The sequence below is a fragment of the Pan paniscus genome, chromosome 14 (assembly GCF_029289425.2).
Source record: "Pan paniscus chromosome 14, NHGRI_mPanPan1-v2.0_pri, whole genome shotgun sequence".
NCBI classification, from domain to species: Eukaryota; Metazoa; Chordata; class Mammalia; order Primates; family Hominidae; genus Pan; species Pan paniscus.
This window is the reverse complement of record NC_073263.2, coordinates 55,817,120-55,961,298: the sequence shown is the minus strand read 5'-3', so window position 1 is coordinate 55,961,298 and position 144,179 is coordinate 55,817,120. Positions and strand designations below refer to the sequence as shown.

The window sequence follows — 144,179 nt, the reverse complement described above, 5'->3', positions numbered from 1 at the left end:
GTACTCACAATCTGAATCTAGCAGCACATTAAAGAGATCGTATACACAACCAAGCAGAATTGGGTGGTTAAACATACAAAAATCAATAAATAAAATACACCACATTAATAGAATGGAAGAAAAACCTTATCATCTCAATTGATGTACAGTAGCATATAACAAAATCTAACTTTGTATTCTAACACTCTGTTATCATAAAACACTCAACAAAAAATAGAAGGGAACATCCTCAACCTGATCAAGAGCATTTATTAAAAACCCACAGCTAACATCATAACCAGTGATGAAAGATTAAGAGCTTTTGTGCTTAGATCAGAAACAACACAAGGATGCACACTTTAACCACTTCTATTCAAAATTTTACTAGAAGTTCTAGCCAGAGCTATTCAGATAGAAAGAGAGAGGGTATACACCACCCAAATCATAAAAAATGAAATTATATTAATCTGCAGATAATATGATCTTTTATGTAGAAAATCCTAAAGAATTCATAAAAAGCTATTACTGCTAATAAACAAATTCAAACTTGCAGGATATAATATCAAGATATAAAAATCGGTTGCATTTCTATACACTAGCAATGAAAAATAGGAAAATAAAATGAGCAAAAAATTTCACTTATAATAGCATGAAAAAAGTAGGGATAAATTTCACCAAGGATGTGCAAGACTTCTAAACTAAAAATTGTAAAACATGGTTGACATAAATATATACAATAAATGGAAAGACATTTCGTGTTTATGAATTAGAAAAATTAATATTGCTAAGGTGGCAATAATACTTCCCAAAGCATTCTACCCATGCAATGCAATCTCTAGTCTTTTTTGAAAAAATGGAAAAGTTAATCCTAAAATCATATGGAATTACAAGGGACTTTGAATAGCTAAAACAATCTTGAAAATAAAAAATAAGGTTGGAAGACTAGCACCTCCCCATTTCAATATTTACTTCAAAGCTACAATAATGAATATTGTGTGTTACTGGTATAAAGATAGACATACCAAAAAAATGGAATAGGATGGAAAATCCAAAAATAAGCCTTACAATTATGTTCAGATGGTTTTTCACAAGAGTGCCAACACCATTCAACAAGGTAAAATTGGTGTCCTTAACAAATGGTGCTGGGCCTAATGAATTTTCACACGCAAAAGAATAACGTTAGACCTTACCTCATACTATATAAAGAAAAATAACTCAAATGGATCAAGGCCTAAATGTAGGAACCAAAACTAAAAAAATTCTCAGGAAAAAACAAATGGCAAACCTTCATCACCTTGCATTTGGCAATGGATTGTTAGATATGACATCGAAAGCACAAGGAACAAAAGGAAAAAAATAGATAAATTAGATTTCATCAAAATCAAAAACCATGTATCAAGGAACACTATAAACATAGTGAAAAGAAAACCATCAGAATGGAAGAAAATATTTGCATATAATATATCTTACTAGGCCCTAGTATTCAGAATATATTAACAAATCTTACAACACAACAAGAATACTAACAACCCAATTTTAAAATGGGCAAAGTTTTTGCATATACAATTCTTCAATAAAAACAATTATATGTTGCTAGTGAAAATATAAAATGGTGTAGCCACTGTGGAAAACAATTTGGATGTTTCCCAAGAAGTTAAAAAACAGCATTACCATATAACCTAGCAATTCCACTCCTAGGTATATAACTTTGCTTTTGAAGAAGATCTGGGTAAAACAATTAGAAATTGTTGGAAAAACGTTAAATAAGTGAGAATTCAAATTGCTTCTCAAATCCCTTAAAGTCTTGCTCTAATTTGAAGAATCTGAAGCTAGAAATCATAGATACTTTTGGAAATGAATTATGAAGAATATTAGATTTCAACCAGCTGACTCATATTTAAAGAAAAGGGGCTCACTCTACATTAAATGATAAATGAATAAATATATTTACATTATTTAAGTTTAAGTAAGATGCCTAAAATACATATTTATTATCAATTTTAATGTCTTTAACTGTTTTTCGTTAACTGAGTAACTATGTGTCCTAATTGTGTTGGATAAAAATTGTTTCTATTCTGCTAGTAACTGTCCAGTTTAAGGAAGAAGTGAGACAGTTGGTCAGTCTTGGCCGGAAGGGGCTTTGATGAAATGCTGAGAAACTTAGCACAGTGCCCACCACAGATGTGAGATCAATAAATATTTGCTGAATGAAAACATACAGAATTTGGAATTTAACTCTCAGGCCAAGGTAAGACATTAATGGGTTTTAGCAAGTGAGATTGCATTTAGATGTATCATTCTATCTTGTAGAGTGCATAATGCGTTTAAGGAGCGACAAGGTGGGTGGCAGAAAATGAAAACAATTATAAATACCCTTATGAGATCCAATTAGGGCCTAAAGCCCATTAAATTTAGTCGGGGTTCATTTTACCCATCATACACTTAACTAACACTTGTTGAAGAGCTACAATTTGCCAGATTTTGGACGAGGCCTCGAGAGTTTATGAATCAGGCAGCATGGACCATGTATTTATGCAGTTTCCACCTGAGTGTGGAATACAACTAAAACAGCTGCTATTGTATTACTGTTGCAGGTAATGATGCTGGAGATGTCGTTTGCTATGAATACCCGTAGGAGTAGACTCTGATAGTGTGAAGCAAAGTCAGGGAAGGCTTCCTGGAGGAAGTGAGCTCTATAGTCAAGCCTGAAGAAGGAAATCTGATTTAACCAAGGAAAGGGAATACATGGAGAAGGATCTTCCAGGCAAGGGTTGTGTGAAAACTCAGAGATAAGAGAAAGCAAAGATGAAATAAGCAGAATGGAGTGAACAGGATTGTCAATGGGAAGTAGAAGTAATGGCAAAAGCTAGAACTGAATACACGAGCAGAGGTCAGATAATGAAAGGTCAAATTAGCTTCACTAGGTAGTTAGGGCTCTATCCTGAAGAACATCACAAGCTATTGAAGTGTTTGAAGCACTTATGTGATGTGATAAATTTCAATTTATAAAGCTCACCGGTCAGAAAGGAAAATGGAACTGAGTAGCAAGAGTACAGGCAAACATTTTAGAGGCTATTCCTACGATTAGGGCAACTAGAGATTATTAACTTTTAAACCTTAAGTTTGAGATGTCTTTTAAGTATGTAAGTAGAGATGTCAAGAAAAACATATCTGAAGTTCAGTGTGAGTTCAGCTGCAGAAAAGAAATTGAGAAGACATCATCTCATAATATTTTAATATTTAATTGAATGAAGAAAAAAACTTTGATAATTTTTAGAATGTGTATTTTTAAGAATTTCATCCTCCCTTTGTTTCAGCATCAAGTTGTTCTTGCAACAGTATACTATTCTCTTTCCCAGTGCAAACAGAATGATGTAAATGATATTAAATGATACATGGGAATAGGTAAGATATGGAAGAATCCCTATGTTAGAATAAAACAAAATCTCTATAAACATAATCAGGGTTATTGCCCAGGACAGTATATACATTATGGACATTTGACACAATTCAAATTCATCAGAGGTGAAAAAAAAAGAGTTAAGTCTTCTGGTGCAGGAAAAGTAAAAGAATACAGTGGATTTTACGTTTTAAAAAGTTGCACAAAAGAACTCAGTCAGAAGGCGAAGAAAAAGCTAGGTTCTAACAACGAGTTGTGAAGATTCAAGCAAAATCACAAAGATTTTATGCACATTGTCCTGCAATATTTACTAAAGGAGTATTGACGAGTTCCTGCAACAGAATAAAAGATGCTTATAAATCCCAACATTTTATTTTTTCAACATGTAAAAATAATACAAATGAAAATAATTTTTGGTGAATAATATGATTTTTTAAAAGTTTACAGATCATCCTGTTGCATTTTTCACAGTTACTTTGATTCTGTTGCTGTCTCCCTTCCTTGCAGCATTATTTATTCAATCTGTTTAGTTTGCTTTACAGGCTGTGGCAGCATCTACAGGGTGGACCTATTGAACCAAGCCGTAATAGATGTAATACATCAATACATTTGAGCTGAACAGCTTTAATTAGGCCTTCCCGGTCATTTCATCAATTCAGTTGAGTACCATTGGGATTTGGATAACACCGAGCCTCCTGTCGAGCATGAGAATTACAGCACTCCAGCCAGGCTCCACCAGTCACATTGCAAGGTTAGGCAATCAACGATAATTCACTCAGGGAAGTGCGCCGCGCCCAACCCATAAACTTACCCTTACAGTAATATCTTTGAAATCCTAAAACCTTTAAACTCAAGTGCCAATTTGGAATGAAAACTGCCTTAAAACCCCTCAAACAGACATATAAAGCTCTTTTCCTGCTCAATAGGAGAGCAGGAGTTTACTCTGTTGCTGCTGACATACATGTATAATCAAGCTACTGTTTCTGTAGCAGTTAGGTTGATGGACATGATCTATGAAGATGGAAAAACTGTGCTAGGTGTAAAATTTTATGTATACCATTTCAAGTTTCCATAACACAATTGGTTTAGATCTTGTCTAAATTGGTTTAGATCTGTCACATACAGCCCAGAATACATATGCTTAAAGTAACCTGCTATAGAAAATCTATACAAATGAAGATTATAGCAGGACAAACCTACCTATATTTGGAAAAGGATAGACTATTTTACAGACAATTCTGGCATGCCGTGTGACTAATTTCCACATTCAAAATAACCAGTGGCTAGTATGGTTGGCCTAAATCCAGATAACAAAGACATTTATATTTATGCAGAAAGGCATCCAAATAACAGTTTGATTTCCTTCTTAAACAATATGAAGATACAAATTAGGAAAACCCAATGATGGCAGAATGGGGAACGGCCAGAATATACATCAGGTTCGGCCAGCCCAGAAAAGGGACTTTCAGTGCCTGACAGAACCCACATCAAGAAAGTGACTAGATTTTCAGAACAGAGCCAAGGGGATTAGACTGAGATTTCCAATTCCTCAATGCCAAGAAGCAAATCAACAGATTAACTGGGGATACAACATCCTAGGAAAGATCATAAGAGGTCTTTACCAGGTGGTCTAACAAGGCTTTCCTCATTCTTTTTTATCCATATGGAATCTTTCAGCCAGCATAAATACACTGGAAGCCTGACTATGCTGTAGCCACAGCTGCTAAAACTCAGAAGCAGAGACTGCTCATTTTCTAGGACAATGAGTCAAATGGCAACCAGGCCAATTTATTCTGACTGTGGAAGTTTTAAATTATCTATGTTCACTTAAAGGACAAAAGGAAGGCACTGTTTCTTTAACAAATGTAATCTTGTTTAAACTGTTTTAGCAAAAAAGGAAAAAATACATTATACAATTAGAACACAGGCAAAAATGTAAGTGTTTTTCTTACTTCAAAAAAATTAGCCACATAGCCAGGAGCTAAAAAGAATATGCCTTTTACATTGTAAAATAATACTACATGACATATTTGAAACCCTCTTCCTCTCAGCTGCAAACAAAACAATTATTCTTAATTGTGTCACATTTAACTTGACCATTTAGAGATTCTTTGGTGATCTAGATGCTTTTATAGTTATGTCTTTTTGAATGGAACTATTTTTCTTATTTGACTTCTTTAAGCCGTGGAATGTTTTCAACTGGGCATTTTTACCTTTGGAAATACTCAGAGTGATGCAATCATTACACTTAAGGGATTCTGTGAATACATGAGTGTCGACAATGTTCAGCTCCACAATATTGACAATTTTTGTCCATGTACACTAGCAGCAAACATCGATAGTTCATTTGTTTTAATATAAGATAAAATGATAAAGTTGGGTTATAGAAAGGGAATATAAATCTAATAGATATGAATTGTCAAAATTATAGAAAATCTTGTTTCGGAGGCCAATAAATAACTACAATAATGAATATATTTTATGGTATTATAATAACGACATGTTATAAATTTAGTAATGAGGCCAGGCGCAGGGGCTCACACCTGTAATCCTAGCACTTTGAGAGGCCGAGGAGGGCAGATCACCTGAGGTCAGGAGTTTGAGATCAACCTGGGCAACATGACGAAACCCCGTCTTTACTAAAAGTACAAAAAATAGCCAGGGGTGGTGGCAGGCACCTGTAATCCCAGCTACTTGGGAGGCTGAGGCAGGAGAATCGCTGAAACCCAGGAGGTAGAGGTTGCAGTGAGCCGAGATCATGCCACTGCACTCCAGCCTGGGCGTGAAGAGTGAGACTCTGTCTCAAAAAAAAAAATTAGTAATGATATATATGTTCTTTATTCTTATTTGTATGGAAATTACATATAATATATAAATATATAATACATATTCTGTTATGGCCTTTATAATTTATATAAATGCTTAGCCCTTATACTCTATCAAAACAGTATGTGACTCATAGTGTATTAGAAAAAACACTGTAGCGACAGTCAAAAACTTAAATTTAATTATTTCTCAAACTTCTAGCACATGAATTAATGTAGAAAATCTTTCTTAAAATAATTAAAATAAAAGTTTACCCTCTTAAATCCATGCCCATAGAGATAACCACTGCTAGCAGCTTAGCGTATATCCTTTTAGATATTTAAAATGCATAATGTAGGTTGGGTGCGGTGGCTTATGCCTGTAATTGCAGCACTTTGGGAGGCCAAGGTGGGTGGATCACCTGAGGTCAGGAGTTCGAGATTACCCCCACCAATGTGGCAAAATATCGTCTCTACTAAAAATACAAAAATTAGCTGGGTGTGGTGGCATGCACTTGTAGTCCCAGCTACTCAGGAGGTTGAGACAGGAGAATTGCTTGAATTTTATGTATGTATTATATATATATTTATATATTTTATTTTTATTTCTTTATATTTATTTTTCTATTACAAACAGAGATAGAGTATATATCTTTGAATACATAATTGTGCATTCATGAAAATATCTCTATGTGTGAAATTTTTATATTCCTATAGGTCTAGCTTTTATTTAATAGATTTTCTTTTATACATTAATAGCTTTCCTAATTGTTTCAAAAATATTGCTAATTAAAATTACTACAAAATTGCAGGAGAGTCTCCTTTCTTCCAACTTTGTAAACATTATATATTAATAATGTACCTGTAAAATATATTGCAAATTTTTTCAGCACATACTACTCTGGTTCATTTATTGTCTTTTCTCATACCAATTAATTACTTCCTGTTCAAGTAAGTGATCATTTTATTTATGTCTTTGGAGTTTTTTGAAATTCCTTTCATTCAACTTTATAAATTTGCTCTTTAATTCCAATCATCTAGAGGCAGAATTTGAAAGAGGGTTTCTAGTACAAGTGATTTATTAAGATCTCTCTGAAGGAAACTTCTAAGCAGATGACAGAAGCAGGGTAGGGACAGGGGAGAAACTGAGTAAGAAGTGGCTTCAGATGATGCTTACTTCGTCCCATATAGAGCTCTGAAATATAAATTACACCAAAAATCTTTCCTGTTTTGAAACACGTGAGTAGAGCCTTTGTACTCCAACATCGGTGTTTGGTTTCTAGCCCCTCAGCTGGGGAAGGGGCATAAATCCAAGGAATTCCTGGTCAACTGACACCGTTCCACAAGGAAGGGTAATTCTTTAGAGAAGGCTGCAGGCGTGAGCCATTAGCAGCAGCAGGCAGTACAAGAAGTCATCCCCTCTGGGTAGGGCACCAGCATCTTTTGCCACAAGTTCACTCACTCTTGCACTTTCTTCAACTATTTACACAGATTTTTGAAATAGTAGTTATATTTTTTAAAAGAATGTTTAAGAGCCATTTTAAGTTCCAGAAAAAAAATGAGCAGAAAGTACAGAGTTCCCAGATACTTCCTTCCTCCACATTTGCATAGTGTCTCCCATTATCAACTTCCACCCCCAGAGCAGCCCGTTTGTTATAATTGTTGAAGCTACATTGACACATCATCATCACCCAAAGTTCATAATTTACATTAGACTTCACTCTTGCTGTTGTATGGGTTCAGACAAATTTATAATGACAATTATCCACCATTATAGTATTACACATAATACTGCCTTACAAGCTTCTGTACTCTACCCACTTTCCTGCCCCTCCCCTTATCACACCTGCAATCCCTGGCAACCATTGATCTTTTTACTGTCTTCGCAGTTTTGCCCTTCCTAGAATGTCATATAATTGAAATCAAACAGTATGTAGCCTTTTTAGATTGGCTTCTTTCACTTAGTGATGTGCATTTAATGCTCCTTCTTGTTTTTTCGTGGATTAATATCTCTGAATAATATTTCATTGTCCAGGTATAACATAGAACAGTAGATTTTTAAGAAAGTTTTGCTGTTTGGAACACTTTAAGATGTAATGTGAGATATTATGAGGTATAAACATTTCCTTCTTTTCCCCCAGAGATAAGCATGTGTATCAATAGCATTAATTAAATTACCCATACTTTCCCTCAAATTCAAAATGTGACACTCACTATATATTAAATTCTCATTATACACAATTAAGTTTCTAGATTCTACATATTGTAGGGATTTACTTATCTGTGCATTACTGTGCCCATTGCATATTGCCTCAATTACATAGTTTTTAAACTTGTAGGAAAAGTGCCCCTTAATTGTTCTTTTTATCCACATCTGGACACTATATTTTTATATATTATATATATTTATTTATAGTATATATATAAAATATTATATATATTCTGGAATAATATATATCTTGCAATTGAAATATTTATTTAGATTAAACTTGATTTATTGCTTACATTTAGATTAGAAATGAATCAGCTTACTCAGGGAACAAGCAAGATTAAAATTATATCTATATACTTTTTAAATAAGGTCAGGTGTATGTGGTGCTAGGACCAAACATTTGATATCTAGCCATGCTGAAAGCCCACATTTACATTAACATGCCTATTTCCAAGTTTGTAAATATTAGACTTCAAAACAGCACATTACACTGTAGTATAAGTCCCAACCCAGGATAGAAGTACTAATTCGCAGGTAATTTGAACAATAACTGGGAAAAATTTCTATGAAATAATGCCATGGACAAGAATTATAAAATATATGAGGAAGACCAATGCCATGAAAGATACTCTACACAGAAAACAATGTACAGGATTCCCATCTTCAACAGGACCTTTAAAATGTGTTTAAATATTCCCAGAAAAAATGACAGAACAAATCTCATAAACAAGATTACTAAATTATGAACCGAAAAAGAGAGCTAAGAGAATAAGATAAAAATTAAAAAATCACAAAGATTAAAATTTTAATCATTAGGGAAAAAATCCCCAAATGATTAGTTAAGTATTTCACTAGGCACTATTATAGAGGGAACTGTAAACTAGAAGAAAAAGGAGAAATATTAAAATATATCACAGTCAGATTTTTTTTAAGAAAATCACAATAGGAAAGAACATTTACGAGCTGTCCATTTAAGATGAAATATGAAGCTCCAGTATTCTAGTAGCATTTGATCCACAAGAAGTACAGAGAAAGACTGGATGAGAGACAATATTAAAATAATTAATGCTGATAAATTTCCAGAGATAAGGTATGAGCTATCAGATTAAATAGTTCCTCCTTGTGCTAGTAATAATTATATGTGTAAATTCATACCTGGCCAAATCACAATGAAAAAAATACATAAAGGATAAGAGGAAAATCCTAAAAGTAATAGAAAAAAACCATGAATATCAACAAAGAATGAATTACTAGGAGACACAGCCTTAGCAACTACCGTTAACAGAAGAAACTTGAAAAGTACCTTAAGCTTCCTGAAAAGATCCTTAAAAAAATCATATGTAACCAAATTATAAGGATGAAATAAAGATTATATTTAGAATAATATAATTTATACATTTTATAGTTCCCAGAACCTCAATGTCAAACATGCTATGTCCTTCAGCTGGACAGAAATAAAATAAAAGAGGAATAGGAAGTGGAAGGAAAAAAAAGAGAGTATGTATGCAAAGCAGAAATCAGTAAAAGATGATGGTAAATCAAAGTAAGCTTTATCATAAATAATTGATTCAAATTAACAGTAATTATGAAGTGTGTTTAATACAATTAATAATGGGAATGATATTAACATTAATTTTGGGGTGCATTTAAAAATTAAGATGAAAATAAACTAAGATAGTAACAAGGAATGTTAAGCGGCATCTAATAAGATGCGTGATAAAGACCTTACATAGTTTGAGAGGAGGCTACAGATAATTTTCAGATTAGGTAATGTTAGAAAATATAAATTTAAATATTAATAGGTGCCACTAAAATAATAAATATGAAGTTTATAATTTCTATCCAAGAGAATAAAATAAGAGAAATGACAAAAAACTTGACCAAACCAACTAAAAGACAATTAAAGAAACAAAAAGAAGACATAGCAAATAAAAGCCACAAAATATGACAAAACTATATTAAACAAATCAGAAGTCAAAATATTATAAAAGAAAATGTCTATAACTTGCTAATTTAAAACTGCTTCTAGGGGGGTAGTAGGGTCACTTATTCCTCACTCTTGATGTTTCCTTCTATTTGAAGGGACATTCATTAATCTTACACTTCTGGACTCTCTCCATCCCTTTGTTCATTCTGTTTGAGGAGCTGTAGTCAGGTTCCTAGAGGTTTGCGTTCAGCCATGTCTTATTTTCTTTGATTTTGTAATCCAGCTTTCTCTAGGATTTATGTTTTCTGGTCTGTTGCTTCAGGGTGAAGTTATACAGTGGTGAAGTTATACAGAAATAACACAGGAAAGCCTGTGGTTGTCTACTATTACCTGTGATTGCGTAGATATGATGGTTCAACTCTGAGTTTCAGTATTATGATCTCATTGCCGGTGCCCATCTGGGTCACATTGCCAGCATCAACTTTATAGCTAGTAAGTATTTTATTATATTTATTTGCATTTTGATATTTTTGTTTCCAAACTCATTAATATTCTTTTTGTCTAAATTAATATTTTTAAATCCCATACTATAAGAAAAATCAGAATTCAAATTATTAAAGAGCTTAAATATTTTAATATTTAATAGCAAATTAGTATTATGATATATGCATATTCCTGTAAGAAAAATTCTCAAGTTTAACCAAACTTCCTTCACTTCACCTTTCCTTTAAATATAACTCCCATGCTGAGTTTCTGATTTTGGAATAGGAATATTAGGACAAACTTATATAAAGTGCTATGCAATTGAAAGTGGTCACATGATAGATATTTATGGAATGAGATGGGTATCCTGCTGTGCTTATAACTTTTTCAAAAGCTGTTTACTTTCTAATACACAAAGAAGCTATTTTGTCTTTTAAATATCACATTATCTTTTGAGAATGATGCGTAGTTCATTCTAAAAAAAAGTCATCAACTTTAAAGCATGGTAGTAGTTTACAAAAAAAAGAAAAGCAAAAGCATGTCCTCATAATTTAGCTTTTTTGCAAGTGGAACATATGGTCAAGTTTATTGGAAATTAAAAAGGAAACATCTGAATTTGGCCACATATTATGGGAAATTTTACATTATACTCACTGGTTGGCTGAATCCACTACTTGTCAACTCTAATTTATTCTAAAAAAGTCACCTTGCCAAATGCCTGGGTTTTAATTGTGCACACATTTAGTAATGGGATTCCAACAACAGGCACTGAAATTGTACCATCAAATATAAATGTTGTTTATGACATATGCATTTGTCTATTCTTTCTTCTGTTTTGCTTGTACTATATTCTCTTTATCTGTTTTTGTATTAGTAGAATAAATGTGGATTGAGCCTGGGGAAACTTTGGGTTAATAATATTTTAAGTTATCAAAAAGCTGCATACACCAGAAGAGTAGCATTGCATTTAATAGTGGAAATTCTTTAGCAAGACACTGATAGTAGATTTGGCAGCTGAATGATGTATTTCTGGAAATAGGAGGATGTCCTAGAAGTAACTTGTGGCTGTTTCTAAAGATTTATTAAAACTAAGCTGACACTTGCATCAATGATAGAGGTAATTTTAAAGCTCTTGAAATTCTACTGACCCTAAGATAATGAAACCACCACCTCATACACATTTATATTCTGTGGTGTGGAATGTGGCTAGTGGTATGGAATTTGAAATGCTATCATTATCTTCCAGAAGAATTCACGAAAGTAACTGAGGGCAAATGCATGGACTCAGACACTGCAGAGAAAGGTAGATACAGTGCTGAGTACCTGATGAGTGGTTATGTATAAAAATAAAAAATAATGATAAGGGATTATTTAGGCAGTTAATAAATCATGAGGCTCGATGGTGCATATAGCCTCATAACCAACACGGATTTCTTAAAAACTGTTTTCTTTATCATGTATCACAGCAGAGAATTTATATTATGCCCTAAAACAAATCAAATCCAATGCATATAAAAAGTACCATGAAATGTACTTAGAAAAGTCTTGCTGAGGCAAAGATATGTGCATATTTATGGCACAGACTGCCATGGGCTCCACAAATGAAAGCTCTGCTTATAATCCAAATAACATTTCTAACAGTATTTTCAGATAAGGAGAACGTGTGTTAAACTCTACTCAGAAGCTTCAAATCTTTAGGCTCATTCGAAATGCGGATTGTCCATATGAAATGGGATGATTGCTTTATATTGAAATTCTGCAGAAATATTAATGAAAATCTATAGGGATGGCTAACATTCAACTGCTTTCAGAGATTTAGCAGTAAACTATGATTTATTAATCATAGTTCCATATTCATGGAAATAGTTTATTACATTGTTCTAGTCCTTCCCTTCCAATACTGATATTCACCAGCGCTGGGTAAAAAGATGAGCTTTCAGAAAACAATGCAAGAAAGGAGTGGAGTGTGAGGGGGAGGAGGATGCATAAAGACAGACAATATTATGCACAGATGACTTTAGTAGAAGTTGCAAGTTAAACATGTGAAGCAGCCTCTACGCTCAGAATTTCACTTATTCTTCGGCAGCTTTATTACCACTGTTACACAATTCTCCTTTGTTCCCCTGGTCAGATCCCTCCCTCATTGTCTAGGATGAATATTGTATCCATTCCCCTATAATCAAATTTCCTGTTTTATTACATACATGTATGCATGCACACACACACACACACACACACACAGTGTTTTCAGTAGATGACTTTATCTACAAATTCACAAAGACAAGTACTGCCTTAGTTAACTGTAACAATGCTATACAATAGCCGAGTTCATAATTATTCTTTCCTCAAATATAAATGGTATTTCTCTAGTCTTGTAGGTTTGTTTTTTGTTTTGTTTTGATTTGTTTGTTTGTTTGTTTTTTCTTTTTTGTGACAGAGTTTCACTCTGTTGCCCATGCTGGGGTGCAGTGGCATGATCTCAGCTCACTGCAACCTCTGCTTCCCGGGCTCAAGCAATTCTCATGCTTCACCCTCCTGAGTAGCTGGGACTACAAGCAAGCACCCACCATGTCTGGCTAAACTTTGTATTTTAGTAGAGACGGGGTTTTGCCATGTTGCCCAGGCTGGTCTCGAACTCCTGAGCTGAGACAATCTACCTACCTAAGCCTCTGAAAGTGCTAGGATTTGCAGGCATGTGCCACCACACCTGGCCTTGTAGGTATGATCCCACTTCCCATCGCTCCGTTCACTATCTATAATCTATACATTTCTATCTTTTGACTGCATTTCTTGTTCTATCAAATGACCATTCTGTTTCTATTTTTTTCTGTCTCCTAACTTATTTCCATTAATATTTGGCTTTTATAAGTCTCCCAGTTATATTTTAAATTTATTTTGAGCTCTTTTCCTTCCTATAATTGTAATTTTTCTCTCCATGATCATCCCATCCCTTGCTCTTTCACAGTCAAACTTCTGAGAAAACTCTTTTTCATTTTCCAGCAATCCCTTTATGTTTCTGTCTCCTGCCATCTGTTGCTCTAACTAATCCATTAAAACTATTAGCCCCAGTGGACACAGTTCAGGAAAAATTCTGCTTATATCTCTCCTCTGCTTCTTCCAAATAGTGTCTTTCCTTTTCTTGCAGATATGATATGGTCCTCATTATTTTTTCTTTTTCTATGTCAGAGTTTCTCAGCTTTAGAACTATTGACATTTTGGACTACATACTTCTTTGTTGTTGGGTGTTGTACTGTGCACTGCAGGATGTTTAGCAGCATTCTTGACCCATTTCTGGCCTCTATCCCTTAGATTTCAGTAGTATGCTTCATCTGTGCCCCTTGCTTGAGTCATGAAAATTTAAAAAATGATTCCAGACATTGACAATGATTCCAGACATTTAAAAAGATTCCATGGAGTGCAATATTGCCCTCTTTTTACTGATTGAGAACCAATGGGCTGTGGTGACTACTTCTTTTTCTCTCTCTCTTCCTTCACTTACCTCTTAAATATTGATGTTTGTTGGGTCCTACTCTAATACTCTGATAACTTCACATATTACCTGTATGTCTGTGGCTTACAAATATAATTTTCATGTCAGAATGTTGCTTTCATTCAATTTAGTCTCACCGGTAATATATTAGGACAGCTCACGAGTGCCTGTAACTCAGAACTTATGAAAATGAACTCATTGTTTCTCATGTCTATCCACCACAACCTGAGTATTCGCCTGTATTCTCGTGGCGAAACAAGTAGCTATCGAATCTCCAAGGCAGAAATATGGGAGTAACCCTTGACTCCTCCCTCTCTCATATCCAGTCAACAATATTTCAAAACTATCTATTTCATTTTCACCATTATTTTCCCATGTCAGGAATCCATAATTTCTAATACACAATACTGCAATATTTTTGTCTGTTTCCTGATTTAGATATCTTCACACTGAAGGGATCCTGTGTGTCACATGGTGAAAGGAAGGGACGAGAAAGAGGAGTGGGCTGGACATGGTAGCTCATGCCTGTAATCCCAGTACTTGGGAAGGCCAAGGCAGACAAATAGCCTGAGCTCAGGAGTTAGAAGCCACCATGGACAACATGGCAAAATGTCATCTCTACTAAAAATACAAAAATTAACCAGGTGTGGTGGCACGTGCCTGTAGTCCCAGCTACTCGGGGGGTTGAGGCATGAGAATCACTTGAACCTGGGAGGTGGAGGTTGCAGTGAGCCAAGCTCACGCAACTGCCCTACAGCCTAGGTGACAGAGCAAGACTTCATCTCAAAAAAAAAAAAAAAAAAAAAAAAGAGAGAGAGAGGACGGGTGCCAAGCTCTTCTAAACAACTCTCGCATAACCACTCATCACTGCATACCTTCCACTACGCTAGGTCTCAGCTACGCTAGGATCAAATCACAATATGAGATTTGGAGGGAATAAATGTGCAAACTGTATCAATTTTCCAATCCTATGTCTTGTTGGTGTTATTCATACTGAATTACTTGTAATTTCCTGAAAGATATCATTTCATCCTATGGGTAATCTTTTGCATGTGCTAATTTTTTTCCTCTTGAAACACCTTTATTTTATGATTTGCTGTAGCTTTAATCACTACTTGCAGGTCAGATCTAAGGTATCAAGATGCTTATTCAAGAATCTTTCTTTAGTGTTTGAGCTTTTATGAAACATAACCTCAATATTTTCATGAAACACTATAGACCACCACATTATTACATGGTATTGAGATTGTGTCTTTTTTCTTTTCCTTTCTTTTCTTTTCTTTTTTTTAAATTATCCTTTAAGTTCTGGGATACATGTGCAGAATGTGCAGGTTTGTTACATAGGTATACACTTGCCATAGTGGTTTGCTGCACCCATCAACCCGTCATCTACATTAGGTATTTCTCCTAATGCTATTCCTCCTCTAGCCCCCCACCCCCCAACAGGCCCCAGTGTGTGATGTTCCCCTCCCTGTGTCCATGTGTTCTCATTGTTCAACTCCCACTAATGAGTGAAAACATACGGTGTTTGGTTTTCTGTTCCTGTATTAGTTTGCTGAGAATGATGGTTTCCAGCTTCATCCATGTCCCTGCAAAGCATATGAACTTATCCTTTTTATGGCTGCATAGTATTCCATGGTGTATATGTTCCACATTTTCTTTATCCTGTCTATCACTGATGGGCATTTGTGTTAGTTCCAAGTCTTTGCTATTGTAAATAGTGCTGCAATAAACACATGTGTACATGTGTCTTTATAGTAGAATGATTTATAATCCTTTGTGTTTATACCCAGTACTGGGATTGCTGGGTAAAATGGTATTTCTGGTTCTAGATCCTTGAGGAATTGCCACACTGTCCTCTACAATGATTGAACCAATTTACACTTTCACCAATAGTGTAACAGCATTCCTATTTCTCCACATCCTCTCCAGCATCTGTTGTTTCCATTCTAACTGGCATGAGATGGTATCTCATTGTGGTTTTGATTTGCATTTCTGTAGTGATGATGAGCTTTTTTTCATATGTTTGTTTGCCACATAAATGTCTTCTTTTGAGAAGTGTCTGTTCATTTCCTTTGCCCACTTTTTGATGGGGTTGTTTGTTTTTTTCTTATAAATTTGTTTCTGGATAGAAACGGGGCTAATATCCAGAATCCAGATATTAGCTCTACAACAAACCATAAAACATAAGAAAATAGACCAGAAAACATAAATCCTAGAGAAGGGTAGATTCTGGATATTAGCCGTTTGTCAGATTGATAGATTGCAAAACTTTTCTCCCATTCTGTAGGTTGCCTGTTCATTCTAAAGATAGTTTCTTTTGCTGTGCAGAAGCTCTTTAGTCTAATTAGATCCTATCTGTCAATTTTGGCTTTTGTTATCATTGCTTTTGGTGTTTTAGTCATGAAGACTTTGCCCATGCCTATGTCCTGAATGGTGTTGTCTAGGCTTTCTTCTAGGGTTTTTGTGGTTAAGTCTTGCATTTAAGTTTTTAATCCACCTTGAGTTAATTTTTGCATAAAGTGTAAGAAGGGGGTCCAGTTTTGGTTTTCTGCATATGGCCAGCCAGTTTCCCCAACACCATTTATTAAACAGGGAATCCTTTCCCCATTTCTTGTTTTTGTCAGGTTTGTCAAAGATCAGATGGTTGTAGATACGCGGCCTCTGTTCTGTTTCATTGATCTATATGTCTGTTTTGGTACCAGTGCCATGCTGTTTTGGTTACTGTAGCCTTGTAGTATATGATGCCTCCAGCTTTGTTCTTTTTACTTAGGATTGTCTTTGTTATGCAGGCTCTTTTTTGGTTCCATATGAAATTTAACATAGCTTTTTTCTAATTCTCTGAAGAAAGTCAATGGTAGCTTGATGGGTATAGCACTGAATCTATAAATTACTTTGGGCAGTATGGCCATTTTCAAGATATTGATTCTTCCTATCCATGAGCATGGAATGTTTTTCCATTTGTTTGTGTCCTCTCTTATTTCCTTGAGCAGTGGTTTGTAGTTCTCCTTGAAGAGGTCCTTCACATCCCTTGTAAGTTGTATTCCTATGTATTTTATTCCCTTAGTAGCAATTGTAAATGGAAGTTCACTCATGATTTGGCTCTCTGTTTGTCTGTTATTCTTGTATAGGAATGTTTGTGATTTTTGCACATTGATTTTGTATCCTGAGACTTTGCTGAAGTTGTTTATCAGCTTAAGGAGATTTTTGGCTGAGATGATGGGGTTTTTTAAATATGCAATCATGTCATCTGCAATCAGACAATTTAACTTCCTCTCTTTCTAAATTAATACACTTTATGTCTTTCTCTTGCCCGATTGCCCTGGCCAGAACTTCCAATACTATGTTGACTAGGAGTGGTGAGAGAGGGCATCTTTGTTTTGTGCTGGTTTTGAAGGGAATGCTTCCAGCTTTTGCCCATTCAGTATGATATTGGCTGTGGATCTTTCATAAATAGCTCTTATTATTTTGAGATACATTCCATCAATACCTAGTTTATTGAGAGTTTTTATCATGAAGGGTGTCGAATTTTATTGAAGGTCTTTTCTGCACCTATTGAGATAATCATGTGGTTTTTGTCATTGGCTCATCACAGATAGGAAAAATTTAGAAATACCTGATACTTTTAACAAATGCTTGATTAATTCTATCTAGAAATCAGCTTCTAGTGGACAAATTGGGAAAGAAGGAAGAGAAATAAAAATAAAACAGAGCATGCTATAGAAACAGGAACAAAAACTTGAATAACAACACAGGTACATGATCTAGAAAGCAGGAGTTGGATCTTTGATGGAATATTAAAAAAATGGTGTAATGTGGGAAATAGACGTATATTTCCAAAGGAATCCCAGATATGAAAAAGTCACAGCCAAACAGAAACTGCAAATAAACTCTTCACAGAAGGATAGGAACACCTGGTTAATGGTGGCTCTCAGTCTTTAGGGGATGCAGTTACATAGTTTAAAGGGAACTTGGCATCACCAGTTCGTCTCAGTCTCTCATAAAGCACAGCAAAATGTGTGACCTGGAGTAAGTTTATTAACAACTCTGTTTCAGTTTTCTTATCTGTAAAATGCGGATAAGCCTGTTCATGGAAACGATGTCAGTATTAAGCCCTAAAATTATGCTTTGGCTATTAAGCATTTACATCAAGTGTTCAACCATTATCAATACAAAATGTGATATGCAAAATAACACACAATAAGTTCTAAAAAGTTATGATTTATTTATCAAAGTTTAAAAAATATACTAAAACTCTTTTCTAGCAGTTGATTCTTATTAATTTTTAGGTAGAACTAAAATAAAAATTGCTAGGAGTTGGAAATCTAATATCTAAGGAGCTGAAATCGGGCTTGGCAATGTTAGAGCATAACAGAATGTGAAGAGTCTCTATATTTAAAGGATTTCATAGTAATCTCATAAAGAGCAATGTTAAATAAATAATAAGCTACATAAAATGTGTTTCATTCTCTTTTGGCGATATCTTGAGAAAACAAATCTTCTATTTGCCATGAAAGAATAATAACCAGTCAGGCGTGGTGGCTCAGGCCTGTAATCCCAGCGCTTTGGGAGGCTGACGCAGGCATATCACCTGAGGTCAGGAGTTCGAGACCAGCTGGACTAATATGGAGAAACCCCGTCTCTACTAAAAATACAAAATTAGCCAGGTGTGGTAGTGCATGCCTGTAATCCCAGCTACTCAGCAGGCTGAGACAGGAGAATCACTTCAACCCGGGAAGCAAAGGTTGCAGACAGCAGAGATGGTGCCATTGCACTCCAGCCTGGGCAACAAGAGTGAAACTCCATCTAAAAAAAAATGTTAGTGCATAATAGGCAAAAGTTGAACATCTTTGTTAAATGATCTCCTTTGGTTCATCCTCTATCTAATAAGTTTTTCATGGTTCATATATAGAGATAAAAGACTTACATTTGTGATGTAGTAAGTTAACTGAGGGCTTCTCACTTGGTGGATTGTTAGAAATCTCATTTTTTAATGTAATCAAGATGGTTTAAGGGTCTTCTTATCTTAACTAAACTTTACACAGGCTTCTTCTTGATTGGCTCCTGACCTCCCTTTTCTTAGAGCATTTATTTTAGAAAATTTATAATTGCAAATTCTTTCTCTGCCCTTTATAGATGTTAATCTTCCCTCAGACTCTTGACAGATTTACAACATAGTAATGTTTTTCTCAAGGACTCGGGAGCCATCTTTTTGAAATGTAATTATTCAAGAAGGCTATCACTCCTCTCTCTCAGTCTCTGTGAGGGGGTAAGAGCCTAACTTAATAAGTTACAATTGGCAAGTACAGATTGCCTAAACACAATGATGCCCCACCTCTATCCCATAGAACTTATCCCATGCTTTAAAAATTCTACCCCCAACTGTTCTTAATTAATTCAGTCTTTCTTCCTTATTGAAATAGTCTTGAAGAAAATCTTCCCTGCTTCTTTAACTCTATTTGATAAAGTTTTTCTTTAACAACTGAGAATGGTAAATTGTTGACATATTCAAAGATTATGTCACAAAAGCCAATACTGGAATATAACTGAAGAGATACACTATTTTAACATTTCATTTTCGGCATTAAGGATTTGAGTTATAACATATATTATCTAAGAATTTCTTATTTGGAAATGAATTTAAAATCTGGTTTGATGGCTATTTAATTCATAACTTGAATCCTTAATGTGGAAAATGAAACTTGAAAACATTTAGTCTATTAATGTCTTCAAATATGGTTATTTGTGACATTATTTGAAATATCGGGGGTAAATTCTAAACTGATTTATCATCCTGCTTGTAAACGATTATTTTATTGAGAAAGAATGTTTAGGAATTGTTCTATTATCTGTTTAGAAGTATATTAACTTTCACAAAACCTCAACATGTTTACCAAAATTCATTGTAAATTTATGTTGGAGTTGTCTAAGCTCAGAAATTGCTGCTCAACAAAAACAGAGGTATTAAAAATGTCACACTTCCAGGTGTCAATCCTACAGGGTTGTTATTAGAAAACTTATGTGTAGTTGAAACTTGGACTAAACTTCCATGTGCCACATAAATATAGAAAAAAATTAGTTTTGATAAAATTAAAGTACAATTTCAGTTTAAATCAGATATTAAAATAGTGTAGGAAAGTATATATTAGATCCTTTTGTAGCTTGTATATAATTATATATGTAATGATTTACAAGGCACAAAAAATATGAGCTAAACATCTATACTTTAAAAAGACAAGTTGTCCAACAAAACCATAAAAAATCTTGTGGTCACTTCTTCATAATCTTAACAATATTTTCAGTAATAATGATCTCAATTTCAATTGTATATTGTTTATATATTAAAGTATATATTTATATAATAGTTTGTAGCTAAGGCATATACTTTCCTTTTTTTTTTAACTTTTATTTTAAGTTCAGGGGTACATGTACAGGTTTGGTATATAGGCAAATTGTGTCTCACGGGGGTTTGGTGTACAGATTATTTCATCACCCGGTAAGAAGCAGAGAATCTGATAGTAGTTTATCAATCCTCACCCTCCTCTCACCTTTCACCCTCAAGTAGAACCCACTACCTGTTGTTCCCTTCTTTGTGTCCTTATGTATTTAATATTTAGCTCCCTCTATAAGAGGGAGTTATAAAGTCAAAACATGCAGTATTTGGTTTTCTGTTGCTGTGTTAGTCTGAATAATACAATGGCCTCCAGCTTCATCCATATAGCTGTAAAGAATACAATCTCACTGTTTTTTTACGGCCCCATGGTATTCCATTCTGTATATGTACCACATTTTCTTTATGCAATCTACTGTGTGTGGACATTTAGGTTGACTCCATGTCTTTTTTATTGTGAATAGTGCTGCAAAGAACATAGATATGCATGTGTTTTTAATGTAGAATGATTTATATTCCTTTGGGTGTATACCTAATAATAGAATTGTTGGGCCGAATGTTAATTCTGTTTTGAGTTCTTTTAGAAATCACCAAACTGTTTTCCACAATAGCTGAACTAATTTACACTCTCACCAGCAGTGTGTAAGTGTTCCCTTTTCTCTGTATCCTCACCAGCATCTGTTATCTATTATAATAGCCATTCTGACTGGTTTGAGATGGTATCTCATTGTGGTTTTCATTTGCATTTCTTTAATGATCAGTGATATTGAGCTTTTTTTTTCATATGCTTGTTGGCCGTGTGTATGTCTTCTTTTGAGAAGTGTCTGTTCATGTCCTTTGCCCACTTTTTAATGAGGCTGCTTGTGTTTTTCTTGTAAATTTGTTTAAGTTCCTTATGGATGCTGGATATTAGACCTTTGTGAGATGCATAGTTTTCAAATATTTTCTCCCCTTCTACAGGCTGTTTACTCTGCTGAGTTTCTTTTGCTGTGCAGAAGTTCTTCAGCTTAATTAGGTCCTATTTGTCAATTTCTGTTTTTGTTGCAGTTGATTTTGGCATCTTTGTCATGAAATCTTTGTCAAGTCCTATGTCCAGAATGGTGTTTCCTAGGCTATCTTCTACTATTTTTATAGTTTTAGGTTTTACATTTAAGTCTTCAACCCATCTTGGGTTGATTTTTGTATATTGTGTAAGGAAGAGGTCTAGTTTCAATCTTCTAGTTATGGCTAGACAGTTACTGCATCACCGTTTATTGAATAGGAAGAACTTTTCCCACTGTTTGTTTTTGTCAACTTAGTTGAAGATTAGATGGATGTAGGTGTGTGTATTATTTTTGGGCTCTCTATTCTGTTCCATTGTTCTATGTGTCTGTTTTTGCACCAATACCATGCTGTCTTGGTTACTGTAAACTTGTAATATAATTTGAAGTTGAGTAACGTGAGGCCCCCACTCTGTTCTTTTTGCTTAGGATTGCCTTACCTATTTTGGGTGTTTGTTTGGTTCCATATGATTTGAAAATAGTTTTTTTTTCTAATTATGCGAAGAATGCCTTTAGTACTTTGATAGGAATAACACTAAATCTCACAATTACTTTGGGCAATATGGCGATTTTAATAAGATTTACTCTTCCTATGAATGAGCATGGATGGTTTTCCATTTGTTGCATCATCTCTGATTTCTTTGAGCAGTGTTTTGTAACTCTCATTGTAGAGATCTTTTGCCTCTCTGGTTAGTTGTAGTCCTAGGTATTTTATTCTTACAGTCTCTATGTGTTCATGATAGGTTTTTTATGGTTTTGTAGGGTTGTTGAAAATGTTCCCTTTGTCATTTCTGATTGTGGGTTTTTAAAATTTTTTTCTTTATTATTCTAGCTAGTGGTCTATCTTACTTATTCTTTCAAAGAAGCAACTCCTGGATTCTTTGATCTTTTGTATGTTTCTTTTGGGGGGGTTCGTTTTCCTTCAACAAAGATTTTAGTTATTATTTGTCTTCTGCTAACTGTGGGGCTGGTTTGCTTTAGTTCCTCTAGGTGTAATGTTAGGTTGTTAATTTGAGATTGTTCTAACTTTTTGATGTAGGTATTTAAAATTGTAAATTTTCCTCTTAACACTGCCTTAGCTATGTCCCAGAGATTTTGGTATGTTGAATATTTATTCTCAATTAAATAATAATTTAATTATTTCTGCCTTAATTTCATTGTTTATCCAAAAGTTATTCAGGAGCAGGATGTTTAATTTCCATGTAATTGTATGGTTTTGAGTGATTTTCTTAGTATTGATTTCTATTTTTATTGTGTTGTGTTACAAGAGAGTAGTTGGTATGATTTTGATTTCATTGAATTTGCTGAGGATATTTTATGGCCAGTTGTGTGGTCGACTTTAGAATATGTGCCATGTGCAAAGTGGGTTCATTTGGTCAAGAGTCAAGTTCAGGTGCCAAACATCTTTGTTAATTTTATGTCTTGATTTTCTGTCTAATAGTGTCAGTGATGTGTTAAAGTCTCTCACTATTATTATTCAGTTATCTAAGTAAGTCTCTTACCAGGCATCTAAGAACTTGCTTTATGAATCTGGGGGTTCCTTTGTTGTCTGGATATATATTTTTGATAGTTAGGTCTTCTTGTTGAATTGAACCCTTTACCATTATATATTGTCTTTTTTTTTTTAATCTTTGTTTGTTTAAAGTCTATTTTGTCTGAAATTAGAATCGTGACCCATGCTTTTTTCCATTTTCTAATTGCTTGGTAGATTTTTCTCCATCCCTTTACTTCGATCCTCTTGGTGTCATTGCATGTGAGATGGGTCTTCGGAAGACAGCACACCATTGTCAGCTAACTTGACACTCTGTTCCTTTTAATTATGGCATTTAGCCGTTTACATTTAAGGTTACTATTCATATATGCAGATTTGAACATGTCATGTTGTTAGCTGGCTATTATGCAGACTTGTTTCTGTGGTTACTTCACAGTGTCAATGGTCTATGTACTTAAATGTGTTTTGTAGTGGCTGGTAATGGTCTTTCCTTTCCATATTTAGTGCTCTCTTAAGGAATTCTTGTCAGACAAGTCTGGTGGTAACAAATTCCCTTAGCATTTGCTGGTCTGTAAAGCATCTTCCTTCTTTGTTTATGAAGTTTAGTTTGGCTGAATATATTTTTGGTTGGACTTTCATTTCTTTAAGAATGATGAAAATAAGCCCCCAATCTCTTCTGGCTTGTAGTTTTTGCTGAAATGCCTGCTTCTAGTCTGAATGGAGGTCCCTTTGTAAGTGACCCATCCCTTCTCTCTAGCTTCATTTAGCATTTTTTTCTTTCATTTAGGTCTTTGAGAATCTGATAACTATGTGTCTTACAAATGATCGTCTTGTGTAGTATCTTGAAGGAGTTTCTCTGCATTTCCTGAATCTGAATGTTGTCCTCTCTAGCAAGGTTGGGGAAATATTCATGGACAATATCCTGAAATATGTTTTCTAAACTGTTTGTTTTTTTTCCCCTCTCTTTCAGGAACAATAATGAGTTGTAAATTTTGTCTTTTTACATAATCTCATATTTTTCAGAGGTTTAGTTCATTCTTCTTTTTTTTAAAATTTATTTATTTACTTTAAGTTCTAGGATACATGTGCTGAACATGCAGGTTTGTTACATAGGTATGCATGTGCCATGGTGGTTTGCTGCACCTATCATCCCATCATCTAGGTTTTAAGCCCGGCATGCATTAGGTATTTGTCATAATGCTCTCCCTCCCCTTCCCCAACCCACTGACAGGCCCCGGTATGTGATGTTCCCCTCTCTGTGTCCATGTGTTCTCATTGTTCAACTCCCACCTACGAGTGAGAACATATGGTGTTTGGTTTTCATTCTTCTTTAATATATTTTCTTTATTTTTGTCTGAATTATTTCAGAGACCCATTCTTCAAGCTCTGAGATTCTTTTCTCAACTTTTTCAGTTCTGCTCTTAATACTTAGAATTGTATTCTGTAATTCTTGAGGTGAGTTTTTCAGCTCTATTTAATCAGTTTGGTTCTTTCTTAAAATAGCCACCATTTTTGTCTTCCATCCCTTGTATTGTTTTATTGTATTTATTAAAATCCTTGGATGTGGCTTCAACTTTCTGCTGAATCTTGATCATCTTCATTTTTTTTTCATATTCTGAATTCCATTTCTGTAATTTCTGCCATTTCAGCCTGGTTAAGAAGCATTGCTGGAGAACTAACTAGTGCAGGCATTCATTGTTAAGACACTCTGGCTTTTTGATTTGCCAGAGTTCTGGCTTATTCTTTCTCATCTGTGTGTGCCAATATTCCTTAAGTCTTTAAAGTTGTTGTCTTTTTTGCTTTTATCTTGTTTTTATGCTCTTCGGGGTTTCATTGTGGTATAAGGTGGCTTCAGTCAGCTGGCTTCATTTCTGGAAGATTTTAGGGAGCCAAGGCTCAGCTCAGCACTCTTGGGATTTATGCCATAACTCTGGAAGGTTGGTATCAGGCCCCTGGCTTTGTCAACTGGCCACTTGAGTTTAGGAACCTGCTGTGCTAGATGGGTCAGGGTGATCCCTAACAGCTGGTCACAATACTTCAACAGATGGTGCCAGCCAAAGTGCTTCACTGCAGCAGTGGCAATGGAACTGTGCTCATGTGCATGTACCAATAGCAGGCAGTATGGCAGGGTGCACTCTCGCCAGCTCGAGTGGGGCACCGGTGGTTGCCAGGCTGCCAACCTTTGTATGCATGTTTGTGTCAGTGGTGATGTCAGCTCTGGGCAGAGCTCTGGTGGGTGCAGGGCTTCTGGAACCATGCATTCATTTGGGCAAGCAGAGGTGGTGGTACACAATGAAGGGTGGGGCCACTGGCCTCCATATACATGTTCAAAATGGCAATGGCTATGCAGTTGGTTGGGGGTACACTCACATTGGCAGCAGTGGCATGGTGGGGTACATTGATTTGCATGTGTTGAACCAACCTTGTAAACCAGAGATAAAGCCTACTTTATCGTGGTGGATGGCCTCAGCTGGAGAAGGAAGGGAAGGTCCCCTGCACCTGCAAGCTGGCTAAGCAATGTGCGGAGGGGTTTGGGAGGGCTATGACAAGTGCATGGCAAAGTGGCATAGGGGATGCAGTGGTGGGAGGGTTCAGGTGGACTGGTGAGAGTCAGCAAGGGCCACTCTGCTGGAGCTCTCTGATGGTCAGGCATAGTCAACCAGTGAAAAGACTATGATGTGGCTTCCAGGAGGCACCCAGTTGGTCATCCAAGGCTGCATTGCAAGTGGGTTCAGCCAGGCCAGGGCCCTGGGAGATTCCACCAGATGGAGTAGGGGGTGGCAGAGAGGGCACATTGAGATCAAATTGGCCTGTCCTGCTCTGTTTAGGTCTGTCAGTTCCCCTAAGGCTAAAGTCTCCTAGGAGAGCATGGCAGGCTGCTTTGGGAAGTGGGCACCCCTGGCTATGCTCCTCTGCAGATGTCCCACACTCAACATTCCGTGTTCTGTACAGGCTGGAGTTCTGCCCCTACCAACTCTCTAAGCATCTCTCCCTGCCAGTTCAAGTGTCCATGGGGTTTGTGGGGTCTCCTGATGCCAGGATTCCAGAAGTTTGTAGGAAGAGCAGGTCATGCCTTACCTTTTAGCGCACCCTTTTCCCATGAGTCACTGGGGGCCCAGAGCCAGTTCCAGTAGGTGATAGCCCTGTGCAGCGTTCCCAGCTTCCTCCCCTTTCAGCCCAGGGTGATCTATCCACTCCATCCATCTCTCTATCCACTCTGCATGCCTTCCTCTATAGATCTGCTTGAAGTGCAGATCTTCCCGATGTCATGGTCCCTTGGTGGCAGATGTTCCTCCTGGCTGCATCTAGTAGGCCATCTTAACATTCGCTTCTTCTAATACTCTTTAAAACAATAAAAATCTTTTCCCAGCTTTGGCATCCTCCCTATGGCTCCCCCAGTGCCTGTAGATCACAGGGTGACAGAGGCTGCAGTAAAGCCACCTGGTACCTCCTGAAGCCAAGGAGAGGAAGCAGTGGAGATGAGACCTAGAGCTGGAAAACAAGCCAGAGTTGTTTTCCTATAAATTGCCAAAATTGTATTTACAGATCAAATCTTAGAGCACCATTAAAGTAGTGCTGTCTCTGTAACTGTGCATTGCGAAGTAGAAGAATTCTTAGGTAAATTAGTTTTCAGGAAATACAGCCTTTGATTCTACAAAACTCCTCATTGAAAATAAAATTTTAAGGAAATAATGAAAAGGGAATGCAATAATAAAAAAATAATATTTTCACTTTGATTTACCAATTTATATCAATAAAACTTGAATATTACAAGACGAATGTTTTTCTGAGAACTCTTAAAAAGATGAACATTTGTAAAATTAACCATATTTTAAAAGCAGTAAGCTTGTGCCTTGCTTAATGGAAGTGTTATGAAAGCTTCTGAAAGCAGACAGCACTTCAGTAATGGGAAAAAATCACCAGCTAAAATTATTTGGTTTGAGTTAAAGATAAAAACTAAATGGAAAGTGATATATTTAGGTTCAAAATCCTTAGCATATGCATGGAGTGGCAGAATGATAACCTGGGGGTGTAGGTAGTATTAAGTATTTCAGTTGACACAAGCACAATGTCAGTATGACATTTTGCAAAAATTTGAAGAAGCAAACAAAAAGACATGTTGAGTTGAACACTGATGAATGATAAAGGAAAGTTACGGCCCCCAACATTCTTTTCAATGTAGACTATACTTGAAGATTATGATAACTTCACAGTCATAAGTGCAACGTTTCCAAGGTTATTATGAGTCTTGAAAGCACACAGAACTGCTGTTTCCCAATAATTTAAATGTATGTATTTAGGCTAAACCTAAAGAAATTAGGAGGATATTAGAGTAGGAAACTGTTTTTGAATAAAGTTGCTCGAAAAAACACAGAATTCCAAGATAAATTTGTATTTTAGAAAAGCAATATTATAATTTTGTAGTATAAATTTGCCCAAAGTTGCATGGGAAAATGCATAGGATATATCTATTGTAAAAGTTACTTGTTGTTTATCTGAAAACCACATTTAAATGGATGTCTTTTATTTTTATTTGCTAAATCTGATAGCTCTTTGTTTTGAAAGGCCTTTATGCGGATAAACGGTTTTGACTTAGTCTACATACTTTCAGTAAGTAGAATAAGAAATAGCTAAGCAGGCATTATAGGGAGGTATAATTGGCTCTAAAAATCAATAAAATGTACAAATTTCACAAACTGAGAAAACATATTAAACTAAACAAAACTAAACAAGAAAACAAAAACAAAGATTTCTAACTTAAGAAATATTCAAGAAGTAATCGTTAGTGACATAGAAAAGATTTTCCTTCAGATGAACTATTGACTATGAAGATGACCCTAAAGTTTCTTCTAATTAAAGGATTCTATAAATCAACTTTGAAATGTTATCAGATTTGGTAATGTAGCCCTGTTTAGTAACATTATTTAGGATTCAGCCATATTTCTTGTACAAAGTATTTTCAACAAGTTTCACATAATAATTTTTTAACTCTCATTATTTTTAAGGTAAATGAAATAGTTCAGTGTGAAAATAAAGATAATATTCATTGTGGAATTCAAGTATTTTACCATTCACTCAGTAAATTTTGTTCATTTTTGTTCATAAAAAATGTTCTGAAACTTTTTTTACAGCTGTTGTTACATATTTGATTTCCTATTTGAACACTTTTCTATACTAAGGTTTTTAAGAAATGCATCAATATTTTTTAGGATATTCATAAATTCTATCTTAGAGTATTATTTGCTTATCTAAATAGCTTTAAATTTTAGATTGTTCCTCTAAACAGCTTTAGATATAATAAGGTAAACACAGGAATTTTATATTTTAAATAAAAATTGTAAAATTAAAATAATATTTTAAATCTATGCATAAAATCATAAAATTAAGTGATTTTACTGACACACTTATATTCTAGGGCAAAATGAAAGTCTTTTAAGCATTAAGGAATGAATGTTATTGTAACATTTTGTGTATTTCTAAAATGAGAGCCCAGATTGGATAGAGCCTAATTCCATGAGCAATAAATTATATATAAAATTAATAACAGCCATGAGTGGTGGCTCATGCCTGTAATACCAGCACTTTGTAAAGCCGAGGTAGGAGGATGGCTTAAGGCCAGGTTTTTAAGACCAGTCTGAGCATCCTGGTGAGACCTCATCTCTACAAAAAACAATGAAAATTAGCCAGGAGTGGTGTGGACGCATAGTCCTAGCTACTCAGGAGGCTGAGGCAGGAGGATCCTTTGAGTCCAGGAGTTTGAGGCTGCAGTGAGCTATGATCATGCCACTGACCTCCAGCCTGCTCGACAGAGTAAGACTGTGTCTCAGGAAAAAAAAAAAAAGTAAGAAAAAGAAGGAATAACTGTGGGAATGTGTTATTTAGAGTGTATAAAATTATTTACTATGCTTGTGGTATTTAGAGAAAAAGTGTTTGTGGAGATTGAAGGAGGTGGTATCTTAAATCCTAATGTCATTTTATTTTTCATTGCACTAGGTAATTGTGTCCTACTTCAATTATACTGATTATTGTTTCACAACATGCATTATAGCACTTTATACTTGAAAAGCACTTGGCAATCATTTGTTAATGAAAAGTATTTATGAAAACTATTCTTTTCTTTCAGTTGTCATGTTGAAAATAAAAACTCAAAATCTCTTATGAAAGAAAAAAACAATTAGAAAAAGATCTTAAAATCAGAAATACCAATACTTAAGAAGAAAACCATATCTTCTAATGGAAAACCAGGAATAAAAAGTTTATTGAGTAAAATCAATTCAGGTCAAGAAGCATTTACTGAATTCCCATGCATGTTAGACAAGAGCAGAGATGGAAATATAGAGGGAAAAAAAAAGACAGGTTTCTTATTGTCAAAAAAACAGAAAATGTAGTTAAGAAGATAGAAAAGAGATGCAAAGCATATTTTTAAAAGATGAAATTGATCAATCCTACTTTGGCATAATAGGGTATACCTCCTAGAAGTCTCATTTGAAGCGTAACTTTAATGAAAGCATGTTTTCAACAGGTAGAGATGAGGAGAAGGGTATGAAAAATGGAGAAATATGAGCATGAGGATGAAACATAGATAAACAGATGTAAAAGGAGAGGAAGTAGGTTTCTTAGATATTCTCAGCAGGTAATTAAATCATCTCCTGGGAGAAGGGGAACAGCAATGGGTTCTCCTCTTCTATAATAATTGCTACTACTTCTATGTTACAACTTTCTACAAATGTTTTGATATGCTGGGCCAGAATGGCAGTGAAGTTTTTGGGAGAGGATCTGAAAATTTGAGGAGAAATTTCCACCAAGCAGAAGGTGAAAATGCAGTAAAAGGGAACTGATAATCCATGTACAATTAATCAGACAATTAACCTACCAGAGACAAAGGGAAAAATTAAATTCTTTAGGTCTCAAATAGTGAGAAACTTTTGGTAAAAATGACTAAAGATTTCTAAAATGTAACTAGAAAAAACTTATTACTTAGAATGTAGAGCAGTTAAATTGTTATATGCATGATCAAAAAGACAAAAGACATGCAGAGAAACACTGAGTTAGTTATCTATATCAATTTTACCTTAAGAGATAATTTTACACTTATTTTCACACTGACCAAATATAAGCAAATGCTAATTTGAATTATTAGCGTAAATTTTATTTGACATATAAGTAATTGTTGGTATATTTCTCTGTTGATATGAATTCAATGAGACACTAATCTCATGATATGATCTGTAGATAAGAATTTGTAAGGTAAAATAATTTTTGTAAACATTAACCTCAAATAGAGTTGTAGAAAACAACTGTAAACACTGGCATCTTAAGGTTTCTTAGATATTTACAGTAAAAGGAGTATTTCTTTTGATCCACCATTTCCAAGATAAATGCAACTAAGAAATCTCAGTTTTTAGGTAACTAACATTTATTAATATTCAGTGGAACTTCTGGTCCTCTGAACATAATTTGTGAAATACTAGTAAATTGAATTCAGGTGCTTCAATCTAATACTTATGAAAATAAAAGCTGTACGTTTCAGCAACTCTATGTATACAGAAAGTATGTCCACAATTAAAAATAAACTGAAAAATCACCACTCATCCATAGAAACAAAAATAAACACATTACCTCCCACCACAAAACCTTTTCCTCAGAAGGTAATATATTTCAAACAGTCTTTTAAATGGATTCTTCTTTTCAAAAGGAGGAAGATGGCTTGTCTAGGACATTTCAACTCCCCAGTGTTCTTGAAGACAGTAAGAAGAAACATGTTTTGGTAGTAAATTCCACATTATTTTTCTTTTCGTTTGTGATAATAAGACTTGTTTTCCATGAATTTTTGGAGAAAATAAATGTCAAAGGCTTTCTACTGTCTTTTATTTCTAATCATCGTAATAAAGAATAGAGAGAAAAAGAGGGAGAGAAAAGGAGAAAGAAAAAGAGCAGAGGAGGAAATAGCAAGTGAAAAGGGCTAGCAGATTCCAGGTGTATTACCTACGATGAATAAATGGTATATTTATTTAGACCTTTTTACTATTGCATATCAATTACTGAAATTCTCCCATAAGTTTTCTTTTTGACAGTGTTTCTTCCCATTCTTGTTTATTTTCTAACTACCTTCTATCAAATACCTTTTATGAAAGCATGTACACACAACACACTTACATACTTACACACACACATACGAAATCAATGAACACCTTCTATCCTCAGTATTCATAGACTTTGTGTGTGTAAGTATGTAAGTGTGTGTACATGTGTTTTCATATGTGTATTGACCATATTTCTCTCTTCATCTACATTAAATTTTAAGTTTGTATTGCCCTTAACAGCTAAGTTTCTAGAAAGGTTTGCCTAGACACACTGTCTATTGCTTACTTCCCATTCACTTTTTGAGTTGCAATATGTCTCCTATACCAAATAAACTGCGGTTTGTAGAACATTGGTTTTTGGTTGCATGGCTTCCATATTGGGCCTTTTCGTCAATTCATTTAACTTATTCTTCTGAATTGATGTCCTCTTACATGGTGCTTTGAATTAATGCTTATAGATCAAAAACGCTTCTGTTTTACATCTATCCTGAATAGCGAGTCTGACTTCAGCATCCATTTTTCTCAGGATGAAATCATAGTTGACAAGACCTCACTAACTCATTAACAATACTGAACTTGCTTTTGTTTACTTCCAGACTCCTGATAATTTCTGGGTATATAGTACTTCTCTACTCTCCAATTGTGTGCTAATTTCTATCCTTCCTTCATTAGTGAAGTAATGAAAATCCCTCCTTCTAGATATTTCTAACCCCCACCACCCCAAGGCTCCTTTGCTGCATTTCCCCATCATAACACCTATAAGGTCCATTATATCCATCTGTCTCCCTGAAAGAATGTGTCCCTTCTTGTGACAGGAAAGAATTTCCATATACCTTATGCTTACACCAGTTCCTGGCATATAGTAGGCACTCAATATTATTGGTTGAATATATCCACAAATAGCCAAATGTGTTAAAAGATAACATTGTTTCTGTGTATCTCCATTTCAAAGGCACTGCTGTAACGTGGCCCTTCAGGAGTAGATTCCTTCTGTGAAATCATCCTACTCAGTGAAAATTCTAGTTCTGCCAATGTTTTCAACTACATCCTGGGTCAAAGGAGAAAAGGCAGCAAAAAAAAAAAAAAAAATGCACACACACACACACACACACACACACACACACAAAGAAGAATGAGTGAATGAAAGCTTGAAATGTAAGACAATGAGAAGAGTAATCAGGAAATGACAAGTCATTTACCTCAAAGCAGGGCAGTAAACTCATCTAGCATTCACTAGGGAACATGTGATAGATAGTCTATCATTACTCAAAATGAGAAGGGAAAAAGAGGTATTGATCTGGGAAGGGGAAAAGTGAAGAAGCAACCAAAGTATTTAGTTTCATGAACAAATACTTGGGAAAATCTGTCATTTATTTCATTGTCACAGGCTGTAAAGTAATACGATATTCACATAAAGCATTAATTGGTAAAAAAAAAAAACAAAAAACTTTAAAATCTTAAAACAGTGCCTTGCTTTTTAAAGAAGAAGCTCTTTAAATTTTGCAAATTGTTTATATGTAACTCAACTAAAGCCTAAAGAACAAAACATTTTAAATACTATAATCCTCAACTAATCCTCGAAAATTTTCTAAATTAGATAAAAAGGAATTTGTATTTGAAGACAAGAGAAACCACAAAGGGAGAGTCTAGCAGAGAGTGGGCAAATATCACTAATGACCAGAAGGGAATGACTGTGCTTTATTCATACCAAGCAGAATGAAAAATCAATTCAACATTTCACCAGAAAGCACAGGAGCTTTTTTTCATGCAGCAGAAAAGTAATCAGAAATGTGGGTTCCCAGGAGCATTTGGGCATCACAGGTCTATAGAATGTGCAAACAATTGTAAAATGTGGAAGGGAGACTAGAATTGAGAAAATTATAGAAGCAGGAGAAAATAGTAAAAGGCTTATCACAGAAGGGGTCTTATGGTGATTGCTAAAATTTACCCCAAGTAATTGCAGCATAGCACAATACATTTGAAACTTCAAAACTTATCAAATGATTTTGTTGAGAAAGCAAATTGCAACTATTTTCTCTTAAACTAATGATAAGAAGAAGGCAGGAAAAAAATGCAATACAGGTAATAGAACTGAGAGTCATAGACTGTTGAAGTTTGAAGGAAGCTTGAAGATAAATACTAACAAGTAGGCTGAGAGTTGAGACATTTCCTCTAAACACGTTTCTGAACACAATAAATGAAACAAGGCCTGAACTTAGGTAAGTCACCATATTCCTATGCACTTCATTGTTCTTTACAAAGTGAGAGGTTCAAATGAAATGAATTCCAAATTCCCTTTCAGCAAAAACTTTCTTCATTTAGGGGTTGAGCATTTTGCTCACTTGTTTTACCCTGAAACCCACTGATTGATTACATATTTACTGAGTGCCTATTATGTGTGAGGCATTGTGCTTGATTTTAGGGATGCCAAATTGAACAATGAAGTTTAGAGTCCCTGCACTGATGAATCCCATATTCTATTTGCTATCTCCTTACTACCAGTTTCATATTTACCCTCTGTTTCTATTTCATTTTGTTGTTGAAATTGATTACTACAGAATATGGTAATCTGTGTACTATTTTTTTTCTCTTTAACCTGTGTATTAGCCTGTTCTCACACTGCTGTAAAGATACTACCCAAGACTGGGTAATTTATAAAGGAAAGAGACTCACACTTCCTCATGGCTGGGGAGGCCACAGGAAACTTATAATCATGGCGGAAAGTGAAGCAGGCAACTTCACAAGGCGGCAGGATGGAGTGAGTGCTATGCAAAGAGGGAAGAGCCCCTTATAAAACCATCAGATCTTGTGAGAACTCAATATCACAACAGCATAGGGGAAACCACTGCGTTGATTCAATTACCTCCACGTAGTCTCTCCCTTGAAACATGGAGATTATGGGGATTACAATTCAAGATGAGATTTGGGTGCAGACACAAAGCCTAACCATATAAATCTGCTATTATTTATAGTTTAACTTCTGCCACTCCCCTCTCCTCTTTAGGATAAACTAGCATCTGAACTGATATTGTAGTTTATCTTTACATATTAACTGAGCATATTGGAACTTAACAAATGCAATTTGTTTGCAACAGTAAAATAAGTGATATTATTATATAATATAAATTAAAATTACATTTTTTGAAGTCTGGCAGCACTGGAAAAAAAAACACTGCTTCTACCTCTTAATAATAACACCTAACATTTATTGAGTTCTTACAATATGCAAATTGTTCCAGTTATCTATTACAACCTAATAAACAACCTCAAAACTTATTGACTTAAAACAACATTTCTTTTGTTCCCCAATCTGTGATCTGGGCAGTACCCAGCAGGAGCAGTTTGTCTGTGTTCTATGCAGTGTCATCTGGTGTAGCTCAAAGTCTGGAGGCCAGAATCATCTGAAGGTTTGCTCGCTTATATACCTGGAGGTAAATGCTGACTGTCATCTGGGACTATTGTAATAAAGACCTACTCATGGCATGGGCTTTTTCAAGACCTATAGGTTGTATTCCAAGGACAAGCATCCCAAATGAGAGATTCAGGAAGAAGCCACAGCAGCTTTTTTCACCTGGCTTCAAAAGTCAGGCAGCATCACTCTTGAGACAATCTATTGCTCAAGGCATTCACAAAGGCTGCCCAATTTGAAGTGAAGAGGAAATAGAATTCTCCTGTTGATGGAGAAGTGACAAGTTTCTGGAAGAACATATGGCCCAAAAATACTGCCATATCTTCTTTTGGGAAATACAATCTGCCAGTCCTATGCCACATTCCTGTAACATGCAAAATACATTTGTCCACCTCCCTTAACCCCTCACAAAGCCTCCTTTCATGAAGGCATTAGGCAAAAACTCCAGATCCAGGATCTCTTTATTTAGATAACATCCACTTGTGGAAGAGGGGCTTTGGTGCGTTTCTTCATGTATTGCTTTGATTTGAAGAGCTGTGAACTGAAGGGACAAATGTTCTGCCCAGAACACCCTACCCAAATGTATTAGGCCATTCTTGCATTGCTATAAAGAAATATCTGAGACTGAGTAACTTATAAGACAAGAGGTTTAATTGGCTCACTGTTCTACAAGCTCTACAGGAAGCATGGCACCAGTATCTGCTCAGCTTCTGCAGAGACCTCAGGGAGCTTCTACTCATGGCAAAAAGCAAAGCAGGAGCTTGCATGCACGTGGTGAAAGCAGAAGCAAGAGAGAGTGAGGAGGGAGATGCCACACACTTTTAAACAACTGGATCTCACAAGAACTCACTCACTACTGTGAGGACAGCACCAAGCCACAAGGGACCTGCTGCCATGACTCATATACCTCCCACCAGGCTTCACCTCCAACACTGGGGATTACAATTCAACATGAAATTTGGCAGGTACATAAATTCAAACAATATCACCAACACACAATGGTGGGACAGGCTTTCATAAAGGGTAATAACAGAAGGCACATTGCAAATATGAAATCAAACTGGCACAAGGTTTTGCCTCCTCTATTAGGACTCAATCGTATTATGGGAAAATAAATTATCATAATCTTTGGTTCCACTCTTTGTATCACCATTTCTTTTCCATAGGACATTGCCTATCTCAGATGCCTAGCAGTTTTTCAATCAGTATTCACTCAGAGTAGTTTACAGATCAAAAAACTTTTTATAAAAAAATAATAATAATAATTTGTTCCTTCTCAATCCTTTTCAGTACAAGTTGGTGGTATTTCTACCAATATCATTTTCTCAAAATTTTGTGAGTTTCCTATCAATGTTATTGGTTTTCACACCATTAGACAAAATTCATACCCACAAATCCCCTTGAAAAAGCCTTTCTTTCTCATGGGCTTTCTGAAAGGCTGTTGAGAGACAATGTGCTTACAATTCTTACACCTTCATTGTTTAGCAAAGAAGAATTAAAGGCCCACTTAATATGCTTTAAAAGCTTTTTTCCTAAATGAATGATGGAAGAATCATCTTAGAGTTTTCTGAGATCTTATCAAAAGGTCTTATATTACCACCTTGAAGTTTTCTTCTGAATCTCTCTTAATGTAAGCAACATGGAGAGGACAGGAATGATGTTTCTAACACAACACATCCTGTGTTCTTCATATTTTCTCTGCACTTTACTTGAAAAATGAACAATTTCTTTGTTAAGTTTATCTCCCCTCCTCTCACATTTTATCATAAGTATGAGAAACACAGGTGGAACTTTCCGTAGTCTGCCTGGAAATCTGCTGAACTAGAAAATTCAGTACATTTGGTAAATTATCTATTTTCACATCACTACAAGCAACAGTGCGCCTGAATTTTCAGCCACTACATAACAAATGCGTGCTTTCAGTCAGATTCCTACACTTGATCTTAGCCAAAAGGCTGAGAAGCAATTCAGTCAGATTCCAATAACATTTTCCTCATTTTTCTTTACTTCCTCATTAGTAGATTTCTTGAGGACTATTGGCATAATCTAAGAATTCTTTATGGCCTCTCTGGCCTCTCTGGCCTCTTATTAGCAGTTTTCTTAAGATTTGCCCAATGTTTTCCCATCACTGTGTCCAAAAGCCACTCCCACATATTATTTTTTATTGTTTGTTGCTCCAGCACCTTGAATTCAGTCATCAAAAGCTGTTCCAGCTGGGTGACATGGCTCACACATGTAAACCCAGCACTTTGGGAGGCTGAGGTGAGAGGATTGCTTGAGCCCAGGGGTTTAAGACCAGCCTGGGCAACATAATGAGCCTTCATCTCTACAAAAAAATTATAAAAAATGGGCATGGTGGCATATGACTGTGGTCGTAGCTACATGGGAGGCTGAAGTGGTAGTATTGCTTGTGCCTGGGAGGTAAAGGCTGCAGTGAGCCATGGTCATGTCACTGCATACCAGTCTGAACGATAGAGTGAGACTCTGCTCAAAAAATAGAAAAAATAAAAACTTTTAAAAAGCTATTCCACTGATCTCTTATTGTCTTATAAATCATCCCAAGACATTTCTGCTTAACAACAAAAGCACTTATCTTACTTACAACATGCAGTTCAGCAAAAGCTGGCCAAGTCAAATGTTTGATGCTGGAATCATCATAAGGCCCTTCTCATTCGTCTGGCAGTGATGTTGTGTGCAAGCTGGGCCTTTCAGGGGGGACTGTCTGTTGTACACCTACATTGGCCTCTCCATTTGAACCGGGCTTCCTCACGATAAGGTAGGTTGGTTTCAAGTTTGAGTATCCTAAAGGAAACAGATGGAAGCTTTATCGCCATTTATAATTGAGTTTGAGAAGCCAAGCAGCATCACTTCTGCTGCATTTTGTTTGCTGAAAAAGTCACAAAGATCCGCTCAATTTCAAGTAATGGGAAAGTGGACTCTTCCTCTAGATTGTGGAGTGTCAAGGTTCTGCATGAGTCTATAGGACCAAAAATATTGCTATGTCCAGTTCTGGAAAATACAATCTGCCATACTCAAATTTTACACATTTGTACAATTTAATCCTCATAAATTTCGAAGAGTCTTTACTATCACCATATTACAAATGAGAAAACTGAAACACAGAGAAGTCAAATAACTTGTACAAGTAAATACATCTTGCAAGTGTCAACACCAGGATACAAACCTAGTCCATCTGGACCCTGTACACTTAGTCACTACTCATCATACCTCTCTAGGCACTCATTAGCATTGCCACTTTGGACAAATTAATGAATCTGGCTACATCTCTGTACCTACGTCTGTAAATTGTGAATAACAACATTTAGCCCTTAGTTTGGCTTATAAATGCTCAACAAATTATAGATATCACTGCTACTATTGTCAAAAGCATCTTGAGGTTTGTTTTTAAATATCTGAGGGATCTGTTTTAAAAATCCATCTCTGAAATATAGCATAACTGGTATAAACAATATTTATAAATTACAAATATTATTTTAAAGGACTGACTAATGATTGCAAGAGAAAATAAGAGGGAATATTGCTATATTTTGAAAAATATGAAGAAATCTGAAATGTAGATCTTATTATAATTTGAGGTAGATTGTTTTTGATTCAACTCTAGTCTGAAAAGAATGCTAATAACACCGAAACAGTAATTTTATGGGTGACTCTGGATATGTACATTTAGATTTTTTTTTTTTGAGACAGAGTCTTGCTCTGTTGCCCACACTGGAGTGCAATGGCATGGTCTTGGCTCACTGAAATCTCCACCTACTGAGTTCAAGCAATTCTCCTGCCTCAGCCTCCCAAGTAGCTGGGATTACAGGTGCACAGCACCACACCCAGCTAATTTTTTTGTATTTTTAGTAGAGACGCGGTTTCACCATGTTGGCCAAGGTGGTCTCGATCTCCTGACCTTGTAATCTGCCCTCCTTGGCCTCCCAAAGTGCTGGGATTACAGGCATGAGCCACTGCACCTGGCCTACATTTTATTTTTAATTGTTATCCTTTAACAGTAAACTTTGAGCAAAAGTATTATCACCAGACTTTAGTAAAATTGTTGAGAAGAACCTTTCAATTACAGCAGCCCCCTTCTATCCATAGTTTGGCTTTCCCAGGTTTCATTTACCTGCGGTCTACTGTTGTCCAAAACTGTTGCAGTATTTTGAGAGAGAAAGAGAGAAGTAGGGAGACTACACTCATGTAACTTTTATTACAGTATATTGTTATGATTGTTCTATTTTACTATTATTTATGATTGCTAATCTCTTATGTACTTAACTTATACATTAAACTTTATAAAAAGTATGGATTTACAGGAAAAGATACAGTATATATAGAGATTGATACTATCTACTCTGGTTTTAGGCATTCACTGGGGGCCTTGGAATGTATCCCCTGCAGATAAGTGAGGATTATTGTATGAGATGTGAAATGTATGATAATGAAAAATTACACCTCTCACTAAAAGCCATAATGTTGATAGGGGATCTATAATCAAATTGCATGGCGTTACATAGTATTTTCCTCTAAACATCCAAACAATACTCCAAGGATATTATTTGAGCTCATGAATTTTGAGTACTTTCATGGTTTTATATAAAGTACTCAAATATATATATATATATAATATATATATATCTGTGTGCATGTGTGTGTGTGTGTGTGTGTGTGTGTGTATGTGTGTGTGTGTTGCGTATGTATCTCTCTTTCTAGATCTATTCTTGATGTTTGTCAACCTTACTTTGCACCCAGGGAAACTGATTCCAATGGACTGCATCAAGACTCTTTCCTACTGCTTTTGATTGTCCTAAAATATGTCAAAAGCACCAGGGAGAAATAGGAGGGAAATTGAGGGAAGTCATGTATTTATTGCCCCTGCTGCCTCACAAAGCCAGGTCTCTGTAGATTTGCTGCATGTGTTTAACATCACTTAGCAACATCCAAGGACCCTCTCCATATAGCTGTCTTCTTAGGATTTTAGTAATTGCTACCTCTCCCTGTTTTTTCTGTCCTATCAAGGGCAGAACTTTACTAGTAATAGGAGCCTTTAATATGCAGGTTTCCCTCAGTATCCTCAGGGGATTTGTTTTAGGACCCCCACAAATACTAAAATCCAGAAATGCTCAAGTTCCCCAGTGGCCTTCCATCTCTGTGAATTCTTCATCTGCAGATTTTGATTGTACTTGAATCCACAGATGCAAAACCTGAGGATGTAGAGGACTGACTGTACTCTGCTAGACATGAAGATAACTAAGGGATACAGTTTCCAATCTAATGTGGAAAACCAGCAGATAAATAATTAGCAATAATATAAGCCCCACAGAATTAATTCCTTCTGAGAGGAACACATGAAGGATTCAGAATAGAAGTGGCTTTTAATTGAGTCTTAAACATAGGTAGGATTTTAACAGCACTTAAAATAATTAGCTATATTTCCTAAATTCTAATAAAAAAATCACATGGCAAAATGTAAAATTATATGTAGCTGATAATATAATATTATCAAATTTTAAAGAAAGGCATTTTAGGTAGGAGTACTAAAGTGAAAAAGAAATTAGCATATTCTAAAAAAGTGACTGTGACACAAGCGTAAAATGGATTGTGGAATTTTATGGAACATAAAGCTGGAATGGTAAAAATAAAGGGGGACAGCTTCATGGCATCATGTCATTCTTCACATCATAATTTTTTGTCACCTTCTCGTGCAGACTTTTCTGACCATTTAATCTAAATTCTATTCTCCCATCCATGGTCCTCTCTATATCTATTTTCTATTTTAGTATCTTTACATAGCATTCATTGTGATCTAACCTACAATATATTTACTTAATTATTTTGCTGATTGTCTATTTCCCTATCCAATTTGTTTGGAAACAGAACCTGTAAGAAAATACTTTTTGTTGACTTGTATATTTTATCTCCAAATGCCTGAAAAATAAAATAGTTTTAGAGAACAAATAGACCCTCAATAAATATTTCTTACATAAATTAATTGAGATATTGTATTTGTTATTATATTAAATATATGTATACAAAATTAGCTTTCAGGTTGTAATAAAAAATTTAAGTATTTCTAACTGAGATCCTCTCAAATGAGTGTATGAATTATCTTCTTTAATGATTTCCCTCACTTTTCTATATTTTTAATATTTATTGTTGACATTTTTGAACTTGTTTCATTGGTACATATACAATGTTGTAACATTTAGAGTCTCAGACACTAACACAGATTAGTTCAAACTCTTTCCTTCCATTTAATGGTCTTAGATATTCTCACTATCAATCCCTCATTTGTTTTGATTTTAAATTTATTATTTAGTTTCTTTGAAAATTTTAAGATAGCCCTCTCATGAAAATGTACATTCTAGAAAACATTATTCTCACAAGGTTCTTCTGTCTTTTAAATTGACCATCATAAACAAGAGGTAGGATTAGTTTTAGATGGGATAAGTGATCCTAGAATAAGTATTCACAATCTTAGCCTGAATTTTTATTTTTTCACCACTTTGATCATAATTCTCCAATGTAATCTATTATCTGTGGTTGCAATAAGAAGCATATTGTCAATAAAGCCTATTGTGAATCAAGCGATTTAAATGTGAAGCCTTCTCTGGCTCTGCTGTTTGAAGACTCTGACCATCTTCTCTATTACACCCTGGCACCCTTTTTTGCCCTTCCCTGCTTCATGGATTCTCCATGTCATTCATCAGTTTTATTATATTTTAACTGTGCATGTAATTCTCGGTCAGCTTTTCATTTTTCTCAGTTGTTTAAATCATTTTTTTTTAATCATCTGTGGATACTCATGAGACATACGCAGCCTGTCAGATCATTGTTTCCTTGTGGGTTACCTATCTTTTCTCTTTGGTAGCTTTTAAAGCTTTTATATTATTGTCCTTGATGTGTCGAGTACTTTTTATTTGTTTTCTAAAAAATATTTATTTTACTTTATTATTATTATTTTATTATTATTATTATTTGAGACGAAGTTTCACTCTTGTTGCCCGGGCTGGAGTGCAATCGTGCAATCTCGGTTCACTGCAACCTCCACCTCCTGGGTTCAAGTGACTCTCCTGCTTCAGCCTCCTGAGTAGCTGGGATTACAGGCATGTGTCACCACACCCGACTAATTTTGTAGTTTTAGCAGAGACAAGGTTTCTCCATGTTGGTTAGGCTGGTCTCAAACTGCCGACCTCAGGTGATCCACCTGCCTTGGCCTCCCAAATTGCTGAGATTACAGGCGTGAACCACTGCGTCCGTCCAAAAAATTGTTTTATTGTTCTTTCTTGCTCCTTGGAATTAATGTTAAATCTGATAATTTATGTCTACCTTTAGTTTTGGAAAAGTGTCACCTATTACATTTATGTATGTTTCCCTCAGTATCCCAGCTATTTTCCCCCTTTAAAATATCTCATTGGCCTATGTTGTTTTTTCAAATTATTCTTCAAGTTTCTTAGTTTTTAAAAATATTTTTGTTAATCTTTTTAATCTGTTTATATTGTAATATGGGTGAATTTCTCAACACAATATTCTAAATTATTTATTATTTGACTACATTAAACCTAGAATTTTTAATTTCAGTGGCTATATTTTTATTTCTAAGCTCTCTCAAGTATAATTCAGTTGTACTTTTTTAAGGTATATATACTTATGTTTAGCAATGTATTTGACCATGTCCATCCTAGAGTTTAAATTTCAATACTACTTTTTATCTCCAAGATTTCTATTTTTTTATGTTTGTCTTTTGTATGTAATGTCTACCAGGGTTTTTTTGCTAATTTATTTTATTATGAATATCATTTCCTCATTTATGTCTCTGGAGCATTACACATATTATTTTTAAGTGTTTTAGATGCTTTCATTATTTTTCTTTCATTTAAAGGAGTTAATTTTCAATCAATGCTTTTTTAGCATTGATTAGTTTTATGTTCATTTTTTCATATTTGAAAATTTGCTCGGCAAGATCATTTTAAGGACAATATTTTTATCTTTAATTTTTCCTCTTTTACTTTTTGGTCTCTCTTTTCTATTTATTGGCTTCATGCTTTTTTTCTAAAGTCTGTAATCCAGAATCAAGTTATGGGCCAGGTGTGGTGGCTCACGCCTGTAATCCCAGTACTTTGGGAGGCTGAAGCAGGTGGATCACTAGGTCAGGAGATCAAGACCATCCTGGCCAACATGGTGAAGCCCCATCTCTACTAAAAATACAAAAATTAGCTAGGCATGGTGGTGCGTCCCCGTAATTTCAGCTACTCGGGAGGCTGAGGCAGGAGAATCACTTGAACCCGGGAGTCGGTGGTTGCAGTGAGCCGAGATGGTGCCACGGCACTCCAGCCTGGCCACAGAGCAAGACTCTGTCTCAAAAAAAAAAAAAAAAAGCTAAACAGAATCAAGTTATGTATTGGTTGCTGGGGAAGCCTGACCCCCAAACATTGGGGACATTTCAGATATGTCCATCATCCATATGCCTAATGGAAACTTGACTCAAACTGTCCTCAGGAGGTACTGTGTGCTCCTTTCCTCTCCGTAGGCATACAGCTGCCAATAAACTATAGCCCAGGCAAATATGAACAGCAACCTATTTCAAAACTTTTTATCACAAATGGGCAGTCTCACCTCGACAGAAAGCTTGATGCCAGTTCATCATTTTATTTGGAAAGCAAAAAGCATACTTTCCAGTCTGTCTCTGCCTTTTATAAAACTAAGAACCAGTAGACTGTTCATGTCCACTATGCTCACTATGCTGCTTATATTTCATATTTGGTTCATAGAAATATTTAATGTAGTAAGCATAATGTTTTATTTTAATATTCTCTCTTTGTATTCTTAGTGATATGCATCTAACCAAAGGCAAGACAGTGTGGTCTTCAAACCATTTAATCAGAATGTCATCTGGATCACAATTCATCCCTTATTTCAATATTTCATTTATAAAATCAATATTATAATAAAAGTGTGTCAATAAGATAATTATTTCTTATTTATATTATAATGGAGGCAAAGCCCAAGCCAATAGAAGTATCGACCATGAAATAAAATGGCTACACCTAAGGAATTCTTAGAAAGAATTCCTTAATTAGCTAACTCTTTTAAGAACAAAGAGAGTGATGGTCTTGGAGTATCAGTAGGAATTTTCCAGGTGAATAATCAACAGTAACAGATTCAAGGAAAAGAGCATTATGTATAGAGAAATAAAGCTGTTAGAAGCTACAGTCATACTAGCCTAAGAGTCACATCTGCTCTAGAGGCCAGTAACTTCATGAAAATAAAACGTCCTCTTCAAAAGGTCTGGCAGATTCGTCATATTGAAGATTGCATTTGTTTATGTAAACATCCATGAATCAGCTACTGAGACTGGTGATTACTCTATACTCTGGGTCAAAAGTCCACATCTATAATATGGAGACATGGACTAATGCCCACGCAAAGCATGCAAATGAAAAATGAGATAACTTTACTGGAAAGAAGAACAGATAGAGTTGTAGCCAACACTACAAATATTTATTAAGAGGAGAGGGAGGGTTGTTAAATGTGGCCATAAATACATGTTGATTAAACAAAAAATAAACACCATTCATTGTCAAAATAAGACTACAAATGAAGTTCTATGTACATACACATATTTGTAATATATACACATTTTTGCACCTGCCTATCTATTGAGCCATGTTTTTAAACACTTTGTACATAGCTGTCTCAAGTGGTTTAATATAAGTTGTGTATTTATCTATTTGTAAATCCTTAATGTCTATATTGAACTTCTTGAGGAAATCTTAGCTTTATTCAGCCTTCTATGTGCACATAACGTATATACTTCAATAAATATCAGATAAATCACTAGTTAATAGTATTAACATACACACGTGTGTAAATTATGTATAGCATATATATAAATAATATATATATACACACACAGAGAGAAGCCCATATGCTAACCTGTTTCCAGATTTTGCTGAAATAGAACTTCCCATAATGAGTACTACATATTAGCTCTTTCAATTAATAATGCTTTAAAGGCATTAATTTCAGGAACAAAGGCACCAATTATGAGGATATTCAATGACCTAATTAAGAATGCATTTTTGGAACAATAATATTAAGTTGGAAGGTTTAATCATTAAATTTAAGGACATAATTTTATTTTATGATGTATTATTTTAATCTGTAACCTTACTTCTATATTTTGTAAATGTTTTCCAATACATTAATCCAACATTATGAGCTCTTTCTCAATCCTGTTGACCAAAAACCTCTGAAATTTCTACTTCAATTATTTTCTTGTTAATTTACCCTCTTCAGAGATTGCTCTCTACTCTTTTCACATTAACAAGTGATGGCTCTCCTTTGTTATATACTTTATATGGGGACTGCTTGTCTTCCACTTCCCTTAGGGGAAAATGAAGTAATGCCGTGTTCTTCTGTCACCATGGTCTCTCAAAAAACGCTTTTTGTGTTTTAGCCTCATGAGTAAAACTTTGTGATTTTGTTGTTAATTCCAACTAATGAAATTACCATTGTCTTATTGCCCTTTTTATTGTTACAATTTATCTCTTGTCAGACACTTATGTCCTTTATGAGTTGGATTATATTTACCTCCACCTCAATTATTGACGTCATCCTTCTCGACGCTTCCTTTGTTCTTAACACTATCCATGGTAGCATTGAAGAAAGGTCTCCAATACTCAATGTCTGCCTAGCTCAACACTGCCTAAGGCAAGATAGAAGGGGGCCTCACAGAGCTCCTCATCCTTACTTAGAAGCACTCTTCCCATGGACTCAACAATATTCACAATGGACTATATAAAGGGTATAAGAATCTTTGCTTTAGCTGGACAGATTAATTATTCCACAATGCGAATACTTAAAACCAATGTATTTGGTGAGGGGAAACCTATATTATTACTTGTCTTTTTTTTTTCAGACGGAATCTGGCTCTGTCTCTCAGGATGGAGTGCAGTGGCGCCACCTGGGCTCACTGCAACCTCCACCTCCTGGTTTCAAACCATTCCGGTGCCTCAGCCTCCCCAGTAGCTAGGATTACAGGCACATGCCACCAAACCTGGCTAAATTTTGTATTTTTAGTAGAGATGGGGTTTCACCATGTTGGTCAGTTTGGTCTCGAACTCCTGACCTCAAGTGATCTGCCCCCCCCTTGGCCTCCCAAAGTGCTGGGATTACAGGCATGAGCCACTGTATCTGGCATATTATTGCTTGTTATTGGGTAGACCACTTATCCTTGATGATGGTGATGTACAGATGGGTTTTTGGTGTGGATGTCCTTTCTGTTTGTTAGTTTTCCTTCTAACAGAGAGGACCCTCAGCTGCAGGTCTGTATACCCTGCCGTGTGAGGTGTCAGTGTGCCCCTGCTGGGGGGTGCCTCCCAGTTAGGCTGCTCGGGGGTCAGGGGTCAGGGACCCACTTGAGGAGGCAGTCTGCCGGTTCTCAGATTTCCAGCTGCGTGCTGGGAGAAGCACTGCTCTCTTCAAAGCTGTCAGACAGGGACATTTAAGTCTGCAGAGGTTACTGCTGTCTTTTTGTTTGTCTGTGCCCTGCCCCCAGAGGTGGAGCCTACAGAGGCAGGCAGGCCTCCTTGAGCTGTGGTGAGCTCCACCCAGTTCGAGCTCCCCGGCTGCTTTGTTTACCTAATCAAGCCTGGGCAATGGCGGGCGCCCCTCCCCCAGCCTCGCTGCCGCCTTGCAGTTTGATCTCAGACTGCTGTGCTAGCAACCAGCGAGACTCCGTGGGCGTAGGACCCTCCGAGCCAGGTGCGGGATATAATCTCGTGGTGCACCGTTTTTTAAGCCCCTCGGAATGGGAGTGACCCGATTTTCCAGGTGAGTCCGTCACCCCTTTCGTTGACTCAGAAAGGGAACTCCCTGACCCCTTGCGCTTCCCAAGTGAGGCAATGCCTCGCCCTGCTTCGGCTCGCGCACGGTGCACTCACCCACTGACCTGCGCCCACTGTCTGGCACTCCCTAGTGAGATGAACCCGCTACCTCAGATGGAAATGCAGAAATCACCCGTCTTCTGCGTCGCTCACGCTGGGAGCTGTAGACCGGAGCTGTTCCTATTCGGCCATCTTGGCTCCTCCCCACTTATCCTTACTATCTCATCTGGCCCATACACGTATGATTCCTGCCTCATTGTTATAAGATCAGGCTATCATTGGCATTATCTTTTTTCCCTGTGAGACCAATAATACTAATTTCATTATGTTCTAGTTTTTGGTATCTAAGGCAACATGAAGCATATAAGGACTCCATGTCATCCCTTTGTCACCAAGATTGTTACCCCTATATGGCTCGGTACATAGCATTCATGATCCATTGTGTCTCTAGAAGTTACTCTGTAACAAAATTTCCTGTATTCTGAATTTATTTTCTGAGTGCTCTTGAGATAGGAATTCTTGTGCAGTCCTATCACATAATTTTTCTCCCTGAAACCTGGCGGCACAGGATATGAGGGTAAGATAGGTTTTCTACTTATACATTATACAACTTCAAGACTGTTGTTCTTCTATCCTAGTTAAAATATTAAAACAAAAACAGTAACAAAAATAACTGAGCTTTTTTGAATACCTAATAGCCTATAAATCACTAGCTTCTCTATTACCGTAATCTACCATTCCTCTAATCACTCATTCTTACTCATTTTATTATATGGTTTATTTATTCTCTTTTTTTTATATCTCTCCTATTACTCTTGCCATCCTTTTATGTTTATCTCAGGTCCATATAGAGGATTCATCCAACAATCTAACTTGTTATTTTCAATGCCTGTATCCTCCTTATCTCAATTACTTTCTACCATGCACACAGCCCAGAGCTTGGATTAACAAGAGCTGTACCTTTTTCAACATAAAAATGTAAATAATTTCACCTTTTCTTTAATCTTTCCTCTTTCTTGTAAAATCTCTATAGCACATCTACCCCAACAATTATTCAATTGCATTGTGGCCTCTGAACAGTTGATCTTAACTTCTTTATTCTCAAGTGTCTTGGCTCTGTTCAGGGATTTCTTCTTTTTCTACATTTGCTCATTTGCTAACTGATCTCAGCCAGTCTCCACATATGATGATGACTAATAGATTTGCATCTACAGCCCTGACATCCCCTCTGAACTCAAGACCCAAATATTCTGATATCTTCACTTAGATGTCTAATATGCATCTCAAGCTTAGCGTGACCAAAACAAAACCCCATACTACCCCTGCCATAAAAATGTGATTTTGCTTTCAATGTTTTTCATCTTAACAAATGGTACTACTACTCACAACGGGTCAAACAAGAAATCCTTGAGTCACCTTTGACTCCTCTTTCACACACTCCACATATATTATCCATGAGCATATGATGTATAATTTATTATTTAAAACAGAGGTACCCAACCCCCAGGCCGTGAACCAATACTCGTCTGTGGCCTGTTAGGAACCAGGCAGCACAGCTGGAGGTGAGGAGAGGGCAAGCGATCATTACCACTTGAGTTCTGCCTCCTGTCACATTAGTAGTGGCATTAGATTCTCAAAGGAGCATAACCCCTAATGTAAACCACACATGTAAGAGATCTCCATTGCATGCTTCTTATAAGAATCTAATTAATGCCTGATGATCTAGGTGGAACAGTTTTATCCCCAAATCATCCCTCCCCACACTGGTGCCAAAAAGATTGGGGGATCACTGATTTAAAACATTTTAAAATAGACAATACTATACAAATCTTATCCCATCTCACTTATTCTATTGCAATTACTCAGGCCAGCATCTCCTTCTAATACATTGGCTTTTATTATACCTTACTAATAAGTTTTCCTATAGCCTTCTTTCTTTCCTCTACCCCATTCATTTATATGACAAATTATATTCTCACTCCTCTTTTCTCAACACTTCAATGGTTTTTCTTAATATTTACAATAAAACTCTTACTATGTCCTAGAAAATTTAATATAATAGCTGTGTTTTCTGTACTGAAATTGTGAGTAGGTCCAATGATGAAAGATAAAATGAAATGGAAAACTAACTTTGTTAAAAAAATATGATGTAGCGAGAAATGGAGATTCTAGAATATGAAATTTAGGGCTAGACAACTTGTGCTGTTGTGCCCGATCCCCTTGTTCTTCCTTCTACTTGCTTACTCTAAGTGTGTGTAAAAAGCAATAAAGCCAATGTTATGGGTCCTTCTGACCTGGTGGATTCTTCCACAGACATGGATCACTGAAGACATAGAATTTTGGACATATGCCAGTGAAGAATGCATATGGTACCAAGGAGCTGCATCCAATTGCACTGTCATGTATCTTTGAGATCACGTACCTCCTTTTTATTACTGTGGTTAGTGTGGGAGTCAGACAAAATTATTAATATCATGGGCTGAGTCCAAGTTATTGTTATTCTTATCAACCCATAATGCTGGATCAGCTTTCCATGTTTTCATCTGTTTTTGGTCTGTTCTTTTAAGACACCAAACATGCCTATCCCTGGGCTTTGTACTTGCTATAGCCATGATCATGAACGTTCTTGCTCCAAATATTCATATGTTTTATTATTTTTAACTTCATTAAGTTCTCTTCCCAGATGCTTACTTTGCAGATATGCTTTCCCTGGATATTGAGGAAATTCTCATGGCTGCTCTACTGTCCTTGCCCTGATAGATTTACTAACTAAAATTACATTAACATTTTACTTGTTTTGTGGCTGAGTATATCACTAAGGCCCGTGCTTAAAAATGTTGTGTCAATTTTTTCTCAATATTGCCTCCTAGTTCTCAAAATTGTTTCTATTACATTTTAACAAAAAAATGTGTTGAATAAGTCTGAAGTTATCTAAATATAAACTCAACATAACTCAGTCTTTTAGTCCCTTGCACTTCGAGGCTCCAATGATTTTTATGTCAGCTCTAATTTGTTAATACCTCAGATTAGTGTTTTCTTTGCAAACATCTATAGACTTGAATTCTGACCACAACTACTTATCTCCCTATTTGTCTCATGCTTTCATTCCCAATAATGCTGATCTGCTACTTTATCAAGTCCTTAAATCTCTTAATACCCACTTTCATCTTTTTCTTGGCTAATACACCACCTCAATTCACCCCCAACCCATGCTCAGATATTTATAAATTATTTCTGGGCCTTCCCACCATCATTTTTCACTTGAATTTCTCATATTTTTTCTCTCAACTCCTTCAATATGTCAAGTTCCACATGTACCCTTTCTAAAATTCCCATTGAGTACATTTCTTCTTTTCAGCAAAGCGGTCTCCAAGTGAAATAAAAGAACCATCTGAGCAGTGGAGTTTCAATAAATGTACCTTAAATTCCAATCTCAATGGAGGTATCAATATGGCTCAGAGAACTATTTCTGTCTTGCTCATCTCCTTTTGTTACCATTAGCAGATATAGTGAAGTATGGAGAGCAATATCAAGCTATACATCTATCTCAAACACCCCCACTCTCGGCATATTATTTCACTTATTCCTTTACAGACGGGAAATAACAGATGAGGGTCTGTAATTCCTGTGTGTTACAACCAAATCACCTAATCATCTCTACACATGGCTCTTCTGTTTTCTTTCAATTTTAGAGACAGTAATGTTCCCTGTTTCTCTCTTCATTTTACTTTGCTTTTCTTTTTAAGCCAAAACTCCTCAAATTTGATGTCATGTTTTCTTTCCTCTATAGTACTATGATTACCAATTTTCCTCTCTCTTTTAAATATTTGGCTTTCCCTCCCAGCCTATTGGGTCTTTCCTACTTGCTTATTTTTCCACAAAACTCAAAGTCTAATACCATATTTTGATAAAACTTTTCTGATCTTACCTGGGTAGTTTATTCCTAACTCTGTATCACCATGTGGAAATTATATAGTCTTAGACCAAAGAGCTGGCTCTATCAGCAGCCATGTAAACAAGTAGCACAATTAAAATCTCTTCTGATTTTTGATTTGCATAATAGTTCTGCTGTGAAAAACAGATTATAATTAGAAGAATTTTTCCCCTGTATATAACTTCCCTGAACACATTGTGAAGCATCTCAAGGAAGAGCTTTGCTTTGTCCATGTGCCATTTTCCAGCCGTGTTGTTGGAATAATTTCTTAAAACTGTATATAGCATAAGAAAGAATAAATGAATAAATTTTTAAAATCTCTGGGAAGGCGAAAATTGTTTCTATCCGCCCAAATCCCCTATGCATCCTTTATGTTTAGGGTAATGCTTATAAAAATGAGTCCTTGTAACAGAATATCCTTGACAAGCTTTTAACTTACAAAATATAGTGATGGAGACTTTCTCCCAAGATAACAAACTAAAAAAAATTATCATTCCTGCTAAAACTGTTCTAGTGTTTAGTAAATTAAATATATAATCTGTAATTTAGGAGCCATGAAGGGCTCCTTACACTTACCTCTGTCCTGGGCACCAGTCTCAATGCATTACCTCTTTCCCACACTGTAATTAATGAGAATTAGTTTTCTACTTTATATGCTTGCAAAAAGCAAACACAAAAGTAAGTGTCCGAAGACATATAAATTAAAATAAAGATATGGTAACTTTTAACTCAAATATATATTATACAGTAGAACTAGTAACACAGATGCCAATCTGATGCTTCAGGGCTTTGGAAATGCCTTCTCTTCCATTGCTGTCTTACTGTCATCCTTGGTTCAGCAGACGGACTTTAGGCAATGCCGAGAAAGGAACCCACAAGTTAGCATTCTGCTTGAGAGGTGACATATGTTTCCTCACCCACAACAATTCTACCAGATGTATTTTTCTGCTGAATTATTGCTCACTCTCAGAATAGTCACTATCCATACCTTTGTTCCCATACTCTCCATTCTCACCCTGACCCTATTCTGGGTTTTAGTAGCATTTCTCTTCCATTATTTAGTAAACAAATAATGGGAACAAAAAGAGTGATTGGTTTGGCTGCCAAAAGTGAAAAAGTCATGGAAATGTTGCTGCCTGTACAATCAAGATGAATAACATACGACAATTAAAATCAAGGCTTTTTCATATGTTAGGTGGAATTGTCAACCAGAAATAACACGTATAAATCAAAGCCAAATAATGTGAAATGTTTGAATCATGTAAAAGTAAGTTTAGCTACAGATAGGACAGTAATTGTGGCTTCAATAACATAAAAATTTAATTTTCTCACAAATGAAAGACCCTGAAGGAAGACAATTGAGGGCTGGTCTGATGGCTTCATAGCATCAGTGTCCTAAGCCCCCTCTGTTGTATCATTCTCATATCCATCTTCACCTGAGATCAGCACATGGTCCAAAATACTGCTAGAGCTCCAGCCATCATATCTGACCCCTAGCAGGAGGAATGAAGATGGGTCAAATATTTTGCCCACTTTGAAATTAGACGGACAGGTCCCAAAGTAACAGAAGTTTTACATTTCGTGATTTTGTAATTATTGCAGCAAATGTAATCAAAGATATCTTCTTTAATATGTAATACTTTAAAGATTATTGTTCCCAATGATGAATCATTAAAAATGATCTGGGTATATAACAGTAGTCATGTTTTAGATTTATATTTTCTTTGATACAAATGTAGTTTGCTTTTAATACATGATCTAGCAATGCTATTTCTCTAAGCATCCTAGTATCTATGCATATATTAATAGTAAAAATTTAAAGAACTAGTGAGCTACAGCTATATAATTTCATGTTGAATTTAATGATCCATAAAACCACCTAAGGTTTCATCCTTTTCATATTTAGGCAAATTCAAATGTGTGGTTATTCTGAATTAATGAAATGTAATTAAAATGTTCTGAGAAATGCCAAAGACACATTAGCTTATATTTTAAATGACTTGTCATATATTTAGTAACTGTTTCTAAAGGACTACAGAAACCAACATTAATTCAGGCTCTGGAATTCAAACTTTAAGTTCCACTAAAAATAAGCAAATTAAAGACAGGTAAACAAGATTTTCAATTAAAATAGGAAACATATTCTGCTTAACTTGAAGCTATCACTCAATACATTCTTAGCATTTTGGATCTTACAAGGACTTATAACTTACTAGACTTCTTTAGACTTTTATACAAGGTTAAAGTTTTGAAACAAACATTACATTTTGTTATAAAGTTATTTGGAAGGCAATTTCAGGTGTTTCTCTCAAATAAACCCCAGTGCAAACATTCTACTATGCCTCTTGAGAATCTTTGTTTTGGAAACATTCATAAACTGCACCGATGTTGCAAGATGTTTCAATGGGCATATCTATTAGGAAGAGATACATTTGGATTTTCTTTGAGTTTTATAAGATAAATTAATTACTTAGTGATTCAAATTTTAAATATAATATTATTTGTTATGATTTTAATGTTTATCAAATGGATTGGAAAACAATGACAGTCAACGAAGTAAACATTGATAGTCAACAAAGTTAAAGATTTTTCGAATATTTTGTTGTTGAAAGAATCCAGTGAAAAATTATAATGAGGTATTCAAAAACCCTATTAAAGTGCTCTGAAGTATAACAAATGTTTTTGCTCAAGTTCAAAACAGTATCATTTAAATGGTCTATAATTAATCTAATCCATGACATTAATTGTCAAATGTACTTCACAATGGAAGAGCTGCGACAGCTTAATTATTATATTTTAGGTAGTACTATCTTCTTCACATATTAACTTCAGTGGATTTAATAAGAAAAAAGATACTGCAAAGCATAAATGATCAAGTCATCCTCACATTCCTTTGCTTGATTACTCTCTCTCAAAAATCAGTGAATCCAGAAAATATGGCTCATGAGAGCTTTAAAGGCAAAATGTATGTAGAATCCACCCTTTCAAATTTGTGCATGTGCCTAACCTTGTGTTTTCTGGTCCTTTCTATCAGGCTCCCAGTTGTTCCTTGCACTAGTTCTCCAGATTGTTCCCACTGGCTCTCTACTTGGGCTCCAGACATTTTCTTAATCCACCTCTGGCCTTTTCTCCAACTCCTCTATAAAATCACTAGTGATCTTAAAAATAATGGAGCTAGCTTAATAAACTAATATAAAGTGTTAATGATTTATATAGGTTTTAATTTTTTATGTTTTTTTTTCTGTGAAATTTATCATTTAATGGAAGGCACCGGACAAGGAAAATAGAGAAAAAAAGAAGACATTGGGGCAAAAATGCCTATTTCAGTTACACTAACTTAAACCACAGAAGTATTCGCCTACCTCATTTGAGCCTAAAGCTGATCTAGCCAAATATTTTAAAGTCACTTTTTCAAAGTTAATTGGATCATACCTTAACATAGAGAACTTTTTTTACATTGAAGTTCTGTAATTTCCTTTTGTGGGTAACGATAGATAAATTTTCCACCTTACCTAGTTTTACAGAAAATAAAATGATTAAGATTATTCTGAGGACTTGGAATGAATGTTCATAACTGGGCAAACACAATATATACAATATGTAATTTTTAACACGGTATGTGGAAAGGATAGGTAAAGCTGCTTCTCTAGCAAAGCAGCTCTTTCAAGATTGTATATATTGCCTCCCTACTCAAAATGATCCCACATAACTGTTCAATCCCAGTGGATATGTGGGATAAGATGTCTCTGTCTAGACAAGAGCTGTAAGTGCCGTGCCTAATTCAGCTTTTTCTAAGAGGTAATAAATTCATGTTTTTCCTCCTAAGTAATAATGAATACCCACTCTCGTTCACTACCTTGTTTAAAAACGTCCCTGAAAGTGTATACTTCTATGTATAATGATGTAGGAAGCGGCAAAAGCAAGATATCTTATGCCTTGTATATAAAAGTGATAACGGTAGTAAGAGCAAAATAAAACGGGAAGAGACACATTTTATTCAGAATACCTTCATCTCACTTATAAATAGCCAGTCCTAGTCTCAGTTTGGGCACTGATTGTTGGCTTAGAAAACCTCCGGATGACCATGGCACGTTAATAGACATGGAAGTGGCCTTCTGAGCGTACCCGCTGTGTTCCGGTCAGAAGATGTCAATATATAACTAGCTCAGTGTTTGACAAAAAGGCTTAACCTCACCACCTGTCATTGCAGTTAGTTAATTGCTGCAACTTCTAGCACTGTAACCATCAATGATATTTTCTCTTTAGAAAATAAAGAAAATGGCTAATGAAAGATATTTTTATGAATAGTTATGAGACAAAAAATATAGTTCAAATTCAGAACACCATCATTTTCAGAAGTTGCACTTTACAAGGCAGCCTGTGGAAGTGATTTTCTCAGGCTCCCTTCTGGCCAATTCATGGAAAAGCAGTAATCAATCACAATTGTTTTATAGAATTGAGTTGCTGGTACCATGTCACAACAAACTGATTAAACCCTCCCAAAAGAAATCACCAACTTCATTGGGACTAATGGTATCTAAGATCTTAAGTTAGGAAGCTGTTTTCATTTACCCTTCAAGGAAAAGTCTTGCTTCTGAAAACTCAGCAAATCTGATTTAATTTTTTTTCAGAATAGACCTTATCCAAGTAGCACGCTACACCATTTTTCACATTTCAGGATATCAAAGGATATTGTGTTTTTGGTATAATAGTGACAATTAATCTTCCTTTCAAAATGTTTTACTAATTAACCCATCTTGATACAGTGTGTCAAGTTATTGTCTGCTTTTTCTAACACATGTTTACTTATCTTTCTTAATATATGTATTAATAATATAACTGTTAGCCAGCTCTTTGTTCTTTATTATATAACTTGAAAATCACATGTGGTTTCAAAATGTAAGTATTATTGAATTTTGTTGCTCCGTGATATTCAATAAATGTTATTTAACAACAATGCCTCAGTATGCTGTTAACCTCAAGGAATGAGACAGATTTTCTCATTCACTGTAATAAAGAGAAGATCAGGGACTTACTTGGCATTAGACCGATAGAACGATTTTTACCTTTTTGTCTTCCTTCTTTCCTGTCTCTCTTCCCTTGCCCCACCCCTCCTGCTTACCCCCTTCCCTTCTTTTCCCTTTCCCCCTCTTATTCTACAAACATGCTTTATCATAATACAAGCTGCACAGGCAGGCCATCTGAGTCCTAGAATCTAAATTAGCTTGTAAAAATTATGCATTTTATGTTTTAAAATGTAAATGTAATATATGTTATTATCTCCTTAACAGTGAAATTTTATTTTTTCGTAACCTTTTAGGAACAACAAATCTCAAGTATCTAACACTCCAAAACAAGGGGCTAGCAGTTTACTCCCAAATGAAGATAATCAACTTCCTATTTAAAATGACAAGAGCAGTTAAATAGGGAGGAAAAGGGATTATCTTTGCTTTTCAGAATCATATATCAAACATTTCTTCTAATGAAAGGAGTAACAACTAGGCACTAAAAGATTATTGAGACTATTGCAATAACCTTTTTCTGATACAATAAAGACTATAGCTATGACTATAGGTCAAGAAAGAAGGTACAATTTTCAAGAGACTTTTCTGAGGTATACTCAGTAAAGCTATAGAAACTCCATAAATATATACACTTACTATGCATCCACAAAATTTGAAATGAAAAGCTAAAAAAAAAAAGAGAAAAAACCACAGTGAATAAACATACAAGATGGTACTATCAGAGAGGATTTTCAAGAAGCAGATAGTGGTGAGAGGTTGAAAGTGCAATGTGTAAGTCCTAGATCCTGAGAAATAAAAATATGCATTGGGTATAATCATTGATGGTGATAGACATGAGATTATAATACATTGAAATAGGGAAGACACTGACAAAGTTAAAATAAATTGTGTGACACATTTATGACTTTACACATAAAGAGAAGAGGCTTAGAGAGGTTTTCTTTTGTTGTTGTTTGGTTTTTACTGGCTAGCATGTAAGAACTCAGTTCCTACTGTCACCTGATCTTATGACTCAAAGTCTGTGGTCTTTTCTACTAATAAACCGCATTCAGTATTGAAAACAAGACAAGTTATTCTAAACCTTTCAGGTGTGAAACTTGCTAATATATAACTTAAATAATTATAATGTAAGCATGAGACGACAAAACTCACTTGGAAATCAGCTTATCAGCGGATCCAGAAGAAATGTAAAGAAATTTCGGCTGGACACCGTGGCTCACGCCTGTAATCCCAACACTTTGGGAGGCAGAGGCATGTGGATCACTTGAGGTCAGGAGTTCAAGACCAGCCTGGCCAACGTGGTCAAACCACATGTTTACTAAAAATACAAAAATTAGCCGGGCATGGTGGCACAGCTTGTAATCCTAGCTACTCGGGAGGCTGAGGCAGGAGAATGGCTTGAGGCCAAGAGGCGGAGGTTCCAATGAGCCAAGATTGTGCCACTGCACTCCAGCCTGGGAGACAGAGCAAGACTCAGTTTCAAAAACAAGAAAAAAAAAGTTACATGTTCTATAAAATAACAGTATGTGGCCGGGTGCCGTGGCTCACGCTTGTATCCCAACACTTTGGGAGGATGAGGAGGGCAGATCACGAGGTCAGTAGATCGAGACCATCCTGGCTAATGAGGTGAAACCCCATCTCTACTAAAAATACAAAAAATTAGGTGGTGGGTGCCTGTAGTCCCAGCTACTCGGGAGGCTGAGGGAGGAGAATGGTGTGAACCCAGGAGGCAGAGCTTGCAGTGAGCAGAGATCGCACCACTGCACTCCAACCTGCGCGACAGAGCAAGACTCTGCTTCAAAAACAAACAGACAAAAAACAATAATGTATCGAGTTTTAACTGTAGAAGCAGAGAAACTGTGGTGGCAAATTAACTTCACATGCAAAAGCAAGATTGACTTTAAGAAATATATATATAGGCAGGGCGCGGTGGCTCATGCCTGTAATCCCAGCACTTTGGGAGGCCGAGGCGGGCGGATCATGAGGTCAGGAGATCGAGACCATCCTGGCTAACATGGTGAAACCCCGTCTTTACTAAAAAAATACAAAAAATTAGCCGGGCATGGTGGCGGGCGCCTGTAGTCCCAGCTACCCAGGAGTCTGAGGCAGGAGAACGGCGTGAACCCGGGAGGCGGAGCTTGCAGTGAGCCGAGATCGCGCCACTGCGCTTCAGCCGAGGGGACAGAGCGAGACTCCGTCTCCAAAAAAAAAAAAAAAAAAAAAAAGTTATATATGTATATATATGTGTGTATATATGTATATATGTGTATATGTGTGTATATATATGTGTATATATATGTGTGTGTATATATATGTGTGTGTATATATATATGTTCAGCCATGAAGCAAAAAAAGATTAATTTCACAAAATAGATTCCAAATATGCAAAAGTACATCTCAATTGTACAGAGAATACTAAAAATATATTATACAAGATTTGTTTATGTCCTATTCATAGACAAAAACAATAATAGAAAATACCCTAATTGTCACATATATAAGAAGAAGAATAGAAAGTGATATGTACATTGTAGTTACATTACAAAGCATTTTCACTTATATTTTTATAATCTCCCACAACGTATGACTAGTAGATTTGTTAATTTCCCCATTTTTCAAATATTAGAAAGAGATAAATTCATTTTTCTCTGGTTACATAACTATTGTGATCTCAGGACTTAATGGCCACAATGGTGGCCATTAAGTTTCAATGCCTGAATTTTGAAGAAGACACATCATCCCATAGCAGCTAGTGATCATAATAGCAACAGTAAAGCTAAAATAATAATATTTTACACTTATTGGGAACTTATTATTTGCCAGACACTATTCTGAGTGCTATACACAGACTAATTTAATCCTTACAAAAAGTCTAAGAATTAGGCAAGATAATATCATTATTATACAGATGAAGAAATTAGTATTTTAAGAGTAATACATTTAAAGGGACAAGTTGATAAGTTTTTTTAAAAAAGAAATTGTCTCAAGTATAAATGCATTTATCAGGATTTCAGAAGATTGAAAACCTTCAGTGTTGAAGTATCAGGCACTTTGGTAAGTGAGGAGTGTTATTTTGGAAAAGAATTTAAGGACCTACAATGTGTGCCTCACACATGTTTTATGTGACCACATATTTAAGCTCTTGATAAGAATTTTTTTCTATTTATACACAAGTATGAGGGGCAGTGTGGTAAGGTGTTCTTCATAAAACAAAGTCTTAAATGTTATCTGAAACTATCCAAGAAAGAAAACCTTAGACATCCTCCTTGAGGTTATGGTGTGCACCTTAAAGCCTTTTATGTCTCCGGCAACTTACAAAAGACAGGAATTTGTTGTTCATACTCATTATGAGGATGATGATTTCATGACTTTGTAAATCCACAACTTTGTATGCAGATAGCAATCTCCTTGAAAGACTGATTGCTAATGTTCAAATTGCCTTTTTTGTGCAAAGCTGACAAATTTTAGACCAAATTGCTGTTGGCTATGTTTTCAGAAAGGTAGATCTTAATAATGACATTTAATTTTTCTTTTTGAACAAATGAATGAGTTTCAAGAATGTTTCTACAAAGACAAAGTCCTATCTAAATTCCACATGAAAGCAAACCCTAATTTAAAAATTAATACCCTAATGATGTCTAATTACTTCCTTGAGAATAAGCAGCAACCTAATTAGTCACCTTTATCTTCATATGCACCTGGAATTGCTATTGTGAATAAAGCATACAAAGCACAGTCCATTTTTAAAACAATACTCTGCAGGATAGGAAACCGAAAAGGTTTGGGTTAGGAAGGCAAGGTAATTTATGACAAATCATTAGTTTCTAATGGCATTTGATCCAGTTTTTGAGGGAATTGATAAAATAATTAACAGAGTTTGGAAAACTTTCCATGGCAAATAACATAGAATTATGGTCATGAGCCACTTAGCGACATTTTGGTCAATGATGGACTGCATATACAATAATGGTCTTATAAGATTATAATGTCATATTTTTACTGTATCTTCTCTATGTTTAGATACACAAATACCACTGTGTTAGACTTACCTACAGTATTCAATACAGTAACATGTACAGGTTTATAGCCAGGAGCAATAGGTTATATTATATAGCCTAGGAGTGTTGTAGGCTACACCATCTAGGTTTGTTAAGTACACGCTATTATGTTCACACGATGACGAAATCACCTAACGAAGCATTTATCAGAACATACTCCCATAGTTAAACAATGCATGACTATATTTTAGAGCTAAATAGAAAGCATTTCCCATAAGGCTAGATAAAATGCAGTTTGAGAAGACAGTCTCTGTATACGTCAGACAGTTCACTGCTATGGTAAATGGCAACTATTAACTACAAACTTTGAGATTTTATCAGAAAGAACTTGGAAATCTCTTCTCTGTTAGATAATGTCTTCCAAGAAATGGGTTGTGGACAGGATAGACTAACCCAGCTGACAACCACTCAAATGAATTCCTGGAAGTGAGCCTTTTCAGACAGAAAGGAAAATAAAAGTTTCTATCTCTTTACCACTGGCTGCCATGTGAAGACTTCAAAAATCAGATTGTACCATCTTCTATAAAACTCAAACTGAGAACGCAAGGTATATTTTCTCTTCAATAGCTGCAGAAGAGCCAGTTCTTACTTGTATTATCAATACTGACTAATGCTGTAAATCTTTAGGAATATTCAAAGTAGTCACTCTAACCCTGTGGAAACAATTCTATTACATGATAATTAGCAAATAAGTTATCATGGGAGGTAGGGACAATATTTCTGATTGTAATTGAGTTTTTCTGGTAGTTATTTTAGAGATTTTTTATTAATTGTTGTATAGCAACTTACCACAAATTTAGCAACTTACAGCAACATGCATTTCTTACTGCAGTCTCTGTGACAGTGGAGTCTGGCTATTGCTTAGCTGGTTTCTACTATACACTCTCAGGCTGTAATCAGAGTCAGCCAAGACTAAGTTTTCATCTGGCAGTTCTACTAAGAAAGGATCTTCTTCCATGCTCCATCAGGTTGTTGGGCAGAATTTATTTTCTTGTAACCACAGGAATGACAGCAGTTAGTTTTTTGTTGGCTGGAGGCTGAAAGGCTGCCTTCTGAGGGTCCTAGAGGGTGCTGCAGTTTCTTGAGGCCACCTGCAGTTCTTTGCCATGTGGGCTTCCCCAAAATGAATATTTATTTCATCAAGTCTGCAAAGAGAGTATTTAGAGCAAGTGGGCTAGCAAGAGAGTATTGTGTAAAATAGCTTACTTATGGAGGTGACCTTCCATATCCCTTGCAATATTATACTGATTAAAGCAAATCACAGGCTCCTCCCTCACTTAAGAGGAGGAGAGTACACAAGGCCATAAAGTCCAACTGGCAGGAATCTTGCTTGGGGGGTACCCTAGAAACTATTCACGCTTGTTACCAATTTATCATGTGATTTTGTTTTCTCTCTCCCTATAAACATGTTTTTGTAGTTTGTTAACCTGAGACACCAACATCTGGAGATGTGCTTTGTTAAAAGAAGATGGTTTTGTTCTAAATTTTTATTTTTGGGGGAGTACATGTGAAGGTTGTTACACACGTAAATAACTCTCTTGGCGGTTTGTTGTACGTTTTATTTCATCACCCAGGTATTAAGCGCAGTACCCAATAGTTATCTTTTCTGCTTCTCTCCCTTCTCCCACCCTCCCTGTTCAAGGAGACCCCAGTCTCTCTTGTTTCCTTCTTTGTGTTAATAAGTTATTGTTTGGCTCCTATTTATAAGTGACAACGTGTGGTATTTAGTTTTCTATTCTTGTGTTAGTTTGTTAAGGATAATAGCCTCCAGCTCCATCCATGTTCCCACATGGATGGTCCCATGATCTCATAACTTTTTATTGCTGCATAGTATTCCATGGTATATATGTACCACATTTTCTTTATCCAATCTGTCATTGATGGGCATTTAGATTGATTCCATGTCATTGCTATTGTGAACAGTGCTGCAGTGAACATGCACACACACGTGTCTTTATGGTAGAATGATTTATATTCCTCTGGGTATAGACCCAGCAATGGCATTGTTGGGTCAAATGACAGTTCTGCTACTAGTTTTGAGGAATCGCCATACTGCTTTCCTCAATGTTTGAACCAATTTACTCCCACCCACAGTGCATAAGAATTCCCTTTTCTCTGCAACCTCGCCAGCATCTGTTATATTTTGACTTTTTAATAATAGCCATTTTGACTGGTGTGAAATGGTATCTCATTGTGATTTTAATTTGTATTTTTCTAATGATCAGTGACATTGAGCTTTTTTTTTTTCATATGATCATTGGCCACATGTATGTCTTGAGAAGTGTCTATTCATGTCCTTTGCCCACTTTTTAATGGAGTTATTTGTTTTTCTCTTGTAAATTTGTTTAAGTAAGTTCCTTGTAGATGCTGGATGGTAGACCTTTGTCAGATGCATAGTTTGCAAATATTTTCTCCCATTCTGTATACTGTCTATTCACTCTGTTGATAGTTTCTTTTGCTGTGCAGAAGCTCTTAAGTTTAATTAGATCACACTTGTCAATTGTTTGCTTTGTTGTGATTACTTTTGGTGTCTTTGTCATGAAATCTTTTCGTGTTTCTATGTCCAAGATGGTATTGCCTAGGTTGTCTTCCAGGGTTTTTATAGTTTGGGGGTTTACATTTAAGTCTTTAATCCATCTTGAGTTGATTTCTGGGTCTGTATAAGGAAGGGGTCCAGCTTCAATCTTCTGTGTATGGCTAGACAGTTATCCCAGCACGATTTATTGAATGAGGAGTCTTTTCCCATTGCTTGCTATTGTCAGCTTTGTCAAAGATCAGATGGTTTTAGGAGTGTGGCCTTATTTCTGGGCTCTCTATTCTGTTCCATTGGTCTATGTGCCTGTTTTTGTACTGTACCATGTGATTTTGGTTCTTGTCGGAGGTTTTCCTGTTTGTTTTTGTTTCGTTTTGTTTCAAAATGTTTGCACCTAAGTCCTCAATTTTTCCTGATAACTGTTATATTCCATTGTTCAATAGTCTTCCATCTTGTTCACTAGAACAAGGTGGACACATTGTCAATCCAAAAAAGTGTGTTACATCAGTTTCAGGTTCCTAACAACTGTTTATTTGAGATACATGAAAGTCCAAAGGGCCCAGTTAGGTGGGCACGGCCCTTAAGCTTGAATTAGTCTCTCAATTATGATGATCAGATCACTTATTTTTATTATTTGTATTTTAGTATAGCCTGTCCTGCTACATTTCTTTGGACTACTAGATTTTTGCCCTTCCTTTAGTAACTGGAGAGAGAATGTCTTTTCTAATCTGGTACCTGAAATGGATTAGCTATCTAAGAAAAGGCTTCAGTACTGGCAGTTTACCCCAAACTCCTGAATTTTATTTATTATTATTATTTTTTAACTAGCATATTTAGCATTCTAAATAATTTGATGTGCAAATTTGTATACCTGTCACCATACCTGCCATCTAGAGATGCCCTGCTGAATGCTCACAAAGAAATTCCTGTCTTCTCTTTAGGTAATCCACAGATGACTAGAAATTATTTAATGAGCTATATCTTTAGAAATATATAAAACAGTCGGGCGCGGTGGCTCACGCCTGTAATCCCAGCACTTTGGGAGGCCGAGGCAGGCAGATCAAGAGGTCAGGAGATCGAGACCATCCTAGCTAACACGGTGAAACCCCGTCTCTACTAAAAATACAAAATATTAGCCGGGCATGGTGGCAGGCGCCTATAGTCCCAGCTACTCAAGAGGCTGAGGCAGGAAATGGCGTGAACCTGGGAGGTGGAGCTTGCAGTGAGCTGAGATTGTGCCACTGCACTCCAGCCTGGGGGACAGAGCGAGACTCCGTCTCAAAAAAAAAAAAAAAAATATATATATATATATATATATAAAACATTGTTTTCTGGATTTTTCTGATTGCTAAGAAAGTTACTTTGACTTCTGGAACAAAATATATTAGTATTGCTTCAATTGCTGTAATTATGACAGAAAAAATTGCTTTCTAGTCTATTCTTAGATATGTAACTTCAAGTAATATTTTATGCCTCCAGGAAGCTCTGAACTTCATTCTGAAAAACATACTGGCCCTACCTTCTGAGAGAAAAGATTCACTTATGATTATTCACAATGTACTTGTTTGGGTTTTTGACACTTTGGCTCTTACTTCACAATAACCTCCACTAATGTTCTCCTTTTCAGACCTGTCCAAGTTATCTAAGCAGGTCTTACATATATCTGAAACATTCATTTTATTTCTTGCTTTCTTTTTTTGTGAAGCATTCATTTTCTGACTTTAAAAGGTGATCCTATTCCTCTACATCATCTTTTCTTTCTCTGAATTTCTGAGAAAATAGCTAGGTGGCATTTCTCCAAAGATGAAGAAATTCCCATGGTGGGCTTCATCTTTACCTGGAGACGCTCTGTTTAACACCAATATTCTTAAATCAATGCAAGTAGATATCTTTTTTCCAAAGACTAGCCCTTATGATTGTGGCTACCTAATGGGGAATAAAACTCCTAAGAAATATTTGTGAAGTTCATAGTCCATGGCGTAAGATCACACACAAAAAAAGAAAAAAAACCTAAAACATAATTATAGAACTATAGAATGCTTTTCTTCTCCCCCCATCTTGCCACCATTATTAAAGGCCCATTTAAAGCAATTTCTTTTTTCTAGTACATCATGACTGGCTATCAAGAAAAAATAACAAGGTATACCAAAAAGAAAAAAAAAATACCCCACACAATTTGAAGAGACAGAGCAAGCAAACATTTTAACCAGATGTCACAAAAGCCAGCATTATGCTGAATGGAGAAAAGTTGAAACTATCCCCACTGAGAACTGAAATAAGACAAGGATATCCATTTTCAACCCTACTATTCAACGTAGTACTGGAAGTCCTAATCAGAGCAATCACACAAGAGAAAGAAAGAAAGGGTATCCAAACTGGAAAAGAGGAAGTCAAACTATCACTGTTCATTGACGATATGATCATATACCTAGAAAACGCTAAAGACTCATCTAAAATGAAAAGATAAATGAAAAGTTTCAGGACACAAAACTAATCTACATGAATCAGTTGCACTGCTAAACACCAACAATGACCAAGCTGAGACTCAAATCAAGAACTCAGTACCTTTTACAACAGCTACAAAAATGAAATAAAATACTTAGAAATATACCTAAGCAAGGAGGTGAAAGATCTCTACAAGGAAAACTACAAAACATTGCTGAAAGAAATCATAGATGACACAAACAAATCAAAACACATCCCATGCTCACAGAGAGGCAGAATCAATGTTGTCACAATGTCTATACTGCCAAAAGCAATCTACAGATTTGATGTAATTCCCATCAAAAATCATCATCATTTTTACAGAACTAGAAAAAACAATCCTAAAATTCATATGGAACTAAAAAAGAGCCTGCCTAGCCAAAGCAAGACTAAGCAAAAACACAATACTGGCTGTATCACATTACCCAACTTCAAATTAAACTGCAAGGCTATAGTTACCCAGCATGGCACTGGTATAAAAATAGGAATGTAGACCAATGGAGCAGAATAGAGAACCCAGAAATAAAATCAAATACTTACAACCAACTGATCTTCATCAAAACAAGCAAAAACATGAAGTGGGGAAAGGCCACCCTGTTCAACAAATGGTGAACAAATGGATAATTGGCAAGCCACATGTAGAGGAATGAAACTGGATCCTCATCTCTCACCTTATACAAAAGTAAATTCAAGATGGATCAAATGCTTAAATCTAAGACATAATACCATAAAAATTCTAGAAGATAACATCAGGAAAACTCTTTTAGACATTGGCTTGGGCAAAGAATATATGACTAAGAACCCCAAAGCAAATGCAACAAAAACAAAAATAAATGAATGAGACCTAACTAAATTAAAAAGTTTCTGCACAGTAAAAAGAAATAATCAGCAGAATGAACAGACAACCCACAGAGTGGGAGAAAATATTCACAAACTGGGCATCCAACATAGGACTAATATCCAGAATCTACAAGGAACTCAAACAAATCAGCAAGAAAAAATAAATAATCCCATCAAAAAGTGAGCAAAGGATATGAATAGAAAATTCTCAAAATAAGATATACAAGCAGCCAACAAACATATGATAAAATGGTCAGAATCACTAATTATCAGGGAAATACAAATTAAAACCACAATGAGATATCACCTTACTCCTACAAGAATGGTCATAATTAAAGAGTCAAAAAATAATAGACGTTGACGTGGGTGTAGTGAAAAGGGAATGCTTTTACACTGCTGGTGGAAATGAAAACTAGTACTATCGCTGTGGAAAACAGTATAGAGATTCCATAAAGAACTAAAAGTAAAACTACCATTAAGTCCAGCAATTAATTCCATTACTGGATCTCTGCCTAAAGGAAAATAAGTCATTATATGAAAAAGACACATGCACATGCCGGTTTATAGTAGAACAATTTGCAATTGCAAAAATATAGAACTTACCCAAAGGCCCATCAACCAACGAGTGGACAAAGAAAATGTGGTGTATATGTACACCATGGAATACTGCTAACCATATAACAAAACAAAATAATGGCCTTTTACAGCAACTTGGATGTCGCTTGAGGCCGTTATTCTAAGTGAAGTAACTGAGGAATGGAAAAGCAAATATCATATATTCTCACTGACAAGTGGAAGCTAAGCTAAGAGGATGCAAAGACATAAGAATTATATAATAGATGTTTGGGACTTGTGGGGAAGTGAGAGAGAGGGGGGAGGGATAAAAGACTACATATTGAGTACAGTGTACACTGCTTGGATGATGGGTGCACCAAAATCTCAGAAATTACCACTAAAGAACTTAACCATGTAACCAAAACCCATCTGTACTCCAAAAACTACTGCAAAAATCAATCAATCAATCAACCAGATGCAACAAGGATGTTGGAATTATCAAACTGGAATTATTTTTTTAAAAACTATAATATGCCAAAGACTAATGGATAAAGTAGACAGTATGAAAGAGCATACTGACAATGTTACCAGAGAGATAGAAATCCTATGAACCCAAAATAAATGCTAGATCAAAAGCACTGTAACCGAAATGAGAAATGCCTTTCATGGGCTCAAGAGTAGAGGGGACATGGTTCTGAGCTTAAAGATGTATCAATAGAAACTTTGAAACTGAAAATTAAAGAGAACTAAGATTAAAAACATAGAAAAGAATATCTAAGTACTGTGGGACAACTACAAAGGTGTAACATAAATATGATAGGATTTCCAGAAGGAGAGAAAGGAACAGAAGAAATAGTTGTAACAATGACTGAGAATTTTCCCCAAAATAACGCCAAATACAAAACCTCAGATTCAACAAGTCCGGGGAACAACAGGTAGGTTAAACAAAACAAACCCAAAACACCCTACACCAAGACATAGCATTTTCAAACTACACAAAAAAGCAATGATAAAGCAAAACATCCTGAAAGAAGACAGGAAGAAAAAAAAAAGCCTTATCTATAGAGGAACAAAGATAAGAATTACCTCCAACTTCTCAGAAACCATGCTTACAAAACAGTGGAATAAAATGTTTAAAAGGTTCAGAGAAAATCCCTTCCTGAATCTAGAATTCTATACTCTGCAGAGTTATCCTTGAAAGGTAAAGGAGAAATACTTTCTCAGACAAACAAAAATTGAAGAAATTTGTTGCCAGAAGATCTGCCTTGCAAGAAAAGTTCTTTAGAGAGAAGGAAAATAATGTAGGTCAGAAACTTGGATCTATTTAAAGAAATAAAGAGCAACCTACTTCTGGTAATTGCTGATTCTTAATTAAAAACGCACAAATTACATGAGCACTGGGCTGAGGCTACCACCATGCTGGATGTAAATACAATGAGTAGCAAGCTCTGCAGAGCTATGCAACATGCAACATGGTAATACTGCCTAAGCAGTGTCCAGAATGTTTTTTAATTGATTGAATTCTCAGTACATCTGGATGGAGACTTTAATAAATTATTATTTTTTTTCATGTGTCTTGGCTCCACTAACTGGCTAGTTTTCTCTAATTTTTTACTTAGTCATTCCTTCAACTTGACTAGGAAGGTGAATGTCAGCTAATGTTTCTGTACACAGACTTAAAATATTCAGCTGTTAATATAGAAGGTAGTATAGTTATATATAATTTGATGAAATTAAGAATACCAAAAATAATCAATAAGAATTAATTACTTTTAGAATCTGGATATATTACATGTTAACAAAGAAAATTAAAGTCTGTATTACTATTTATAAACATTCATATATATATGTATGTATTTGTGAGATTAAGATAGGAAATCTTATATATATATAATTAGAATTTCCTATTTAATATATAGTTTCATATATATATATAAATTTCCTATCTTTCTTAGTCTTACAGATTCATCAGCTATCAAATCTAAAGTTGCTGGACTCCATTAACCTTATTTCTGATATGAATAGCTCTTCACAAAGAGTAAAAAGTTGGCGACTATGTGAATCCTTTGTAGTATTGGGTCCCCATGGTAACAGAGATTTGTATCCTGACATCAGAATCTAAGAGGCCACAGAGCTACAGAGCATTTCAATTTGTGGTAAGGGGAAAAAAATTAAAAAGACAAATGCACAGTCCTAAAATGATACCATAAAAATGGCTAATGACCTTTGGGTATAAGTCTATGCTGATATGTTTTCACATATCATTTATCAACTTTTCCTATTTTGATTTATATTCTCTTGTCAATCAAATGGCTCTTAATATGTTTCCTATTGAAGTAAACTGTTCAAAAATCATGTCTATACATTTTTGCATGTTTTGATAAATAATTATAAAATATGTAATTCAAGATTTACTAGATAATATTTCCCTACTGGGTACTTAATTTTCTTCTAAATTAATATAAAGAAAGAGTAGTAGTTTCAGCCTTCTAAGGCTGACACTAACCTCCTTTCAATGTCTGATTTTGGAGTGGAAGTACATTTTCCTCCATTTCTGGTTTCCATGAGAAGGAATTTCTCCTTAAACTCATTTCAGGCCATTCTATTTATCTGTTTACTCACATGACCAGTGAAGAGGGGGACTGACTTCTTTAAGGCAAATTTGGGAAAAATTAACTCAGAATGCAAAGCTGAACTTTGCCTGACTTATTTCTCTTAGGAAGTAGATGCTCACAGGGAGTCCAAGTTCTTCTCAACTCCTCCAGGTTTCAGGTTTTTCACGGGCCTACCTCCCAACACTCTCCAGGATTGTTGAATCCCACTTTTGGTAATTACTTATTATTGAATTACAAGTGCACTCAGCACTGGGCTGAGTCTAACATGTTAGATAATTCCATTATTTTATAATCTAATCTTTACCCTCCTTTCAATGCTGACTTGACTACATTAATGACATTATGTAAAATAATGTAGAGTAGAAATATGAGAATGAGCATCTTGACATTTTCTGGATTTTAAAGTAAATATTTTAACATTTTGTAATTGAATAGGGTAGTTGCAGTAGGCCTTCGGTGGACACATGTCATGTAAGTATGTTCCTTTCTGTTTATCACTTGTTAAGGGTTTTTTTTTTTTAGTAAGAAAATAACACTGCATTTTGTCAAATGATTTTCTACATCTAATGAGGTTATTAGTATTTTTCCATTTTTCAAAATAAGCTAATATGTTAAACTGCATTTATAGTTTTCCTTTTCTTTTCTTGTTTTTTTTTTCTTTTGATGGGAAGTAAATTTAAAACATACCTAGCATACCTGGAATAAACTCAAATGCGTCATAATATAATCTGTCTCCCCATCTGCCCCCTGTTTTTTTTGTTTTTTGTTTGTTTGTTTGGCTCTACTAGCTTACATTAATAATTTTAAAATTTATATTTGGTAGTAAAATGGATCGGTTGTTTTTCTTTCTCATACTTTTTTTTTTGTTTTTAGACGGAGTCTCACTCTGTCACCTAGGCTGGAGGGCAATGGTGTGATTTTGGCTTACTGCAACCTCTGCCCCCCGAATTCAAGCAATTCTCCTGCCTCAGCCTCCCTAGTAGCTGGAATTACAGGCATATGCTACCATGCCATGCCTGGCTAAGTTTTGTATTTTTAGTAGAGATGGTGTTTTGCCATGTTGTTCAGGCTGGTTTTGAACCCTGACCCCAAGTGATCCTCCTGCCTTGGCCTCCCAAAGTGCCTTTCTCATACTGTTTTAGTTGTTGTTTAGAATTATGTATCTCTTTAATGGTGTGGTGGAAATCACCTGTAAAACTTAGTGTGGACCAGAAATAATCCTTGTGTAAAGTTATAAACTAGTGATTCAATTACTGCAATCAATGTCAAATATATGATAGTTTCTGTTTCTTCCCGAATTAACATTGTAAATGCAAACTGTTTTTATGTTTTTTCTATTTTTCCCAGGTTTTCCTTTTTTTTCCCAAAATGTGGCCCACATATCATTTCATTATCATTGTAGTTTTCCCTGCACCCATAATTTTTTTTCATTTAGCTTAATATTGTTTATTTACACCTCCACACACTTTTTCTAGCTATATCTACCATGTTTGGTCAATTGTATTAGTATTTTCAAGAAACCAACCTTAGGTTCTGTTAATTATCTTTATTGTATTTTTATGTTCTATATTATTAACATGTATTTATATATATGTTCCGAGCATTCTTCTCTCTCTTTTTCCTTTCTTTTCTTTCTTATTTTTTCATTTGAGTGTTTATTTATTTCAGTTTTCTATTACAAATGAAGCATTTAAAATAAAATAAATATCCCTCTTATTTTTGCTTTAGCTTTGTCTTAAATATTTGATATTAGCATTTTTTATTCAGTTTGAAAGATGTTATACATCCCATTAAAATCTATTCTTAGAAATATATAATCTGTTTATTATAAACTTGGCTTATTATGTACAATGGTGAATTAAACTTCCTATCATTATATGATCATTCTTTTTTCTATAGTTTTATTTCTTAGAGCTTGTTGCTTCTATTGATATTGCTACACTCTTATTTTTCTATTTGCCCAGCATGTTTTCTCATAATTTTGCTTTCATTATTTTGTGTATTTATGTTAAAAGTATATCACCTACAGATATAAAAAAGTTGGATTATTTTTTAATCAAGCCTAAAAAGTTTTGACTCTCAGAAAGTTCACTATTTGTGACTGCTAATATATTTTAACTCATTTTAACCTTTCTTTTATGATCTCAGAATTTGTGCATATGTGTGTGTGTATAGTCACTATCATTCTTTTATATTAATTGTTTTTCAGAAGTTCCTTTAGTAAAGTTTTATTTGTACTATATTCTTAGGTTTTTAATTTTTGAAACAGTTTTAAAATCCTCATTTTCACAACACAATACCTACAACATAATTTTTGTTTTGTAATTATTATAAGATGGTATTTTGAGGATATTATTCCACAGTCTCATGGCTTTTGAAATTATTCTTTAAAATTTATCTGATAGCATACTTATAATTTTTTTATAGTTACAACATTATTTGTTGACTACTTCTAAGTATTCCTTTCTTGTTACTGATTTGCAGTGTTATAGACAGTGACTAGAATTCGTCATGATCTCTGAGGATCCATGTCTTTCATCAGTTCTGTTTTTGTATCTAGAAATTTTTTTTTCACATTTGCATTACCTTTTTTTCCTTGGGTTATTTTCTCATAGTTTAGCTCCTATCTTTTTTAATTTGAAAACTGTTTACATATGCATTTGTATTGTATTAATATTTACTAATGATGTGGTTTATGAGGGTCTGTTTCTCTGGTTGTTGATTCTGCTGACTGTGGCTCATGGAGTAAGAATTGTTTCTGCATGTGTTTCTTATGATTGTTTACTATGAAATTTTTTATTGGAATTTCATCTATAGAAATTTTATAAAGTTTGTCATGTGTATTTTGCCAGAGAGAATTAAAATTTTACTTTTCTTAGATATTTCGGGACACAACCAATCTGAACCACTTTTTTATTCATGTGACAGTAACTCCTATGTTAATAGGGGTAAAAATTTCTAACAACATGTGAATGCACATGAAAATTTTCTGAGATCCTCCACCCTTTTTTCTGCCTTTTCCAGAGCCATCCTTAAAAACCTCAAGTACAATCCCATCATTCTCAAAAACATTCTATTCATTTGTCTTTATATGGAGAGTATCAGATCAGATCTTCCACCTGGCTTGTTACACAAGTTTAATATCCTGTCACTTTGGGCTATTTAAACCCCAGATCCAAGGCAGCAGATATCCCCAGAGGCCTTGAAGACACTAGTTCTTCAGTGTCTTTTCTTGTTTCTAAATCTGCTTTATTTTTGTTTCTCATCTCCAATTACTTTTAAAATTTCCACTGAGGTCAACTATATGTTTTGTTTTTATTTTATATTTTTTTCCAGAATTAAATGTAAAATATAATAAGAGCATTTGCTTAGACAATAATTTCCAATTATTTAAAAAGAACTACTCAATAATATTTCATTTTAAAATAGATGAATGACATGTTTTCTGGGAATTTTGCCAGGGAGGGTCTTGCTGGATCAATGTTTGTGAAGAAATTGTTGTAATTAAGAAAATCTGTAAGAGTTATCATATTAGGTTCAATAATATAATATTGCCATTTTTGAATCCACATAAAGTTGAATTTCAGCAATTTCATATGATTTAATTTAAGTACCTTTTATTTACATATTGAAATGCAATAGCATCAAATCAATTGAATTATTAATAGAATGCTAAAACAATAAGTTGGTTATTTGTTCTGTTATACATTACTTTTCAGTACATGCAATAAATTTAGAAATCACACAAATATAGTATTGTGATCTAATCAGATGACAGATTAACCTTTACCTTTTTCTAGTGCCCCTCTCTCTACCCCAGGAGATCTATCATAAACACTAAATAGGCATGCTTTTGTGTTTTTTTCTGTATATCTATACACACACACACACACACACAGGTATTTTATCAATTTTCCCCAATAATACACAATTTTCTACATTTAAGTTTCTTATTTAATACCTCATAAAAATATATGCATCTGTGCAAGTCATCCAATATTATTTGAATTTAGTATTATGACAACCTAATGTTCTATAGCGTTAAAGTAGTAGGTATGTTACTTTCATTAATTATTAACTAACCATGAGCATTCCTTGGTAAAATATTGTGTGTCAGACATAATTTTATTTAGGATAACCATCATTATAGACTGACATGGAAATAAAAAGAGAAAAATAATGTTTGAATAGAAATATAACCCAGCAGGCTTGGAGTGGTGATCCATGCCTATAATCCCAGAACTTTGGGAGGCCAAGGTGGGGGGATTGCTTTAGCCCAGGAGCTCAATACCAGCCTGGAAAAAAATGGCAAAACCCTGTCTCTGTCAAAACAATATAAAAATTTGCCAGTTGTGGTGGCACATGCCTCTAGCCCCAGCTACTCTAGAGGATGAGATGGGAGGATCACCTGAGCCCAGGAAGTTGAGGCTGTAGTGGGCTGAGATCACACTACTGCACTCCAGCCTGGGTGACAGAGGGAGGCCATGTGTCAAAAAAAAAAAAAAAAAAAAAAGAGAGAGAGAGAAGAAAGAAAGAGAGAGGGAGAGAGAGAGACAGAGAGAGAGAGAGACAGAAGAAAAGAAAGGAAAAGAAAAGAAAACAAATATAACCCCAAATGTGGTTATCTAAGCTATTTTTTAAGTCTGAGTTTTTGACAAAATATTCCATTATTTATTACCATTTAGAAAGCTTGGCTCAGGCCAGACGCAGTGGCTCACGCCTGTAATCCCAGCACTTTGGGAGGCCGAGGAGGGTGGATCACAGGTCAGGAGTTCAAGACCAGCCTGGCTAACACGGTGAAACCCCACCTCTACTAAAAATACAAAAAATTAGCCAGGCGTGGTGGCAGGCACCTGTAGTCCCAGCTACTCGGGAGGCTGAAGCAGGAGAATGGTGTGAACCCGGGAGGTGGAGCTTGCAGTGAGCCAAGATCACGACACTGCACTCCAGCCTGGGCCACAGAGTGAGACTCCATCTCAAAAAAAAACAAACAAAAAAACAAAAACAAAGCAGGCAAGCAAGCTTGGCTCAAAGTTGTGTCCTCTGTAACTTCTGAGGCAAAAAGTGCTGTCTGACTCTACCTTTTTCTAATTACTCAGATTTATAATTTCTTGATATTGTTATTTGGTGGATTTTTAATGTTAGATGTCATGAAAAAGTTCCAAAATTGTTTGAACAAAGAGATATACTCTATGGTAATGAGACTATTTTATCTGGGGCAAAATTTTTGTAAGGGTAGAATGTTTTCTGTCTCTGTGGTAATCTCCTAATTGACACATATCATAAAAATTGGAGGTTTAAGAATGCCTTTTTAAAAAAATTATTGAGAGTTTATTAAAGTCAGCATATAATTAGTTGCATGTATTTAAAATGTATAATTGTATAAATTTTGACATATGCATGCACTTGTGAAAAAAACCTAATCAAGATAGTGAACATATCCTTCACACCCAAAAGTTTTCTGACTCCCCTGTGTACCCTCATACACTGCCCTTTTGACCTACTCTCTCCTCTCATCACCAAGTAGCCACTCACCTGCTTTGGATCACTATAGATTAGTATCAGTCTCATGAATTTTTAAATATAAATAACAATATGTGTACTCTTTTTTGTTAACTTCTTTCACTAGTCATAATTATTTTGAGATTAATTCTTGTTGCTGTCTTTATAGCTGAGTGGTATACACCACAATGTGCTTACATTTTTACTTCCTCAAGATCGCTTGAGTTGTTTCCAGTTTGATAATATTACAAATAAAACATTTATAAATGTTTGGATAAATGTCTTGGTATGGTTATAAGCTTTCATTTGTCTTAGGTTGATGCCTGGGAATGGAATAGCAGGGCCATGTATGCATGCATGTTTAGGTTTTGAAGAAACCGAGATGCGAATTTTCAAAATGGTTGTGCCATATGGCATTCTTGCTAAGAAATTATGAGAGTTCAAGTTATAACACAACCTCATCAACACTTAGCGTGGTCCATGTTTTTAATGTTTATTATTCTAAATAGTAGGTATTATCACTTTATGATTTTAATTTAAATTCTCTAATGACAAAACATGTTGAACACCTTAATATATCCTCATTTGGCAAAATAATATCTTTCCAGGAGTGTCTCCAGAACTTTGACCCATTTCGTATTAGGTCATTTGCTTTCATAATATTGAGTTTGAGAGTTACATATATATATCTAGATATAAATCCCCTATCAGATATGTAATTTTACAAATATTTTCTCTGTCACAGTTCGTCTTCTATAGTCTTAACAGTGCCTTTCAAAGAACAATGCTTCATTTTGATGAGATAAATTTAATGAATTTTGGTTTTTTATGAATTTTACTTTTGGTGTATCTAAGAAATCTTCACATAACAATGGTCAAAAACTTCTAGAAGTTTTATAATTTTATGGAATATATTCAGGATTAGAATTCATTTTGAATTAATTCTGTATATGGACCAAATCACGCGAACGAAATCACGTTCGTTTTATGCACATAGATATCCAATTGCTCCAGCAAAATTTGTTGAAAGATTTACAGCTTCTCTGCTGAATTGCCTTTGCAACTTTGTTGAAAATCAATGGAATATATATAAGTGGGCTATTATCTGGATTCTCTATTCTATTTAATTGATCTGTTTGTCTATCTTATCATGAATGTAATGCAGGTATGATTACTGTGGCTTTATAATAAGTTTTAATGCTAGGTAATGTGAAACCTTCAACTTTGTTCTTTTGTCAAAGTTGTTCTTACAATTTCAGGTCTTTTCATTTTTACATGAGTTTTAGAATTATCTTGTCAATTTCTAGCCATAGCAACAACAACAAAAAACCTGCTTGAATTTTGATAGTGGTCATATGGGATTTTTAAATGAATTTGGGAAGAATTGTCATCCTATAATATGGAGGCTTCCACTAATAAAAAACAGTTTAATTATTAATAATTAATTTAATTACTTCAGTTCTTATTTAATAGTTCTCAGCAATGATTGAGTGTACAAATCATGAATATCTTAGTTGGGGTTATCCATACTATTTTTCATAATTTTTAAATGATATTTTAATTCCACTTCTCTTAATTTATCACTTGTGTGTAGAAATACAGTTGATATTTTCATAATGAACTTGCATCCTGCAATTTTGTTGAGGTAACTTGTGTATTTTAAAGACGGGTTCTTTCTCTGTTGCATAGGCTGGAGTGCAGTGGTGCAATCACAGCTTCCGTAGCCTCAATCTCTCAAGCTCAAGTGATCCATCCACCTCAGCCTTCAGAGTAGCTGGGACTACAGGCGTACGCCACCATGTCTGGCTAATTCTTTTTAAAATTTTTTGTAGACATAGGGTCTTCCTGTGTTGCCCAGGCTGGTCTCAATCTCCTGAACTCAATCAATCCTCTTGCCTTGGCCTCCCAATATGTTAGGATTACAGATGTAAGCCACCTTGCCCAGCTTTAACCGTTTTAAAAGGTAATTCAGCAGTGCTAATAACTATGATCACATCATTGTGTAAACAATTTTCAGAAGATTTTTCTTTTACAAAACTGAAATTCCATACTTACAAAACAACTCCCCAATTTCTTCTCCTTCTGTCCTCCATCATTCCCTGGCAACAACCATTCTACTTATTGTTTCTATAAATGTGACTATCTAGGTATGTAATATAAGTGGAGTCATACAGTGTTTGCGTTTTTGTGACTGGCCTATTTCACGTAGCATAACGTCCTCAGGATTCATCTATTTTGTAGATTGTGCCAGAATTTCTTTTTCTTTAAAAAAACTGATATTCCCTTGCATGTGTATACCACATTTTTCATATCCATTCATGTGTTGATGTACTGTTGGGTGTTTCCATCTTTTGCCTATTTTGAATATTGCCTCTACGAATACAGGTATGACATCAATTTCTTGAAAGTGACCTTGAGAGCACGAAGTTTTCAATTTTGATAAAGTCAAATTATCTATTTTTGTTGTTGTTGCTGCTTATGTTTTTGGTATCATAACTAAGAAACCATTGACTAATACAAGGTCACAGAGATTCACACCTACATTTTCTGCTAAGGATATTTTAGTTTTAGCATTTACATTTCGGTCTTTCATCCATTTTGAGTTAGTTTTTGTATAGATGTGAGGTAAGAGTCCAAGTGGATACTGAATGTGAACTAGCATGTGTGAGAACCTTTGGGTCAGCCTTAGGGGGCCACTTAAACTTCTCTGGGCTTAACTCCAGAAACTCCACCATGTTTTCATGGTGAAGATTTGAGAATGATCAACTTAGGTCTCTGACAGACAGAGGAGAAAATAAATTATTGCAAGATATACCTAGGACTTTTTCCTTAATAAAGGCTTACTTTTCAGGGTAGAAAACTGTGTCAGAGCCTTATTCCAGCTAAAAGGAGGGCATTTTTCCTTCTCCAGATTTCTCTAGCCATCCTGTGTCATTTGAGGGAAAAATAATGTAAATCAAGGGAGATCAACACTAGATTGTGAAGGCTGCACCCAATTAATATCAGACATCAATGACAGAGACAGATATATATACAGAGAGAGAGAGACAGATATATACGTATATATATATATATAGAGAGAGAGAGACAGAGACAGAGATAGAGAGAGAGATGTATCTTTTTAGAAACAGTTGTGAAGTACAGCACCAAGTTACAGGTCAAATAGAAGACTAAGATTTAAAGGGAAGATTGCAAAAATCTCTCCTTCACACCTACAATCAACCAACAGGGTTCAGGAATCCAGTATGATAAAAGTGAATTAAACTTGAAATTAGCTGGAAGACACATATTATTTTTTGGAAGCAGACTTAAGGATGTCCAAAGTAAAGATGAGAAACAAAAACAAGAACACCAGAGGATTTAAAGCCTCTTGAACCTACAACTGTAACAAACATTGAACAAAATATAACTTTTAGCCAACAAAACCTAAAATCTCACAGTCAATGCCTGTTTAATGCAGCTCCTATTACCTAATACATCATATCTAGCTTTCAATGAAAAAATTACAAGGCATGATAAAAGGAAAGAAAAGTCACAGTGTTAAGGGACAAATCAAACTTCGGAATCATACACAGATATGATACAAATGTTGAAATTATTAGACAAAAAATTTAAAATAACTATGATAAATATCTTATGGGCTCTAATAAAAAAAGGTAGATAACATGCATGTACATATGGATGAGATAAGCAGAAGGATGGAGACTTGAAGGAAATATATAAGAGAATTGATTGAAAACAAACATGCCGTAACATAATTGAAGAATGCCTTCTGTGGCTCATCAGTAGAGTCAATGTGGCTGAGAAAAGAATCACTTAATTGAAAGATATGTCAATGGCAACTTTCCAAATTGAAATGCAGAGGAAAATGATGAAAAAAAGAACAGATTACCAAAGACTGTGGGATAATTCCAAAAGTTGTAACATATGCATAATAGGGATGACAGAAGAATAAGGAATAGGGAAATAAGCAGAAAAAATATTGAAGTAAAAAAGATGGAGAACTGTCCAGTATTAATGACAGACATCAAAACACATGTTCAAAACAGTTCAGAGAACACTATACAGGATAAACACCAACATGCATACACACACACACCCCTACCAAGGCATATCATGTTTAAACTAAATAAAAAAAAAAAGACAAAAATGAATCTCTTGAAAGAAGCAAGGGCAGGGGGAAACATCTTTCCTACAGAGAAACAATTGCAGAAATCCAGTATACTTACTGGAAACCATGGAAAAAAAAAAAAGAAAGTGGAATGTAGTATTTACAGTATTGAAGAAAAGCAACACAATTATAGAATTCTGTAACATGTAACATTTATCCTTCAAAAGTGAAGGAGAAAATAAAGAGTTTCTCAGACAAATAAAAACTGAAGGAATTAATCACTAGCAAACCTACAGAGTAGGTTTGCTGTAAGTATTAGAAGAAATTGTTTAAGCAGAAGGAAAACTATATAGGAAAGAAACTTGGATCACATATATAGTCATGTAAGGAAGCGCTCAAAACAAACTAACCACATTGATGAATGTATATCAAAGGGACACAGAACACATTCATCCTGGACAAAATTGTAAAGTGAAAGAAAGAGAGTTGATAAAAACTAAGGACATCTGAGTACATTATGGACTTTAGTCAGTAATGATGTTTACATGTTGGTTCACTAATTATGGTAAATGTACAACAATAATGTGAGATGATAATACAAGAGCAAACAGCGTGTGGGCTTTTATGAGAACTCTCTACATTATCTTTGTAACCTTTCTGTAAATCAGAAACTGTTCTAAAATGGAAAGTTTATTAAAAATAATGTTAATTAATATGGACTTGTAACACATAGATACATTTTCAATGGGATTATACACGTACACATATGTGTTGATTTTTGCATGTCACATTCATCCAGCACTTTGTAAATATACCATGTAAGCCATTTTATGCAAATTTTCTTTCTTTTTATAAACATTTTTATTTAATATTTCTAATTTAATATATACCTTTTCAAAATAATTCAGTTTATTGATTTGTTTTATTTTTTACTTGTTTTTTAAGGTATTTTGGAAACAATACACTGAAGATACTGTGCCCCTTAGATTCTCCAAGTAATTGGAATTCAACACTAAAAATGCCTATAACTATAACTAAACCATTCCACTATAGAAGAGATCATGTAACTTATGAAGAAAAAAGATTCAAATAGTGGGAACCAAAGGAAAAAGTAAAAGATAGATTTTAAAATAAAATCCCTGTATTTGGTTTTTAATTATTGTATTCTATTCGGTACTTTGGCATACTTTTTTTAAAAAGTGCAATGCATATTATGTTTTTGAATTACTTGAATTTGGTAAAATACTTGATATTAATTTTGGTTTTCAGACACTCAATAATATGCAGCCAATAAAGAAAATCTCTTTCTCATGATTCTAATTTTCATGAGATAAATTGTTTCTTACACAGTTCCTGCATCACGCATTACCTGTTTCTCCTTCCCACAAAAGTGGAGTAATTTGCCTGGTTGGAGAGAAAATAAATTTTTATGTGTCTTAATTTAGGTATAATTAATGCTCAAAAGTCCTAAGCCTAGAAAATTTGATCAATTTTTCCTTATCTTCCTGGAAAAGTACAAGGTAGCATCTCAGTTCATTTTGAGTTCTCTGCAGATGCAGACGTTGGCTTAAGTGAGCAGTGGGCGGGGAAGGAGGAAAAGGAGTTTGCAGATACATTGGCCCCTTCATTGAGTTACAATTTCCAAATCATCCTTTATCAGTAACAAAGGCAATATGTTTTCTCCTCTTTATTTTAATCTCTTGTATTATTGTCTAGTAAGTTCAGAATTTGGTAGGAAAATTGAGTTTAAGTGTCTTCAAACAAGAATCAAAGAAACCATTCTAAATTTTGTAACACCTCAGCAAACTCTGGGTAACCCTGCTTTACCTCAGTACTCATGTGGAACAATGCAATGTGAACAAGTAGGCTGGTAAATGTAGCCTAAAATAATATTCTTCTCTAGAAACAAACAGACCAAAATGTTGCCTTCGTAAAGTATGTGAAAACATGCCTGTGGCAGAGTGATTCAAGATTGGCCTGGAACCTCTTGTTGCAAGAAATTAAACATGCTATTTAAAATGTCTAGATTAGCAGCTTAAAAGGAGAAAATAATTACTGGCTTAATTGTGATGAAAACTAAAGTGATTATAGTTTGTTGAAACAAATGGAGTAAATGAAAGGAATTATGCATATTGCATTGACAATAAAAATGGAAAGGTAACAAAATGAATGCCATAGAGCAGTTGTAAAGCACACATGATTTTTCCAAGACAGTCCACCTGTAACACTATATACATTGTTAAGCCCAAATTCTGAGTCCTATGTTAATTTAATTATAAACCACATGTCGGGTTTTTTGTTATATGTCAAATATTTGGAAAGGCATATGTAGAATGTTAAATGGTTGAAAATGTTCAGAAGAAAAATATTTGCCTCAGAAAAGGGAAGAGGAAACCCATCCATGTTTTGTTATTGAAATAGAATGTGTGAAGTCATTGATTTTAGAAGAACAAACCTCTGGTTTGCAAAGAAGTGGAAAATATAAGGACAAGAAAATTCAAGAATTACGTAGTACGAGGTAATCCAACAATGAAGTAAGAGCTTATCCAAACAGATTCTAGGTCTCAATAGTGGCTGAGCACCTGTCCATTCCCTGTTGCCCCATCAGTAAACCCTACTTTATGGTAATAGCATTATAATCAGAAAACCCATATGCAAATAAAAAATTTCATTAATTTCAGGGCTTTAATTCCTTGTTTGGATAGCTCCACATTCAGGGAGGGTTTGGGAAGGAAATTGAGAAGGGTTTGTGATAGAAAAAGCAAATAATGCCTTGAGGAAAATAAACTGAATTTTTATATAAAGGAATTTAACATCATCTTATACACTATTAAAAAAATTGTGGTGTCCTGTATATACACGGACTGCAGTCAGAGTCAGTGCAAGTATAAATCCTGTAATTTCATGTCCATATTATAATCACTTGTCATTTTGTAATTCATCATTTCCTGAAGGCATCTTTGGGTTTTGGAAAAGGTAGACATTCATGCCAAGAGCACATACTAGTTTGAACTGTTAATCTCCATATATCAAATCCCAACTATTACGGCATAAATTCTTTGAGTGCAGCACCAAATTTTGTACAACTATTCATAATGTTGCGTGAGGATATACACATAGTAAATGTATAATACTAATTTCTGAAGGATAAATAAATATAATTTCTGAAACTTAAATTCTACATGCAGAAAACGGAACTTGCTAATAACTCAAGAAACATTAATGCACACATTATTGCATTTTATAATCAGAATAACTCTTTAAAATAATGAAATACATTGTGAATCCAATATACATATATTTTCTTCCAATTTAGCATATTAATTTAAGCATATAGCTTGTTAATGCAATATTCAAACCAGTTAAATCATCAGTTTTAACATTTTTTTCCCAAAACACGATATGCATATAAATTTAGAGTAAAAGGGGAAAAAAAGGCAATTGACAGATAGAGGCAAGAAATGATTGGCTTTCTTCACTAAATGTCTGAGTAGGCAGAGAAAATCATGAAATGCCTGGACAGGTGATGATATCTAAAATGATGTGTCAGAGTCTTAAAGCAAATGATAAATGAATATACAACTCATATTTTTTATAAATACATACAATAAAAATGTTTCATTTTAATGTATTTTACTGTAGCTATCATTGATTGATTATTTCTCTTTCTTTCATATCGTTAAGTTTTGCTCTATATATTAAATCTTAACCCTTGCAGTGCCTTAGAGAGATTTCATAGATGGATAGGAAATTGCTAACAATGCAAGCTAACATATAAAGGAAATAACAGAGATAGGCCATGACCATGACTGTCATAGCATATGTCGCCCAGGGCTTTATCCTGCCACCTCAAGAAACTTCTGCTAATAGGAGCAGAGTTGTCAGGCAGGGCCATGGTATTCGTCTTCTCATTTTACTTTAATGGAGCTGGCGCATGACTTCAGCCCTACAAAAGGTATCTCATTGCTGCCTCTGCTTTGTTTATGAGATCAGCAAGAGTTAGGGAAAATGTTTCAACTGGGAATTTAGCCTCTCAAATATTCTGAGATAGAGAAAAGAATTAAGGTTTTAGATTACGGCAATATTCCACAGTAACTTTACCTCTTCTGGTAAATGCATAGACTAAAGAAACAAAGGAGAACTTCCCCTGCCCCATTATACAGGTTTATTATGTGTGGGACTATCACATGACTGAAGTTGAGTATCAGCCTATTTGAGTATTACTGATTACTAGTACTCATGCTGACCAGAATCAAGAATATTAAATTGATCATGATAATGCTTTTCTCACTCACTATTGGTTACTTACTTACCTGTCTGTTAGGAAGAGTCTTTAGACATGCTAATTATTTTCATACTGCGTGTTAGTTCAATAGCAAATGAAATCTTTTAAACAGATATTATCCTGATTTTACAGATGGAGAAATATGGGGTTAAGTTAGTAAACCATGTGTTAGCAACCCTAGATGAAATATAAGAATGAAGATTGATTTATTGACCAATGTCCCCCAGGAGAGTCATGTTATTATGCCTCATTTCAGTAATTTTCAAGGAAATAAATTCAAAGTCTTTGGGAAAGGAAAACGTAACACAGGTACTATCTTCAACTACTGGTGTTAATGTTTCTTCATAGTCAACCAATTTTTTAAAAGTTTCTTGCATTCTCTTTGCTTAGCTCAAATTAAAATATCTCAATAATGGTTATACTATTTTCACTATATATTATAGTTCTGTATGGCTTCATTTTATTTGTGTGGTTATTATTGACATAATTATTCTCAAGTTTTCTACCTTTAAAAATACATTTGTTTATTTCAATGTCAATTGCAAAACAAATGAAAAAGAAGAAAAGGCAATTATGCAATAAAGGACAATTTTTACTCTTTTCTAATGACAAAGTATTCCTAGGAAAGAGTTAGCTTTATTCTAAATAAATACAATTGTTTATTTAGGCCCATGTGTGGCTAATACATTATGCAGATATTTAAAAAATTGTTAAAATCCATTTTCCTTCTTGACCTTCAACTCCTCTTTCCTCAGCTACAGTTTACCCTTTCTTATTCTTCTTAAGGTTCTATTTGATATAGATTTTCATTATCAGTTCTACCTATTAGTTTACAAAGAGTCCACTTTTTTAATGTAGATAAGATAATGATATAAAAAGAATAATATGCTTATCTTTAAGGCACAAACACCAGAGTGCTGAACAAGGTCATGTTCTGAAGGCTAAAATTTGGGAGATATAATGCAAGAATTTACAATCAAGAATTGATGCTGTGGCTCGGATCTGTTTACCTAATCAGTTTCCCTTAGAGCCTGTGTGAATGCACCATGTGATAGAAGAATTCCTACAGGGAAAGGAGAAGGATGCTAGAGGGCAGTATAGTGCCCTAAAAATAGGAAGTTAAGAATAACAAGAAATCCAAATAAGGAAACCATGACATGGGAAATGATAGAATCTGAAGACAAGCTTCACATACTTCAAAACTGGTTCTTGATGAAGTCCAATTTGTGTGTTTCGGCAGGCAGTGTAAGTGATTTTTTTTTTTTTTTGCTGATGTATATTCTTAGACACAAATGTGATGAAACAAAAATGGGAGGGAACAAATGCCTCTAGAACCTTTCTTTTGAAATAATGACCTCTTTGCCTCTTCTCATTAATTTTAAACAATCACCACAAAGAAGAAAAGGCTTCATTTATCTGTAGTCTAGTGGCTGGTAATTGGCATTTCTCTCTAGTTTCATTAATATTAAGCCTTCTCATGAACAGAAAAATGGCCTATGCTTGACTCTCGTAGATAGTCTTCAAATTTATTAATTTACTTCAATAACACCCAATTACCAGATGTTCTGTCAAAACCCTCACCCCACAAATATGTACATTTTCACCTAGCAGACTCCATGTAGACAGTATTCAAAATATTTGCTGAAATAAATAATGCATTAGATTTAATAGAATATGATAAATGGGGTGCAAAAGAATATTGGGTCATACAGTTTCTTTTCAGAAAAGTAGCAATATTTATATAAGAAATGAAGATATCATTTACTTGATCCAGAAATTCTATTACTGGATATTTGTTCTCCAATATGTGTGTGCAAAGACAAGTGTAGTAGGATGTACAATAGAATTGCTTGTAATACCATAAGACTAACCACAACTTAAATGCCCTTCAATAAAAGGTTAGAAACTGTCTACAGCCACAGATCGAAACCATGTAATCGTTTAAAAGAAATATATTTGTGTTAGAGATGAAATGTGTGTGTAAGCAATGCACATACATAATGTACATGATATACATCATGTCTATATATGTATATAGTATTATATAGCATATATACATATTTATCATATATATGACATACACATACAAATATAGAAAACACCTCCAAGGTGTATAAATTTTAAAATACAAGGTACACAGAAGTATTATATACTATACATAAATGTCAATACTATAAACAATTCAAATATCTATCAACCAAAAGAATGAGTAAATTGTTTTGTTTTTATAATAGAATACCATACAGTAAAGAAAATAAACAAGCTATAGCTACACATGATATATTTGAATCTGAAATACATAATGTTTCACCAGAAAAGGTTAGACACTAAAGAATACTATTAATAAAATTCAAAAACAGGAAAAGCTAAATTATAGGATTTAGTTATCATCTATAAGTGGTAAGGAAGAAAATCAAGAAGTGAATGCAATGAAATCTAGCTTTTTTTGTTTCCAGTATAGAGAAGAACTTTCCCATTTTATTTGCAAGAGTATGTGTATGTGAAGGTGTGTTGGCAATATTCTATTTATTAAACTGGATGGTGATTGCATTGTGGTTCATGTAACAATAATTCATTATCCCTAAATTAATGTTTTATACACTTTTATGTGTGTTATATTTAATCATTAATAAAACATGAATGTGGTGTGCAAGATGATATGCATGATGCATTATACCTCCATTTGTATTAAAAGGAGAGTGTAGTATGTTTAAAATGTCTGTGCTTTTAAACACATTGACTATTTTTTTAAGGACAACCAATAAGTTGGAAAGAGTGGTTACACTGCGGGGAGAGACATAAATATGTAAGACAGCAATTGTGCCCTTCATATCATCAGGCAAAATACTAGCCTGGTGAGGGTTCCTATCCCTGCACCGCACTTGAAGAACTACTTGTCAGTCATTTGGTAGAAGGGCTAAGCTTTTGAAAATATATTTGTCTTCTTTTCTTAAATCAGCAAAGTGTCAGATAAGTCTAGTTTTTTCAATTGTGTAAATTCCACAGTTTAGCTGATGCAAAAATATTTGAAGTCCAGTCTATAGAAGTTTTCAATTAGCTACTTTGAAATATAACATTTAGTATAACTAACTGTCACTACATAAACTTCTGTAATATCTTGCAGCACTGAAAGCAGCAAATTGACCTAAAAGCACAAAAAGATGAATTAATGAAATGAATTGAATGAGCTATTATTTGTTCATTTTTAATTATAGCCAAGTTACATCTCTTACTGTATTTGGGGAAAATAATAGAAGAACAAAAAGCAAAATTAATTTTAAAAATAAAAACTGCTATTCTACTAAATGTACAGTTAGCTGTATACTGGACAAATCTTTTTTTTTCTGTTACAGAATACGTTTATAAATGCAATGACAGTATTATAAATATGTTTTGTTTGCATTGGAGAGGGTGACCCAACTCTTTCTTACTTATCTGTAACTGCTGTATTGCCTCAGTATGAGGTGAGAGGTGACGCAGCTGACTATTCATCCCTGCTTTCAGACGTCAGGAAAATCTGCAGGTGTCTTCTGAAATCCAAAGTCTGTTCTAAACTTGTTTTAGAAAAGCGACACACAATAAGTAATGATGAATGAGCCTCTCCTTGTGGTCACGAACTTTTGTAGAAATACTCCATTAAGTTTAAATCTTTTGAAAATATTGTGCCTCAAAGAGGTGCCAGCAAAAAATGAAAGTGATTCTGTATATCTTAAGGTGATGGTTCAGCATTTCAGTATATAGTAAGAATTTGAAAACTTTCTTTACCTGTGATCTCTATAGCTATATTGTCCCTGGGAATGCAATGTGATAATAGAGAATATGCTGTGATAATCTCACCAAAAATGCAATAGTGAAAATTGACGTGGGGATGTTTAGTTCTAAGTAGAAGAGGGCTACTCTGTTGCCACCAGTCTCATCAAAACATTTTAATTTGCAAGAGATGTTGGCAATTACATCTAGAGTGTTTTATCATCATCCACATTGCTGATTGAGATTCAGTGTGCATTTTAAACTACAAAAAAGGAAGCATGGATGAAAATATGGCCCAGAAACAAGTCCAAAATTGGTACAAGTGGTCCAATTATTTTCATGGTCAAATATTTTATAAACCTTCAGCAGAACAATCAATGATTATTAAACCCCTTTGAAATCTCACACCCTCAGTTGCTTGGTCATTTGGCTGTAGACTCTCCAGCTGTGGAGTTGGGGGAATGAAGATGAGAATATTTGACTATGTGTCTGTTTCTTTTACCTTTTCCAATAATGAGGACAGTAGTCAGTCTTACTCTGCATACAAGAAAGATTGTCATTTGGTTGAATTTTCTTTGGAATCTGTAGATAAAGGTTAGGAATTTAGGAAAACTTGGATATAAATCCTAAAAGAGCCCCTTATTCACTTTGTGGCCTTAGGCACTGTTTTAAACTCTCTGTGGCTCAGTGTCTTTATTTGTAAAATGGGAATGATCCACCTTGTGTTTGACTTTAAATTAAAAGAGCTTAGCAATGTGATACAGCAGATAATGGTGATTTTTAAAATGTTGACCTGAAGGCAAAACATTTGTGAAAAGGTTGTGTAATAATGATTATGGTCAAATATTAAGAAACATTTTTCAGTAGCTTAGAACAATGGCAAGATATATGTTAGTTTTCATAAAGTCAGTATTCATTAGAACTCAAAATTTTTAATATAATATTAAACATAATGGATCTCATTTACAAAAGCAGCATACCTACAATTTACCATGGTGCAAACTAAACAGCAAATGTGCAATAATCATATGGATAATACTGTAAATAAATCAATAGACATAAAAGAAACTCTAAATAAATGGAGTGCTGACAGATTTACGAATGGAAAGAGTCAACTTGTTAAACTGTCGGTTCATTGCCCCCAACAAATTTATAAATTTAAAGTAACCTTCAAATCTTCTGACATAACAATCTCATTCTAAAATTTCTAAAATTCAAATGCAATTTTACACAAGCAAGAATAGACAACAAAATATTGAAACGTGATTATAAAGAAAGAGAGGGCCAGTCACAGAAGCTCATGTCTGTAATTCCAACATTTTGGGAGACCAAGGCAAGAGGATCACTTAAAGCTGGTAGTTTGAGACTAGCCTGTGTAACACAAGAAGATCTCTTCTCTACTAAAGAAAAAATAGCCAGCTGTGGTCGCGTACACCTGTAGAGTCCCACCTACTTGAGAGGCTGAGGTGAGAGGATCACTGGAATCCCGGAGGTCAAGGCTGCAGTTAGCTGTCATTATGACACTGCACTCCAGCCTAGGTGACAGAGTCAGAACTAAATATATAAATAGATAGACAATAGATGATAGATGATAGATAGATAGATAGATAGATACATGGATAAATAAAAACAGAAGGGAGATGTTTTTCTTACCAAATAGTACAATATAAGATAAAGACATAAAATAGTGAAATGTTAATGTTGACATAACTTGGCCTACAGAACAATGGAACAGAGGTTCTGAAGAAAGCTCTATATATACATAAATTTAGAATTTGGAAAAAGTGATATCTCTAATAAGTGGTTTTGGAATTCCAACATCACTTATGTATAGATGCAAATAAAAATCTAAATGAATAAAAAGCATAATAATAAAAGCTTAAACTAAAATTATTAGAGCAATTATGGAAGAATTTGTGTAATGTCAATATTGAAAAGTGTGTTGAACAAATCATAAATAAATAACTTGGTAAATTTGAGTGAACAAAATTAAAATTATTTTAATTTTAAAATTTAATATAACACTATAAATATATGTAAAATGGGTATAAAAGCATAGAAGAAAATATTTGCAAAGTGAGTGATGAATATAATTGATTCAACATCAGTCCCATGAATGTGTAAAGCAGAATTTAGTTTTTTCTGTCATGCTTCAATTCATGTATAGAAAATATACTTGGATTCTATATTGTTCTTAACTAATAAAAACCATAAAAATAATGGGCATGAAATGGATCAGGCTGGTGCTGGTATGTATGCATTTAATCTAGATTTAAACTCTAAGTATAATGGGAAATTCTGAACAATTTTAAACAAAAAAAGTAAATAATCTGATGAACATTTTAAGATGCAAAACCTCATCGGTCTTTTTAGGTATTATATTATAGACAGTTTAGAGTGGAAGATTGGAGACTAGTTAAGAGACTAGTTAATGTCCTAATGCTAGTCAAAGATGATGGTAACTTGGACTTTAGACGTGATAGTTAAAGAGGAAAAAAAATCACGGTAACTTGGACTTTAGACATGTAAAGAGGAAAAAAAATCACAAATTGATGAAATTGCCTGGGTTTTTGTCTTGAGCCACTGGGTAGATACCGCTGGCAATTGCTAAGATGGAAAAGCCTCTTAGGGAGAGCATGTGAATTAAACAGGATTGGATGAAAGTTACTACTTCCTGAAGTAAACGGTTTCATTAGTAACCTGTAACTGAAATGTAATCAATTTAAGACTTTTCTGTTTCTAAGAAATATATTTTATCATAGTACCAAAAATTATAGCTATCCTAATTAAAATGATGGCAGAAGCCAATTAGACATGATATACACTTGTTTGTCACAAGTACTGAGAGATACTGAATCTAAATTAAAACATTATATGTAATTAACAAGTGGTGCTCTGTTCCATTTTTGCCGTCTTGCTTCCCATGCAAAATTTTAAAATTTTTGGGTAAAGATAAGGACATAGACTCACATCTTTCTTTGACTCCTCTAGTAGCTAACAGAGTATAACACTGTCAATACATAGTGATGAATGACTGGATGACTGCCTATCATGTGTGTTGTGTACATGTGCACATTTGGATTAGACTGACAGTGTGTAAACAAATTACCTTTGGAAACACAACATATTTGAAATTACATTACTAATTATTGTTATCATATTTAATAATAATGATATAAGTATCTGAAAGGGCTATAAGTCTTTAAAACTTTTTAAGAGTTTCCAAAACTTGCACTCTACCAGGGTCAAGTTCTACATCTCAAAAGAGTTAAACATATCTTTACCTAGAGATGCTTCATTTTTAAAATCTTGATATAAATGCTATCATGTTTTTTACTACAACTTTTTGTATTTTCTGCATCTTTTTTTTGTTTTTTTTTTGAGACGGAGTCTTGCTCTGTCACCCAGGCTGAAGTGCAGTGTCACCATCTCAGCTTAATGCAACCTCCACCTCCCGGGTTCAAGCAATTCTCTGCCTCAGCCTTCTGAGTAGCTGGGATCATGCCCAGCTAATTTTTTTGTATTTTTAGTAGACAGGGTTTCACCATCTTGGCCAGGCTGGTGTTGAAATCCTGACCTTGTGATCCGCCCACCTCGGCCTCCCAAAGTGCTGGGATTACAGGCATGAACCACCTCACCCCGCCAATTTTCTTTGTCTTATTCAAATGCTTAGTCAAATGCTCACCCCACCCATCCTTCTCCTGTCCCAACCCATGGTTCTTATGGCATTTTAAATGGAACTATTTCCAAATATGCCTCTTCTATCAGGCCATTGGTGCATTCTTGAATGCTGTGCAGGCCTCGAGATATAGTGTGTGCATTCCAATTCAAAGTCCTCCTCTCCATCTTGATGCTCTCCTGTATTTATTTTTATGCATAGCTCTAGGTAATCTTCGAAATATCGTTCCTCTGTTATCACTTTTTCTTCAGAGTACATTACTGTAGACTAAAAGTATGATCATATGATCATGCTACTTTTCTATTACAGAAAGAATGAAGGATGAAAATCCTTATACTTCTATAAATTTTCCTTTTAATTTGGAAAGTGACATCTTCCCCAGGCATTTTTATCTAGAAAACATTAGACAGTACTATGTCATAGGTCCACCTCCAGCAGCAGGGGATGTTGGAAAATTGAACTTTCCATCTATAAGTAAAAAAAAGGCCAATAACAAAAGGGAAGGTAGTGTGCTTCGTATGGCTATTTCATAGAGACTTCATGGTTCCCATGACAAAGTGTTATGCTGAATTCTTTTCTTGTTCTTCAATTATAACTTCTCTGAATCTTTCACTCCTGTTTTCACTCATCTCCAGTTCTCCTTAAATCTGATTGCAGTTTACTTTGAACAGCAATTAAAGGCCTACAAAACCTAGTTGATAAACTAGCATATCATCATATATGTTACATTGCTTCATTGCAAATGACAGATTTGACTGTCTTCATCTCTTACCACTCTTCATCTAGCTTGATACTCATTTTCCAAATTTTCTCCCCTGATGAGATCTCAACAGTAACAAATGAAATGAGAAATATTTAGGGTATACATCTTTAGGGAAAATAGCATAGCTCATACTAACTAATGTCAATATATAAGAAATAAATCTATAGGAAAGTGAGGTTTACTTTTTTAGAAACGAAGGCCATGTTAGTTCGCTGACTGTCAGTTGATCCTAGTTTTCTGGTTTTAAGTTCTGCCTACTTTCCCTTTTATGTTCTAGTTTCTAAAACATCACCTCCAGGTACCACTGATTACTGAAAGTGTGTATCCATTTTAATAACAGAAAGAGCCTGAGGTTTGGAATCAGAAATTATAGTTTAAGAGTCAAACTTGACCATATATGAGCACCAGGGACTCATTTTCTACATGTCTTTAAATGTGGGCTTCTTCATCTATAAAGTGATGATAATAGTGCTAGCCATAGAGGTAGTCCAGTTAATATAAGTGTTAAAACTTTGCACGTAGAAGAGGCTGAACAACACTTCTCTACTTTTACATCAATCAAACAATACAGTGTCCCAATGAACAACACTTTAACACTATAAATGAAGGCAATATGTAAGAAATTTAATCTTGAACTTGGAATATTTTTTATTATTTCCATGAATACGTTGGTAATATGTTTTTTTTTTAATTCTAAGCGATTGTAACCTAAGTCAATACTGTGACCCAAAGTTTACATGTTTTATCATGCTCTACAGGAGGAAGATGTTTCTTGTGTCTGATCAATAACACAGAAGCAACTGAAGAAACAATATGTGGATGCTTCAAAGATGAGTGAAAACATTTCTTCCAATACCCACCATTCTCAATTACAATTGATGATACTACTCTGGAGTGCTTTTGCACCTGTTGAACTGTTATGTTGAATAATAAATGATATCTGCTATGAAGACAAAAGGAAATTGTAAGTGATGTGGTAATCTTTAGTGCAAACCAGGAAGATAGTTGCAAAATTGTGAGAGAATTAAGGGAAAATGCATTGTTTGCTCATTCAAACTTACTCCCGTAAACATTTACAAATATCTTATTTTCTTAAAAAGGTAAAACTATGACTGACAGTTTAACACCTAATTTCTTATAAATTGCGATTAGAAGGTCAGGCAAATTTTTCTTTGATTATAATACAGAAAATGTTGAAAAAAAATTTATTTTTGCCCTTCTGTGTTTTGCTTAATATTTCTCATCTAAAGTACTTCCTTATTTTCTTTCTTTTTAACTCATCTTTGCCAGGCTTTCCAAAAGAGGTGTGTCCTCCATTGAGTATACCATGCTTGCTTTTGAAAGCAAGTACACTCAACTCATCCTTGATATTTGGAGTTGTACTGACCAAACTAGTACCTACCATGTGCCAGCTTAGATTTTTCACTGTTGTTTCAGAAGCATTAATTGCCTCTTTTCATCTCAGACTCTGTGCACCATTCTACTAATCTTATTTCCTCAAATGAACAATACTCTCCCACCATTTAATAATATTCGTTTACATGATTTCCTTCTGTCTGAAACGGTCTTTTCCTCCTATTTTTCTGGTTAACTACTATTCAATCTTTAGGTCTCATTTGAAAGGTTAGATCTTCCAGAAGGTATTCTCTGACCTTTTACATTTCTTAGGTCTTTTGCAATATGTATACCCTAAGCTCTGTGTATTTCTCCTATTATAATACTAATCAAAATTGGTCATAAGTTGAATTTAATCATCTGTCTTCCTGAGAAGGTCTGTGGGGGCAGAATCTGGATTGAGTATTCACTGCTGCAAGCCTACAAGGCAGCACTGTGTCTGTCGAGGGATAAATGGTAATAAATACTTTTTGAAGTAGTAAATTGACTTTTAAGATCCTTGAGAGCAAAGACTGTTGATTCTACTTCCTCCATGTGCTCCATACAGCATTCCATGAGGGTCCAAAGTCTATTAGAAGTCCTCAATACTTATCAAGTACATTCCAAGGATCCTAGAGTTAGGAGATGTTTTATAAACAGTCTAATATAAAATCTTCAACTTATACCACGTTGCAGAAGCAAAGGATCAAAGGCCACAAACCTGGTTGGTTTAATGGAGCACACTGAAACCCAGGTTTTCCAACATCTGAAAAAGGATTTCTCCACGACACTATGCTGCCATATGGGTGGATTCAGTTTCAGAGTTAAACTAGATTATTTATCCACCAAAACGCTACCACGGCTATTACAAACAAATGTCACCTTACAAGTTCTTCCCTCAGCCATCAGAAATAATGATCCCTATTGAATACCAAGTCATTGTAGAAGCTCTTGTAGAAGATTGTTAGATTTCAGAAACTTGTGAAAATTTTCTGTGTCCTGATGTCCTTGACATAAGTGAAAAAAACTTTCAAAAGTCTAATTGTTTTTTTCCCATTTACTCCACATAAACACGTGTGCACACACGCACACGCATACACATTTACAAACATCCTTCTACTATTCAACCATGTCTCAGTTTAGAGAAAAACACTGCAGACATTTAAATTTGGGCAACCATTCTAGTGCGTATAGTAATGGTCAATTTCCTGTAATGCTAAGTTATTCCCTAGGCTTTCAGTTAAATATTGTGGGCAGTGAATTCATCCTTTGAGAGAACTGAAGGAGCTATAAAGTACTTCATATAGTCATTTAGTAAAGTTATCCAAAGGAGTTAAAATTTCCCTAAGTGACTTACATGCTGAATTGTTTCACTGGGTCCATCACATTAAAAAAAGATATTTGTCATATAAAATTCTTTCTTCTGTAAGAATGAAACCACAGAACTTGACAATTTCTATGTTAATTAAATTTTGAATATTTTTCTTAACTTTTGTCGAATCACTGTGCAATTTCACACATCCATTTGTTATTTCATGCCTGACAAAAGATATGCGGTAAATAGTAAGGAGAAAACAAATCATTTGTTCTTTCTGTTGCTCTAAAAGTGTCTATATCTGCTAATTCATTGTTTTCATATCTCAGAAATCACAACTGTAGTCACACTCAGAAGTAATAATCTTTCTGCTTTAAGATTAGCACAACAGGATACTGGGCAGAAATCTTATAAACTTTTGGTATAACAAGTAAATATTAACATAAGATACATGCTAACTTCTAGCCTAGAGAGTTGTAGGTAGAAGTAGTCATAGACTTATGTTCATGGGTGAGGAAATAACTCATCTTTTAAGATATTGTTCTTGAGTTTGCAAAGTAAGATGACAAAATATAATTTTGTATAATTAATCATTTGTCGACAATTATTATTTAGACATTCTTAGGTCCTACAAGGCTAATGGGTTGTTGCTTTACTAGATAATTCATGGCAATTCAAATAGACATTGGTAAATATTTGAATTTGACATTTGATGCTGATTACATTTCAAATAGTATATCTAATGTAACATGCCTTCCTAATTGTGTGCTTGCATATCTGTGCGTTTGTGCATGTGTTAAAGAAATAATCAATCCTCTCTTTCCAAAACCCTAAACATCTCCATCATAACTGCATTAAACGAAAGGAAGAGAGATGAGACCTTAAGAGGAAAACAATGGCATTTTAAAAATAAATATGTAAAGTAGTTTCTAATCCTTTACTTTCACTTAATGAACTTGTGATATAAGATAGGTGTAATTAGAACTGTCAATACTGAATTTCAACTGTGCACTGCACTATGAATTTAATTTAAATTTTCCTATCCCTATTTTTCCCTTCCCATCACCTCTGGGAAAAATTGAAGCACTTGACTGCTACTGTGGCAAATTGGATCCTAATAAGTATGATGCTTTACTGCTTCTTGTTTTTGCTAAGATACAACTGCAATATTTCAGGAGAACTCACCTGGGCATTGATTCAACAAGAAATGTTGGTAGGCGCCTTCTATTTTCCACATTTTGATATCTCGGTGAATGACTTGCATATAAAGAGGCCCAGCAGCTGTTTTTTATCATTCACCAATGTGCTTGTCATTTCAACTTCAGGTTCCTCTGACTCACCTCTGGAGGCTTAGAAATAATACTTCTTTCCATGCTTCAAATTATTTGAGATTATAATTTTTAAAAATCTGAATAATGTAACTGATAAATATGCTTAGATATGAAGGGGTTGATTTCAGAAGGTATTCTAAAACTATCACCAACATCACAGGTCATGATAGGCCTTATTTAAAACTTGAATCATGTCTTGAGAAACCAACAACTATGATATAAACAACGAAAAGCAGAACACAATCAATAAGTCTTTTTTAAGGTAAGATAAAATATTTCGTGAAACAAAGCTTGTTAAATATTGTATAAATGGAGAAATTTGAAAGTGATATGAAATATAGTAAGTGCTAGTAAGAACAGGAACTTGTAGAACTTTCATGCAATGCTGCTAAGCATGTAAATTGGTTCAACTGCTTTGAAAGAATTTGGTAGTGCCTATTAAATCTGAATGTATCCATGATTCTGCACAAATATACATACATTTTTAGCCCTAAAGACACATACAAGAATGTTCATAGCATCATAATTCATAATAGACAAACCAGAAACTACTCAAATGTCCATCAATAATAGAATGGATAACAGAATAGATATAAGATGCAACATTTTTCAGCAATGAGAAAGAACAAACAGATGCCATAAGAAATAATATTAATTTCTCTCAGAAACACAATTTTTAATGACAGAAACTGGGAAAAACAAATCTGTATTGTTCAATTTCATTATCATGAGTTAAAAAAGAGTAAAATCTAACATAAGGAATAGAAATCACATTAATGGTTACCTATGAGGAAGCTTCTGGAGCGTTGATTGTGTCCTGTTTCAGTATATGAATGGTAGTGACATCAAAGATTTCCCTATGTGAAACTTTCCTCAGCTGCCTTATTATTTGACCACAATTTATATGTGTTTCAGATTTCAATTAAAAAGTTACCTTAAAAGGGGCAATATGAAGTATAACAAAATATGAGACATCCTCATGAAAAAACAGATCTTTCATTTCTACTTTCTTTGTTCTTCATAGTACTTCACATATATTTTTATTCCAGCCATAATATATTAATTATATTTGTATTTTACTATATTATAAAAATATTAAGTCACAGACTATGCATTACTATTCTTACATATCCAGGATCTAGTGAGGTGTCTATTACATGTTAGGTTGATTAATGATAATAATAAAAATTTTTAAAACTAACATTTGTTGAGTGCCTGTTATATGATGTCACTATTATTATAAATTATTTGTATATTAACTTATTTCAATTTTACAATTATCTGATTTAGTTAATATTAGTTCATATTTCATATAAGAAAACTCAAGCACTTGGTGGGGCAGTTATTTGCCCAAGGATGTATGCGAAGCAGTGGTAAAAAAAATAGGTCTGAAATTCAGACTACAGAGCTTAATTTCTTAACTACCATGCTACAAAGAGCAGGTTAAGCACGTAACAACACAGGATTGGCGAGCAGTAAGTTCTCAGTAACTGTGAGCTATGAATACACTATTCAGTTTATAAAGTAAGATAACATAGTGATTATTCTTCCTGTTGAAACTATAGAAGATGGAAATAGGCAGATACATTTATTCACACATATCACTCTGCAATAGGCATTGAAGATACAATGGATTAAAATATCAGATGAAGTCCTAGCTCTCAGAAATTAAGCTTTACTAGAAAAGACAAAATTTAATGAAATCATCACATTTGTTATAAGTGCTGTTAAGGAAATCTATTGAGTGCATAAACATACCTAATAGGGTGAAAGGCACACTGATAAAAGTAAAGGAAGCCAGTGTGACATAACTAGAGATGGCCAAGAGATGGCTGGTTTGAGAGAAAAGGGAGAGGAAGGCAGGGCCAGAGGATGCAGTTAAGTGGGTGAAGAACTTGAAGAAATGCAATCACAAAGAATTGGGGGATGACTGTGTGTATAAAGAATAACTTCATACGATCACCTTGAGTAAACTATGTTCTATGCTTTTAAGAAAATATTAGCAAAGTTATTTTAATAAGAAAAGACTGTGATGAAATTAAGTGAAAAAGACAAAGTTACTAGGGGTTAGACCTCTGATTCTGTAGGAGTCACTTCATTTTTGAAGTTTCTCAAGTATCTTTGTTTTAATGACTGTAAATAGAGTGGAATAATCTTGCGGTTTTCTCCACATACAAAGCAAATGATGATGCAGTCTGAGCATTACCTTATTCTACTGTGGTCTTTCAGCAAATCCTAGAAACACAAGTTTTAGGTGACTGTTATTTCCACTGCCCAAGTCAAAAGTCAATCGATGGTGGCTAAATACTGACAGAATTGGTGATGCTGGGATTCTGAAAGCATCTCTCCCCTTAGGCTGGATGGAAAAATGATGCTGCCTTTATAACATTCTGACATTCATCACTTTGTGTCATAGCTCTAAAATAAAATCCCTGGTGCCTGAGAACCTGACACATCCGCATCCGATCATGGTTGCAGGACTCATCAACCACCTTAGTGAATCCAGGGTGACACTGTGTGGCTGAACATCACTGTCCTGAAACAGTGAGGTGACAAGCAAGGTTCACTATAGGGTTTTGTTTTCTTTTAAATTTTGTTAATTTGGGTAATAAGTCAAAATCCTGAGAAGTAAAATTTATGTTTATAAGCATATTTGCCAAACAATGCAAATTTATTTTAAGTTAACCTATGTTCTATCTGCTTTCTGTAGAGCTAGAGCAAGAAATAGAACCAGTAACTATAACTGGTAGGTAGATTTTTTAAAAATTGCCGAAACAAGTGTTGGTATATTATACACAGTCTTGTGCAGTAGTGGGCATCATTGTCCTTGAGGTGCTCTGGAGGCTGGGAGGATATAGGGGGAGGAAGATACCAGCAGGGGAAGCTGTTAAGAGGGGAAGTTATTAACAGTAAAAGCCTATGATTGCTCATTAAGAACCACACTCTTAAAATTTTCAAATAATGATAACTGTTATTAATGAATACAATATATGCTGGCATTATTCTAAGTATTCTAAGTAACATCAATTCTAAGTAATTGAAAACATTATCTCATTCAATCCTTAAGACAAACATATGATGTAATTATTATTACTCCTACTTTACAAAGAACCTAAAAAGAATCTAGTGACTATTTTAGATTCCAAAGAACCTAAATAAGTCTAGTGACATAACATTAGCTTATGAAAGAAAATACTGGACCTCCAAACCAAATCTGTTTGCCCTTTCATCTCGTGACTCAAAATAAAAGAGTGTGGTCACGTTCTTGTAAAGTAGATGGAGTAATTTGGATTGAGGCAAGACCATTTTTCAAATCTCTCCTCAGTCTCTCTGGAGATAAGTACCTCTGAAGTAAGTCTCTTGCTGTTGTGTTTGATTATATCCTCTCCCCTCTTTCGGTTCATTATGGCTTTCTAGGTTTTAAGGTGCCTATGTTTAATTAAACCCCGGATAACATAAGCCAGTTAAAATGTCAGTCTTTAAAGCATGTGAAACTAATATTCAAAACACGTAATTGATAATTGTAGGAGTGAAGCTCGGTGAGTCTGGCATTTCCTTTCTGCAGTCTTGGGGAATCAAAAGAAAACTATACCAGGTCTAATTTTAAATATTTAACAGACAAAAAAAATTGACTATCCCAGAAAGAAATTATTTATAAGAAAAAACTTTTGTTTTTGTTTTATCTTAATTCTCATGCAAAAAAAGCATTTGCAGAAATGTTGACTGACTCCAAATGAGAAGTTTTTAAAATTAATATGGTATCGCATTATTTTGTCTTATTGTTCACCTATTTTGTCTGTCTGATTTGGTCCATGAAAAACTGCCTTACTTGTGTATTTTCATACATAATTTTTGATATATTAAGTATTTTAAGAAGTCAGAGTCAGTGGAAAGTGTTAGTGATGACCACTATGACCCTAACTCTGCCCTCAGCTTGAATTAACTTTAGGCAGGATTCTTCCTGACTCGAAGCCACTTAATTTTTTTTTTTTTTTTTAGAGAATTTACTTTAGAAAACTTGTAAATTATTTTCCTGTCATTTTAAAATGTAAATATTTTTGAAAGCCTCTTGCCAATTTTTCAACCCAGGAATGTCTTTCTCAAGAAGCAGGGAGTCATCTATTTAAAGTGTAATCATCAGGAAAGATAGTGCCCCTATTGCCCACTCTCTGTAGGAAGGTAGGAGCCTAACTTCTGGCATGCCCTGATGCCAGTTAAAAAACTACTTCCTGCTGAACGGGAAAGTCACACACCGGGGCCTGTCATTCAGCGGTGGGAGAGGGGAGGGATAGCATTAGGAGATATACCTAATGTAAATGACGAGTTAATGGGTGCAGCACACCAACATGGCGCATGTATACATATGTAACAATCCTGCACGTTGTGCACATGTACCCTAGAATTTAAAGTATAAAAAAAAAAAAAACTACTTGCTGCTATAAAGATGAGAAAAGTTTGTTTTTCTCTTGGATATAGCCAATAAGCAAACACAGATGGCCTATAACTCCTGCCTTATCCCAGTATTTAAAACTCTATAATCATGTTTGTTTCAACAGAGTTGAGTTCAGTCTTTCTCTTCTTGCAACAGAAGTATTAAATAAAGTCTTTCTTGCCTGTTTAGAGTTGTCGGGTGCAAGTTTTGCTTTGATATTAATCAGCAGCAGCTCCAAAAGGATTGATAAGATATTCTTAATCAATAATGGTGCTTTATTAAATAAAGTGCAAAGATAATAAAGCAAATACCAATCTTGCTCTATAATATAGAGTGTAGACAAAAGAGGCATGATAGTATAGTGCAGAAGATACAAGGGTTTGGAGTTGGGAGATATGGAATTCTAATTATGCCCCTGAATGACAAGTTCATACATAGCATAAGGCAGGGCTTCAGTGTGTACCTCTGAGATTATTCTTCCCTGTGCACATTCAGCGGAATTCGAGGAAGAATAGGAATAATAAAAATATACAATTAACTCACTAGGTAGACTGTATATTAATAGTAGAAAGAATATAGATAGATAGATAGATAGTTTCAGAATGTGCCAGAAATATAATTATTATAGCACCTAGTTATATGGGATGGACATATAATGACCCTTCAGTAGCCTATGGTTAGAAATCCCACAGAATGGAAATCACAAAACCAAGGCAAATTCTTTATGCTTTGTGGCCACATTTTCTTCATTCTAGACTCTGTTCTTTAAAGTCCCTTCACACTTAAAAATTCAATATTATCAAACTGAGATGAACATTATTCACATCCAACTAGTAAATCAAATGTTTATATTAAATCTATTTGATTTTTAAGGTATTTGGGTTCCAAATAACTATCTATTAAGAAAATAAACATAGTATGTTTATTAGTTTCCTACTGTTGTGTAACCTATTACTACAGATTTGGCAATTTAAAGCAACACATTTATCATCACTCCGTTTCTTTGAGGCAGAAGTCTGGGTAGGGTCAACTGGGTAATCTGTTCCAGGTCTTACAAGGTTAAAATCGATGTGTTGACTGGGAAAGACTCTTATCTGGAAGCTCTGGGAAGGTGCCACTTCTGAGTTCATTTAAGTTGTTGTCAGAATTAGTTTCCTTGTAGTTGTAGGACTGTTTCCTTGCTGGCTGTCAGCAGGAGTTTGCAATCTCCCCGTAGAGACCACCCATCCTCCTTCATACACGGCTATTCTACCTTCATAGTGGGAAGAACACATTATATTCTTCTCATACTTCAAATATTTCTGACCTCTGATATCAGCCAGAAAAACCTTTCTGCTTTTGAGGGTTCTTGTGATGAAAACTGGCCCACCTAGAAAACCCAGGATAATCTTCTTATCTTAAAGTCAACTGAACTACATGACATAACAAACACAGGAGTGACAATTCATCATATTTACAGATTTTGTGGGTAATGGCTGTTCAACTTTGAAGAACCATTTCAGAAATTTTGCCTCCCATACACAGTTATAATGCATTTTATTTATACTGAAAGGCTAGGTAGTTTCAATTAAAATATATCTTTTAAGAAGTTCTATTTTGAGAACTCACACAAAAATAATGACTAATGCCTTATAATTACTAAGGAATAACTATAGGTTTGCTACTCTGCATAGTACTTTAAATGAATTTTTTCATCTAATTCTCACAACAAAAACATGCTGTTGTGAGCAGCTATCACTCTCTATTTTATAGATAAATCCAAGGTAAAGAGGGCTTAAGAACTTGCCTAAAGTCACATAGCTAGGCTTCCATCAAAAAAAAAAACAAAAAAACTCATCCCTCATCCAGAATCAACAGATTGACTAAAACTCCCTATAGCTCATTGTAACTTACTAATAACTGAATGTCTCTCCAGGTTTTGCATTTTATATCTAGGTTTAATCCAAAATTGAGGATATACTTGATCATGATATATACAAACATTATCTTTTCAAATTGATAAAAAAAATCTGACTGTAAGAATGGGAAGTTGAATAATGTTTCCTTGAACTTTTCAAAAAATAAATTGTGACTTCCCAAATAATGTCATGTGCAATACTGATGCCAACATTTCTATGTACTCCAGGAATTATACATGACTAATTATATATTTTCCTTTGTGGACTCATTCTTAGTTAAAATAAACTTCTTCATGTTACATAGTAATTCTTCTTCCTATGTAGTTATGCTCAGCAATCTAACCAACTAGAATAAGGTGAATTTTGTTTTGTTTTGTTTTGTTTTTGTGTTTTTTGAGATGGAGTCTCACTCTGTCACCAGGCTGGAGTACACTGGTGCGATCACGGCTCACTATAGCCTCCGCCTACTGAGTTCAAGTGATTCTCCTGCCTCAGCCTCCCGAGTAGCTGGGATTACAGGTGCCTGCCACCGTGCCTGGTGACTTTTTGTATTTTTAGTACAGACGGGGTTTCACCGTCTTGGCCAGGCTGGTCTTGAACTCCTGACCTCATGATCCACCCACCTCTGCCTCTCAAAGTACTGGAATTACAAGTGTGAGCCACGGCGCCTAGCCAGGTGAAGTTTTAAAAATCAGAGGGAAATAAAATAAGTATCTAAATCTGTCTTCTATGGCTCATAGGCTGTGGGATATAAGAAATTATTAACTCTTTCTCTGTGTTGGTTATATCATTAGCAAAATAATGATAATAACCTACTTAAATGAAGTTATGAGTGAAAAATCAGTGAAAGATTGAAAACTGCTTTATAGACACCAAGTATTCTAACAAATAATAATGATAGTAATAAAGATTTCCATCTACCAACTTGGGAATTACATTTCTCATTGCTTTACTTGATCATCTTTTAGGTTATAATCTTTGAGATATTGAATTTGTGTAGTATTTTGACATCCCAGGCTATATTTAATAACTGATTAACATTATTCTTATACTGTTAATCCTACTGTTTCCTTAAAATTTTTCTTAGAATTTTAAAAACTACTCAAGAAATAGGAAAATAAGAGCTCTTATTCAAGGAACTTCCTTTAAAATATAAACTGTAACTTAGAACAAATGCTAGAGATAATCACTTCATTACTTCGTTTGCTTTTAGTATGATGTCAATTTTGAGGCTATTTCTTTGTTTTCTATATGCAAAATATTTAGAAGAATTATAGAATCTGCAGAGCAGAAGAGAAATAACATATTAAACTCAGATGCTATTTGAGAGAAAAAAATCCAAATTAATTAGTGCATACATGTATGAAATAATCTATTCCAATATCCATCATAACCCAGGAATTCCTCTTGCTTCTGGATGAAACTTTGTTGATAGAGAACTAAATATTTTGTTTATCCACATTTATTGGTGATTCATATACCAAACTAAAACTTTCTTCTTTCTAATTCCCATCAATTTATGTGATATTTTCTTTCTCTTACATAAAGTCTACTTTCTTTCCACAGATTTAAAAAGATTTAATAAGATTTAAGACCACATTTAAATGTTCTCACTTAAAACGTTTATAGATTTCTTGTTTGCTTTTTGCTTTTCTTTCTCTCATATTACAAAACACTATCTAGGTCACTCTGTCTGGAAAAACCCCATGTAGACAATTTCTTTAAAAATATAATGTCAATGTAGGGGCCAGGCGAGGTAGCTCATGCCTGTAATCCCAGTGCATTAGGAGGCCAAGGCAGGAGAATCAGATGAACCCAGGAGTTCCAAGACGCAGTGTTGTACTTCATCCTGGGCTGAACAGAGCAAGACCCTGTCTCTAAATAAATATGGAAAGAAACAATGTAGAAAAATAGTATAGGTGAGTTAGGATGGTATGTTTTCCTAGAACCTAAAGAGATGTCCTGAAATCACTGATTGCATAGTGGGGTGGATCTTTCCCTCTCAGAGCTCCCCATTACTCCAAAATTTTGCCCCATAAGAAATATATCATTGAAATAATTATTGGATTGAAAATGTCAGCTTTGTCAACTACAGCATTCTTGTTATAGAATTAAAATAAATATGCAAATATGTCTGAATAAAGTGATACTTTTGTGTTTTTAGTATTAGTCTTATTGACAAATAAATATTGTATATATTTACTATGTAGAACATAATATTTTGAAATATGTATAGATTGTGAAATGACTAGATTGAGAAAATTAACGTATACATTACCTCATACACTTATTACCTTTTGTGGTTAGAGCACTTAAAACCTACTCTTTGAGTCATTTTCAAAAATACATTGTTATTGACCATAATTTCCATGTTATATGATATAGCTCTTGAATTTATTCCTCCTGTATATCTGAAATTTTGCATCCTGTGATAAACATCTCCTCAATATCCTTCCCCCAGCCCTGTCCCTATCCCCTGGTAGCCACCATTCCACTCTCTGCTTCTGTAAATTTGATGATTTTAGACTATGAGTGAAATAATCCAGTATTTGTCTTTCTGTGACTGGCTTATTATACTTAATGTCCACCAGGCTCATCCATGTTGTCACAAATGACAGGATTTTCTTCTTTGTGAAGACTGAATAGTATTTCATTATGTATATATATCACATTTGCTTTATTTACTCATCCTTTGGTGGACACTTATATCGACTTTCTGTCTTGGCTATTGTGAATGCTGCTGCAAAGAACATGGGAGTCCAGAGATCTCTTCAACATACAAATTTCATTTCCTTTGCATATATATATTCACTAGTTGGATTGCTATGTCATATGATTGTTCATCTTTAATTTTCTGAGGAAACACCAGAGTGTTTTTCATAATGGGCTGTGCTAATTTACATTCCTACCAACAGTGTACAAGAATTCTCTTTTCTATACAACCTCTCCAACACTTGTTATTCCTTGTCTTTTTTAACAATAGCCATTTTAACAGGTGTGAGGTCATATTTCATTGTGGTTTTGATTTACATTTACCTGATGATTAGTGATGTTGAGTATGTTTTTATGTAACTGCTAGCCCTTTGTATGTGTTCTTTTGACATCCAAGTCCTTGGCCCATTTTTTAATCATGTTGTTTTCTTGTTATTGAAATGTTTGAGTACCTTATAGATTTTGGCTATGAATGCCTTATCCCATGTATGGCTTGCATATATTTTTTCCCATTCATTAAGATGTTTCTTCACTCTTTTGTTTCCTTTGCAGGGCAGAAGCTCTTTAGTTTGATATAACCCCATTTGTCTATGTTTGCTTTTGTTGCCTGTGTTTCTGGGGTCATATCCAAAAACTCATTGCCCAGATCAATGACATGGAGACTTTTCATGTCTTATTTTAGTAGTTCATACTTTCAGGTCTTCTATTTAAGTCTTATTTTGAGTTAGTTTTGTTTTATGGTGTAAGGTAAGAATCTAATGTCGTTTTTCTACAGGTTATCCAGTTTTCCCAATGCCATTTATTGAAGAGAATGTCCTTTCCCCATTGTATGTTCTTGGCATCTTTGTCAAAAATCAATCAACAGATATTGGAGCTTTTCATAAGGTGGAGGTTGGGAGGTGGAAGAGAATTAGAAAACGTATCTAACAGGTACTAGTCTTAATACCTGGGTGGTGAAATAATCTATACAACAAACCCCCATGACACAAGTTTACCTATATCACAAATCTGCACGTGTACCCCTGAACTTAAAAGTTCAATTTGAAAAAATAAATAAAAATTCTACATGAGTAATATTTTGTTTATCCAGAGGAATTCAATCAACCCAAAGTTATTCCAGCATCAATGAAAACAATATACAAATTTAGGATTGACTATAGAAGGCTGATGTTACTAGAGAAAGAGCCTCAGGCCTTAATGAATGCTCATGGTTACATGAGTGACTTCCTTTAAGTGGTGGCATTTATTTCTCCAAGGTTCCAACTGCCGAATTGTCATAGCAGTGCAGGGGCTGCGGTGATGACCCAGGGAACTGCTTTGTATTTCATTGGATAATTATTATGCCCCATATAAACCATTGCTCCTTTCATAAAACTGGGTTCCAGTTTTGGGTCTTCCATGTGGTTTACATGTGACCCTAGATGATTTACTTTACCTTTAGCTTTGTTTCCTCATCTATAAGATGGGATTATAAAAATGCTTACATCACAGCTGTCCCAAGATATAAGAAATTATTCCTTTATCACTTCACTTCTTATTCTAAAGTTTTATGATACCTATTTCATTTCAAAATTATTTGAATGCAATGTTACAGGATTATTAAAGGGAAAGTATTTTATTGGACATAAGAAAGATAACGTAAAAAATAAACATATGGGCTCTGTTTATAAGACCAAGAACTTAATGAATCTCAGAAAATAGTAACCTTTTATAAATAAATATTTTTTCTCTAAAAAAAAAATCAACTGACTAAACACATGGCTTTAGTTCTGGGTTCTCTATTTTGTGCCATTTGTCTAAGCATCTATTTTTAGTCCAGTATCATTCTGTTTAAGATGATATTTTTGTAATTTAGAATTTTGTTTGTGTATGTGTGATTCTTAGAACTTATTTTCAAGTTGACCTTAAAAACACAACAAAAGATGTTTTCTTTTTTTTTTTTGCTTTTTTATCATTATGATTCAAGCGCATACAAAATAGCTAAATCTATTCAATTATCCTATTATAAAGTTGAATTTTCCTAGAAGTTTATACAGTTTAGTCCAATATTAACGTCTTTTCCATTATGACAAATATAATTTTCTTATTTTTACTTTCTGAGGGCTTTATGTACTCTTATTATATATCCACATTTTCATTTAACCACCTGTATTTGTGATATGAACAAACTATAGTCATAAAAGATAGACTTTAGATTCAAATAGAGAAATTTCAAAATATACAACAAATCCATAATAAAAAGCCTTATTCAATTTCATTTACATCACCCTTACAATACTTGCACATTTTATTTTAACATCCAAATTATTTCCTGAAGTGTAAATATATCTAGGTAATTTCAAAACATGAAGCATTCTTCCAATAATCTTTGGTAAAACACTGAGTCAGACAGTCTAAAACAGAACTCTGAATTCCGTCACACAATTGTATTTTGTGTTTGTGTTCTTTCTCTGAATTCATCTTCTAATTTTTTTTAGGGTTTTTTTGGCAAAGTTTTCTGTCTCTTAACTCTTGTAACTATGTGATTTTTGCCACTGTCTTGAAGATTATTCAGTGCTTCATAGAATTCATCCCTTGGGAGCCATCTGTAAATAACAGGCAGGCTAAATTTCTACAGAAACACTTGATATCTTGCCATCTATTTCGGTGACATGACATCTGAAATTAAGTTTTAAACCTATGAAACAATCATCCAAGGCAAATAAGTCTTTTGAAACAAAATAGGTTACATTTGGGGGAAAAAAATGTTAATTCTACAACATAAATTCCATGCACCATGACAGTTTGGCAGGAGATTAAAACAACTGAGTTCTTGTATCTGAAAACATTTTCTTTTAGAAGAAAGTGTGACTTGTTGTATTGCTTAACAGCACAGTTTTGTAAAAATAAAAATATGAAATCAAGAAGTCCTCAAAAATTCAAAATGTGCAATTCAAATTTTCAATGACTGGATAATTTTTTGAAAAATTTAAAATCTCAGATTTTTAAAAGTAGATTGTAGCAAAAATTAAAGTATTTTTATCATTTTCTTAGTATTGAATTGCTCAAAATTTTAAGAAGTTAAAGATTAGCGAGAAATATTTTAATCAATAACCAGATTACATTACATTGTGCCCGTTGATTGTGATAAATACATAAAGGGAAATTACTGTCATCCATTAAGTATTACTAAATACTAGGCATTTTAAGTTTCTAATAGATATGTATATAGATGATAGATAATTAGATAATGATAGGTAATACAATATAGATAGATAAATAATACACATACATACTTACGTATGTGTGTGTGAATTTTTATTTAACCTTATATGATAGTTATTATTAACATTTGCATTTAGCAGATGAGGAAACTGAGATGCAGAGAGTTAGTAACTTGTCTTAGCTACATAATGAGGTAATGTTAGAAAACATATTTTCGTTGAACTTGTAGCTGAAATAAGATATAGAAATCTCATAAAAAAACAAATTATTTTGCTAGGAAGAACTAATCTAAACATTTAACAAATGTCTAAGGCCTGCTTTTCCCAAAGAGATTTAGATAAATCATCAAGCAAAAACCAAAACATTTTCAAAGTTCATTCCACACAAATATATTACTAAAACACATTTGTTATTAAAACAAAATGTTAGCAACATTTCTATCAATTATAATGTGAACTGAACATATACGGGCTTATGGAATCAAAATAAAATGTTGCTTAGAAGAAAATTTATAATTATAATTAAAAAACAAAACAAACTGTAGCAAATATCTAGACAAGGTGATTGGAAAATTCAAATAGACAACATAAACCACCCAGAATATCCAGGAAAAGTGAGAAAAAATGGCTACGAGATCTATGAAAACTAACTGTAAAACCTTAGTAATTAAAGCAGTGTGGTATTGTCACATGAATAAATGAATAAATGAATGCTGAACAGAAAAACTAGAAACAAGACACAATATACATAGTAGCTTATTATGATATGAAGTGACAACTTAAAGAAATATTAATAAGATAATGTGTTTTTTACTATGATGTTTGTTAGAAAACTCACTAACCGTCTGGATTAAAATTGGATTAATACTTCACACAGTATACCAGATTAAATTCCAAATGTATCAATGTTTCAAATATTAAACACACAAACCACAAACAGGAATAAAACATTAGCCAATACCATTATAAATTGGGAAAACTTCTTAATTCTGATTAAAAATTCAGAAGTTGCTAAAAATTAATAAATCTGCTTACATAAAAGTATTTCAGGAGGCAAGATAAAATAATCCATTTGTGAAAATATCTGCATCTCAAATCACAGACAAATCTACCTCACGTTAGAAACCTTGTAAAAAAAAATTAAAGGAAAAAGGCAAAAATCTGACAAGAAAATAGACAAATGACATGAAGCAACAGATCACATAAAAAGTAACACAAATCGCCTCCAAGACAAATGAGAAGATATCTTCGGTCAAAATGTTTACAAACGCAAGCTGAAACAGCATTTTTCGCTCCTCAGATTGCAGCATCCCCAAGTTCGTCAGCTCTGTTTACTGGCTAGGGATAGCAGCAGTCTCATATATTGTTAATGGGAGGGTAGAGTGATGCAACTACAGTAAGAGTAATTTGGCAATATGTACCAAGATTACAAATGCATCTGTTCTTAACCCAGCAGACTTACTTCTGGAAAAAGTTATATTAAAGTTATTTTCTAGAGATCCACCTACACTCTTGTGCAAAATGTGGAATATCCAGTTTTGCTTAATGTAGCATAATTTGTAATAGAAAAAATTGAAAAAAGATATTCATCTACAAGAGACTGGTTACATAAGCCTCACAATGACAATACAGCTATTACACACAAAAAAGAAAGATTTCTGTATATTTATAGGGAGAGATATTTAGAAATTATTAAGTGGTCAAGCAGAAGAGTTTATATAATCTGAATTCATTTGTGTAAGAACATAAGGAAATAAGGGTATATAGTCACATTTGCTTGTATTGGAAGAAACACTAAATTAACTATATAAGACTAATAAAAATTAATATCTGTGTAAAGGTAAGTGAGACGATAGGGGCATACATAGAAGCAAAATTCCTGAATATCTATGTTCTTTCATTTTGATTTGTGAACCAACTATAAAAAGTAAATTAAATAACTATATAACCCTATGTGTAATTTAAATAAATACATATGAAATAATAACTATGGTAACTACATTTCATTCAAGGGGTTTTTCCTTAAGTGTATCAGTTGGTCCCTTGTTATTCTTGCTGCCTTCACTCTAGTTCAGGCTTTATTACATTTATCATGGAGCAATTTAAAAAATTCAATAATTTCACAAACTCTTATATCCCAACTAAAACTTATCCTACATACTTGTCATATTTTAATTCTTAAAAACAATCCAAATATTTCTAAATTCTTCATATTGTCCCAGTATATTTTTCCAGCCTCACGTCAAGCTGTTTATTCAATCTTCAATTTATTTTAGTCTTAAGATTCCTCACAAATATGCATTCTTAACCTCCCCCTGCTCCTGCCATTGATTCTATTACTTCCATTATCTGAAACACCTCATGGTTAAACCCTGTCTATCATATAAGGCAGCTTTCAATCACAGCCACTGAAGTCTCTCTTGACACTCCTAATTTGATATGATTATATTGTTCTCCATCTCTCATGTATTTGTTGTGTTTTTTTCTTTTTAAAAAGTCTTTTTACACCGTAAGTTCTTATTTTTAAAAATCTTATTCCAAAATATGCTACTACATGTATATGTCTCGTTCTTTATCCTTCTCCAGTTTTAAACGTCTCCAGAACAGATTGCATGCCTTTCTCATCTGTGTCACATGCAACAGCTTGCACAGTTCAACATGAACTGAGATGAGGCAGGAGTGTAGAAACACTGAACAGAGAATTAACAGATGTGAGTTCAAATCTTATCATTTTTTTGGCTCTATGACCTTCTCTCTGTGCCTATTTCTATTTTCATAAAGTTAGGAGATTGAATAAAGTTTATCTGAAGTTCTTCTCAATAAAGAAATATGGTAGTTACCGTATTTCTAAATTATTATTGTTATATAGTATTATATTAATGACTACTACTATATTATTTATAAATTTGAAAATATAGATAAAATTAACATGCTGGATAGTTAAAAAGCAAAATTTTAAATGATGGGGTCAACAAAGTTTAAGACATGCAAATAAGTCTGGCAGTGCTTTAAATATTTATTCTGCATGTCATCTATACTTGCTATTAGTATAATGAGTCATCATTTGCCTTATACCTAATCTAGAATAATAGCATAAAGATACTGTCTGTGTTTTTTGCTGGCTTCTATCTGCATATGTAGCAGTTTAAATACCTACTGTTTTGCTATACATAATGTTACAGCAATTACATTAGTGGTTGTTTATATCTGTATCATGAGTACGCACAATTTTAAATGAATTCCCATACTCTGTAGTGGCCATAACACATTTTGATTGATCAATAAAGGGTAAGAACACCTTTCTGTAGTGATGATTAAGACTTTATCAAATAGTGATTTTTGTCATAGGTATCTGTGTGAATGAAGTGGCATCCTCAGTCTCAGAATCAGATTTGTCCTAAATTGTATTTATGCCAACAATTTAATATTGTACCTGCAAGCTAAGGACAATTTCATGACAATTCGTTTTGGAAAAATTTACAATGAGATTCAGTTTGCTAATAATAAATAAATAAGAATAAATTCCTCATAAACAGTAAAAAGGAACCATTTACTTAAGCATTTCAAAGGATTTTGCCACTAGATTTTTAATGGTTAACAGTCACAATATTATAGAGGCAAATTGCATTGTTTATGTGTTTTATTTTTATCAACAAATATTTATAAGCACCAATTTTATGGTAGATGCTGCACCAGGCACTGAGCATTCAAGAGCCATGTTTCCTGGCCTCGAGTTCATTATCACTGTATTCTCCTACGTATATAACACTAAGCATGTAACCTAATCCGAAAATTTTCTATCTTCTTCCTTTGCAATTTCCTTGAAATTCCTGCTCTGTAATCTGAAAAGTCTTCCACATTTTTAACATGTTTAAACATTTCCGTCACTTTCCTGCCTGAAATGAAACCTGACTGTTACGATGAAATTGCTGACCCTGGCCAGGAGCGGTGGCTCACGTCTGTAATCCCAGCACTTTGGGAGGCCCAGGCAGGCGGATCACGAGGTCAGGAGATCGAGAACATCCTGGCTAACACGGTGAAACCCCGTCTCTACTAAAAATACAAAAAATTAGCCGGGCGTGTTGGTGAGCGCCTGTAGTCCCAGCTGCTAGGGAGGCTGATGCAGGAGAATGGCGTGAACCCAGGAGGCAGAGCTTGCAGTGAGCCCAGATCATGCCACTGAACTCCAGCCTGGGCAACAGAGCGAGACTCCGTCTCAAAAAAAAAAAAAAAAAGAAAAGAAATTGCTGCACTTGTAGGCAGCCTCACGAGTGAGGGTTTATATTTTTCTCATGTTTCATTTGTCTTAGGAAAAGGAGGTTTGGCATTTTTCTCCTAGCTCCCTTTTACAACTTCCAAATCATTTCTTCTAATTTAAAAAATTATGTTTAATCCCATGTATCTGGCTTCACCATCCTATCTACCTCTTGCTTACATTAGTTGGTTAATCTTTGTTTTATGCTCCATTTCTTACATATTTTAACCAAAAATTTTGGATTCTTCATCCCTACTCCTTCCAGCATTCTTGTTTTCCAGTTAGTGAATTAGTTAACTAAAATCATAGCCTCTTGGTTTATCTAACAAATTTTTCCTCCTCTCCTCTTCTTCTACCGCTTCCATAGTCATATGCTAAATAAAACATAAAATATGATTGAATACTTAGACACATGTTCCAATCATGTAAAAGAACAAAAAAACCTGGTGTATTTTAGAAAATTTAAAGATAAAAGCTTGATATCAATTGCTTGCAAAATTACTATTGTAACCTATACACAAACACACAAAAATAACATTATCTTTCTCAAAGCCTCTCATTAAAAAGATTGAGGAATAGGTTGCAGATATTAACACACACACACACACACACGTACAATATAGGTAATATAGGTCCTAGCGATCAGGGATATTAAATCAGGCACAGAAGAAAAGGATTATAGTAATGCTCTCTAAAATCCCTTTTATTTTTAATCAAGTTTTATGATACAGATAGGAAAGCTTGATTTGTATTTTTCCCAAAAGTTTTTTAAAAATAGTGTTTTTAAAAATTAATAACAATTTTTAAAAAAAAATGAAAGGCCAAATTTTACATAGTTTAGAATACAGAATAAGCTCAAAATAGGTTATTTTGTGTTATTCAATCAACTCAAAAACAAGGCATATTCTTTCATGCTTACACTCAAGTTTCATCTCAATTATCTTTTCTTCTAATAATGCATATTTTTCCATCTATGGTTCTTCTTACTAAAGTACACTAATAAGGAATTAGTTGGCAGTCTGGTATAAATACAATGTATACAAAGCAAGCAACACGGTCAAAGGACTTTCTGCTTTAAAATTACTCATTATTGTTAAAAATGCAATAAAGGCCGGGCGCGGTGGCTCACACCTGTAATCCCAGCACTTTAGGAGGCCAAGGTGGGGGAATCACGAGGTCAGGAGATTGAGACCATCCTGGCTAACATGGTAAAACTCCATCACTACTAAAAATACAAAAAATTAGCCGGGCGTGGTGGCGGGCGCCTGTAGTCCCAGTTACTGGGGAGGCTGAGGCACGAACCCGGGAGGCGGAGCTTGCAGTGAGCTAAGATTGCGCCACTGCACTCCAGTCTGGGCGACAGAGCAAGACTCCATCTCAAAAAAAAAAAAAAAAAAAAAAAGCATTAAAGACAAAAATATATGATACTATTTGAAATACTCTTTCAAAGCTTTAAAGCATTTGAAATATTAATCATGCAATTAAAATATATACTTCACTAAGAAAAGAAACAGCGTCTCAATAACATTTACAGCACCTGTTAGAGTATAAAATGTCACTTTAAAAGCTAAAAGCCTTGTTTAAATAATTCTATTCTGTACTATTTGCAGCTAAGATCAATTATAGGTTTACTGGGAATAAATGCCATTAGAATAAAACTTGAAAACATTCGCCATAGATAAATTAATTTCTCAACGTACTTTTTACTCATTTTAAATGTTGTTTGCTTTCCTTAAATGAATATTCTGTTGCAGGTATGACAAAATTTTGTTTGTTTCTAGCCACATATATTTCTCCTCTAAGGCCCTCAGCTGTCCTGCTTTCCCTGGGCTGTGTTCAGTAATTATAAATGTTCTCATCATTTCTACCTAATCATCAAAATTCATTTGTGTTCATACCTAATTCGTTCAGACACTCTCTGTCTCCTCTCTAGGATGATGAAGAGTTAATCTGCCATTAAACTCAAGAGAGTATGATAGGGAGGAATAAGTGAGGAAGCCTCAAAGGGTGGCATTAAAATGATTGTCTTTTATAGTAACAGAGTCCCCATCAGAATGGAGTCACTTCTACCCAGGTAGCTAATAATATCAATTTTAGGATATATTTTTGCATAAACTTGTATAAGGAAATGCTCATGATAACATGATATAGGGTTGTTAGGCCAGGATGCTAAACTTTCTTGCCTTTTTTGTTTGTTTGTTTCTTCCGGAGTACCTGACTGGCAAAATACTAACCCTAGATTATCTTTTAACAATATTTCATCTGGTTACCTATATTTAAAACTGCTGGAGTCTGAGGCAAAGCTGAATAGATGCCTACCATGGTTAATTCATGATAACCAACATCAATTGATAATTCTAATAAATGTGTGTAATTGGATTTTCTACCTTTTGCAATCACTATTTCAAAACATCTCCAAAGCTTTCACCTCTTGACCCATGTTTATTTCACCTTCAGAAGTGGTGGTGCCCATTTCACACCACAAATGAAGGCTATCAGACAGAACTTACATTGGCATCTCCACACCAAATCCCTAACCCTGTGATTGGCACTATCTTTTTTTTTTAATCTTCCCTCTTTTATTATCTTACTCTACTCAACAATAGTTATCACACTCTTTTACTTTCCCCACAGCCAATCATTTTTCGAAGACTTATTTCACATTGTGGTCTGCATATACTCAACACCCATCTATTCCTTAATCCCCAGAAGTCAGAATTAACTCTCTCCTTGACTGCTCTGAAATTTCTATAGATGAAATAAGAAACCATGTCCACTAAATAAAATGGTTGCATCTCAGTCCTTTCCCACAGCAGCATTAGACATATTTGATTACTCCCAATGGGTGAAAAGCTGACTTTAACTTCCTTAGCCACAGAATATATCATTCATTTCCTTTTTTCTCTGTGGGCATTCCTAGTATGCACGCTATGATTGTTACATTTGCTCTTCTGAGTGACCATGTAATTTTTTGTACAAACTGGGACACTTTTGAGTGTGAAAAAAATGCTTTTAGGTAATTATGCTAGGATAACAAGTGTAAACCAGGACTCATCTGGACAAACCAGGATGGAATTTGGCCACCAAATTTGTAGGGCCTTGTATGATGTGGTCCTTCTCACTGCACCACTTTAATTTCTCTCTCTCTCTTAGACTATTTCTGAATTCCAGTTTCACTAGCTCTCCTAAAGTTCCTCAAAAGTTTAGGGCTTCACAAACAATCCACCTTCTGACTTAACCACTTTTTCTCCTCTCTTTATTCCATTTTGAAAATATATTATCCTTTTATGATGAGTCCAATTCAAGAAAACTAGGGCTTATAGGAAGAAGGCTGAAAGATTGCTTTCAGATTGGCATCTGAAAGAAAGGTTTAATTCCTAATAATGATAACAGAGACACACAATTGTTTAATGAAAATAATTGGACAATTATATCACATAATTGCTTGATCTATTCTCAGGAGCATTTAGAGGAGATACTTCTCAAATTACTGATATTATTCTGGGGTTTTCATAATTGTAAGTTAAAGGCATAAGCCCTAGGATAATTGACAGATTAGAAAAAAGAAAGATGTGGAGTGAAAAAGAATACAGGAGTAAGGAAATGTGAGTAAGATATTAAAAAAAAACCCCAGAATATTATGATATCTAAGAATCCAGGTACAAAATCACATTTCATAGAGAAATGTATGATCATTGATATAAAATGCTCTCAATAAGTCAATCAAGCTAGGAACTATATGTAGATGAACCAAAGGATTTAGCAATATCATGTTATTTGTGACCAAACAAGAGTTCTTTTGATAGAATAGAGTGAAAGCTTAAGTAGATTGGATTTTTAAAAATGAGAATGGTCAGCAAGAAGGCAGACTAGAAAGTCACAGTCCATCCTTCCTTCACAAAGATACCAAGTTAACAACAATATATGGACCAGAATGACTCTGTGAAAACACAAGAGGCCAGTTGAAAAGCTACAGCACTCTGCTTATTATAAAACCAGGAAGGGATCCCAGAAAAAAAATGTAGGAGGATTCTAGACATTTAATGCTCCTGTTCATGTTTCTTTCCCTGCATAACATAGTGCAGAGCAACTTGAAGAAAGCCCTCATATGTGGATCTTCCCTCAGGACAGAAACAAGGAATGGACCATTTACCTAACATGCTGCCTTGTTGGGGGGCTACCTAAGAGATTGGTTTCCATCTCACTTAACTTGGAGCACTGATGAAACCAGTGAAAGAGTTTGGAAGCCACTGAAAAGAGGAGCAAAAAGCACATTAAAGCTGCATTTCTGTAGACAGTTCTGGGAGTGGCAGTTGCTTTTACAAATGCCTGAGTCCCAGCAAAGATTACAAGGCATACAAAGAAACATGCCAAATCAAAGAAACAAAATAAAACTTTAGAAACTGACCCTATAGAAATGCAGATCTATGAGCTGCTGGACAAAAAATTAAAATAACTGTCACAAAGATATTTCAATGAGCTACAAGAGATCACTGACGACTAAATAAAATCAGGGTGATGAATGAACAAAATGAGAATATCAAAAAAAGAGATAGAAACAGAAATTCAGGAACAGAAAATACAACTCAACTGAAAACTTTATTCCAAGGGTTCAACAGTAAGACCTTATCAGGCAGAAGAAAGCATCAGTAAATTTGAGGACAAATAATTTGAAATCATTGAATCACAGGAACAAAAATAAATGAAAAAAGCAAAAATAGCCTAAGTAATTTATGTGACCAATATATGTATAATGTCATGGAAATCTAAGAAGCAGGAAAGAGAAAGGGATAGAGAGCTTATTTGAAGAAATAATGGCCAGAAACTTCCCAAATCTGAAGAAAGAAATAGATATACAGATTCAAACAGCTCAAAGAATTCCAAGTAGAATAAATTCAAAGAGAACTACAGAGATTACACTCAAATAGTCCAATGTCAAAGACAAAGAGAAAATCCTGAAAACAACAAAAGAAAAGCAATTTGTCACATCCAAGGGGGCTTCCATAAAGTTATCAGCGAATTTCTCAACTATCAACCGAGAATACTTCATACATCAAATTTATCTTTTGAAATGAAGGAGACATTAAGACTTTTCCAGATAAACAAAAGCTGACATTGTTCATTACCACTAGGCCTGCCCTACAAGAAATGCTAAAGGTAGTCATTCAAGTTGAAACAAAAGTATGGTGGACAGAAATATGAAGCTATACGGAAATGTAAGGCTCACTAGTAAAGGTAAATATGTGGACACATTTTGTAGGCTGTATTACTACAATTTTGGTGAATAGAATTTAAATGACAAAAACATTAAAAGTTACTATAAATCTATGTTAATTGGTGTGTAATATATAAAGATGTGATTTATGATATTAATGTCATAACAGGGGAGTGGAGCTATAAATGAGTAGAGGTCTTGTATGTGACTGAAGTTAAGTTGTTCTTTGTTTAAATTAGAATGCTAAAACTTTAATATATTTTAAGCATTTCTAATGGTAACAAGAAAGAAAATACTTATAGAATATATACAAAAGGAAATAAAAATGCATATTACTAAAAAACAACAAAATATAAAGAAAAGCAGTAAAACGAAAAGAGGCACAAAAGCCTACAAAACATATAGAAAATAATTAGCAAAATGTCAGTAGTAAGTCAATTCCTAGAAATATTTACAGTATTTTTTATATTTTTATTTTTAAATGTAAGTGGATTAAACTCCCCAAAGACTAGATTAACTAAATGGGTTTTATGAAACAGGATCTGATATATGCTGTCTACAAGAGACTCACTTTAGCTCTAAGGACATACATAGGCTGAAAATGAAAGGATGGAAAAAGATAACCCATGCAAATTGTAACCGAAAGGGAGCAGAGTGGCTATATTGACATCAGACAAAATATACTGTAAATCAAAAACTGTTATAAGAAACAAAGAAGAAGGTTACATAGTGATGTGTCAATTCACCAAGAAGGTATAGCAATTATAATTATGCATGAAGCCCCAGAGTTCCTAAATATGTAAAGAAACCTTTGACAGAATTAAAAGGAGAGGAAGAAGAAAACATAATAATAGTAGGAGACTTTGGCATTTCACATTCAGCAACAGAGAGAATATCTGGACAAAAGAACAATAAGGAAATAAAGGACTTGAACAACACTACAGACCAATATTACCCAATAGATGTAGACAAAACACTCCACTCAACAATATATACATTATTCTCCAGTTCATATGGAGCATTATCGAAAATACACATGTTATGGTACAAAATAAGTCTTAACAAATACAAAGAATCATTTCTTGTCACAATAAAATGAAATTATGAATCAATAATAACACAAACAAACCAAATGTCCACTGACATGTGAAAGTAAAACAACATACACTTAAACAGCCAATGGGTCACAAGAAAAGTTACAAGGAAAATTAGAAACTAATACCTTGACACAAGTGAAAATAAAAACACAATGTATTAAAACTTAGCAGATTCAGTCACCACTGAGCTAAGAGAGAAATTTATAGTTGTAAGAGCTTACATTAAAAACAAAGAAAGATCTAAAATCAATACAACACAGAAATTGTACTAGAAGTGGAACACTTGCTGGTGACTCCAGATTTTTCTGCAAAGCAATTTTAACTCTGGGACTCCCCATGACCCAGGCCCAAAACTTTCTCAGAACTGCATTGAGGTCTAAGATTCTTTCCACAGAATTCTTACTTTCTTCTCTCCCTTCACAGTTGTAGCAGCATCAGCATCTGAAGACTTTTCTTGCAGACTCCTGCTCCCTTTCCATTTATAATTCACAAACATTTCTCCCAATGAACTATCTTTCAGTTCTACTCTTGTCTTGGCACGTGCTTCTCTGAGGACTCAAACACTTTTGAGGACTTTTTTGCTACTCATAAGAACAAAGAAATGAGGTAGCAGCTGAAAGGATTTTGGAAGAGAAGGCACATTTAAATGTGAGAAATTATAGAGTTGCTTTATGCCAATGAGAAGAAGGCAGTATAGAGAACAAAAATATTCGTGAAGTAAGACTGAAAGGGTGTAAATATAGGAGTGATGTTCTTGTGTAGACCAGGGAAAATGGATAGTTGACGCAGACAGGAGAATAGTCTGAAATGGGAAAGCCCAAAAGTAGTAGAACACAGAGCAAAGAACATGAGCATTAATGCTGTTAATTTGACAGATGACATAGTAGGAGTTTATAGACTTTATTTATAATTGTTTCTCTTTTGAAAAAAATTGTATAACATATACAAATTATATGTTTATTATGTACAACACGGTGTTTTGAAATATTTATACATGTGAGAAGTGAAGATTGTGCTAATTAACATGAATTATCTTATATACTTATTATTTTTTGTGTGGAGAACACACATTTATCTGTTAGCCATTTTTAAGAATACAATACATTGTTATTAATGATGGTCACCATGATGTACAATAAATCTTTGAAATTATTTCTTCAATCTAACTAAAATTTTGTATGCTTTGATGAACATATCCCCTTTCTCCTCTTCCTCACCCAACTCTATCCCCTGGTAACCACCACTGTACTCTCTGCTTCTATGAGTTGGACTATTTTAATTTCACATATGCGTGAGATCATCCAAAATCATTCTACTCTGGCCAGCATTACTCTGACACTTATAGTGTCTCTTTTTGCAGTTTTTGCTTAAAGATTGTTTTATTTGATATAAGAATAGTTAGCTCTGCTTTCTCTTTGTTTCCTTTGGCAAGGAATAGGTTTTTCCATCCTTTCACTTTCAATCCATTTGTGCCCTTGAAGCTGAAGTGAGCCTCTTGTAGGTAGCATATGAATAGGTCTAGAGTCTGGGGCCATGGGTGCCTCCCCAATACTGGATTTCGCTGAGGCAGGCCTAGAGTTCCATTCAAGGCCATTCCATTGTCTCAGGCTCCAGGCCCAGCCTAGGTGCCACACCAGCTCAGAGATCAATCAGCCAACATGGCTTCAGGTTTTAGGCACACACCAGTGCCAGGACAACACTGAGTCCACAGGACAGGCTTGAGTCTATGGGGGGAAGGCATGAATCCTAAGTCCACAGGGGTTGGTGTGGAGCCTGGGTCTGCATGGCTAGTTCTAAAGCCTTGATTTTTGGGGGCTAGCCTGGCACCAGGGTCTTCTGGGGTGGTCCTGGACCCTGGGTTTATTAAAGCCAGCCTGGAACCCATGTCCCCAGAAGCCTGAGGCTATAGGAAGCTAGGGCTGGCCTGGTGCTGGGACAGGCATGGGGCCTTGGTATAGGTATGGGTATGGGTATGGGTATGTGGGATTCTGGGATCACAGATGCTGTTCTGGTTCCTGGTGCCACAGAGGTCAGCTCAACGTGGGGTGAGTAGGTTCTGTCCTGGAGTCTAGGTCTAGTAAGTCTCATCCGGGTCCTCTATCCACAGGGGCTGACCTGTAACCTGGTTCCACAGGGGCAGTTCTAGAACCTATGTCTCTTGGGGCCAATCTAGCACTGGAGATTACTGAGATGAGCATAGACCCTGGGTCTGCTGGAGCAGCCCTGCACCCTCTGTATGCTGTAGCTTGGAGCTACAGGGTTGACTTAAGGGGTACAGCCATGGGGACTGGCCTTGCACAGGGCAGTCCTGGAGCCTGTTTCCATGGTGCCAGCCAGGGGTGACTCAAAGGGTATCTTTAAAATGGGATATAATTTTATTAGAGCAAAAAAGTGATGCAATTGCTCAGAGAAGAGTTTACAAGGAAAATTTGTTTAATAGTAACTGACCATGTATTTCAGAATGTGCAGTGGATTTAAAGGGTTAGGGAGGGGCAATATTTTGAGTTGAGAGGGAATGCTGATAACCTTTCAGGCAAGCAAATGAGTGGATTTCAACTAGATGAGGCAACATGGGCAATGGTACAAATTTTCCATTGTGTTTTACAGTAATCAGAGAATATCAGGAGCACCAAACTTAACCAGCTTCCCTAGTTAGAGAAAGTGCATAAATATTTGTAGTGTTGCTGAGATAAAATTCTAAAGTGGCAGTAAGTCAAAACTGACAATACTACAGGGGAAATATCTAATAAGTTTAGTCTTCACACCTGAGGTCCTGCAGGAGCTAAAATTTTAAGCAATCTTCGGTTTATTCTCAGTCATCCTACTTTTGTATTCTTTTATATGAAAACCCCTAATGTTCTTAATCAGTTTTCTCTACTACCATATTCTGAGAATAAAATATATCTTGCTCATGTAACTAAGAAAGTACTGATCATAAGGTATCAATCTTACTCAAATCTAAACTTACCTAGTGTATTAGTCCATTCTCACACTACTATTAAGAAATACATGAGACTGGGTAATTTATGAAGAAAAGAAGTTTGACTCACAGTTCCACAGGCTTAACAGGAAGCATGACTGGGAGGCCTCAGGAAACTTACAGTCATGGCACAAGGTGAAAGGAAATCAAGGACCTTCTTTACAAGGTGGCAGTAGAGAGAGAGAGGTTGGGGGAGTTCTACATGCTTTTAAACCATCAGATCTCATAAGAAATCACTATCACAAGAACAGGCAGGGGGAAATCCTCTCTCCTGACCCAATTACCTCTCACTGGCCCTTCCCCTGACATGTAGGAGTAACGATTCGACATAAGATTTGGGTGGGGACACAGAGCCAAAATATATTATTCCACCCCTGGTCCCTCCCAATTTCATGTCCTTCTCATATTTCAAAACCAACTATGCCTTCTCAACAGTCCCCCCTAAGTCTTCACTCATTCCAGCATTAAATAGTCGAAAGTCTCATCTGAGACAAGGTAAGTTCCTTCCACCTATGAGCCTGTAAAATCAAAAACAATTTAGTTACTTCTGAGATACAATGGGGTACAGACATTGGGCAAACGGTCCCATTCCAAATCAGAGAATTGGACAAAAACAGGGGCTATGGGCCCCATAGAAGTCCGAAACCCAGGACGGCAGTCATTAAATCTTAAAGCTCCGAAATAATCTTCTTTGATTCCATGTCTGTCATCCAGGGTACACTAGTGCAGGAGGCAGATTCCCAAGACCTTGGTAGCTCCACCCTAGTGACTCTGAAGGGTACGGCACCCACGGCTGCTTTCATGAGCTGGTATTGAGTGCCTGTGACTTTTCTGGGTACATGGTGCAAGCTGTCAGTAGATCTAACATTCTGGTCCCTGGAAGACAGCAGTCCTCTTCCCACAGCTCCACTAGGCAGTGCCCCAGTGGGTACTCAGTGTGAAGGCTCCAACCCCACATTTCTCATCCCCTCCACACTGCCTTAGTAGAGGTTCTCTGTAAGAGTTCTGCCCCTGAAGCAGAATTCCTGCTGGATATCCAGGTGTTTCTATACATTCTCTGAAATCTAGGCGGAGGTTCCCGAACCTCAATTCTTGCCTTCTATGCACCCGGAGACACAATGCCACTTGGAAACTGCCAAGGCTTCATGATTGCACTCTCTGAGGCAATGGCCCAAGCTGTACCCTGGCCCATTTTAGTTATATCACCTTAGCTGGAGTGCCTGAAACACAAGGTGCCATGTCCCAAGGCTGCACAGAGCAGTGGGGCCCTGGACCCCGACCATGAAACCATGTTTCCCTCCTAGGTCTTCAGGCCTGTAATGGAAGGGGATGCCATGAAAATCTCTGAAATTCCCTGAAGACATTTTCCCCATTGTCTTGGCTATTAACATCTGCTCCTCATTACTTATGCAAATTTCTGCAGCTGGCCTGAATTTCTCCCCAAAAAAATGGGTTTCTTTCCTGCTACATGGGTCAGGCTGCAAATTTTTCAAACTTTTATGGTCTGGTTCCCTTTGAAATGTAGGTTCCAATTTCACACCATCTTTTTTTTCATGCATATGAGTGTACAATTTTAGAAAAAGCCAAGTAACATCTTGAATGCTTTGCTGCCTAGAAATTTCTTCTGCCAGATACCCTAAAACATCTCTCTCTAGTTCAAAGTTCCACAGATCTCTAGGGTAGAGGCAAAATGCTGCCAGTCTTTTTGCTAAAGCATTGCAAGAGTTACCTTTACTCCAGTTCCCAGTAAGTTTTTCGTCTTCATCTGAGACCACTTCATCCTGGACTTCACTGTCGATATCACTATCAGAATTTTGGTCACAACCATTCAACAAGTCTCTAGAAAGTTCCAAACATTCACTCATCTTCTGAGCCCTACAAACTGTTCCAACCTCTGCCTGCTAACCAGTTCCAAAGTTGCTTCCAAATTTTCAGGTATCTTTATAGCAATGCCAACTTCTCTCAGTACCAATTTTCTGTATTAGTTCATTTTCACACTGCTATAAAGAACTACCTGAGACTGAGTGATTTATGAAGAAAAGAAGTTTAATTGACTCACAGTTTTTCAGGCTTAACAGGAAGCAAGACTGGGAGGCTTCAGGAAACTTGCAATCATGACGAAAGGTGGAGGCGAATCAGGGACCTTCTTTACATGATGGCAGAAGAGAGAGAGAAGGGGGAAATGCCATACACTTTTAAACTGCCAGCTCTCATGATAACTTACTCATTGTTAAGAGAACAGAAAGGGGAACATCCATCCGCATGATCCAATTACATCCCACCAGGCCTTTCCCCTGACACGTGAGAATTACAATTCCACATGAGATGTGGGTGAGGACACAGAACCAAACCATATCACCTAGAGTGTTCCAATTCTGCCTTTCATGCAGAAAAACAAAAATAATTTATTTCATTATTTGTATATTTAGGCTTTCCAAATATGGACCAATTCCATTTCTTTCCGACTTTTCTTGCACGTTGCTGTTCGGCGTATTCTGTGTCATTTATTTTCATCTCCATTGGCTCCATTTCTTCCACATGAATCAGGACAAATTTACCTCCAACATACAAAAATTTTCCTTAGCTCCAAAATACCTCCTACCACTCCATAACATTTGCCTACATTCTGAACATTTTGCAAAAGTATTTAGCTTACTGTATCCACTTCTACAATTCTCATGTACTTCTAAACTACGATTTCTTACTCTACCAATCTACTAAAAATATTCATGCTGAAATTATCAAGCATTTCATGTTCAAATAAAAAATATTTTAGTCCTCATTTGGTGTGATATCTCTATACAATTTGAGACTATAAACAGTTCCCTACAGCTTAAACCTCTCTCCTTTCTTAATGTGTTTTTTTTTTACATTTTCTCCTTTTTTATAGCTCCTTCCTTTTCTATTGTGTAACCCTTAAATATTTGTTTCCCTAGTTTATATAATTTATCTTATTTTTTCTTGAGATACTCCACATCTATATTCAGATTTTCATTGTCATCTCTCTTTCTAGTTGTAAACCATTTTTTTCTAGGAATCTATTAATCTGAATGTATTGCATGTACATCAAATATAAAAAACAACATATTCTCTCCCTTCTCTCCTCTCCTTTCTCAACTTTTCTGCTCATTGGCACCAACTTCAATTAAGTTTAATTAGTCATATTCCACTTCTTCCTCTTTTCAACATCCTATTGCTCACTAAATCATATCAGTTATATAGCAGAAGTATCTCTAAAATTGACTTTCATCTTTTAACATTTACTTATATTGTTTACTTTGGATTCAAATAATACTGCTTCTGATTTATTTCAGAAACCATATGTCTTGTCTGTGTTTCCAAACAACTTTCACACACTATAGCCATGGTACTTTTCCAAAGAAGCATAATTGATTATGTCACTTTTCAGATTTCAAAATACTTTTGACTTACATTTTTCTCAGGCCACATATGGAACTCTTCAGTATAAAGCTACTTCATATTCTGTCCTCTTATGTTGTTTATCTCCACTTTCTAATATCAATGTATTTATATAAACTCCTATCTTAAAGAACACCTCAATATCCTCAGTTATACTTCGTTTCTGATTGCTCTCAGTCCTTGTATTAATGCATAAGAAAAGGTTTTTTCCCAAAATTTCCCACTTTTTTTCTTTTGAAAATCCCTGCCCATTCTTCTTGTGCCAGCTTGAATAAATGACAGTAGTACACCTCTCCTAAATTCTCCAGACTGCATTAAATTGTTTATACATAATGCTCTCAAATCACTTCATCCAAATCTCTTCAACAGCAATTATTACACTAAATTTTAACTGTTTATATAATTGTGATTTATGTATGTGTATATGTGTATGTGTGTATGTGTGTTTATATATGTGTGTATATATAATATATGGGGTATATATCTATAAATAAATTTGTACATATACTCATCATGTATCTCTTAATTATAATATTAGGTTGGTGCAAAAGTACTTACAGTTGCCATTAAATATACATAATATATATCATATATCTATACACGCACATATCTCATGATGATGTATTGATCAAAATTTTACAATACCCATGTCAAAGTTTTTCAACTGACTTCAGTTTCACTCGAGTCTGTGTGAAGAGACCACTAAACAGGCTTTGTGTGAGCAATAAAGCTTTTTAATCACCTGGGTGCAGGCGGGCTGAGTCCGAAAAGAGAGTCAGCGAAGGGAGATGGGGTGGGGCTGTTTTATGATATTTGGGTAGGTAAAGGAAAATTACAGTCAAAGGGTGTTGCTCTCTGGCAGGCAGGGGTGGGGGTCACAAGGTGCTCGGTGGAGGAGCTTTTGAGCCAGGATGAGCCAGGAGAAGGAATTTCACAAGGTAATGTCATCAGTTAAGGCAGGGACTGGACATTTTCACTTATTTTCTTGTGGAATGTCATCAGTTAAGGCAGGAACAGGCCATTTTCACTTCTCTTGTGATTCTTCACTTGCTTCGGGCCATCTGGACATATACGTGCAGGTCACAGGGGATACGATGGCTTAGCTTGGGCTCGGAGGCCTGACATTCAGGACCAATGCACAATCTGGAAAACTTGTTTGGGAATACTTTCTCAGTAGTAAAAAAATGAAATTCCAGTTATACCTTTATTAGATTTTCTCACAACTAACTTTCCAACTGAAAAATATAAACAAAATCAGGTTGATAGTAGAAAAAATAACTAAGGGTAAGTAACATTTTTAATTAAACAACCCTAAATGAATTTAATTTACCTAGTCCATCTATCTTCTATAGGTAATATTCCATTTTTTAAAGGAGATTCCTGAACCACTTTCAGAGATATTTGAGATATTGGGAGGAAGGTAATAATGATAGATTATTAGAAACATATCAATGTAGCAAATTTTTAAATGAGAGTCTGTGGCATTACTCATTTATCAGAAACTTTTTAAGCTGTAGTCCCTGAACTAGGAATTTAGAAGATAGAGTTAAGATAAACAAATATATCCCCTGATTTCAAGGAAATTCATCCTAACCATTAAATGTATGTGTGTGTGTATCTATACATATATGTGTGTGTGTATATATATGTGTATGTGTATATATATATATGCACATGCACACAAACTATAAAATGTTTTATTAAAAACATATTTATTAAGAAAGTTTATACGGAAGGGGAAATATTGAGAAAAAAATAAAGTTCAACAAGGGGACTCTCAGCAATTATCTTTTTGAAAAAAGCAATATTATATCTAAATATTACATTTTACCTAATGGTCAACCTATAGTTTTGAACATCAAATATTATTTCTGAACACAATGGTAAAATGAATTATTCAAATGAGAGCTTATAAATATGTAGATGGGGCTACATTGATTATTAAATATTATAAAATATTTGTTTGATTATGTGTTGAGCTGACCTAATTTTAACTTTCTAGTAGTGTTGGTATCCCAATGAAATATGATAAATTTGGAGAGTCTGGAAGTCAAATAGTCATGTAACATATAATTTTATGTTTATGGAATATTATAAACTAAATATAAAAACATAATGGATTAGTCATTTGATGAATAATTATGTTCATAGGGCTCTGACCAATAGATCAATATCAATTTGGAACTTTTGTGGTAGCTCATAAATCAGTTGTGAAAGTATTTTGATGAGGGCTGTATATTAGATTATTGTCAAACAAATATTTGCTCCTTCTATGACACCACTTTGCTGGGGATATACTTCTCTCCATGATATCGGGCTTAGTCACATTGCTTGCTTTCACCTCACAGTGAGTAAAATATACTTCTGCACCTTAGATTTTAGTCTCAACCATGTGACTGGGTAAATGAGATTCTAGCAAACAGAAAAACAAGCAGAAGCATAAAACATGCTTTGTGCAATTAGGTTAACCTGTTATGTTTCTGTCATTGCTATGAAAAAGAGCATGTCTAGGTTATTCCACTTGTCCAACCTAGCATATATTTTTTGTTTTTTTTCTTTCTCTATAAGTAGAACATGCCCAGTTTAACTCACCTGTTCCAGTAAAAAGAGTCAGGAACACGTAATTTGACAGATTCGACCTAACATGCACTTTGGAGTCAAGCCCAGTCAAGTTTAAACTAAGTCAGCAAAATCTCAGCTGATCCATGGAAGAAAGAAATGAGATTTCATTAGACTGTTTTGTCACATAGCAATAGCTAATAGTGTGAAACATAACTGACTTACAGATAATGAAATAGAATGAAAAAAATAGAACAGAAAATGTAAGAATGGTTAATTCATAGTAGGGACAATAATTTAATTATTAAATTTAATTGAATTTAGATATACTTAAATAAGCATACACATGTGTGTTCTGGAGTACAATAGAAAATGTAGTTTTCACTGTTTCATTATTTTTTTTAATTTGAAAATTGCTGACCTGAATGAAGTTCCTGGAGTATGACACAGTACTCTGGCATTAACCCTGCATATTTAATCTATTTATTTATTTATTTAATTTTGTATTTTTTTGTTTTAGTTCAATGGGTTTTTGGGGAACAGATGGTGTTTGGTTACATGAATAAGTTCTATAGTGGTGATTTCTGAGATTTTGGTCCACCCATCACCTGAGCAGTGTACACTGTATGCAATGTGTAGACTTTTATTACTTTCCACACCCACCCTTGCTCCCAAGTCCCCAAAGTCCAATGTATCATTCTTAGGCCTTTGTGTCCTCATAGCTTAGCTTCCACGTATGAGTGAGTTACAATGTTTAGTTTTCCATTCCTGAGTTATTTCACTTAGAATAATTAGTCTCCATTTCCATCCAGGTTGCTGTGAATGCCATTCTTTCATTCCTTTTTATGGCTGAGTAGTATTCCTATATATATGTATGTGTGTGTGTGTGTATATCTATATCTGTATATATAGATATAGATATAGATACATACCTCACATTTTCTTTATCCACTAATTGATTGATGGACATTTGGGCTCAATTGCAAATTGTGCTGCTATAAACATGCATATGTAAGTATCTTTTTTGTATAATGACTTATTTTCCTCCAGGTAGATACCTAGTAATGGGATTGCTGGATGAAATGATAGATCTACTTTTAGTTATTTAAGGAATCTCGACACTGTTTTCCATAGTGGTTGTACTAGTATACATCCACACCAACATCTATTATTTTTTGATAATGAACATTCTTGCAGGGATAAGTTGGTGTCACATGGTGGTTTTTATTTGCTTTTACCTGATCATTAGTGACACTTGAGTATTTTTCCATATACTTGGTGGCCTTTTGTATATCTTCTTTTGAAAATTGTCTATTCCTGTCCTTAGCCTACTTTTTGATGGAATTTCTTGGTTTTTTTTTCTTGCTAATTTCTTTGAGATCTTTGTAGATTCTGGATATTAGACTTTTGTTGAATGTATAGATTGTGAAGATTTTCTCCCACTCTGTGAGTTGTCCGTTAATGCTGCTGATTATTTCTTTTGCTATGCAGACGCTTTTCAGTTTCATTAAATCCTATCTATTTGTCTTTGTTTTTGTTGCATTTGCTTTTGGGTTCTTGGTCATGAAGTCTTTGCCCAAGCCAATGTCTAGAAGGGTTTTTCCAATGTTATCTCCTATAATCTTTAAGATTTCAGGTCTTAGATTTAAGTCTTTGGTCCATCTTGAGTTGATTTTTGTATAAGGTGAGCAATGAGGATCCAGTTTCATTCTTCTACATGTGGCTTGCCAATTATCCCAGCACCATTTGTTAAATAGGGTGTCCTTTCCCCACATTATGTTTTTGTTTGCTTTGTTGAGGATCAGTTTGCTGTAACTATTTTGCTTTATTTCTGGGTTCTCTATTCTGCTCCATTGGTCTATGTGCCTATTTTTATACCAGTACCATGCTGTTTTGGTGACTATGGTGTTATAGTATATTTAAAGTTTGGTAATGTGATGCCTCCAGATTTGTTCTTTTTGCTTAGTCTTGCTTTGTCTATGTGGGCTCTTTTTTGGTTTCATATGAATTTTAGAATTGTTTTTTCTAGTTCTGTGAAGAATGATGGTGGTATTATGATGGGAATTACATTGAATTTGTTGATTTCTTTTGGCAGTATAGCCATTTTCACAATATTGATTCTACCCATCCATGAGCATAGTATGTGGTTCCATTTGTTTGTGTCATCTGAGATTTCTTTCAGCAGCATTTTGCAGTTTTCTTTATAGGGTTTTTTCACGTCCTTGATTAGGTATATTCCTAAGGTTTGTTTTTTGTTTATTTGTTTGTTTGTTTTGGCAGCTATTATGAAAGGAATTGAGTTCTTGATTTGATTCCAAGCTTGGTCACTGTTGGTGTATAGCAGAGCTACTGATTTGTGTACATTAATTTTGCGTCCTGAAACTTTGCTGGATTCATTTACCAGTTCTAGGAAATTTTTGGATGAGTCTTTAGGGTTTTCTAGGTATACAATCATATCACCAGCAAACAGCAAGTGTTTGACCTCCTATTTACCAACTTGGACGCCCTTTATTTCTTTCTCTTGTCTGATTGCTCTGGCTAGGACTTCCAGAACTATGTTGCATAGAAGTGGTGAAGGTGTACATCCTTTTCTTGTTCCAGTTCTCAGGGGGAATGCTTTCAACTTTTTCCCCATTCAGTATGTTGGCTGTGGGTTTGTTGTAGATGGCTTTTATTACATTAATGTATGTCCCTTCTATGTCGATTTTGCTGAGGCTTTTAGTCATACAGTCATGCTGGATTTTGTCAAATGCTTTTTCTGCATCTATTAAGGGGACCATGTAATTTTTGTTTTTACTTATGTTTATGTGGTGTATCACATTTATTGACTTATATATGTTAAACCATCCCTGCATCCCTAGTATGAAATCCACTTGATCATGGTGGATTATATTTTTGATATGCTGTTGGATTCAGTTTGCTAGCATTTTGTCAAGGATTTTTGCACATATGTTCATCAGGGACATTTGTGTGTAGTTTTCTTTTATTGTTTGTTCTTCCCTGGTTTGGTGTTAGGGTGATACTGGCTTCATAGAATGATTTAGGGAGGATTTTCTCTTTCTCTATCTTTTGAAATAATGTCAAGAGGGCTGGTACCAATTCTTCTTCGAATGTCTAATAGAATTCAGCTGTGAATCTGTCTGGACCTGGACTTTTTTTTTGTTGGGAATTTTTTTACTACCACTTTAATCTTGCTGCTTATTATTGGTCTGTTCAGAGATTCTATATCTTCCTAGTTTAATCTAGGAGAGTCGTATATTTTCAGGAATTTGTCTGTCTCCTCTAGGTTTTCTAGTTTATGAGCATAAAGGTGTTCATAGTAGCTTTGAATAAGCTTTTGTATTTCTTTGGTATCAGTAATTGTGGTGTCAGTAATCCCATTTCATTTCTAATTGAGCTTATTTGGATCTTCTCTCCTCTTTTCTTGGTTAGTCTTGCTTATGGTCTATCAATTTTATTGTCTTTTCAAAGAACCAGCTTTTTGTTTCATTTATCTTTGGTATTATTTTGTTGCTGTTGTTTCCATTTCATTTAGTTCTGCTCTGACCTTCAATATTTCTTTTCTTCTGCTGGATTTGGGGGTTTGTATTGTTTTTGTTTCTCCAGTTCCATGAGGTGTGACCTTAGATTGTCTGTTTGTGCTCTTTCTGACATTTTGATGTGGGCATTTAATGCTATGAACTTTTTTCTTAACACCACTTGTGCTGTATCCCAGAGGTTTTGATAGGTTATGTCACTATTATTGTTCAGTTCAAATAATTTTTTAATTTCCATCTTGATTTAATTGTTGACCCAATGATCATGCAGGAACAGGTTATTTAATTTTCATGTATTTTCATGGTTTGGAGGGTTCCTTTTGGAGTTGATTTCCAATTTTATCCCACTGTAGACTGAGAAAGTATTTGATATAATTTCGATTGCCTTAAATTTACTGAGACTTGTTTTGTGGCCTATCATATGGTCCATCTTGGAGAAGGTTCCATGTGCTGATAAATAGAATGTACATTTTGTGGTTGTTGGGTAGAATGTTATGTAAATACTTGTTAAGTCTATTTGTTGTAGTGTACCATTTAGGTCCATTGTTTCTTTGTTGACTTTCTGTCTTGATGACCTGTCTAGTGCTGTCAGTAGAGTATTAAAGGCCCCTACTATTATTGTGATGCTATTTATCTTATTTCTTAGGTCTAGTAGTAACAGTTTTATAAATTTGGGAGCTCCAGTGTTACATGCATATATATTTAGAATTGTGATATTTGCCTGTTGGACTAGTCCTTTTATCATTATATAATATCCCTCTTTGTCTTTTGTAACTGCTGTTGCTTTAAACTGTGTTATATCTGATATAAGAATAGCTACCCCTGCTTAATTTTGGTGTCCATTTGAATGGAATATCTTTTTCCATCCCTTTACCTTAAGTTTATGTGAGTCCTTATGTGTTAGGTGAGTCTACTAAAGATAGCAGAAACTTCGTTGGTGATTTCTTATCCATTCTGCCATTTTGCATCTTAAGTGGAGCATTAAGGTCATTTACATTCAATGTTATTATTGAGATGTGAGATACTATTCTATTCATCATTCTATTTGTTGTCTGAATGCCTTATTATTATTATTATTATTATTATTGTGTCATTGTTTTATAGGTCCTGTGAGATTTATGCTTTAAGGAGATTCTATTTTGGTGTATTTTGAAGATTTGTTTCAAGACTTAGAGCTCTTTTTAGCAGCTCTTGCAGTACTGGCTTGGTAGTGGCAAATTCTCAGCATTTGTTTGTCTGGAAAAGACTGAATCTTTCCTTCATTTGTGCAGCTTAGTTTTGCTGTATACAAAATTCTTGGCTGATAATTCTTTCATTTAAGGAGGCTAAAATTAGGACCCCAGTCCTTTCTAGCATGTAGTGTTTCTGCTGAGAAATCTGCTGTTAATCTGACAGGTTTTCCTTTATAGGTTACCTGATGCTTTGCTTCATAGCTCTCAAAATTATTTCTTTTGTCTTGACTTTAGATTACTTGATGACTGTGTGCCTAGGCAATGATCTTTTTGCAATGAATTTCCCAGGTGTTCTTTGAGCTTCTTGTATTTGAATGTCTAGATATCTAGCAAGGTCGGAGAAGTTTTCCTCAATTATTCCCTCAGATATATCTTCCAAATTTATATTTCTATTCTTCCTTGGGAACACCAATTATTCCTAGGTTTGGACTTAACATAGTCCCAAACTTCTTGAAGGCATTGTTCATTTTAAAAATTCTTTTTTCTTTGTCTTTGAAAGATTGGGTTAACTTGAAAGTCTTGTCTTCAAGCTCTGAATTTATTTTTTCTGCTGGTTTTATTCAATTGCTGAGGCTTTCCAGTGCATTTTGCATTTTTCTAAGTGTGTCTTTGACTTCCAGAAGTTGTGATTGTTTTTAATCTGTGCTATTTCACTGAAGAATTTTGATTTCATATCCTTTATTTATTTAAGGTAGATTTCACCTTTCTCTGGTGCCTCCTTGATTTGCTCAATAATCAATCTTCTGAATTCTTTTTCTGGCAATTCAGAGTTTTCTACTTGGTTTAGATCCATTGCTGGTGAGCTGGTATGATCTTTCACGTGTTAAAGAAGCTTATTTTGTCATATTACCATAATTCTTTTTCTGGTTCCTTCTCATTTGAGTAGACTATGTCAGAGGGAAAATCTGGGATTCAAGGGCTGCTGTTTAGGTTATTTGTCCCACAGGGTGCTCCCTTGATGTGGTGTTCTCCCCATTCCCCTAGGAATGAGGCTTCCTGAGAGCTGAACTGTAGTGATTGTTTTTGCTCTTCTGGGTCTAGCCATCCAGCAGAGCTACCAGGCCCCAGGCTGGTACTGGGGAGTGTCTACAAAAACACTACAAAGATCGCTTCCTGTGATGCGACCTGTCTCAGGTCTTGCAGCCATGGATACCAGCGGCTGCTCTGGTGGAGGCAGCAGGGAAGTGAAGTGAACTCTATGAAGGTCTTTGGTTGTGTTTTTGTTTAGTGTGCTGGTTTTGTGCTGACTGGCCTCCAGCCAGGAGGTGGCACTTTCAAGAGTGCATCACTGTGGCCCTATAAGAAGGCTACAGGTTTGCCATGGGGATATCTGGTTAAGTGTTTGTGTTTCTCAGGCAGTGGGCAGGGCCTTAGCGCTGCCAAGAGATTATGACCTTTGTCTTTGGCTACCAGGTCGGGTAGAGAAAGACCACCAGGTGACAGCAGAGGTAGGAGTGTCTGAGTTCAGCCTCTCCTTAGGGCTTACTGTGGCTGCTGTGGGGCATAAGGGTGTGGTTCCCAGTCCAGTGGAGTTATATTCCCAAGGGGATTATGGCTGCCTCTGCTGAGTCATGCAGGTAACCAGGAAGGTGGGGGAAAGCTGGCAGTCACAGGACTCACCCCACTCCCACACAGCTTGCAGTCTTAAAGGCTGGTCTCACTATCCCTGTACATCCCCACAACAGCAGCAAGTCTATGTCCAGGTAGCCCATCACCAGGGCTGAGAACTTGCCTCAAATCATGAGCCTCCCCACTGAGAAGGAAAGCAGACTCACAGGTTTTCGGTGTCTCAGGGAGCCTGTAGCAGTGATCCAGTTTCTTCAAAGGGTCTGTGGATTCTCTTAGCTTTCTTGGTACATTCCTGTGGTAGTTCTTGGAGCAAAAGTTCAGTCTGTGAGTCTCCACGTGATGCTCTGCCCATCCGAGTGGGAGCTACAAGCGAATCCTATCTCCTATCCAACATCTTAATCTTTCTTAACCTTTTTAGCAACTCAAGTAAGATTTAAAATGAATGGTCATCAAATTTGTAAATTATTAAAACCTATGAGAGAAATAATGAATAATTTGGATACAAGATTCAGGATTGCAAAAATCCTATTGTTTGATCTCTAAGTAAAAGAAATTTGAATATAGGTCAACAGAATAGTGGAATATGACCATTTAAATACCTAATTGGGTCACACAATGCATCATTAGAAATATATATCAGAGATGAAAGATAAGATAGCCTAGTTTCATTCTGTTTGAAGGTAGACCAACTTGACAGATTACATTCAATTTAGGCTCATAATGCTTTGAAAATTTCTGTGTCACACTGAAGGAGTTTGGTTGCATGTATAATTAGTGAAATAGTTTTAAACTAGATGATGTAAATAATGTCATAAACAAAACTAGATAAGTTTTGTTTGTAGCAGGAGAAACTCACTGAGAAAACATGTAGAGATGATTTTTGTATGGAAGGTGGTTGAAACTTTTTTTGTGTTGCAACAGGGTAATAAGATATAGCTTGCTTAGCACAAAGTTTAATTATGTGGAATGATAAGCAATAAGTGTAATGGGGTGTTAAATCAAAACAGAATCATATTAGTGGGGAATCACCAACATTTATTCAATTTGATGGAGAAACCTTCTTTGGGTGATGTGACTTCAGAAGTTATTTTAATTACAGGTCGAAGAGGAATACCAAACTGTAGGAAAGGTAAAACAAGAAAAACATTAGCAGGAATAAAGGGTGGAAAAAATAGCGCATCAACTTAACAAAAAAGGGATTGTAAGTTAATTAGAAGATGAGAGAGTAGAGAGGTTTTTGAAGTAAAGGCAAACATTTCTCAGAGAAGGTAGTGAAGAGAATGAAAGTCTTGGACTGGAAGAAACAAGGCCCTCTATAGAGAAGCAGCAGATACTCACTTTGAATAATGACAAGACTCGGGCAGAGCTGGAGGGATAGAATCTTATATGAAGGTTGCAACAGTTCAGAACATCAAAAGCCTCTCAAAAGTATCTACTTTATTTTTCAAATATTCGTTGTGAACATATACACTTCAGATGTGAATTCAGTGTTTAAAACTGTCCTGAGGGTGAGCGTTCATGATGTTTGCCATTTTAGAACATTTGCCAGTGACAATACATGACTACTTAATGAAAAGATCATAAATTTTAAGTGGCATAGAATCAATTTCACTGGTTACTTATTTATCTGTTAATTTATCTTGAACAGCGACTGCTGAAAATTTTTGAGGAACATAATATGGGACACATTTTTTAAAATAATAGTCTCAATGATCATTACATTCCTGGAAGTTACTGAACATCTTGGAGTTAGAATGGGCCTTGGAGATCAAATGTATCTGTCTTACAAATTCAGAATACTACCTAAGCCCTTCATAGGTGTTTACCTACTGTCTGCCTGAAAAGTATCAGTGACTTCATTGACATTAGTGTCCACTGTTACGTAATGATATTGATGCAATTTATTCCTTAATTTTGTAAGTAATTATCATTTAAAACCAACTTGCACCTGGACACAGTGGCTCACGCTTGTAATCCCAGCACTTTGGGAGGCTGAGGTGGGTGGATCACTTGAAGTCATGAGTTTGAGACCAGCCTGGCCAACATGGTGAAACCGTATCTCTACTAAAAACACACACACACAAAAATTAGCCAGGTGTGGTTGTGGGTGCCTGTAGTCCCAGCTCTTGAGAGGCTGAGGCAGGACAATGACTTGAACCTGGGAGGCAGAGGTTGCATTAAGCCACTGCACTCCAGCCTGGGCCATAGAGTGAGACTCTGTCTTAAAACAAAACAAAACAAAACAGAAAGCCAACTTGCATTTTTTGATTCAACCATTTGCCAATTCACTAAAATGTATCCCAAGTGTGAAAAATAAAATCAATATGCGTTACTAATAATTGAAACTTGCAATTTAATTTTTTTTACTTGCCATTCGGAATGTATTTTACTCCCAGAGGAAACCTATCCACCCTGCATTCTGATAGCAAGACAGTCTCTCAAAACAGTGGTTCCCAGTCATTCTAATGTTTCTGAATCATTGAAAAGCTAATTCCATAATCTGAAAAATGTTGAAAGCTATGAGCCTTTATCTGAGAACAAATGGCCATAAGATTAAGATTTGCATATACTGTCAGTACAATGTCAAATGGACTGAATCCATTGTGAACTTCCAGTTAAGAATGCTTTGGATGTATGGGGAATTGAAATCTCCTAACTGGATCAGGTTAGAGATAAAGATTGCTCTCCCTGTGTGCTGGAGCATTTCCAGTTTCTCTCTTTGGGTCATTGTGTGGTTCCTCTGAATTTACCTTTTCAAGATAGTGATGGGCTTTATCAATATGAATGTTTGAAAGAATAAAATAGTATTAGTCATTCTATATAATTTTGCCATAAACATTTATGTAATAGAGTTTTTCTCTTGTTCCTAACAAGACTTACAAATTCAATATGGAACAGAGGTAAGGTAAAACATTATTTAAATGTAAACACAGAAGCCTATCTTAACTGCTGCTAAATAATTACAAAATTGGCCATAGATCCGAATATAAACTCTTTGCTTTGGGCCAGGCGCCGTGGCTCACGCCTGTAATCCCAGCACTTTGGGAGGCTGAGGTGGGTGGATCACAAGGTCAGGAGTTCAAGACCAGCCTGGCCAAGATGGTGAAACCCTGTCTCTATTAAGAATACAAAAATTAGCTGGGTGTGGTGGTGGGTGCCTATAGTCCCAGCTTCTTGGGAGGCTGAGGCAGAGAATTGCTTGAACTTGGGAGGCAGAGGTTGCAGTGAGCAGAGATCGCACCATTGCACTCCAGCCTGGGAGACACAGCCAGACTCCGTCTCAAAAACGAACAAACAAACAAACAAACAAAACTTTGCTTTGTAAAGAACAAATATAAAATAATTACAGTGGCATAAAATTGTAATAAAATTTAGTAGAAATTAATAACATATAAATTTTCACTTAAAAACACAATTAGCTGTAACCATATTTGCCCTTTAAAGGCAGGGGCCATCAGCTATCTTCATAGTCTTCTCTTTTCTTTGCAGAAATGATAGGAACAGGTTGAGAACTGGAGCACATCTTCATTGTTTAGAAAGGATGGAATGAAGTGCATTTTTGTTTTGATTTGTTATGTTTTCATGTGCAGTTCATATCTTGAAAGTTGGTGATCGAAAGAGCTAATTCTTTTTCTATAAGATGGGAATTTTTTTTTTCTTTTCATTACCTTCTTTTGTTTTCGTGAAGGGCACAGACCAGGAAAAGAGAGGCAATAAAAGAAGGATGAATTTAGTAATGTAAAGCACAAGTAAATAGAAATGGTTTACAGGCTGTAAAGTAAGAGGTAAGTTAAGTATTCAATTTTAAGTTGGTTTCGTTACTTTAAATGTGAACTCCCTTCACCTTTCCTATGCTTGATATAAGTGGAACGTTATAAAATCAAAGCCAAAAGATAAAGTAATCTATCTGAATTAACAGGATGTACAGAATCGGGAACAGTTATGGGGAATGTGATAATATTGAGGACACCTTGTGGAAGCTGGAATTCGTAGACCAAAATGCCCATGAGCAAGTAAACCCTGAAAAATACATGGAATTCATCAAAAGAACAAGATTAGAGTGTTGCTACTAATACTTGAGTTACATATAGATAAAATGTATATGTGACATTAATTAATCTAGCATAACTATTCCATATTCTGAAATTATTAAATTTGAGCATTGGATTTTTCTAAAATAATTAAAAAGTTTATTCTCCTTATGAAAATATTAATCTATCTCTCATAAAAATTTGTCTGCAAGAATTAGGCAATAATTATAAAAATATGGCCTTCTTTAAGCTCTACCAGCAAACAAGGTGAGTAGCATCACTCAGAAAAATATTTCATTCAATTTAAAGATTCAAAAGTAATAACTAACATTCCCAAAGGAGAATTATTCCCAAAGGAGAAAAAGTAAATAGACCCTTTTAGATCTATATCAACATATATCTATAACATGTATCTTAGTGTAATCAGTTCTTCTGGTGTCAGAAATTTTTGTAAACACCTTTTATATAATGACCTATTTGTCTAAGATTTTTTAAAAAATAGACATTGTTATTTAATGGTCATATTTAAATTAGAAATATTCTGCTTTCTGGATACATTAAATGACTCCTTTTATATGAAATATCTAGACTAGGCAAATCCATAGAGTCAGAAGGTAACTAAGTGGTGCTCGGGGGCTGGTGGGGAGGAGCAAATGTGGATTGACTGCCTGGGAATATGGGTTTCTTTGGAGGGTGATGAAAATATTCTAAAAGCAGACAATAGTGATGGTGACACAACTCTATGAGTCTACTAAAAATAACACTGAATTATATACTTTAAAGAAAGAATTTTATGGTATGTGAATTATATCTGAATATTGGTGCATAAAAATTTAAATAAACATTACAGACATCAAAGGCAAGGTGAACTCCTACAATCTGCTAACGTGGCCACCGACTCCATCAACACGTATTGCTGTGATTATAAATGTCTTGCAATGTGTTCTCTATCAGTTAAATGATTTAACCTTTATATCTTAACTAAAATAAGTACAATAAAAATAAAAATATATTTGTGATTTTTAAAAGGGATTAAAAAACCGGAAATATGTATACTGCTAAAGGGTCTGTCACCATTTTTCAGAGTTTGGATTTGACAGCTGTTTAGGCTATATTTTGTCTGAAGTGCAGAGTTAACCCGTGTAAATCTCAGACTCCAGCAGAAGACTGGCTTGTACTTCTTAACAAGTTTTTAAATATGTGGACCTCTGGGGATGTGTATGCATGCATGCTGATCTAATTGTGCATGTTAGCTATGTACTCTACAAGAAAGTTAAAATTTATACAGTGTGTGCTCAGAATGGCATTTGCAAATATTTAGAAATTTAATCAAATATATATAAAATACACACAATCTCAGGCATCTTATCTTCAACAAAGTATCACTTAAGTATTACAATTGTTTTTCTGTTTTTACTTTTTTCAATGAGGAGAGTATTTTAATCTTGGGTCATATATTTTTTATTCAGTCTGTTTCTTCATCTGTGTTTTAAGTGGCTTTCTTTGTGCAATATGTAGTGATCTTGACAGAGAAAAGAATGAACAACAAAAATACAACTATCTCTGTTTACCTACCACAAAGCCTTGAAGGGTTTTGAAATAGCAACGGAATTAGATTGAAGGCCAGAGGAGTAAGATGAAGCTTGCAACTCTTTCTTAATATCACACTTTGAATATACTTCCTTCAAGAGTATACTAGAACAATCAATTAAATAGAGGGAGGGGAGGTGGATACTCTCTTTACTATTACATGCCTTTTTTTCCTTTCACAGATGAAGTCTCATTACGTTGCCCAGGCTAGAGTGCAGTGGCACAGTCACAGCTCACCGTAAGCTGAAACTCCTGGTCTCAAGTGACCCTCCTGCCGAATCCTCCCGAGTAACTGAGACCACAGGCGCATGGCTTTACTTATTTTTGAAGGTGGTATTCCACATGTGTGAGGTCTGTATCCTTTCTTTTATCTAGAATAAATATAAAGCTCATATGAGGTATCATGCAGTTTCAGAAGGCTATTAGGAATATTGTTATTTTTTTTCCTATTTTGCCAAGTGACAAAGAAAGTATTTGGAATCTGTTAAGTCTCCTTTTGCTAAATCATAGATCCATTTTCAGAAATGAGGCGTGCTAAAAGGGTATGACATGAAACTGTCTATCTAAGTTTTCATGTTCAGAAATGCAGAATTGTGATTTCAAGATGAGTTAAGTGAGTGGCAGGTTGTATATTCCCAAAGTATACAACCATTTTCCATTAAATGTCTCTAACATCATTAAAAAAATTAAAAATAAGGCTCTAAATATATAACATGTATAAATATATAATATAGGTATTACCAAATTTTTTATTTTTTTATTTTGGCTTTTGGCATTATTAATATTAAATGTCTTATTTTAAAATGATGACTTTTTACCCTCAAAACCATGCACACGCACTGCCATGCACACAGAGACACAGAAATATACACACCCACACACATATGCATGCCCAACATGCATAAACACACATATGGATGCACACATATACACAGGCACTACTCTCTTGCACTCGTATCTTGGATTTTAAATGGAGACTACTGCAAATCAACAGATGCTTTATTCTGCAGGACCTTGCCTTTTGAGTGAATGTTTCTGGGTTCCAAATCTCCAGCACTCTCTATCATACTAGGCTCAGTTTCCACAAACTGAAGTCCAAAATACTTTGGCTTTTTCTAGCTTCAACAGTAATACAGTAAATAATATTTGTCTAACATGGATTTGTGGTGAGACCTTGATTATATCACTCCTCTGTGCCTAACCAAGTCTTATCTGTCGTTCAGGATGAGCTCAGGTGGGCCCTCATGTCCCGCTCTCATGCCTACAACAAAGGTGCTGAGAACGGGTCAAACTACACAGCCCATTACAGTTTATTGCCCTGTACTTTTCTAAGAATGGCATCCTTATTAAATTTTTCTCTAAGAGGCAATTGAGAGCCTCTCCCAACTTACTCATTGCCTTGGCACAGAGCTAGGTATGCTGTAGAGACTATATTAGCTAAAGGGAATTTATTATTTTAGAAAGATCGGTCTCCCAATATGAAAACTTGAAGATTAATGCAGATATCAAAAGCTACTGAACAGAATCTAATAATTTTAAAATTATGAATTTGAAGGTAAAAGATGATTTGGCAATTTTATTAAGCCAAATATTTCATTCCTATTTAATTTCTAGGTGAATGTAGACAATGCATTCAATGCTTTATAATTTTAACATTAAAAAATGGATTAGCAGTGAAACTATTTCCTATTATTACCTACTATTTTATGTAATAACTATTTTTTTGAAAACTGAAGTCCTGGTAAATGATGTAATTATTACTATAGACAACTTTCTTATATGTTACCATAAAGTGGTGAAATGTTGTCCTGAGATTTTTCTATCATTGAAATCAAAATAAAATGGATATATTGCTTTGCTAAAGTGACTATTCCCATCTTTCCATATATTGTAAAACTTACCCTGTGGATTTTACTTTCTTCCATTCATTTCTACTGTTCGACTTACTTGAATTTTGTCTTAAAAGATAATAATATTTATGAAAATATCTTATGAAATCAGAAATGGAAACCCATATATTAATTTTAAAATATAGTTGCTTGGCCACTACCAATATTCTAATATAAGATTAAATACATACATAGTCATACTTACTCTAATTATGTAACTATTAAAGATGATGCACAAAACTATATTTCACTGCAATTCCCTTATCTGTGTGTCTGTTTAGCCCATAATTCTCTTTTGAAAGTGCAAAATAATAATAATTATTATTAATAGTAAAAATTTTAAAACCTGGATTATATAGGTAGTATTTTATAATCTTTATGTTCTCACTGATGACCTATTTTGATTTTGGCCACATAGGAAATAAACTGTTATTTCTGTGAAATTGGTATGCTTTATTAGAGTTACATTTTTGTAATTACTTTATTAGAGAACATAGTGGAACATATACTATATGTTTTGACAATTTTATTCTTGGAAGAAAATGCAATAGAATATCTATGCGTGACACATTTTGGCTATTAAATCTTATCTATAGAACTGGGTTCTATAAATTTAATGAATTCAGTTGATTCTTAATTAATTAAAAGCTCTAAATAGAGTTTTACTAGTTTTCTTTGGTTTTGTTATCACTGACATTTTTATGAGATTGGTTGGAGTACATAATCTAACAAGAATCCAGATGTCTAGAGCTCTCAAAAGTGTGTAAAACTTCTGGATTTCAAGTACAAATCATTCTGCTGTAAAGAATCCAAGTCCTGGCCCCTTTTGCCTTCTCTAGCTGTTCTACTCTCCTGCGTGATCTCATTTGGTCTCATATTAATTGTTAACTTTTGGCTCATTACACATGCACACACACACACACACACACACACACACATATTTTTTTCAGCCTTATGTCCTAGACTTCTATATTCTATTCTCTGCCAGGCTGTTTATTTGAATGTTGTGTAGATACCTGTTTTTATTTATTGTTTTCTGCCTGCCTCAAATCCCTTCCTCTGATTTCAAGTAAAGTAATTCTTCTTTTACTTTAAAATACTTCCTCAAATAAATTGGGACAGAAAACCTAAAAACCCACATTTGCCACCAAAAAAGGGAAAAGGTGATCTAAGCAACATAGAGCCTTTTTGTTGTTGTTGTTAATTACAGACATAACTATTGCCATAGATTATTTTAAAACCAATCAACTGTATCGTAAAAATTACACCCATGTTACTGAAAATGATGGTTATAAACCGTGGTTACGTTAGACTGAAATTATTACAAAAGAAGTCGCTAGTATTTTCTTAGAATTCCCAACAAAATCAGCCCCGTTCATTTATTAAATACAGTCATGGGCTAAAGTATAAATCAAGGGCTAAGTTTTATGTTATTCCAGATCCCAAGTCTCTTGCAGGCGCAGCCACATGCTTATTTTATACTGCAAGGTTGTACTGCAAGTGTTTGCGTTGTATTTTATCTTTAAGTAATACCCATCTTTCTCCCTTCAGTAAAATCCTGGTAAGTTAAATAGCTTTCTAATCCCAATTTTCTGCACTATTTGGTAAATCTCTTTTGTATTTATCTGTGGGGCCTGGCAGTTAGAGAGCACCTGTGCTAATTGCATTTTTCCACTTAGAAATTCCCATTGACTTCACCTGGGGGACCTTACTTCTCTCATGAATTTATTCCTGGTGCTCTCACTGCCAACATCCTACACCATCGACCTTGGGCTTCCTTAGCTCCTTTCTGGAGGATCATACTTGTTAGAGTCTCTTGGGTCAGTGTGCATTCTCTGTTTCACTCCTTTTTCTTAGCATCATGAACTACTTGTTGAGTCTGTTTATCTATTATTTTAAACCATACTATCTGACAGAGGTCTTTGCCATCCTGTCCCTTGCTTTTAAAAGACCCTTCTAAGTGTCATTATGAGCCAATAAGTCTTTTTCTTCAGAATACTTCTTTTCAGTAAAGACAAGTTTGGTTTTCATAAGACAATAGATGTGCCAACTTTGTCCCACTCTCTCTTAGAGCATTTTGGCCAGTATTGGTTTATCCACACTTGCTGCTTGCTGTCATTGAATGCTTATTGAGAATATTTTGAGTATATATTTTGGACAATAGAATTGTGATGTAAAATTTGAAGTTCCCTTGGAGGCTCTGTGTACTTGCTTGCTTATCTTGTTTAGGGAGGTATAGATTAATGGTTCTTTCTGGTTCAACTGCTTATCAGCCTAGCTTTAGTTACATGAACATGTGGATATTAAGAGACTCCTCAATAGGCTTATTCCAGGGAGCTAGCTTACCTAAAACTGAGGTATGTCTTACTGATCACAGGGGCTCATTATTCAAAGACAAAGAACATCCACTGTAGCTGAGAAAGGACCCTAATGAGCAGTGCATGGCAGTGTATTAATCTCTCCCTAATTGCCTGCTCTGTCTTTTCTCCGTTGTGCTATATCTTTTATGGATATTTATTAAAGCATTGTACATGTAAAACCTGTGTACTCTCAATTATTGGACACTGAATAAGTGATGTAAAATTCAGAGAGGTGGCTGGTTTTAGGTATAACTCAAACCAAGGGCTTGAATATCCCTCTGATCTTTTGTGTTTTGAGCTAATCTAACAGAAAAAAAGTCCATATTCATATCTTTATCTTGCCCTCAATTGAACTAGGATGATGTTGAGTTCACAGACAGTATCACATGGGTAGTAGACATCCATAAATATAGTTCGAACATGCCAAAGGGCTTCCATAGGCACTCTTGGTGATCACTGTGACCATGTTTGGGACACCTTTCCTCCACTGTGTTGGCAAATATGGGTTATTATATTTACTGTCACACTTGGTTTGAGGGGAAGTTCCAGAGTAAAAGAATAATTTTTTACTAGAAATCAGGGGGGAATAGATGCTGGGCAAGCAGAAAGAAAAAGGAAAATTTAAAAAGTGATATTTACTACCACATTTAAAGAAATAGATTAGGGAGAGAATGGGAAAGAAGGGTCTAGGGCTATCAGTGGTGGATATATAAATCCACTGTGTCACATCTAAACTGACATTGATCTCCATTTGCTTAGTATTCCTTTTTCCTTGTTACTTTGCATCCACAATAAGATTATCTGTAAGTATTAAGGCATATGATACTATGACAAATATGGCCCATAACAGATATCTGAACTTGTTTTATTAAGAGATCATCACCTAGCTTAATAGACACACAATGGATTATAATCCCATTGAAGTACAAAGTCTTTTGAACGTATTTGAGAGGCAACAGTTCCTGTGTGTTACTTTACAAGATGGATTCTCCACAATAGATATACCTGCAAAACAGAGACCAAAAGACAAAGCAGCATTAGTATTTCAATTGTTCATGTACAAGTGTGATATTATGATTGATTCATATATATGTGTGTGTATGTATGTATACATATATGTGAATACATATATATGCACACATATAGGTATATATAGGTTTTTGTTCATGATTCCTGGCTCGTAACTCCCATAACCCTTGTTATAGTAAATAGAGTCTCTCTGTGATTTCTTGCCCTCCTTTTACCGGTCCAAGACAGAACTCTAATCTTATTATACGACTATGGATCAGTCATAAGACACTCCTTTAAGAGGAGGTCCTATCCCATAACCTGGAGGAAGAAATGATGCAGAGAGAGGCCAAGAAGACCCTGAACAGATAGTCCTTGCTGTGTTTAGATCGTACCTTTTTTGTCCAGTCACATTTCTACATGGCTGTCAATTGTGCC

General features: G+C 34.9%; 1 long non-coding RNA gene across 1 annotated transcript; it reads left to right on the top strand.

Annotated features, from left to right (window-relative positions):
* Positions 1–46,219: 46,219 nt before the first annotated feature.
* On the top strand, positions 46,220–138,997 carry LOC129393644 (uncharacterized). The gene is made up of 3 exons (XR_008620640.2): positions 46,220–46,549; positions 91,494–91,699; positions 138,667–138,997. It is a non-coding gene; the product is annotated as an uncharacterized LOC129393644 (long non-coding RNA).
* The last annotated feature ends 5,182 nt before the right edge of the window (positions 138,998–144,179 follow it).